This window comes from Saccopteryx bilineata, chromosome 10 (assembly GCF_036850765.1).
Source record: "Saccopteryx bilineata isolate mSacBil1 chromosome 10, mSacBil1_pri_phased_curated, whole genome shotgun sequence".
NCBI lineage: Eukaryota > Metazoa > Chordata > Mammalia > Chiroptera > Emballonuridae > Saccopteryx > Saccopteryx bilineata.
Window position 1 is genome coordinate 8,467,373 of NC_089499.1, and position 142,066 is coordinate 8,609,438.

The 142,066-nt window shown below is 48.6% G+C and overlaps 4 protein-coding genes across 10 annotated transcripts; 1 reads left to right on the top strand and 3 right to left on the bottom strand.

Moving 5' to 3' along the window:
• The first annotated feature begins 14,927 nt into the window (after positions 1 to 14,927).
• LTF (lactotransferrin) lies at positions 14,928 to 44,037 on the top strand. The gene is made up of 17 exons (XM_066245331.1): positions 14,928 to 15,144; positions 17,794 to 17,957; positions 21,883 to 21,991; positions 22,203 to 22,385; positions 22,686 to 22,833; positions 24,044 to 24,099; positions 26,022 to 26,200; positions 26,653 to 26,827; positions 28,971 to 29,125; positions 30,254 to 30,344; positions 32,128 to 32,175; positions 33,044 to 33,199; positions 35,167 to 35,308; positions 38,758 to 38,825; positions 40,986 to 41,170; positions 42,344 to 42,533; positions 43,836 to 44,037. Exons 1-17 carry the CDS (start codon positions 15,102 to 15,104, stop codon positions 43,868 to 43,870), a joined length of 2,127 nt encoding a protein of 708 aa, XP_066101428.1. The 5' UTR covers positions 14,928 to 15,101; the 3' UTR covers positions 43,871 to 44,037.
• Positions 44,038 to 53,739: 9,702 nt separating this feature from the next.
• On the bottom strand, positions 53,740 to 56,402 carry CCRL2 (C-C motif chemokine receptor like 2). Of its 3 annotated transcripts, none has more exons than XM_066244838.1 (3): positions 56,044 to 56,402; positions 55,594 to 55,668; positions 53,740 to 55,038 (listed from the first exon to the last, which is right to left on the bottom strand). In XM_066244838.1, the coding sequence occupies exons 2-3, from the start codon at positions 55,594 to 55,596 to the stop codon at positions 53,971 to 53,973; spliced, it is 1,071 nt and encodes a 356-aa protein (XP_066100935.1). In that variant the 5' UTR covers positions 55,597 to 55,668; positions 56,044 to 56,402; the 3' UTR covers positions 53,740 to 53,970. The 3 variants fall into 3 exon arrangements, with proteins under 3 accessions (XP_066100935.1, XP_066100936.1, XP_066100937.1); XM_066244839.1 differs by lacking the exon at positions 56,044 to 56,402 and adding an exon at positions 55,790 to 55,821; XM_066244840.1 differs by lacking the exon at positions 55,594 to 55,668.
• Positions 56,403 to 68,526: 12,124 nt separating this feature from the next.
• On the bottom strand, positions 68,527 to 73,309 carry CCR5 (C-C motif chemokine receptor 5). Of its 5 annotated transcripts, XM_066245621.1 has the most exons (5): positions 73,253 to 73,309; positions 69,980 to 71,561; positions 69,228 to 69,371; positions 68,829 to 68,875; positions 68,527 to 68,752 (listed from the first exon to the last, which is right to left on the bottom strand). In XM_066245621.1, the coding sequence occupies exon 2, from the start codon at positions 71,548 to 71,550 to the stop codon at positions 70,492 to 70,494; it is 1,059 nt and encodes a 352-aa protein (XP_066101718.1). In that variant the 5' UTR covers positions 71,551 to 71,561; positions 73,253 to 73,309; the 3' UTR covers positions 68,527 to 68,752; positions 68,829 to 68,875; positions 69,228 to 69,371; positions 69,980 to 70,491. The 5 variants fall into 5 exon arrangements, with proteins under 5 accessions (XP_066101718.1, XP_066101719.1, XP_066101716.1 ...); XM_066245622.1 differs by lacking the exon at positions 68,829 to 68,875; XM_066245619.1 differs by having other exon boundaries at positions 68,829 to 69,371.
• A 6,157-nt stretch (positions 73,310 to 79,466) lies between these two features.
• CCR2 (C-C motif chemokine receptor 2) lies at positions 79,467 to 86,057 on the bottom strand. The gene is made up of 2 exons (XM_066245499.1): positions 85,759 to 86,057; positions 79,467 to 81,911 (listed from the first exon to the last, which is right to left on the bottom strand). Exon 2 carries the CDS (start codon positions 81,898 to 81,900, stop codon positions 80,779 to 80,781), a length of 1,122 nt encoding a protein of 373 aa, XP_066101596.1. The 5' UTR covers positions 81,901 to 81,911; positions 85,759 to 86,057; the 3' UTR covers positions 79,467 to 80,778.
• Between the last annotated feature and the right edge of the window lie 56,009 nt (positions 86,058 to 142,066).

Sequence of the window (142,066 nt, forward strand, 5' to 3'; positions counted from 1 at the left end):
GGCCACCTCAAGCCAGATTATTTCCAAATCTCCTGGAAATTGCTCACTCTTTCCCTCATTTCCAAACAGCCCTCGGGTTCTGCTTCACTTACCAGCCCCCAGGCCCTGCCCGCCAGTTCCGCATCCTGCAGTCACCTTTACCTTCTGCTTTTGTTTCTGCCTCCTGGTCCTCGGGCAGCCATGTTGCCTCCTGCTGCTGCTTCCCAGCTGGGCTGCACCTTTCCTGATGATCAGGGGACGGTGGCTAAGAGCCCGCTGGGCCTGGACTCACCCGTGGCCCCTGGCACCCTCCGTAGCCTGTACCACATTGCCTGCTGGTAGGCCAAGTCCATCACTTGTCTTTAGTCACCAACATAGTGACCTTTGGCTCTTGGGGAAGTGACCAAGGGGCCACATGGGTTCTGGGAGGGCTTCCCTTGCAGTCCAGAGAACCTGGGAGGTGGGAGAGGGAAGACCTGAGAGGCGGGGGCAGCAGGCTGGGAGACGGATTAGAGATTTAGAGATCGCCAAGAGAAGCTGCTGAGGCTACTGGGAGGGGATGTTTGAGGGACTATGGGGCCTGAGGGAAGAGGGGAGAATGGTGAGAGAGACAGGGAGCTGTAGAGAGGGGAGGAGGCAGAGAGACACACATAGGGAAACTGAGGCGGGCAGATGAATAATTTCCCCAGATCTGGGAAGTGGGTAAGAGATAGAGCTGGCTTCAAACTCCCATGTCTGAGATTCTATTTACTCCTATAACTGCCATGGCTTTTTGGGGGCCCCAGCCTGTCTAGTGAGTAAAGGAAGGGACGAGAGGGGTCACCTGGGATGGCGGAGCGGAATGGACTGGAGGTGAAGAACTGAGCCAAGGGAAGAGGAGCACAAGGCAGGTGAAGGGAACTGGAGGGAGTTGGTGACTTTGAAGACCAGATGAAGAACTCCTTTCAGCCAATAAGAAAAAGACTGACCAGTCAATTAAAAAAATGGACAAGTGATCCAAGCAGCTGCATGAATATTCAGAGGCTATCTGAATATTCCCCCCCCCCCCCAAATGAGAGGATGCTCAATGCCATTAGTCATCAGGGCAAGTTCAAGTTAAAACTATAAAGCTGTATCACTACATCCTCAATAGAATGGCTAAAACAAAAAGACAGACAATTCCAAGAGTTGGCAAAGGCGTGAAGCAAGGGAACTCTTGTATTGAATCTGATTGTATATTGAACTCTGTGTGCTGGTAACGGTGCAGTTCATAAATGAAGCACTGTTTGGTTGAAGGAAGACTTTCTGTTCCATAAGCTTGGAAGACCTTCCTGAGCAGGAAATAGAGACAATGTTGGTGGGAATCTAGGTTGTTACAGTTACTGTTGGAAAACCATCTGGCAGAAGTTTCTGCAGCAGAACCTATGTGCTATGCTGCTTTAGGGGCAGGATATTTAATGACCCCATGGGACTGAGAGGGGTGAATGAAAGCAGTAACCACCACTGCCCAGTCCAGTGTCTGGCTACAAGAATACCAGGATGCCGCTCAGCGATTGGCCAGGAAAAATTTAGGAGCTGGTGTTTCCAATTGGAATTGACATGTTACTTGGGACTGCCACCTACAAAAGTCCCCAGGCACAGTGCCGAATGAAACAGAGCTGCATTTCCGATGGTTTTTACCAAGCTGCTTACAGGGCGTGGGGGTAAAGTTCTGGACACCAAAGTCCCCACGGGCTCCTCTGCTATCTTCAGACAAGGGGCGAATGAACCTTATATATATATAGATCTTGTTAATCGTCTACAAAATGCCATCTCCAGACAAATAGTACTCAATGTCCTCGCGTTCCAACTGGCACGAGAAAATGCCAGTGAAGATCGTCAGAAAGTCTTCGCCCCTTTGCGACGACAAAACCCTAACCCAGCCCAGATGACTCACACTTGTCAAAATGTAGGGACTGAATTACATCGAGCCCAGGTCCCTGCTGCCAGAAACTTGTTATCACCGTGGCCAAGAAGGACGTTTTCAGGAAGATTGCGGGCAGAGCCTTATGGCACCTGTGTAGTGTGCCTTGTGTGTGCCCTGAGGGGCTAACTAAAACTTAACCTGAAAACTCCTTATAAAGCCGATTGTAAAAAATCATGATGATCAGCTGCTATTTCTTGTTGTGTTCAGAATAATTGTGTTAATACAAACGACCAGGACAGGTTAAAACTGGACTTAATACTCTAACTAGGATAATTAATATTAATTTGGCTTAAAAACAAACAAACCAAAGGGTACGTTTAGGAAGAAAAAAAAATATTTTGGTAAAATCCATTAACACACAGTTGTGAATATCAGAAATTAGACTGGATCTTGAATTTTTTCCTGATTTTCTTGAATGTTTTGGGCAGAAGGCTCCTGTTATCACTGTTACATCTTTTGAAAGTATAAGTTTATTTCACTGTTTTGTTTGATGACAAAATTGCAACATACCCTTACCCCTAGGTTAGCAATTTGACTGGATCCTGCCACTCAGGGCCAACTAACACATCCCGGTACAACACAGGAGAGAGGCTTAGGCCGTTGCTTGGCTGCTATAAAATGCCTCTGGGCTGCAGTAAGTCCAGATGAGGAAATGTTCAAACAAAACAGTTGTTCTTTCAAAACAGTGAAAAAACCTGTTTCTAAAGGTCATGAAATATGTTCATAAAAGTATAAATCTAAAATTGCTAATTATTGATATTAACTTAGTCCTTACTGAAAGTTAAGGTTTTTGGAAATCGAGAATTCTGATTAATTGGAAAGAAATTGGATGTTTTTTTTTTTGTTTGTTTTTTTGTATTTTTCTGAAGATGGAAAAAGGGAGAGACAGTCAGACAGACTCCCGCATGCGCCCGACCGGGATCCACGCGGCACGCCCACCAGGGGCGACGTTCTGCCCACCAGGGGGCGATGCTCTGCCCACCAGAGGCGACACTCTGCCCACCAGGGGGGGATGCTCTGCCCCTCCTGGGCGTCGCTCTGTTGCGACCAGAGCCACTCTGGCGCCTGGGGCAGAGGCCAAGGAACCATCCCCAGCGCCCGGGCCATCTTTGCTCCAATGGAGCCTCGGCTGCAGGAGGGGAAGAGCGAGACAGAGAGGAAGGAGAGGGGGAAGGGTGGAGAAGCAGATGGGCGCTTCTCCTGTGTGCCCTGGCCGGGAATCGAACCCGGGACTTCTGCATGCCAGGCCGACGCTCTACCACTGAGCCAACCGGCCAGGGCCTTGGATGGTTTTTTAATGGTAAATGGTATAAGGTATGGAGGCATTTTTGAAAGGAAAAGGAAGAAAGTAAATCGTTCTGAAAGCTGGTTATTTCTGAATAGAGAAGAAGGGTTGTGCGGGTTGTAGAAGGTTTGTGCAGAGGGAAGAAACAAAAAGAGAAGGAACTGGGAAAGTGAACAGAGGTGAGAAAAGGAGAGGAAGGAAAGGACTTTAGAAGAAGGATTGTCCTGATAGGAAAATAAAAAGGAACTTGGGACATTTTTGAGGGTCTCAAGAGCTTGAGGGATTCACTCAAACTTACAGGTACCGTAGAAAGAGCCTTTTAAAGCATCAACAGCACAAACAGAAAAGGGGGACTCAGGAGGAGACTTACCACACAAGAACAATTGTATAAGGCTTTTTGTACTCTTAAGTTTTTTTTTCTGTGTGGCAGAGACAGAGAGAGTCAGAGAGAGGGACAGATAGGGACAGACAGACAGGAAGGGAGAGAGATGAGAAGCATCAATTCTTTGTTGCGGTTCCTTAGTTGTTCATTGATTGCTTTCTCATATGTGCCTTGACCATGGGGCTACAGCAGACTGAGTGGCCCCTTGCTCGAGCCAGCGACCTTGGGTCCAAGCTGGTGAGCCTTGATCAAACCAGATGAGCCTGCGCTCAAGCTGGCGACCTTGGGGTCTCGAACCTGGGTCCTCTGCGTCCCAGTCCTCTGTCCTATCCACTGTGCCACCACCTGGTCAGGCTATACTCTTAATTGTTTGAACGTTTTCTCATCTGGACTTACTGCAGCCCAGAGGCATTTTATACCAGCCAAGCAACGACCTAAGCCTCTCTCTTGTGTTGTCCCGGGATGTGTTAGTTGGCCCTGAGTGGCAGGATCCAGTCAAATTGCTAACCTGGGGGTGAGGGTATGTTGCAATTTTCTCATCAACAGCTCCTCTTTGGATACCAGCAGGGAACATAAAACCTCATCATAAGTTGGCATCAGCCCCTAGGAAGAACTCGGTTCTAGAGATCCAGAAACTGATAGAGAGTCCACCTCCGGGAATGACCTGAAAAAGAGGAGGAGACCTAAGTGGCTCCCAAGCACTCAGGGAGCGCCTGACATCACCCGGGGCACTTGGAGGCATCTGACCAGGCCTGCTGAGGAACCGCAGAACACAGGCACGCCTGTGACCGCCTAAAACCCTTTTCCATGTTTGCCCTTCACCTTCCACGGCAACCTCTGCCGCCTGTAGAAGAAATGTCCTCCCGGACTTATTGAAGATTTGAATCGTTAGTAGACAGCTCAGACAAAAACGGGGGGTGATGTAGAGGCCCTGAGTAGGAACACGGAACAGGCACAGAGCTCAGTGTACGCCATGTGGTCTCTGATGAGTCACTGTCTCGGCGACAAGTGCCTCATGCGAGGAACGAGAGCAAAATGACCGTGACAGGGCAATGTATATAGTTTTTTTAAAAAAAGAAACGGAAGGTTGGTTTGGCATTCAAAAATAAATCAGTGCAATGCATCACAAGAGAGAAAAATCAAATAGTTCGCTTGATAGATGCCAAATTCAACATTCACTTATGTTAAAAATGAGAATTGAAGGGCAATTCCTTAATTTACAATTATTTAATGGGTGAAATGTTGAAAGCTTTCCAACTGGGATGTCTTGATGGCCCCATCCAGTCAACATTGTGCCCAAAGTCTCTTCCACGCAAAACGATGGGAAAAAAGTAATGAAGCTCTCAGTATTGTGTTTGTGGAAATTTCCAAATAATTAGAATTAACCTGGGCGCAAATTTAACAAGATTGCTAGCTATAAGGACAATATACAAAAATAGATTTTAATACTATATATTAATAGAAAATGAAATGAAAATAAAATATAGATGCCTTGATGACCATGTTGAATGAAGAAATCAGATACAAAGAATACATGTTGAATAATTCCATCTATATAACGTTCAGATAGATGCAGAAATAAACGATAGCTTTAGAAATTAGGATAGTAGTTCATCTTGGGGGATGGGGAGAGGTTGGAAGTGTGAGTGGAGGTCTAAGGAGACATGGGCAATGTTTTATTTTTTTGACCTTGGCTGTGGTTCCCTGAGTGTTTCTTTGGGATAAGTTGTTGAGTTGTACCTGTCTGTTTCTACAGTTTTCTGTATGAGAATCATTTAAAAAGTTTCTGAAGAGAATTATTTGGCCAGCTTGAGTGAAGTGATCCACAGAGGTCCGTTGTCAGTAGCCAGATCACAAGAGCCATGTGGTCCAAGGGTGGCCTTCTGCAGGGCAGCGGAGTGGGAAGAGGAGGAGAGAGAACAAGAAGTGTGGGAGAGAGAACAAGAAGTGTGGGAGAGAGAACAAGAAGTGTGGGAGAGAGAACAAGAGGTGTGGGAGAGAGAACAAGAAGTGTGGGAGAGAGAACAAGAAGTGTGGGAGAGAGAACAAGAAGAAAGCGATCTCTTCTCGCAGGGAGTTTACCCGAAGAATAATGGAGTGCTCTCTCTCCTCTCTCCTACATACACGCACTTAACATCTGCATTTCTCAAAAACATTGGCCTGGCCTACCTGGGCACTCACTCAAAGTCACGGTTCCAAAGGCTTGGGAGGAACTTGGCCTCTTTTCTTTTTTCTCCCCTTCCCTTCCTTTCCCTTCCCTTCCCTTCCCTTCCCTTCCCTTCCCTTCCCTTCCCTTCCCTTCCCTTCCCTTCCCTTCCCTTCCCTTCCCTTCCCTTCCCTTCCCTTCCCTTCCCTTCCTTGGTTCTTTCCTTCCTTCCTTTCATAAACAATAGTTTAACTGAACAGTATTTCCCCTGAATGAACACAGGATATGTTAAAATAAAACAGAAGCCCGACCAGAGGGTACAGTGGTTGGTGTGTGGACCTGGCTTGCTGGGAAGGCCTTGGATGATTCCAGAGGAGGAAGGATGAGCTGCCTCGAGGACAGAATGTAGTGAGAGGAGAGGTAGGGCCAGCGAGGTGTGTTGGAAGCAGTGTTAGCTCTGCGGTCTTGAAACATTTCTGAGGGACGGACTGCAGTGGGGGAGACAGGAATCAAGGAGAGGGATCAGGAGCCCAGGGCCCTCCCGTGACCATGGGATGAAAAGGAAAGCGTGAGCGCAGAGGCAGGATGAAGGAACACAGTATGTTTGGGCACCGGATTGCACGTCGTGAGTGAAGGAGAAGAGGCAATTGGGAAGGACACACAGATACTGACCTAGAGCAGCCGAGAGCCTGGTCCCGCCCCGGCCAGACACGGGAGAGAGGAGCACCACAGGGAGGGGCCTTCAGAGAGGAAGGGGACGACATGAAGAAGGGCGGGACAGACAAGCGGAGAGAAGCTCTTTGATTGCCGAGTTTCCCTGGCAAGGGGGGCAACATGGGCAACAGTACTGTTGGTTCAGAGCTATGCCCCCCCAAGCTTCTCTCTAATCCCCCACAAACACCACAGAGCTCCAGGGACTTCAAGTCTCTTTTTAAGAGGGTCAACCAGGTGACCAGACATTAAAAGTCTCTTCCCAAATGTCTTTTTCTTTTTTTCCTGGAAATGAATACTCTTTGCTCAGGATAAAGATCTGCCTGGGGGATCAAGAAAAGGGGGTGCCTGCCCCCCCCCAGCCTTCCTCTCCCTCTCAACATGAACACACAAGAGGTTGGGGATGAGGGGCCCTTGCCCTGGACAGAACCCTGGGCCCGTTCTCGCCCGCTGTGCAGCCCGGGAGTGTAGCTTCAGGAATAACACACACTTCAGGAGTAAATGTGTGTAAGAAAGTAATCTGACTTTGGGCGAGGGGTATGCAACACAATCAATGTCAAAATACCCCGGAGGTGTTTTCTCTGAACCTCTGTACCCTGATTGATCTGTGTCACCCCATTAAAATTAATAAAATAAAATAGCCTGACCTGTGGTGGCGCAGTGGATAAAGCGTCGACCTGGAATGCTGAGGTCGCTGGTTCGAAACCTGCACTTGTCTGGTCAAGGCACATATGGGAGTTGATGCTTCCTGCTCCTCCCCCCTTTCTCTCTCTCTCCTCTCTAAAAAAAATATGAATTAATGAAATAAAATAAAAAGGAGTAAATGGCACAGCCACGAGCAAGCACCTTCTAAAGGGGCCGGAGCTGGTGCTACTTTCACTGCTGGTTTGGGTGGAACCCAAGTAGAGGGAGGGGGAGCAGGAGAGGATCCAGAGCTGGGAGGGGCGGGGGAGGGGAAGTGAAGGGGGCGTCCCTGGACAGGCCCGGGCTGCTAAGGACCCCTGTAGAGACACTCACGACCTGGGCTGGCCACTAGTCCACTAAGATGAGAGCATCTCTGGCCTTGAGAGGGGGGTGCTTTAGGGCTTGGGGGGCCTGGCTCCTGTGCTCGCAGCTCAGCACAGGGGTTTCCTGGTGGGCTCCAGGGAGGAGAGAGGCCTTTCTGTGGAAATCGGTTCCCACGTCCTCGCAGCAGAGTGCTGGGGGCTGGGGGTGATCAGGGAGCCCCCACCTCAGCCTTTCCCACCCACTCCCTGCTGCTGTCCTCACATCGTCTCTCCTCAGGCCTCTGGACAGGCAGGTGCTGCTGTGCAGGGCGGGGCAAGGCAGGGCGGGGCCACTTCTCAACTCTCCCTGGGCTCTGGGTTTGCTCGGCTCTGATGAGCCTGCTGCTCCCCCAAATCAGGAGGGGTAGGAGAGCAGAGTGTCTGGCCTGTTGGGAGGCCCCTGTAGGGCACAGGGCACAGGCTGGGGATAAGGACCACAGCTTCCCCTCCCCCCACATGGTGCTTGAGATCAGTGCTCCAGCACTCCCATGGCCACACACACACACACAGGGGGGGACAAGCACCACACACACACACACAGGGGGGGACAAGCACCACACACACACACACAGGGGGGGACAAGCACTACACACACACACACACACACACACACAGGGCACAGGCTGGGGACAAGCACCACACACACACAGGGCACAGGCTGGGGACAAGCACCACACACACACAGGGCACAGGCTGAGGACAAGGAACACACACACACACACACACACACACACACACGGCACAGGCTGGGGACAAGCACCACACACACACAGGGCACAGGCTGAGGACAAGGAACACACACACACACACACACACACACACACACGGCACAGGCTGGGGACAAGCACCACACACACACAGGGCACAGGCTGGGGACAAGCACCACACACACACAGGGCACAGGCTGAGGACAAGGAACACACACACACACACACACACACAGGGCACAGGCTGGGGACAAGCACCACACACACACAGGGCACAGGCTGAGGACAAGGAACACACACACACACACAGGGCACAGGCTGGGGACAAGGAACACACACACACACACACACACACACACACACACACACACACACACACGGTGCTTGCGTCCACTGCTCCAGCACTCCCATGGCCAGCTCCGGCCAGATGAGAAGGGTGCCAGCAATCAGAGTCCTAAGTGAAGGACTCTGAGGGGTCTGGGCCTCTCGCCCATCTCTCTCTGCAGCTGCCTTGTCCTCAGCCCTCAGTGAGACTCCCCTGGGCGAGGCCTCGCCCTGGGCCTGCGGGATCCCAGCGTTGTCAGCCAGGCTCTGCTTGTCAGCAGGAAGGTCAGCCAGGGTCAGACCTCGCTCCAGTGGAGGGGGAACCGTGACCACTGTAGACACATGTGTTTAAGAGGGAAGGAGGGAGAGACATGAGAGATGGGGAAAGAGTGAGAGGAGAGGGTAGGAGGCAGGGATTAGAGACAGAGACATGAAGAGGGGCCAGAGAGCAGGACAGGGCAGGACAGAACACTCTAGAAGTTGTGGGCAGCTGGGGGCAGCCCCGTGTTCTGTTAGCGGGAGAGGCCAATGGGAAAACTAACCCTGCTGTCTCTGCTCCAGGGTGGGCTGCCACCCCGCGGTCCGAGCTCCCTGCCTCGCCTCCGTCCGCAGACCTGCACCCTGGATGGTGAATCTCGGGGCACGCAGCCCCTCCCGCTGGGCCAGGAGCCCTCAGATGCCACCTCCTGCTCCCCGTTATACCCCTGTGCCCACCAAGCCCCACGCAGCAGGGCTCACGAGTGTCAGCAAATACGGATAAGAGCTTGCCTGAACCTCTCACACATTAGGTTCTAACTTCATCCCCTTCCTGAGGTGGGTATTGTTTGTGTCCCTTTATTACCCAAGCGGAAACTGAGGCTTAAACAGTCTGAGAGGCTGGCAAAGGTCCGGGTGGCTGTTTCGGGTGGAGTGGGTTCAAACCCAGGTACACAAGCCATCTCCTGTGCTTCTAGCCATATCTCCCCTGTGCCCTCCAGCCTGCCAGGTTGATCAGAGGAGGAATGATGGAGGGACAGAGAAGGGAAGTCCCCCTGAGCACAGGTCCGGGGGCTGGGTACTTCCAGCCCAGAGGGACTGGCCAGGCGGAGCACTGGCCTTGTCCAAGGACATGGAGGGCCCAGTTCAAACTCCTTCTCAGTGAAGGCCACCTGACCCTCCCCTGCAGGCAGCGGGCAGCAGACACAGAAGCCTCCAGCCAGCTGAGCTGTGGATACTAAAGGCGGTGAGCAGGCGCCCTCCCTGCCAGGATGGAGCCCCAGGGGCAGGTGCTGCTGCCTGGGGGTTTCCCCCCCTGATAGGTTCCTTCTGGGAAAAAATTTGCATGGCCCAGACAGGACACCCTCCAGGCTGCCCTTGGCTGACACCTTCCTGGAAATCTTCCTGGTCCTGAACTGCTACCCATTTTCATCTCGGTGGATGTGGCAAGTAGATGCCCACGGAGATCAGGTTTCTGCCAGGGGCATGGGCTGCTTCCTTGGCCAGGAGAACTGAAATCTTGCAAATAGAGAAATCTGGGATGTGATTAGGTGGGGTAGGTGAGGGGGGGGGGGGAGGAGGAGGAGGAGGAGGAGGAGGAGGAGGAGGGCTGTCCAGAGAGATAGAAGCTCTTTGTCTCTGTGGGTTTTTTTTGTAAATTGGGCAACATTTGGCAACAAGACATATTAGTTAATCAAGCCACCGTCTTCCTGCCCGCTGCCCTTCAGCTGAGCTGTCTCCTCAGAGCACCCACTCCCCCTGCCCACAGAAATGCCCAAGGACTCTCCGGGACCTTGGGCTCTATGCAAGGGAGCCAACATGAAGGCCTTGCTCTGGAAATCACGGTCATCACCTTGGCCAAGAAGCAGGGAGCCCACTGTCCTTTCCGCCCTCATTCTTTCTCACTCTCTGCTCTCTCCTCAGAGTGGTCAGCGAAGGAACGGTCAGTGACAATAGGGCATCACCGGATAGAGGTCAATGGCAGATCTAGAAATCTGTAGACCTACCACCGGTCCTGCTGGGTGACCGTGAACGAGCTGTTTTGGCCGACTCCCCTCACCCGGAAAGCAGGTCTAATGAGGCGCTTTGTGGTGCTTCTGTGAGAACCGAAGCCCGGCTGGTGTGGGGAAGGGTGCCTGGTCCACAGGAGAGGCTCAGCACTGGCTGAGATCAAGAGCAGAGGATACTCTGGGCCTCCGTCAGCCCCAGGGGCTCAGAGAGGCCTGGGCCCTGTGCAAAGCCCGAGCTGGAGGCTCATGGGAGACTCGGGGCTAGCCGTCTTGTCTCTGCCTCTCACTCGCTGTGGGACCACAGGCAACCCTCAGTCTACCTGTTTTTAGAGTGGAAACAATGACTTTCTTAATGCACAGAGCTGTTTGTTAGAGTCACAGGAGATGAGATCGCTGATAGCTCTGTTTGGAGTTCAAAGTGCCACCAAGTGCTGTAGATTATACCTTATCTCTCCCCTGGGATGCCCCCCCTCCTCATTGCATACGTTTAAAAATGACAAACACAGATCATGTTGTGTTGTCCACTGGCTCTTCAGGAAAGAAAAGTGCCCCGATTTATAGCATTTGCTAATTTCCATGTTGTAAGTACTCCATCCACCATGATTGATATTGAACTACCAATGGTTTAAAAACATTTTTAAACTTACTGGTTTTAGAGAGAGGAAAGGAGAGAGAGACAGAAACATAAACATTGATCTCTTCCTGCATGTGCCCTGACCGGGGATCGAACTGACAACCTCTGCACTTCAGGACAATGCTCCAACCAACCGAGCTATCTGGCCAGGGCTGAGCTACCGATGATTTAACAACCCACCACAAAAATCTTCAATATTTAACAAGTGGTTCTCTACCCAGCCAGTGACCTCATACCACTGGCAGGAGCAGGAAACGAGGTCCAGGGTCTCCTGTCGGCCAGGCTGGAGCTCCAACGGGAGTGGATGTCTTGGGAAATTCTTTTCTCCGTTGTTCTACCTGGAGCTGGTTCTGCTCCGATCCCACTCTTCCTTCCTGACAGTCCTCTCGGGGTCGGAACCTACAGGCCTCCGTAGAGGGCAGGGTGTGCGGTGTATTGTCCATCCGTGGGGAGGGTTTAGCGTGGGTCAGTCCTCCAGGCGATACAGGGTCACGGTGTTTCAGGGGTGTGGAGGGAGAGGGGGAAGAGAGTTAGCATCCCTCCCCTGCCCGTTAACCGGCCCCGGCCCTTACATGGCGCTTTGTACCACAGCCGCCTTCTCCGGACTCCTTACAGCCACGCCACGCCACGCCACGCCACTGTCTCCGCATTTGAAAACCGGTACCCTACCTCCCCGCAGGCTCTTTAGGATATCGGGTCCAGCTCCTGCATGGACACAGGCTCTGGGTGGCCTGGCCCCGCCAGCCCTGGCCTCGCCGTTTCTTAGACCTGACACATTGTAAGCAGGAGCCTCTGCCCACGTCCCGCCCCTGCTCCTCCCCACTCCTTCCATCATTGAACCGATACTGATCATCGAGTGCCTATCACATGCACAGGGCTAGGCGGCCAGGGGACCTGAGGGTGACTCTGAGGCCCTTCACTGGATGGGTTTGGTGGAAAGTGGCCGGGATCTGAGAGAAGGTGCCAGGCTGGAGGAAGAGGGGAGTTCCACTGTAGATGCAGTGAATTGAGGTGCCTGCAGGACCCACCAGGGGAGCTGTCCGAGGCAGAGGGACGCCTGGTGCGGACCAGCTCAGGATGGGAGAGATGATGTGAATCCTTCCACCGAGTTTTTTTTTTTTTTTTGTATATTTTTCTGAAGCTGGAAATGGGGAGAGACAGTCAGACAGACTCCCGCATGCACCCGACCGGGATCCACCCAGCACGCCCACCATGGGCGACGCTCTTCCCACCAGGGGGCGATGCTCTGCCCCTCCGGGGTGTCGCTTTGCCACGACCAGAGCCACTCTAGCACCTGGGGCAGAAGCCAAGGAGCCATCCTCAGCGCCTGGGCCATTTTTGCTCCAATGGAGCCTTGGCTGCCGGTGGGGAAGAGAGAGACAGAGAGGAAGGGGGGGGGGTGGAGAAGCAAATGGGCGCTTCTCCTATGTGCCCTGGCCGGGAATCGAACCCAGGTTCCCTGCACGCCAGGCCGACGCTCTACCGCTGAGCCAACCAGCCAGGGCCCTTCCAACAAGTTTTGAGCCAGAAATCTAAGCGTGAACGTTTCCTGTCCCTCATGCCCAGGTAGTCGGTCACTGGTCACTGAGCCCGTGCTCCCAAGCCTTTGCCTGAATAGTCTTCATGTAGAATGCCCACTCCTTCCTTCAGGTACCCAGGTCCTAGGCTCCTTTTCAGACTCTTCTGGAACCTTCACGATGGAGAGTAGGGGGGGGGTGTCTTTCTTCCTCTGGGTCCCACCTGCCTTGCTTTTCCCAGGTGGCCTGTATGTTGGAAGTGCCTGGCTGTGCCCCGTGTCCCCAATCTCCATTGTGCATGAGCTCCCGGGGGCAAGGACGGCCCCTTCTTCTCTGTGTCCCTCATGGCGCCCATCAGTTCTGGCATGAATGCATAGAAAAATGCATGTTGAGAATAGATTGGTTGAGCTTTGTTTTCTGGGAAGACCTGCCGTGACATTGGGTTCCTCTGCAGGTGGCCTGGGAGGATGTGTCCGGCCGAGCACATCCCTGGCCTGGGGCCAGTCGTCCCCTGCAGACAGCAGAAAAGCACCCTGTCCTGTTGCTGCCCCCAACTTTGCCTTCAGGGCCCCCCTTGAGTTCATCCCCAAGCTCCCTATGTTCCTGCCAATGCTGTGCCAGGCACAAGAGGGTCTAGAAGCCTCCGATCTATGTTCCTGCCAATGCTGTGCCAGGCATAAGAGGGTCTAGAGGCCTCTGATCTCCCAAACCATCCTTTTTTCTGACTTGCACTCAGAGATAGAGACATGGGTTGTGACATTTCTTAATTTATTTTATAATCGTAGAATGTTAAAGCCAAGTTGGTAAATTTAGGTAAAAAGATCCTTCAGCACTCCTGCGAATTAGTCAATTTTGTATTTCTTCACTATTTCTGAAAGACCTTATTGCAATTATTGGTGAAAGCCACTTTTAATGTTGCGATACTGTGTTTCCAAACAGTGAGAGACCCTGGGCCTGTCACTCAAAACCCAGCTGGTGGTTCTAGCACAGAACCCCGGGCTCCATTCTGTGCCCAGCGAGCAGGACCCCCCGACAGACCCGACTCTAGCACTGTGCCAGGCTCCCTGCCCAGCGTGGAGGCCTCAGGGCTTCCCTGAGAGCCTCAAAGACTTGGGTAGGGTCTGTTTCTCCATGGCAGGACGCTTGCTGTGTGCCCACCCTCAGCAGGGCTGCCTGCCTCTGTGTTGTTGCCCATCTGCTCTAGGAAGTTCAGGGTCAGCACCAGCTTTTCAGGACAAGCAGATTTCAGAATCACATCTTTGCACACCGACTGGTCAGGAAGGTGTGTGTTCAGGTGGCCTGTGGTTTTAGCACCTTACCTTTTCATGTCGTATCGCTTGGAGCTGAGTTCACCTCGGTACATACAGACAGGGTGACCTGTCCTTGCTGAGGCCTCCAGTGTGTCCCACTGCATACATGGCACCACACGGCAGGTGACACCTCCCAGAGACGGACGTTGAGTTCGCTTCCAATTGGTAATGACATGCATTGCTGCCCCGGAGACCCGAGCATGTGAGCCGTTGTGCATCCTGGGAGGCATTTACAAGACATCTAAAACAGAATTCTAACTTCAGAACTTAAACACAACTCTCTGAAATAGGAGAGGAGAAGGTCACCTTATGCACTGAGGACAAACTATGGCACTTATCAAAGTGAGGTTCGCATCTCCCACTTCATGGTGCCACGAAACAAACCAGACAAGGGATGGAACATCTCTCTCTTTGTTAAAAAGGGGACAGAGAGACAGCCACTGGGTCCTGGGGGTGATCCTTCCCTCTGACACCCGTGGCTCTGTTTTCTGGGGTCAGACTCTGGGCAGCCTCTGTTCTGTCTCCAACTGTCCCAGGCTGCGGCTGACCTCAGGTGAGGGAGGCCGTGTGTCCTCTTGGGAGCTCTGGGCTGGCTGCTGTCCGAGGTGGAGGCGGACCCAGCTGCCCTACCTGGCTCCTAGGCACTTTAGACGGCATCTCCGAAAGGAAAGGCCAGTGTCACAGTCAAGATAATCTACAAATATTCAACGTAGGACCTCTGCTCTGTGTCTCACCTTCCAGGACGCACTGAGCCCGAGGCAGGGCAAAGCTAGGGACTGCAGCTCCACGGGGCTTGCATACCAGGAAGGGAAAGATCCTCTCACAGACCTGCCCTGTGGCTGTGGGCTGGGTTTCCTCTCTTCCAGGTGCCAAGCCCTACCCAGGCACCTCTCCTCCCCCCTCCCCCCCACTGCCCCACCCCCACCCCAGGGTTCTTTGGGCCTGCAGGAACTGGGGTGTGTGTGTGTGTGTGTGTGTGTGTGTGTGTGTTCAGGGGTGCTGCCAGGAGCGCCTATTGGGCCACAGGGTGGGGCAAGCCCCGTGAGGCCATCAAGCCCTAGATAAAGGGGTGCAGAGCAGGCGCAGGTGGCAGAGGCTTCGTTTGCTGAAGTCACCGCAGGACCCCAGACATGAAGCTTATCTTCCCTGCTCTGCTGTCCCTCTTGGCCATTGGTGAGTGCACGTACCCCGGGATGCGCCTCACCAACTGGGCGACATGGTCCTTGCGCCCAACGGGGCAGGGGCCCCCTGTCACTGGGCCCCACGGTGGTCGGTGGTCGACACTGTCCCTGAGCTCTGCGGACACCCAGCCGCGGCCGTTGCTGGCCGGCCCCGCCCACCGGTTGGGGGAGGAGCGGGAGCCAGCGCTTCTAAGCTAGTTGGGGAAGCCCAGAGCTGCGCGGACCTTCCCAGACTAACAATTGTGAATTCTGGGGTCAGACTCTGGACGGCCTCTGTTCTGTCTCCATCTGTCCCAGGCTGCGGCTGACCTCAGGTGAGGGAGGCCGTGTGTCCTCTTGGGAGCTCTGGGCTGGCTGCTGCCCAAGGTGGAGGTGGACCCAGCCGCCCTACCTGGCTAAACAATTGTGAATTCTGTACCCAAACATCTGAAGTAATTTCTGGGGTCTCTGAGGGCGCTCCGCAGCGATGGCCATTAGTAATGTAAGGGAATGAGGGCGGGGCTTGCTCAGAGCAGGGCGGGTCCCAGGAGCCAGCAGCCAAATGGGCAGTGGTGGGCAGTTCTGCTGCAGCCAGGTGCCGTCTCCTCCTGTCCTGGGACATCTGCTGGGAGAGGTGGTTAGAGAGCAGCAGTGAGCTTATGTCCCCAAGCCTAGGAAGCATGGTGCCGCCCCTGTCCCTGTCTCCTGGTCCCCTTCTCCACATTCCTTTCTGTGGGTGCTGGCATCCCTCTCCTCCCTAAGGCGGGATTGAGCATGGCCTGGACCGACAGCTCCGGACCAGTTTCCCTCTGCTCGCTGATGTGTGGCCTGCTGGGCCCACAGCACAGGGCTGGGGCCACCTGGGAGAGGCCAAGAGGCCGGAAGCCTTGCTTTCCCGGAGGTGGTCATGGATCGAGGTCCAGGGGTCTGACTCAGAGTGGCACTCATTTTCACTTGATAGGGAGTGTGTTGATTCTTTATATTAATTTAGGGAGAATTACCATCTTAACAATATTAAGTCTTATAAAGCTTGAGCATAAATGCCTCCCCATTTATTTAGATCTTTAATTTCCTTTAACAAGCGTTTACAGTTTTCAGTGTGCAAGTCTTGCATTTTTTTTCCGTTAAATATTTTTCTATTATTATGTATGGAATTATATATATATATATATATATATATATATATATATATATAGTATTTTTCTGAAGCTGGAAACGGGGAGAGACAGTCAGACAGACTCCCCCGCATGCGCCCAACCGGGATCCACCCCGCACGCCCACCAGGGGCGATGCTCTGCCCACCAGGGGGCGATGCTCTGCCCCTCCGGGGCGTCGCTCTTTTGCGACCAGAGCCACTCTAGCGCCTGGGGCAGAGGCCAAGGAGCCATCCCCAGCGCCCGGGCCATCATTTTTGCTCCAATGGAGCCTTGGCTGCGGGAGGGGAAGAGAGAGACAGAGAGAAAGGAGGGGGTGGGGGTGGAGAAGCAAATGGGCGCCTCTCCTATGTGCCCTGGCTGGGAACCGAACCCGGGTCCCCCGCACGCCAGGTCGATGCTCTACCGCTGAGCCAACCAGCCAGGGCCTAGAATTATGTTTTCATTTTGTTTTCAGACCATGCAATGCTTGTTTGCAAAAATATACTTAGCTTTTATATATTGATCTTGTATCCCATTAGCTTGTTGAACTTATTAGTTCTAACAGCATTTTGTGGACTCCCTAGGATTTTCTACTGAGAGGATCATGTTGTCTGCAACTCAAGACCATTTTACTTCTTCTTTTTCTGTCTGAATGTCATTTTTTTGTTTTTGGTTTTGCCTTATTGTTGTGGTTAGGCCCTCCAGTACTGTGTTGAATAGAAGAAGTAAGAGTGAACGTCCTCGCATTGTTCGTAATCTTGGGGGAGAACATTCAGTCTTTCACCATTTTAATATCATGTTCGCCATAGGTTTTTCTTAAATACCCTTTACCAGGCATCCAAGTGGTCTGTAAGAGTTGTGAGCAAATGGGGTCCAGCCTTCTCCCTAACGGCACAGATTCTAGCAACAAAGGCAGGCTTGGCAGGAGAATCAGTCTTTCTGATACAGTGAACGGTGGTTACGCAGGCACACTGACCCGCTTGGTACACCAGCTCCTGCAGCTGCTGACAAGGAGCCAGGTGTGTTCTCATCCGTTCCTGAGGCATCCCCTGGGAGGAGGCTTGTAGACACAGCAATCTGGAGGGACCCGGGTTCTAGGCTGGACTTCCCTGCTGCTGTGCAGTCAATCACTCAGCCTCCTCAAGAGCCAGTGTCCACACGAGGAGCAAGAATCCCTTTCTTTCTTGCCTACCTTCCAAGTTCAAGTGGGACAAGACAGGTGAAAGAACTCCATAAACGGACGCAAGGAGTCATCATTTTTCTAGTGTCAGTCACAGGAAGGAAAAGAAGCCAGAGGTTCCGAACGGCTCCTCTAATTTATTGAGAATCACAGCCCTCTGGCCAGGTCAGAGCATTTATCAGGCCAGGGAGACACCTCCGCCTTCGGAGAGAGGCCTGCCTTGGCCACACAGTGGGGAGGGCGGCGAGGAGCAGACAGAGACGGAGTCTGGAAGACTGCGTCCGAGGATGAGGCAGTCTCCTCCGTGGCCAGTGGTCGAACACTTACTTCTTGGCGTTTCTCCCAGGACTATGTCTGGCTGCCCCTAGGAATAGTGTTCGGTGGTGCACCATTTCAGAGGCAGAGTCAAGGAAATGCTCCAAATTCCAAAGAAACCTGCGAAAAGTGCGTGGCCCTCCTATCTCCTGCGTAAGGAGAAACTCCTACACTGAGTGTATCCGGGCCATCGCGGTAAGTCAGCGCCATAGGTTGAGTAAGACCAAACTGAGTGAAAGGGAAGGGAAGGGAAGGGAAGGGGAGGGAAGGGGAGGGGAGGGAAGGGAAGGGAAAGGGAGGAGAGGGGAGGGGAGGGGAAGGGTAATGAAAGGGGAGGGGAGGGAAGGGGAGGGAAGGGGAGGGAGGAGAAGGGAAGGGGAGGGAGGGGAGGGAAAGGGTAATGAAAGGGGAGGGGAGGGAGGGGGAGGGGAGGGGAGGGAGGGGAAGGGAAGGGGAGGGAGGGGAAGGGAGGGAAAGGAAGGGGAAGGGGAAGGGGAAGGGAAGGGAAAGGGAGGGGAGGGGAGGGAGGGAAAAGAAGGGAAGGCAAAGGAAGGGAGGGGAGGGGAGGGGAGGGGAAGGAAGGGAGGAAAGAAAGGGAAGTGAGGGAAGGGAAGGGGAGGGGAGGGAAGGGGGGAGGGGAGGAAAGAAAGGGAAGTGAGGGAAGGGAAGGGAAAGGATAGGAAGGAAAAGAAGGGAAGGGAAAGTAGGGAAGGGAAGGGAAGGGAGGGGAGGGGAAGGAAAGGAAAGGAAGGGAAGGGAAGGGAGGGAAGGGGAGGGAAGGAAGAGGAAAGGGAAAGGAGGGAAGGGAAAGGAAGGGAGGGGAGGGGAGGGAGGGGAGGGAAGTGAGGGGAGGGGAGGGAAGGGAGGGGAGGGGAATGGAGGAAAGGGAAAGGAGGGAAGGGAAAGGAAGGGAGGGGAGGGGAGGGAGGGGAGGAAAGGGAAAGGAGGGAAGGGAAAGGAAGGGAGGGGAAGGAAGGGAGGGGAGGGAAGAGAGGGGAGGGGAAGGAAGGGAGGAGTGGGGAGGGAGGGGAGGGGAGGGAGGGGAGGGGAGGGGAAGGAAGGGGAGGAAAGAAAGGGAAGTGAGGGAAGGGAAGGGAAGGAAAGGGGAGGGAAGGAAAGGGAAGGGAGGGAAGGGGAGGGAAGTGAGGGGAAGGGAGGGAAGGGAGGGGAGGGGAGGGAAAGGAAGGGTGTAGAATAAAACAAACAAAAAGCGTGCTTTCCCCTCCTCCCTCTGCTTTCCCTCCTGAGCACTGGCCAGGCAGGGCAGTCCTCTCTCACAGGACACCATGCTATGTGGAATGCAGAAATTAACATTCCAAAGTGGAGAGACCATGTGTGGGGAAACTGGGATCTCAACATACATTGTTGATAACAACCGTGCAAAAATGACCCAGACACAGTCAGGTTGGGTGGATATGTAACACTGGCAAATGTCAAGGTTGCTCTGAAAGGTAAAGTCTCCAGAAGATCATGACCTCTAAGCCCGGAGAGAAGTTAGCTCAGCCGGTCAGAGGCACCACATCGCATTGTGGGGACGTGCCAGGGCGGCGGGCGTGAGAAAGACGTCTGTTTGAGAAACTTTCAGAGAGAGAAAAGAGAATCATGACTTTTGGATGATTTCAGATTCTCTTTGTTTGTTGGGATATAAAAGCGACTGAAATAATTTTTACTGATTCACCCAACAACTATGTTCTCTGTGTCACAGTTGTGTGTGCTTGACTCTAGCACAGAGCGGGTAATCTGTGTGCACATTTTCAGTAAGATCTAGGTTATTGGAACAGTACTTAGGGAGAAAAGTCTAGTTTGAGCAATGTTTTAGGATATTATTTTAGAACTATGGCCTGTGGACAAACAGCACCAGCAGTTCTTGCTGGTTTAAAACAGTGATTCCAGGCAGTAATAGTTGGTTGGCTCAGTGGATAGATTGTCAGCCTGGCGTATGGACGTCCCAGGTTTGATTCTCGGTCAGGGCACACAGGAGAAGTGACCACCTGCTTCTCTCCTCCTCTCCCCCTTCTCTTCTTCTTCCCTCAGCCAGTAACTCGATTGGCTCGATCATCTACCCTGGGTACTGAGCTCATTGGTGCCAGCATCAGCCTCAGGCATTAAAAATAGCTCCGTACTCGAGCATCAGCCCCAGACAAGGGTTGCCAGGTGGATCCCGGTCCGGGCACATGTGGGAGTCTGTATCACTATCTCCCCTCCTCTCACTTAAAAAATGCTGATTCCTGAGTCCTTGTCTGACCTATTCAACCCAAATATCTGTGAATGAGGTCACAAAATCTGCCTTTTTAACCACAGTCCCATTTGAAATCAGTTTCACATACCATGCATCAAAATAAAATTGGGGTTGATTAAATGGTTAAAAGGCAAGCATGGCCTGACAAGGTGGTGGCGTAGTGGATAGAGCGTCGAACTGGGATGCTGAGGACCCAGGTTCGAGACCCCAAGGTCGCCAGCTAGAGCACGGGCTCATCTGGTTTGAGCAAATCTCACCAGCTTGGACCCAAGGTCACTGGCTCAAGCAAGGGGTTACTCGGTCTGCTGAAGGCCCGCGGTCAAGGCACATATGAGAAAGCAATCAATGAACAACTAAGGTGTTGCAATGCACAATGAAAAACTAATGATTGATGCTTCTCATCTCTCCGTTCCTGTCTGTCTGTCCCTGTCTATCCCTCTCTCTGACTCTCTCTCTGTCTCTGTAAAAAAACAAAACAAAACAAACAAAAAAAAGGCAAGCATGTATTATTGAAAAACTAGAGAAGAGATTAATTAGCAGAACTATAGCATAAAGAAATCTCTCAGCCTTTAAGCAATGAACTAAATGAAGTAAACTGGCAGATCTAAAAATACAAAAAATTAATTCATAACCACTAGAAACATTTAAACAAAAATTTAGAAAGCACTAGAGTAACTATGCACCAGTTCTAACAAGAGATTACAATTCACCTTCTATTTAGAACTAATTCAAATGGGTAAGAAATGTAGGATCACGCAAGAAAAATGATGTCAATGGCGTAGTCATAAGCAGAATCCAAAATTAATAAAAATATTTTTCCTGGATAGTCAGAGAAAACCAAACCTAAGAAATTTGTTAGCACTTAACACTTTCTAAAGTACTTACACTGTAACGTGGAAGCCGGTCCTGCTGGTGAGCCTATAGTGAAATGACCACCACGTTCACTAGCTTTCTAAATGAGCGTCAGAACCTTCTGGAAAGCCGAGCATCAGCAGCAGCCAGGGCCATGAACATGCTCCCTGTCTAGGTGATCGCCTCCTCTGATGCCCATCCCGTGGCGACAGGCCATCAGAAGGGAAAAAAGCTACAAAGACACAGCTACCCACGAAAGCATAGTTTTAACAGCAAAAGTGTCAGAAATAACCCAAGTGCTGAACATTTGGGGGAATTCTTTAATAGCTTATAGGACAGCCACATAATAAGAAGATATTATGACATCAGTAAAATCCATAAAAGGCGCTACTGCAGTAAGGACACGAACAGGTGTAAGGTTTAGATGACGAAACCGTCCGCAAGGTACTATCTGTACTAGATCGCAAATACAAGAAGTACGTGAGCACGTGAGAATACATGATAGGCAGAAGAGGACGACCGTGGGCTTGTTACTTAGAGATATCTGAATAATGAAAACTTCTATCCAATAAAAAAGAGCTTAAAAGAGATCAATACAGAGCAAGAGCAGTGAAGAAAGCAGACAACTTTAAATTCAGATTGCGTGAAGGGTGTGTGCTCAGCAGAGTTCTACAGGGTGGGGTAAAAGAAGGCTTCAAGTTGTTCCGTATGAGAAATAATTCAATAGCTCATAAACCATAATAGAAGAGTAAACTCCGTGTTTCACGCACTCACAGCTTGTAAAAAGAAGTCACATGAGAAAGAGTTAGAGACCCAACCTCAAGAGTTAAAGCAGTCGGGCTGGTGGCCGTGGTCCCAAAAGAGGGACCCTTGGCTTGTGCCATTTGTCACAGGACATGAGCGGACACAATCAGAAACGGGCCCTTTTGAAGATCCTCCCAGCCGCAGACCCATCTGCCGTCCTGAAATCCGCTTGCCTGGGTTAGGGCGGGGTTCCTCCTGAAGCTGATCTGGCCACTTTGCTTGCAGTCAAAGAGGGCAGACGCCGTGACCCTGGATGGCGGTCAAGTGTATGAGGCCGGCCTAGACCCGTACAGACTGAGACCCGTAGCGGCAGAGATCTATGGGTCCAACGCACGTGAGTTCTCCCTGGGGACCCAGAGCTGGGGTGGCCGTGGCCTGGGCCCTGGGCTCCGTGGAGTCAGAGTGGATGAGTCGCAGAGGTGGGGGTCTCGGACGTCATGGCACTTGAAGAGGACGGAGTCCTTGGTGCTTTGGGCCAGAGGCTGACCCACTTGGGGGGGAGGAGTCCAGGCCAAGAGCATCTGATTCCGTCTGCCCCTTTGCAGAGCCCCAGACCCAGTATTATGCCGTGGCCGTAGTGAGGAAGGACAGCAACTTCCAGCTGAACGAGACACGAGGCGTGAGGTCCTGCCACACGGGCTTGAACAGGTCCGCTGGGTGGAACATGCCGATAGGCACACTTCGTCCGTACCTGAACTGGGCGGGGCCACCCGAGCCCCTTCAGGAAGGTGAGCGGGCGGGGGGGGGGGAGTGTGTGTGTGGGTGTCTCGGACAGGGCTTTCCACTCCTGTTCACACACAGCTGCCGCGGGATCACACAGGGCAATGTGCAGGTGACGTCCAGGTGGGGACGAGGTTAACCTGCGTGGTTCGCTGTGCCACGGGCCCTCGGGAGCTGGTCTCTGAGCTCCGAACCTCCCCACCAAGGCGACACGTCTGGCAGGGGTGGAGAGAGGGGCTGCCCACGGGAGGCGTGCGGCCGTGGCCGGGGCTGCCTCACACTCTGGTCCGTTTCTCTGCGTCTCATAGCTGTGGCCAACTACTTCTCTGCGAGCTGTGTTCCCTGTGCGGATGGGACACAGTACCCCAACCTGTGTCGCCTGTGTGCGGGGACAGGAGAAGATAAATGCGCCTGCTCCTCCGCGGAACCCTACTTTGGCTACTCCGGTGCCCTCAAGTGAGTGACACTGTCCTCCTCTCCCTGGTGGCCAAGCGCCAAAGGTCCTCCGGCCAGGGGGCTTTTTCTCTGGTCCCAAATAGAGCTCAGCCAGTAGCTGCCATGCGGACAGAGAGACTGGTATAAGGAGTGTGGTGGCTTTGCCCAGCGCGTGCTCCCGTCACCTCTACCCCAGCCTGATCAGCAGTCCCTTTGCAGTGTATCCTGTGTCTCCCCAGAGAACCCTGGATCTGGCTATGCCCTTGTGTTGCCCTGGTTCCACCTGCTGACCTCTGTCCCCTCCCTTACTGCAGATGAGTGGGGTGTCCAGGCTGACGTTGGTCTGGGCTACCAGGGCCTCCGATCTCCCCCCCACCACAGCTGGGAGACAGCGAGCCCTGCCTGGTTGGCCCCCTGTGTCCCCTCTGTCCAATGCTGAGGCTGATTCTGCTCCCCTACCCCATCTGCCTCCTGGACTCAGGCATTTTTGCCGAGGGAGGCCTCCCCGCTTCTCTGCCAGCCCAGGGCATTTGTCCACTCAGTCCTGAAGGAAAGCGCCACATGGGCGAGGATACCGAGACTGCTGTAGAGTCTTCCAAACTCTTTTTTTTTTTTTGTATTTTTCCCGAAGTTAGAAGCTGGGAGGCAGTCAGACAGACTCTCATATGCGCCCGACTGGGATCCACCTGGCACGCCCACCAGGGGGCGATGCTCTGTCCATCTGAGGCGTCGCTCCATTGCAGCTAGAGCCATTGTAGCACCTGAGGTGGAGGCCATGTAGCCATCCCCAGCGCCCGGGCCAACTTTGCTCCAATGGAGCCTTGGCTGCAGGAGGGGAAGAGAGAGATAGAGAGAAAGGAGAGGGGGAAGGGTGGAGAAGCAGAGGGCGCTTCTCCTGTGTGCCCTGGCTGGGAATTGAACTCAGGACTTTCACACGTCGGGTCGACGCTCTACCGCTGAGCCAACTGGCCAGGGCAAGTCTTCCAACCTCTTTTTTTACATCAGATTTTGCCCTTTCAGCTCTTAAAGCAAAAGGTGGTGGCCTCTGGCCAACATCCTCCTCAGAATCTGCCTAGAGGTGGCCCCTGCTGCCTTCCCAGCGGGGTGTCCCAAAGCCTCCGAGCCCTGCCCTCCGAGGAGCGGACGCCCACAGGAGACAAGCCCTGCTCCATGGGGACGCGCTGGGGAGAGGCCGCGCTGTGCTGACCCTCCGTACCTTCTCGTTTCACAGGTGTCTGAGGGACGGGGCCGGAGACGTGGCCTTTGTCAAGGAGGCGACAGTGTTTGGTAAGAGCCCAGAGAAGAGCCACGGCATTGCCTCCTTTCATTCTATTTTCTCCTAATTCTGAAGATTAAGCTAATTAGATTCCTCGGTTCCTGGCACACTATTATCAAGGTTCCCTACAGGGCACACCTCTTGTTTTATGTAATTTCATGGTTTAAATAGTTTTCTTTAAAGCTCCTGTGCCCGCTGCCTTTCTCTTCCCCCTCACAGACGCCGTGCCAAGGTTCCTGTCCTCCGAGATGTATGTGGTCTTGTAAACGTCCAGTGCTGGTTCTAAGCTCACAGAACGTTTGCTGAGCACTGGAGACCGCGTACCTGAGCATCAGAAACCTTGCTGCGGCCACGGTTTTCTACCCAGCATTTTGTGTGGGAGATTTCTCTGCTGTTGCACAAAGGTCTAGCTCATTGTTTTTAATGGCCGAGGATGCTCTGTGGAACAGGTGCACCAGATTCTACTTATCTGTCGCCCTAGTGATGGGCCAGGTCATCCTGTCCGTCCCTCTAACCCACACAGCTCCATGACTCACGCCTTTATGTGTGTCCTCTTACTGTCTAGCTGGAGAAGGACAGCAAGAGGGACGACATACTGAAGCACAGTAGCTGGGTATGCACAGGCTGAACACATTCTACCCAGGACCGCTGGGGACAGACACACGCCATTCCCTGCAAGACCTCCAGGGCCGGGCCCACTGCGCTCAGCCGGGGCCTCCAGGGCCAGGCCCACCGCGCTCAGCCGGGGCCTCCAGGGCCAGGCCCACAGGCCCACTGCGCTCAGCCAGGGCCTCCAGGGCCAGGCCCACAGGCCCACCACGCTCAGCCGGGGCCTCCAGGGCCGGGCCCACAGGCCCACCACGCTCAGCCAGGGCCTCCAGGGCCGGGCTCACAGGCCCACCACGCTCAGCCAGGGCCAGGCCCACAGGCCCACCACGCTCAGCCAGGGCCTCCAGGGCCAGGCCCACAGGCCCACCACGCTCAGCAAGGACCTCCAGGGCCGGGCCCACCGCGCTCAGCCAGGGCCTCCAGGGCCAGGCCCACCACGCTCAGCCAGGGCCTCCAGGGCCGGGCCCACCACGCTCAGCCGGGGCCTCAAGGGCCGGGCCCACTGCGCTCAGCCAGGGCCTCCAGGGCCGGGCCCACAGGCCCACCACGCTCAGCCAGGGTCTCCAGGGCCAGGCCCACAGGCCCACCACGCTCAGCCGGGGCCTCCAGGGCCGGGCCCACCACGCTCAGCCGGGGCCTCCAGGGCCGGGCCCACTGCGCTCAGCCGGGGCCTCCAGGGCCGGGCCCACAGGCCCACCACGCTCAGCCAGGGTCTCCAGGGCCAGGCCCACAGGCTCACCACGCTCAGCCGGGGCCTCCAGGGCCGGGCCCACTGCGCTCAGCCAGGGCCTCCAGGGCCAGGCCCACAGGCCCACCACGCTCAGCCAGGGCCTCCAGGGCCTCCAGGGCCGGGCCCACCACGCTCAGCCAGGGCCTCCAGGGCCGGGCCCACCGCGCTCAGCCAGGGCCTCCAGGGCCGGGCCCACCACATTCCATCCATTTTTATTCTTTTTAGGGATGGGGTAAGGCAGTACCCCCTGGCTGGTCTCTGGGTTTGTCTTCACCATGTGACCTTTTTCTAAGCGGGGTTTCCATGGAAACAGATGGGGTCTGGCTCAGCTTCCTTGGCTCACCAGCACCAGGGCAGGTGTACGATCTAGTTAGAACATCCCTGGGCTGGGCCCCAAGGCTTTCTGGGCACTGTCTACCTTTCCGAGTGTCTGGAGCAATCCACTGTCTTTCTTTCTGACTCTCTAGGTTTGCCAGCTGTGTAAGATGTCTCCTCTGGCTCAGATTCCGGGGGGAGGGGACCTCCAGTGCATGCTTACTGGCTGGAGTGGGCTCATCTGGTTCCCGCGACCCTCTCTTCTCTTCTCTTCCCCAGAGGACCTGCCAGACAAGGCTGAGAGGGACCAGTTTGAGCTGCTCTGCCCAGACAATACTCGGAGGCCAGTGGATGAGTTCAAGGATTGCCACCTGGCCCGGGTCCCTTCTCATGCTGTTATGGCCCGAAGTGTAGACGGCAAGGAGGACTTGATCTGGAAGCTTCTCAGCAAGGCGCAGGTATCTGCCCACAGTCCTCCCAGCTGCTTGCATTCAGGGCTGGAGGTTCCTTCCTCCCTTAACTTCCTGCCTCTCCCGAAGCCTCCCTGTGGTTCCATCACACAGGCGTGTCCGGGCTCAGCGGACTGATGCCCAGGCTGTGCTCTAGACAGCAGGAGCTAGGAAGGCCCTCAGGTATACTGACTGATGGTGTCTCACGGGCTGGAGAGGAGCAGGGTGGACAGTGCAGTATTTTCGGGGCTCTAGGGTGCTTGGACCCCAGCAGTACTCTAAAGATGAAGCCATGACTGAGCTGTGTCACAGAAATGGCTTGAGTCCCTTGCAGGAGGAAGTCAGCCAACGTTCCCACTCTCAAAACCAGCCCTCAGTTCCTGATACTCCTTTTCAACGTTGTGTGTTTGTTTCTTCCTTATTTTCCACCGACACCGTCAATTCTATCTTTCCTCAATTAGGAGCGCTTCGGAAGAGGCAAGTCATCCTCATTCCAGCTCTTCAGCTCCCCTCCCGGGCAGAAGGACCTGCTGTTCAAAGATAATACCCTTGGGTTTTTGAGGGTCCCCTCGCAGGTAGACGCTGGGATGTACCTCGGTGCCAACTACATCACTGCTGTCAAGAACCTGGAGAGAAGTGAGTGAGGGCTGGCTGGTGAGGGTGGGGCGCTGGGGCTGGGTGGCCGGTGAGGGTGGGGCGCTGGGGCTGGGTGGCCCGTGAGGATGGGGCACTGTGGCTGGGTGGCCAGTGAGGGTGGGGCGCTGTGGCTGGGTGGTCACTGCGGGCGGGGTGCTGTGGCTGGGTCTGCCGGGGGGAGCCGTGGCTGGGTGGCCGGTGAGGGTGGGGTGCCGTGTCTGGGTCTTCTGGGGGGAGCCGTGGCTGGGTGGCCGGTGAGGGTGGGGTGCCGTGGCTGGGTCTGCTGGGGGGAGCCGTGGCTGGGTGGCTGGTGAGGGTGGGGTGCCGTGGCTGGGTCTGCTGGGGGGAGCCGTGGCTGGGTGGCCGGTGAGGGTGGGGCGCTGTGGCTGGGTCTGCTGGGGGGAGCCGTGGCTGGGTGGCCGGTGAGGGTGGGGGCGATGTGGCTGGGTCTGCTGGGGGGAGCCGTGGCGGGGTGGCCGGTGAGGGTGGGGTGCCGTGGCTGGGTCTGTTGGGGGGAGCCGTGGCTGGGTGGCCAGTGAGGGTGGGGGGGCCGTGGCTGGGTCTGTTGGGGGGAGCCGTGGCTGGGTGGCCGGTGAGGGTGGGGGGCCGTGGCTGGGTGGCCAGTGCGGGTGGGGGGCCGTGGCTGGGTGGCCAGTGTGGGTGGGGGGCCGTGGCTGGGTGGCCAGTGAGGGTGGGGAGCCGTGGCTGGGTGGCCAGTGAGGGTGGGGGGCCGTGGCTGGGTGGCCGGTGAGGGTGGGGGGCCGTGGCTGGGTGACCGGTGCGGGTGGGGAGCTGTGGCTGGGTGGCCGGTGACGGTGGGGGGCCGTGGCTGGGTCTGCTGGGGGGAGCCGTGGCTGGGTGGCCGGTGAGGGTGGGGTGCCGTGGCTGGGTCTGCTGGGGGGAGCCGTGGCTGGGTGGCCGGTGAGGGTGGGGTGCCGTGGCTGGGTCTGCTGGGGGGAGCCGTGGCTGGGTGGCCGGTGAGGGTGGGGCGCTGTGGCTGGGTCTGCTGGGGGGAGCCGTGGCTGGGTGGCCGGTGAGGGTGGGGGGCCGTGGCTGGGTCTGTTGGGGGGAGCCGTGGCTGGGTGGCCAGTGAGGGTGGGGGGCCGTGGCTGGGTCTGTTGGGGGGAGCCGTGGCTGGGTGGCCGGTGAGGGTGGGGGGCCGTGGCTGGGTGGCCAGTGCGGGTGGGGGGCCGTGGCTGGGTGGCCAGTGTGGGTGGGGGGCCGTGGCTGGGTGGCCAGTGAGGGTGGGGAGCCGTGGCTGGGTGCCCGGTGAGGATGGGGAGCTGTGGTGGGCTCACTGGGGAGGGCGCCGCACACCCCCTCCAGCGCAGGCAGCGGGCCCTGCCCTGTAGTGGCCACTTCCTCACGTCCCAGCCACTGGAAGTCTTTGCTGGGGTAGGTTTGATGCAGGTGCAAGTGTTCTCTGTCAACCAAGGGAGGGCATTCTAACACGTGGGAGCGATTCCAAAGGAATGTATCAGCTAAGTGATTAATGCTGCCACATGTCCCTGTGTACACCGGGCTCCCAGCCCTGACGGAAAAATCAATTTGCCTCCTATGAAGTGAGAAATATGACCACGAGCCCAGAGAGCCAGGCCCCTCCCGGGGTGAAGCCAGAGGCCTGGTGGCACACTGCCCCATGCCTGGGCTCGGGTCTTGGCTGCGGATACCTCAGTGTGTCCGCTCAGCCGCGGGTCTTCCTCTGGGCTTGCGCTGGGGTCTGGGCGAACCCAGAGGTTGCACTGCTGTTCCTGGTGGTGACTGCTGGCCTTAGGGAAGGTCAGAGCTGCGTTCAGGGTTCTCCGGGCCATCTCCTGCGGGCCGTCACTGTCTCTGTGCTCTGGAGCTTTTATCCCGCGGGGCTGAGATATTAGACAAGTCATTACACTAAGGACTGAAGGGTGGATTAGAAGCCAGGAGAAGAACGTGACTGAGAAACAGCAGGCGGCACCCCCGTCTGGCACGGGGTTAAGCGCTGGCACTGGAGGGGATGAGGCGCAGGTGCCAGACGGAACTCTTCCATCTAGAAGTAGGTCCGGTCGGTATCCACGGGAGGGAGTGCGCTGGCCGCGGAGCCGCGAAGCCCCCGGGTGTCCTTGACCAGGCTCAGTGCCCCTGCTGACTGCTGTGTCCCCCTGCGCAGCCGCAGTGGAGGTGGAGGAGCGGCGCTCGCGGGTCGTGTGGTGCGCGGTGGGCCCAGACGAGCAGCGCAAGTGCCAGCAATGGAGCAGCCAGAGCCCGGAGACAGTGGCCTGTGCCGCCGCCGCCACCCCCGAGGAGTGCATCACCCTGGTCATGGTAGGGAGCCTGTGCCGCGTGCGGGTGGGGCAGCAGCCTCCATAGAAGACCCCAGGTCGTGGGCACCTGCTTAGAAGTGATTGGGTGCTAATAGGCCCTTTGGTGACATCAGGCAGGGTGGGTCCCGGGCGGGATCTCTGGAGGCCAGCGCACAGTGTGCAAACAGGCCACAGCTTTCTGTTAAAGAATTGTTCATCGTGGGCTTGCAACCCCTCTGGTTATAAGAACAACTCACGATTTTTGCAGGTCATTTGGAAATATAGAAAGGAATGTTGTAAAATAAATAATAAAAACCAGTTGTGACCTCACACGAGAGAAACCACAGCTAAAGTTTGGGTAATTCCCGGCCCCAGGATGTCTGGGTGCATCCAGGCATGGGCTGGCCAGTTAGGTGAGTTGAGGCCTTTTTACTTAATAGTATATCATGGCCATTTCTCCAGGTGAATACATAGTCTTTTAAAAACACTTGTAAAACAATAATATCAAGGTATCTTTTTATGGGGCTGTGGCTTGGTCATGACCCTGTTCTTCTTTGTGCCCTGATTTTGTTATTATCAATAAGCCTGTGATGCACACCCTTGCATGGAAACCTTCCTACACAGCTCCAGTTACTTTTAATACTGTTGTAAAGGAATTATTTCTGGGCCAGAGAAAGAGCTTGGGGTCTGGGTGAAGGCGTGTTTCCATGCTGGAGCCTGGGCTCGCTCATCCTGATGGTGAGCCAGTTTAATTAGAATTTTTTTGCTCGTTTGTTGACCGACTGCTGTGGAGCCCTTCGAGTGTAGTCAGCTGGCCCCATCTGTCTCCCGAGTGAGTGAGGCCTGTGCAGGAGGGTGGTCCTGAGAGTGCTCGGAGTGTAGGGAGGGTTTTGCTCGGAGGACAGAGGGTGAGCGTGGCCCGGGCCTGGCCTTTGCAACGGACGGGACAGCGGGAAAGGCACGTGGCGCTGGCGGCAGATGAATCGCGCACGTGTTGCTTCCTTTGGGTGTTCAGTTCAACACCTCCCTGCCTCTTTCTGCTACGTCCCTGGGGCAGCTGGCATACAGCTGTGCTCGCAGAGAGCTGTGGGGACAAGCGGGACACGAAACATCCTCGCGGGGGTGCAGGAGAGTTGCTTTGTCTTTGCAGAAAGGAGAAGCCGACGCCCTGAGTTTGGACGGAGGATTAGTCTACATTGCGGGTGAATGTGGTTTGGTGCCTGTCCTGGCAGAGAGCCAGAGTAAGTGAGGGGAGCGTCCTCTGTGGTCTATACCCCTGGGCCATGGGGTGGGGGTATGGAGGAGTCACCCACTTGGTGGGTCAGGGTGGGGACCCTGAGAAGGATGGATACATTCAAACAGGAGAATCGGAAGGGGCTGCGTGCTGAGACCAGACAAAGCACACAGTGGTTTCCTCTGCCAGTATCTGATTTCTGCCCTCTGTTCGCCACTTGCAATATTACACCTAGGTACCTTCTGAGCCCATGGAAAACAAATATCTAATGTTCACAACTACCAATAACAGGAAGAAGAAAATTTTTTTTAAAAGAATGAAATAGTGGATTCTTTTTGTTTTGATATGAGAGAAGCAGGAAGAGAGAGAGAGAGAGAGAGTAGGAAGAGAGAGACTAGAAGCATCAACTCATAGTTGCAGCACCTTAATTGTTCATTGATTGCTTCTCATATGAGTCTTGGCCTGGGGCTCCAGCCGAGCCAGTGACCCCTTGCTCAATCCTGCAACCTTGGGCTCAAGCCCGCGATGTTGGAATCATGTCAGTGATCCCGTGCTCAAGCTGGTGACCCTGCGTTCAAGCCAGCGAGCTTGGAGTCTCAAATCCGGGACCTCAGTGTCCCGAGTGGATGCTCTATCTACTGTGCTACCCCGGTCAGGCCATGGTGGATTCATAAACACATTCTCCACATGCAGCATGTTAGTCCGATGCTTCTGGCATAATTGTTATATGTTTGGCATGGACAGCACACAGGGTGGTGTCTTCAAAGAGGCCAACCAGACAGGCCTCCCTGGCCACCTGTGAGGCACAAAGAGCTACACTCTGGAAGCACACATCTATTTCGGACTCCTGAGCGATTTTTTTTTTGTACCAGGTGTTGGAAGGGAAGTTTGCGAATCGGAAGGTCAGGGGACTCCTGATGACTTCTCATTTCACAAAGTGCCGCTGTACCAGGCCTATAAGGATGGGGTTTCTTCACCCCTCCAGCAGAGGGCGCACTCTTGGGAGCCGCTTTGGTAGCCAGTTCCTTCCTGCCAGTTTGTGGGGATTCGCTTTGTACCAGTGCCATGGTACAGAGACCTCTTTACTTCTCCCCCTTCTCCTCTGGCCGGACCTCGGGCAGCTAGAGGAGGCGCTGGCGTCGGAGAGCGACAGCGGCTCTGAACACAATCGTTCCTCTGAATTTTATAAAAGATTCTGTAACGTATAATATACATACAGAAAAGTGCACATAAGTGTACGACTCAGTGACATTTCACAAACTGGAGCATCCCCAGGCACCAGTGCCCAGATGATGACACAATACGTGTCACACGTTCCTTTGTGTCCTCCCTTTGCCGGCCCCCTTCCTCCAGCAAGGGTAATAATGACTCCTGACTTCCAAGGGCACCACTGCCTGTTTTTGAGCTTTTATGTAAAAGCAGCTGCCCACCACGTGCTGTTTCATGCGTCTTGCTCAGTGTTATATGCTCGCTATTCCTCCATACAGGGCGTGGTTGTAGAACACGGTCTTGTTGTATGGTTTCGGTTGCGTGGCTGGACCGCTGGTATTTACCCGTTCTATTGTGCTGGGCACCTGGGTAATTTCCAGGTGGCGGCTGCTGTTGTGGACAGTGCTGCTATGAACATCTGTGTCTGTGCTTTTTGGTGAACACACGGATGTGTCGCTGTTGTCTGGAGCTGCTGGGACAGTCTCTTCGAGTTTGATTCTGCATTGTAGAGATTTAAAAGTTTGTGACTTCTCAGTGAATCTGAGTGTTTCATGATGTTTTGATTGTTTTTACTGTTTCAGAATCCAAAGAAAACAGTAACTCAGATTGTGTGGACAGACCGGTGGAAGGTGAGTTGGAATCGGTCGGGTTCAGGGTCAAGGGTAAGCCCTTGTTGCTGGAGGATGAGGTGACAGGAACTTAAAAACAGCAACTCACAGAGAGCGGTGCAGCCAAAGTTCTTCTGAAGCTGCGGATCATTCATAGGTCATTATAACTGATGTTTAGATGGATCTTCACGCTTGGCAGCGAGAGAGCTTTCAGAGTTCCTCAGTGCGTCCTGGCCACGTGGAAGGAGAGGTGTTACATCCCCGTCTCCTATGGAAACAGCAGCTCAGAGTCTCCCAAAGTGTCCCGGGTCTCCCCCACAGGCGGAGACAGCGATGATGTGCAACTTCTGTTGCTTGTGCAAACCCCGTGCTCTGCACGCCAGCCCCCCCTACCCCCCCGAGTCTGTCTGAGCCACCACAGTGAGCCTCTCACAGCGCAGGACCCAGCCCGGGGCAGGTCTTGGAGACACCCTTGCATCCAGACAGCCCTTAGCCCGGTGGCCGCCATTGCTCTGACCCGGTGCGTATTGCAGTTGGTGATCGACACACTATTGGGGTCACGTGAGATGTTCAGCGTTTGTTGCTTTAGTAGCTCACATCTAAAGATGAATTGCTACGGCTTATAACTCAGAAACAGTGTGTGGCTGGTCAAGGACAGTCCCCAGCAATCGCTTAAAAGGCCAGCTTTTCTTCCTGTCTCATTTCATAGCCCAAGTTAATCTCACCTTCACATAGGACGGCAGCTTTTCTGGTCTATCTAAGAGCACGGTGTTGGGGAAGTCGTTGCCGATGGTGCTTCTTGACCTTTGGGCTGAGGTGCAGACAAGCTGCACTAGAGTCCTTACGCCAGGCCCGCTGGAGACTAAGACTGGCTCTTCTGTCACCCAAGGGTATCGTGCTGTGGCAGTGGTCAAGACATCAAATACGGGTTTCACCTGGAATTCTGTGCTAGGCAGGAAGTCCTGCCACACTGGTGTGGACAGGACTGCCGGCTGGAACATCCCCATGGGCCTGCTCCTCAACCGGACAGGTTCCTGCAAATTTGGTAAGGAGCCCTGAGGGAGGAGGGTGGCCATCTTGGGGGGGTGGACAGATAAGGTTCCACGGGGTTGGGGGGGGCACCCACGGCCTTTGTTGGTGTAAGCAAGTTCTCCCCCTGGCTGCCCCTCAGTCTTGGTGCATGAAGCGATTCTCTGCACTGTTGCCCATGTCCTGTCCAGCCCGCTCGGCGGAAAAACACAGGACTGTCAGTCTGTTTCTTCACTCTAAGAATGGACGCGGGCTCTGAGAAGTACACATGGTATTTATTGCCTCCTGGAGCTCCAAATAGAAATTCCACACAGGTGCGGGCTTCCTAATTTGGGAAGAGGCACCTGCCTGTCTCATGAAAGGTGACTTCTGTTACTCAGCAGAACTGACTTCTCACTCCGCCCTGCACAGGAAGCAGAATAAGCCCTCAAGGCTTCTGGCTTCACCTGCTCTGGGGCCTTCTCTCCCCGCTACATCCCATGCTCACCGCGTGCATAAGCCACGCCCTGCCTGCCGTGGGCCTGGTGGCGCGGAGGTGTGTGGCGTGTCCTCACCCTGGCTCACCCCCATGCATAAGCCACGCCCTGCCTGCCGTGGGCCTGGTGGCGCGGAGGTGTGTGTCGTGTCCTCACCCTGGCTCACCCCCATGCATAAGCCACGCCCTGCCTGCCGTGGGCCTGGTGGCGTGGAGGTGTGTGGCGTGTCCTCACCCTGGCTCACCCCTGTGCATAAGCCACGCCCTGCCTGCCGTGGGCCTGGTGGCGTGGAGGTGTGTGTCGTGTCCTCACCCTGGCTCACCCCCATGCATAAGCCACGCCCTGCCTGCCGTGGGCCTGGTGGCGTGGAGGTGTGTGGCGTGTCCTCACCCTGGCTCACCGGCTGTGCAGGCGTCTCCTCGGGCTGCCCCTCACGGGCTCTGCTCATCACCGCAGTGCACCCCGCTGTCTCTCCCTCCAACCCCGTGGGCTGACTCGGAGCCGTGGGGAGGCTGCCAGGCCCACAGTGGGACGCCCCCCAGTCCCCGTCCACCCCGAGGTGGCCTGTGGCGCGGCTCACCCAGGGCAGGTGCTGCACGAATCTGTCTGATTACGGGGCTCCTGGCTCATCAAGGCCTCCGCTTCTTCCCTCCTGAACACACACGGACCCGTGTTCATTCCTTACTGTGGGCTACGTCACACGACGGGGTAGTTCAGATTTGGTTCAACTACAAGGACAGACAACCCCAAGTAGTGGAGGTTTGAACAAGACAGACGTTGGTTTCTGTCGCCTGTGAGTGAAGCGCAGAGGTGGGTCATGCAGAGCTGGCATGAGGACTACCTGGTGTCAGCCACCCAGGCTTCAGACATCTGGCTGCCCTGACCTAGGCGGCTTCCACGCTCACAGTCGCCTCAGAGGCTCGTGTCATGAGGGTCAGCGCCCGTGTCTGCATTCCATGTGCAGAATGAAGGAAGAGAAGGGGCAAAGGGCATGTGCCACCTGCCTTTTAAGGATGTTTCCAAGATGCTGGCACCCAACACTCCCACTCAGCTTTCCCTGGCCAGTACCTCGCCACATGGCTGCGCTCGCCACAGGGCATCAGCGAGGCTGGGGACCCGGTGCCCAGGTACAAAGCCGGAGTCCTCTCACTGAGGGAAAGGGGAAATCAGGTCCTGGAGTGGACAGCTGTCAGGTTGTGCTGCAGGTGGCCTAGTGCATCAGTGTGGTCCCTTAGCTCGAGGCTGTGACCGTAAGACCCTCTGAGCAGGCAGACTCCCTCCCTCAGCCCCAGCCAGCCTTCCTGCCAACGCCCACAGTCTGAAGCCTTTCCTGATTTCTGGTGGGCCCGGGATTGGTTCTAACACCTCACTACTTGTGACAGTGACTGTGTTCTCTCTATCCTGGGCAAGAGAATGAAACCAAACCAGGCTGTGTCCCGTGCTGGGTGAAGGCCGCTTATGATAACTCAGGTGAGAAGAACTGACTCCCTATGGTCCTTCCCTACAGACGAATACTTCAGCGCAAGCTGTGCTCCCGGCTCAGACCCGAGCTCCAGTCTCTGCGCTCTGTGTATTGGTGATGACTCGGGCCAAGACAAGTGTGTCCCCAACAATAATGAGAGATACTTCGGCTATACTGGGGCGTTCAGGTGAGTGCTGCAGTCATAGCATAGGGCCTGGTGGCTCACCCTCCACCATCCGGGCACTGCGTTCCTAAGGGGAATGTGGCTGGCCACAGCAGAGCCGGGGGTTCCCTTGGGGGTCTGCCAATGGACGGCCCCGTCGAGGGCTCCACTCACCACACTCACCACCCCAGAAAGTGGAGGCTCGCAGTGGCTGTCTGACCTCAGCTCTGCTGGGCTCCTTGTCGCCTGGAGCCAAAGTCACCTTTGTGCGCCTCACTGTCTTCGTCCTCAAAACCAAATGGATAGGGCATGGGGTCTTCAGTCCTCTCTACAATGCATTTTTATGGGGAAGAACCTTTTTCATAACTACCGCCCTCTCCCCCACTCTAGGTCATCGCGTTTTACATTTCACTTTTTGATGTTGGCCTTAGAAATAGCAAAGAGAAAAGGCAGCATTGTGGTTTTACTCTCCACTGGTGAAGTGAGAAATAACCACAAAATAGGTTTCCAGCATTATAACCACTCAGTTATTTGCAGTGATTACTCACAACTGCGCGTTGCAATCTCATTCATTAGAACTGATTTTCAGTGATACTTACTATATACTAGGGGTTTGACAGGCAGAGTCCTCTCTCCCCCTCCCTTTTTCTCCATTCTCCAAGGATACGTTTCACCACCAGATGGCATCATGGAACTGAGACAGATGATAGAGCAAATATAAAGCATCACTGTCTTCTGATTTTTAGAATTTGTCCCTATTTTTGATTCTTGGTATTGTGACTTACATTTCTCGAAAGCTTCATATTTGAGCTTTCAACAATTTATTTTTGGCTACTTTTTTATTCATTGAGAGGAGGGGAGGCAGAAACAGATGCCCATATACACTCTGACTGGGATCCACCCGACATGCCTACTAGGGGTTGATGCTTTGCCCATCTAGCGGGGGTTGCTTCATTCCTCAGCAATGAAGCTCTTCTTTGTGCCTGAGGCGGAGGCCATGGAGCCATCCTGGGTGCCTGGGGCCAAATTGCTCCAATGGAGCCATGATTGCAAAAGTGGAAGAGAGAGAGGGAGAGAGAGAGAGAGAGGGGAGAGAGAGAGAGAGAGAGAGAAGCGAGAGAGGAAGGGGGGGGCAAGAAGGGAGGGGTAGAGAAGCAGATGGGCACTTCTCCTGTGTGCCCTGACTGGGAATTGAACACAGGACATCCATACCCTGGGCAAATGCTCTACCACTGAGCCAACGGGCCAGGGCCATTATTGGCTTCTTAATTCTGAGATAATAAGCTCTAGAAGTTTTATAAGGTGTCTTAGACTAACAGATTGACACAAAGAATATTTTGTGAAAGGTAAATAAATCAGATATTTCTCTCTAAATTTACAGAGATTTAACAGTGAATGAAAAAAAAACTCTTCAGGAAAAATTAGTCTTGGGTTTTGTCAAATGCAAAATGCTTTGAGCCCTGACTGGGTAGCTCAGTTGGTTAAAATGTCACCGTGATATGCTAAGGTTGCAGGTTCAACCCCAGGTCAGGGCACATACAAGAAACAACCAATGAGTACATGAATGAGTGGAGCAACAAGTTAGTGTTTCTTTCTCTCCCTCTCCCTCTCTAAAAATCAATTAAAAAATGCCTTGAACACTAGTTTCTCGAAAACTTTTTAAGTTAAAGAAACCAAAAATAATATTATAAAGCTATTTTATTATTATTTTATTTATTTATTTTTTACAGGGAAAGAGAGAAAGTCAGAGAGAGGGATAGACAGGGACAGACAGACAGACAGGAACGGAGAGATATGAGAAGCATCGATCATCATCAGTTTTTCGTTGCGACACCTTAGTTGTTCATTGATTGCTTTCTCATATGTGCCTTGACTGCGGGCCTTCAGGAGACCAAGTAACCCCTTGGTCGAGCCAGCAACCTTGGGTTCAAGCTGGTGAGCTTCTTCTCAAACCAGATGAGCCTGTGCTCAAGCTGGCAACCTCAGGGTCTCGAACCTGGGTCCTCTGCATCCCAGTCCGATGCTCCATCCACTGCGCCACCGCCTGGTCAGGCTTATAAAGCTATTTTTAAAAAATCTCCAGTGTTCTGAAGCTTCACAGTGATATTTCTTTATGTGAGTTTTCTTTTTCATTTATTGGCGTGGACACCTGGTGGTCCCTTTTGTCTGGAAACTCAAGTTGTTCAGTTCTGGGAAATTTTACTTCATTATTTCTTTGATAATTTCCATACTGTGTCCCCCCCCCCCCGATTTCTCTTTAAACTTGAATTCTTAAATTATAGCCTCTCCTGAATTATCACATAATTTTCTAACTCTTTATTTATTTTTTATTATTTGCTTCTCTTTACTTTTCAGTGTCTCGGATATTTGCTCAGTTAAATATTATAGACCTTATGTTATTTTAAAGAATCTTGGTGATTATTATTTTTTACTTTCTAAAAACTCTTTTCTGTAGTCTGGCTGTTCCTTTTCAGATCTGCTTGTTTCGTGAATGCAGCACCTTCTTTTAGCTCTTTAATGATATTCACTGTAGCTTAAATGAAAGTTTTCTTCTCTTTCCTCTATTGTCTCTGCACCCTCTGAATGTCATTGCTCTGGTTTCTATGCCTTGTGATATTTCCCCAACTACCCACGCTCTCTGGCTGCTGGTCCACATGGAAGAGAGAAGCACCAGAGTTGACTGTTCGCTCTGCATCAGGTGACGTGTCGTGGAGAGTATGGGTCTCAGGCTGGGGCGATCGGTTTGTGTCTTTTCACTGTGGGGCATCTAACTATTGGAACTTCTGCGCATTTTCTCTGGGTTGATCAGATTCTCCTCTCTACTTCTTGGGAGCCTGAGAGAGAGAGAGGTAAGGGACTATGATTTAACCTTCCAAGATAAAGGTTTTTCACTCCTTTTCTTGATTTCTGTGTTGAGCCTTTGCCCTCAGCTGTGATTGTTTCTCTCGCCCATAAGGTTGTCCAGGGTCAATCTCCCTGCATGGGCTTGGAGGGCACCCTGATCGCATCCAGTCTTCCTGGTCTCAGTCACTTTCACTGGTGTTTCTGGCTGTTGAGCCTGTTTGGAGTTCACAGTGCTCACGGGCTTGCCTCCGGGTCCCCCCACTTCCAGCTGTGTTACAGCTTTTGATTGCCCTGCTGGGTCCATCACTGCTCACCATTTTCTCTCTCACTTCCAGATGTTCTCATTTTTTCTCTTCTCTCTTTCTCTCTGTGCGTCCCTCTCTCTCACGGGTTTATAGCTTAAAAAAAAAATCTCATAGGCATCATTGTATTGGGATTTTAGAAGGAAAGAAGCTACACATATGTGTTCAGTCTTCTATTTTAAATCCCAAATGCCTGGAAATATTTGTCTTTATCAATTTTTCATGTTTACTTCAACGCTTCAGATTTTGGAATGTATATTGCAAATATTTTTGAAAATGCTCTTAGTTTCTCTTCCCAGGCAACGTTTATTTTCTGGAACCTTTTAGGTGCATGGCTGAGAATGCTGGAGACGTTGCGTTTGTGAAAGATTCCATTGTCCTGGAGAACACTGACGGTGAGTGACGATGCTCCCCTGACCCTTCAGGGCAGAGTTTCTGTTTCTGGCATCATAACACTTCCTAGTATTTATAAGAGCAGCTGGGAAGATACATCGTCTTCCAGACATTTGATTAAGTTAATTTTTGTTATTTTTTTCTCCTTCTTTTGCAAGTGAGAGAAGGAGAGAAGAGAGACAGAGCCCCACATGTGCCCCAACCGGGCTCCACCTGGCAACCCCATATTGCGCCAATGCTCTGCCCATCTGGGGCCGTGCTTGCAACCAAGCTATTTTTAGTGCCTGAGGTGGAAGCTCCATGGAGCCATCCTCAGCACCTGGGACTGATGCGCTCAAACCAATTGAGCTGTGGGTGCAGGAGGGAAGAGAAAGAGAGAGAGAGAGAAGGGAGAAGGGAAGGGGGAGAGAAGCAGATGGTTGCTTCTCCTGTGTGCCCTGACTGGGAATTGAACCAGGGACTTCTATATGCTGGACCAACACTCTACCACTGAGCCAACTGGTCAGGGCCAATTTCTGTTAATTTTTTTACTTTGGTATGCATACATGGTAATGTCTATAGGTGTCACATTGCTTTTGAAGCCAACCTCTCTCTTTCTCTCTCTCTCTCTCTCTAAAATACACACACACACACACACACACACACTTCTGCAATACTCAGTAGCAAATGTTCCCTCATTTTGTCTAGACAACCACAGAAGCAGACCATCTGCCCAGGCCAGCCTATGGGAGACTGAATGTAGATGATACTACAAAAAAAAAAATCAAACATATGCAAATAAAATTTCCCTTTAGAAAAGGAACTAAGGGCCTTCTTCTAGTCCCATGTGAGTCCCTGTCTGGAAACTTGTTGGGAGTAAAGGGGTACAAAAATCAGAGGCAGATGCAAATGGCGGAGCTAAACGATCAGTCGATGTCGAATAGTCACTCTTGCTTCTGATCTCTAGGTGAAAACCATAACGACTAAATTGAAGACTCCCAACTGCGCCCCTCAGCCCCCCAGCCCTCCTCCTCAGCAGGCGCCTTGCCATCTCGTGCCCTGAGAACTGCCCCCTCCCCCCGCCTCCCTCCTTCAGAGATATCAACAGTCACAGCCGCTCCTGCCTCCTCCCGTCCAGGGAGAGGGGCTGAGGTCAGACATGTAAATTTGGAATGACCTCAACATCAGATGGACAAAGCCAGGAGAACGGAGGGAGGGCGGGGAGGGGGCAGGAGAGAAGGGGGGGCCTGAGCACTGAACCTGCATTTGCACGCACGCCGACGTGCATAGAATTCCATTTAGAAATTGACGAACCATTCATCTAAGAGCTTTCCAGAGACCAGATGTCAAATTTGATTTTGAATGGCCGTAGGATTTCACAACTGTATTTTATTGGTACTGAGCGAATATCTTTGAGAAACCCATCGAAGTTTCTTCTTTTCTCTGGTTACACAAAGAACATTTGAATATGAAAGGGAAGAAGAAACAATTTCGTTTAGAACATAAACCAGCTATTCTTTTTATGGCACAGACGGGGGCGTTTTCTTCTTAGAAACTAAAAAATGTAACAGCTTTATTGAGAGACAGTTCACATATTATAAATTCATCCATTCAGAGTGTAAAATTCAGTGGTTTCTTCTACAACTGCCAGCACAGTCCAGCCTCAGCAGGCTCACATACCTGCATAAAGAAACCCCGCAGCCAGACAAGCACTCAGCCTGGCCAACACCTTGACAGGCACACAGTAAAAAACACCCCCCCCCCAATCCCTAAAACAGAAAAACAGCCTTTGTAGCTGGGAGCGGTCACTCCCCCACTCCCCCGGAGCTGGCTGTCGTCCATCCACTCTCTGTCTCCCTAGATCTGCCTATGCTGGACATTTCACATGAGTGGAATCCTTCACTATGTGGCCTTTTTCTCTGAGCATCACGTTTCCAGGGGCCATCCTCAGCCCAGCGTGTATCCGGGCTTCGCTCCTTTCTGTGGCCGGATTCTGTTTTGCTGTGTGGATGCAGCGGTGACGTGGGCTAGGCCTGAAGCTCGCGTGGCGTGTGCGGTGACAACGCTTTCTGCTCTCTCCTTCACGTCACTGCAACCTCAGCGCGCGCATTTCAGGAGGCCAGTGGATGGTGACGCCCACCCAGAAGGACCCTTTGACTGATGCCACCTCCTTCTCTCCCCAGGAAGGGGCACTGCAGAGTGGACGCGGGACCTGAAGCTGGAGGACTTCGAGCTGCTGTGCCCTGACGGCACCCGGAAGCCTGTGACTGAGGCTGCCAGCTGCCACCTGTCTGTGGCCCCAAACCACGCGGTGGTGTCTCGGAATGACAAGGCAGGGCACCTGGAGCGAGTGCTGCTTGATCAACAGGTACGGACCACCGGGGCCTCCTCTCCTTTCCCAGCTGCGCGGGCGTCTGCCCTGCGGGGCAACCACAGAGCCCGGTCAGCCGGCCTATCCCAGGCCTTTGTTCCAGTCCCTCTGCTCGAAGCTGATGGTGACAGGATTTGCTTCATGCTGCAGGGCTGCCCAGAGTCTCAATAAGGACAACGGAGGTTTCAGTCCTGGGATTTCTGGGACTGACCTAACTTCTGCCCTGAGTCTCCTGCCCCGGGCTTGTGCTCACTGGCCAGCTCGCACGTGGCTATTCTTCTTGTCCCTTCTTTTGTTCTTCAGGCCAATGAGGGCGCCCGTTGAGCCTTCCTCCCACAACTAGGTAGAGTGGCGTACACAGTGCTCCCCGCGTCTGGGCCAACCACCGGGCAGCGTCCTACACAAGGCCGCTGTCCTCGCCATCTCTACAAACAGCACACTCAGACCTTCTGTAGTTTTAAGGCTGTTTCTGAGCTGTGGAACGAAGGAAGTCCTACCATTTCCTTAAAGTCTGTGGCCCTCTGTTAGTAAGCACTTCCAGTTTTGTGTTGAAACCTCACGTTTCCAGGTGTGCTGCAAAGATAGGGGCCCCGGGATGGTACCGACGGGCGCTATACGTGGCATTTACGGAGCCCTCGCTGTGGCACACACCCCCTGGTGCTGGTAGGAGGCCTGCCCTCACCGAGGTGTTTGGTGGAGCAGCTCAGCCCTGCAGGAGCTCTGGGCACGGAGGAGGAGCTACGGCCAGCAGAGCCGGCAGGGACGAGTTTTGAGGCGCACTGCCCCCCTGGGACAGCTGGCTGGTTGGCATGCTGCTAGCGATCAGCTTTGGGGCAGATCATAAAATTCCTCAGCTGTCCCTTAGTCACCGCTAACACATTCAAAAGAAGGAGGCCGCAGACTAAGAAAGAAGGAGAGATGGTGGGAGGTGAGGTCAGAGTGACCAAGGGCCTGGGCACTGCCACCTGGGTGGGGCCTGGGCACCAGGAGGGCGTGGCACCGGGGACAGTCGGCCAAGTCAGTGGAACAACTCCAGAACTCAGCTCCTTTTGGCTCATGTTTGTCCTAGGACTGACCCTGGAGGGAAAAAAAATGTCCTTAGCCTCCCCTGATCCATAAACCCTCCTGCCTCCCTCGGATCCTCACTTGCTGTCTGTCCCTCCGACACAGGCTAGGTTTGGGAGAAACGGACGTGAGTGCCCAGGCACCTTTTGCTTGTTCCAGTCCGACACCAAAAACCTCCTGTTCAACGACAACACTGAGTGTCTGGCCAGACTCCACGGCAAAAACAACTACAAGTCATATCTGGGAGCAGAGTATGTCACGGCCGTGTCTAACCTGCAGAAGTGCTCCAGCTCCCGTAAGTGGTCCGTGGGCGGCATCTCTGAGAAACCACCATGGCTGAGGGTCCAGGTGGGAGGGCCAAGCAGCATTCTAAGAAGGCAGAGGGGGATAAAAATAATAAGGCAATGTAATAGCTCTGTGCCTCAGGAAATGACAACTGCCTTGATGAGGTGAAAGGTTAGAGAATAAAATAGGGCAGTACAGAATATGCTGAATTTTATTGTTCTGATGGAGTTTTTAGAAACTGATCATTTTATTCAGTAAAATGAAACATGTGTTTATGTATGTATGTATACACATACATTTATTCACATACAGACATATACATACATGTATTGAGAAGTGACCAGTTCTGGTTTCTAGACAGTTACCTTAAATATCAACTATAGAGAATACAAATGCTCAAAAAACACTTCAGCCAGAAAAATATGCTGACAATAACGCAATCCTTTACAAACATTTGGAAGACATCGCAGGGTATTGTAAGGCTCGAGGTGGTGGTTCTGAGAGGCTAGCATGCACCACCTCCCCAGTGTCCCCGGGTCATCCGGACATTGGATATGGGGACAGTGGTCCAGGGATGGGGGTAGGGCCAAGAATCTCCATCTCTGAACTCTGGCAATTTTGCCCTTGGGGGAGGGACACTTGGCAATGCCTGGAGAGATTTCTGATTCTCATAACTTAGGGGGAGGGTGCTGCTGGTGCCTGTGGGCAGAAGCCAGAGATTCTATAGAGACAGCACGGAACAGCTCTCACAATAAGGAATTTCCCGGCCGCACACGCGGTGCCGAGGCGGGGAAGCCCTCTCTCTATCAGCTGAGGTCTCGGGGGACCGTGCTGTTGGCGCTTTTCGGACGACACTTGGAGAAACCAGCTGTCGGGTGGTTCTTGCAAGCTGCCAGCTCACGATGGCATAGACTTGCACACCCCTGGCGGGCAGGGCCTGTCTGCCCGGGCTGAGCCCTTGGCATTTAACACAGTGACTCATTTGTGAAGGCACAAAGTGAACACTATTGCAAACAGAGCTGCATGAAGATGACATGTTCATTGTTCACGTTCCAGAAGTCAGGGGACCATCACTGTCAGTCGGAGACAGTCTGGGTGGGGGGCTGGTCGCTCAGGCCGGAGCAGAGTCACCCAGGTTGGAGGGGGCCAGGGCTGCCAGGTGCTTCCTGGGGCCGTGGGGAAACGCGAGTGGAGCCAGCAGGAACTTACGGTGCTGGGAGAGTGGGGGAAGAGTCTGTGTTAGTATCCTCCTTGATTGATGTATTGATGAGACAAGAAGTCACTGACCCTCCCGCTTTGTTGTGTCCCACAGCCCTTCTGGAAGCCTGCGCCTTCCTGAGGAGGTAAACCCAGAAGATGGCCCGGGTGCCCCCAGCGACCCTCAGCCCCCACTGCCCCCCTGCCCAGCGCCCGGCCCGCCGGGGCCTCCTTCTTCCTTTCTGAGGGGGCAGTTTGCTAGTCACACCTGTTTTCACAATTCCCCGCTGTCACCTTAGCAAGAAATAAAACCGGAAGTGCTGTTGATTTCCTTGCCTCGTGAAGCATCGTTCATCCTCTCTACAATTTTATGCTGAAATCTCATGTCTGACCACGTACCTGTGCAGCTGGGCCTCTCCGCCTCCATGTTTCAGCTCCAAACCCTCCTCTCTCCTGCAGTCTCGGGTGTGAGGCCAGATGGTCTGGAGTCTGCAGACGGGCCAGAAACCGTTCTCCCCACGGACAGGTGGTTTGATGACATAGCTGCGTGTCTGTGTGGGCCAGTGTGAGAGTGTGTGCGTGTGTGTGCATGTGCGTGTGTGAGTGCATGTGTGTGTTCCCAGGGCAGGGGGAGGGGACAGAGAATAGGAACCAAGGGGTCAGCGAGAGAAACTGACGTGGAGAAGACCGCGAGCGTTGGGACTTTAAGGGAGCAGCAGCAGCACTGTAAATGTGCACACACAGGCACCACAGGACCTGAAACACCTTCGTCCCTTATGGGCTCTCATCCTCTGCTTAACCTCCAGTTTCTAGTCCCCTCTGCCCCCTTCTCAGCCAACATCTTCACCCGCGGTCTAAGCAGCTGCCCTCACTGTCTTCAGCGGGTGGGAGGGTGGGAGGTCACTCTTGCATTCTCCCCTCCCCCACTGTAACTGGAGTCAAACCGCTGCTCTCCTGGGGGGGGTGCGGTTCTGGAGGCCACCCCTGCCCACCCCGCACTGCCACGCCCCCCGGGGGCCTTCAGATCTCTCCACTCCGAGCCCTTTGCCGATTCTCCTGTTGACCACACAGTCCTTCTTGAAACCGTGTTCCCTCAGCGTCCAAACCTCCCCCCCTCACCTCCTTTCTCTGCATTATTGGGGGTCCTTTGAGGTGTCGCCATGCTTTTCTGCTCCTTTTCTCTAACCCTGGGAGGAACACCGGGGCAGGGTCTGTGCGCGCGCGGGGAGGCGCGTGGAGAGAGGACCGCAGCCCCGGGAAGGAGAGGCTGGTAGAGGGCAGTCACGGGGAGCAGCCTGGACTGGGGGGGAGGCGTCAGGGGAGACTGGGCCCCGGACCCAGGGGCTCTGAGAACACACTGAGCCTTGAGCACTGCAGGAGATCGGCTCCAGGGCTTTATTATTTGAGTTTTAAAGGGGAATTCCACCTTCGAAAGTTAGTGGACATGGAGACTCTTGGGTAATGAAGGGATAGATGGAGAGAAAGAAAAAGAAAAAAGGCCATTTCCTCGGCTTCAGCTTTCTCGTGGCCACAGTCACAGCTGTGCAGTCACCGGAAGGAACCCACGTGTGGACTTTGTCTTAGCAAGAGAAGCGTCCCCTCGGAAGGCGGCTGAGATTGTGTCCCACAGCCGGGGGTGGGGACTGAGCCAACAGCTGTGTCCAGCGTGAAATCCCTCAGACGCCTCCATGACTTCCTGCGAAGGTTAGGAACGTGCGTGGGAGGACCCGCAGCAGCTGGGACGCTCCTTCTCCGTCCACCGCACGTCCAGGCCACGCGGTTCACACCTCTGACCCGCCACCGGACCTGTGGTCCTGCAGTCTTTCCTTCTGACGCTGGCCTGACTGCAGGCTCAGCTCCCACGTCCCCAGACCCCAAGGTCCTATTGTCTTCGGGGAGCCCTCGCGCCTTGCATTCGGCGCTGTCCCCAGTCTGGCGTCTCCGTCCCACCAACGGCTCAGTGGACTCCTCCTTCGCCCCCCGGAAACCCCCTCTGCCCCCGAGGATGGTTCCTGGGGAAGAGTCTGCCTCCTGCCGTGTGTCCCGGTGGAGAATGACCCCCAGCACATTCAGGAATGTCATCTGAGCTTCCTGCGGTCAGACCTTTGCCCTCAGAAACCCCACATGAAACGCTCGCTTGGCCTAGGGTTCTGCGTTAGGCTCCTCGTCTAAAAGGTTGAATTTGTAAGAGCAGTTGTGCTACCTCAACTGCAAAGCACAAACACACGGCCCAACCGAAACCAGAACAACAGTCTTCGCTTCCTGTTTCCTCCTCACTGAGTTGGGAGAGATCCTGAGGGGGCCATTTCCTGGCCATCCCCCCAATATCTCAAATTATTTCACTTGATATATATATATTTTCTCCTCCGCCCTCAGCTATCAGAGAAAGGGGGAGAAGGAAGACGAGGCGTAGAGAGCATGACCCTCAGGGTGAGAACATCTTGTCCCAGCAGGCTGTGCTCCGAGGGACATGGACAAGCAGAGGCAAGCACTCTCCTCAGACCCGGGCGGGAGACCCCGGGGGGAGGGGGACACCAACCATTCCCCCCATGCTGGCCTTCTCGCCACCTGCTGCCTCCAGGAATGGGTGGTTAGTCCCGCTGTCCGGAGCTAAGAAGGAAGCCAAAGATGGTTGAGAGGCGTTCCCTTTTTTCTGAGCCCCCACCTGGTCAGAGGAAGCCACGACTTCCTCGTCTTCCCTGACGTGGAATTCACCTTCTACTCATTTATGTGTCAAGAGTCTTCCGACAAACCAAACCGCCGAGACTCCCAAGGACAGCTTCACAGGCAAAGACCCGGCCTGAGTGCGCCCACGCCCACGCAGGACGCGGCAGTGCAGTGGCGCAGGGGACGTGCATTAGAAGGAGCGGCTGTGAAGCGGTTCACAGGGCCGGGTCGGACAGCACTCAGAGGACGGTCTTGCCGGTCCAGATAGGGCCCCTGGGAAAAGCCCGAGCCAGGTGCCCCTTTCCCCGGGTATGCTTGCAGGGATGGTGGCCTGGGGAGCAGTGTGGGCTGCATTTCAGCCCCTGTGTGCCCCCTCATCTCGGTGCCACAGGCAGGGCTGGACCACAGCTGCATGGGGCACCACAGAAGCAGAACACTGACCGGGGGCGGGGGAGTCTCTACCCCACCCTTCCGTCTCCCAGTGACGCCTGTGGTATTTCACAACCTCTCTTGCACTGATGCTACTTCCCCACGCGGAGGACCACACAGTAGTTTCCAAAACTGGGCTCCCCACGGGAGAATCATTCACGTGGCACCTCGGCCAATGTTTTATCTCTTTGCATTGTCAGTGACGCTCTCCCGTCCAGAATGACTTCATCCCCCCCTATTCCAGGCCCATAGCTTTAGGACCATTTTGGGGTCATGCCCTTAACATATTTTATCTGTCTAATGGGGACTCTAAGTGGTATGGGTATAATGAGTCTGAAATCTTTTTATGTGTGTGTAGGATCAAGAAAATGAGTAAGCGTACGGATGTTTTGGGGACCTAGAGTAACTGCGAAAGAAGGAAGTTGGAAATATGTAACGGGAAAAGCAAGGCAGAACCTGCAGGTGAACTGGAATGGGAAGTATTAGTGCAGACTCATAATTTGGGTACAATCAATATTTTTTTGTAATACAGGCCTACTGATGAGAAGGATGAAATTCTTCTTGGGGGGGGACAAATTTTTGCTTAATTGGGGTTCAAAATTAGTCTTCTTTATTGTTAAAATTGATTGCAAATGTTCATCGGTTAATACTGATCCATGGTGAAATTTTACAAATTTCATTCCTGAAACGTCTTTCCTGATAGAGGCTGCCGGAATCTGGATATCCGTCTGCAAGCATATAATTTTAATTGTGCACGGTTATCACTTGGAAGAACTGTCTTGAATCGCATCAGATTATTCTTCTCTCGATGTTTACCTTTGAGTGTGGCATGTCATTAGATTGTACCCTACTTCCAACTGAGGATAAGATGGATTTCTTCTTGCCCTGGCTGGTGGCTCAGTGGGTGGATCCTGGCCTATGGACATCCTGGGTTTGATCCCTGGTCAGGGCACACAGGAGAAGCGACCATCTGCTTCTCCCCCCAACCTCTCTCCTTCTTCTCTCCCTCTTCCCCTCCCACAGCCAGTGGCTTGATTGGTTCTAGCATGGCCCTGAATGCTGAGGATAGCTCAGTTGGAGCGTATGAGCCTCAGGCACTAAAAATAGCTTGGAAATTAAGCATTATCCCCAGATGGGGTTGCTGGGTGGATCCCAGTTGGGGTGCATGTTGGAGACTGCCTCACTGTCTTCCCTCCTCTCACCTAAAAAAAGATGGATTTCTTGCACAAATTGACTTTGAAATATGGAAATCTCTTTTGTTCTTGCGTTGAGGTCTGAGAAACACCTGGGCCTGTAGTTTGAGCTCAGAAAATACAGCTAATACAAATTTTTATAAAAATAGAGATTTCATTTACATTAAATTTTATTGTACGGGAAATGTGGCTTGACATTTCTTGTGATTCAAATATTAATTGCCAAGTCACTTTTATTACAGTATATGTTTTATAGGTAAGTGCAATTTTGCCTTGTAATTCTAGGTTGAGGTTAGTAAGAAACATAATCAATTTTGCAGAAAAATCTAATTGTCAGAGCCATTCAGTGTTTTGTAAGGTAGATAAGGACAGCCCTTCTTGTTCAAAAAAATTTCAACCGGAGCCCTGACCTCAAAAGATCATAATAGAATGACTTACCATTGCTAAGCCATCAAAGTACTATAGGGTGAATTTGGATATTAAATTTTTATTTCTGGAAAAAAAATCCACGGAACTGATGATGTCTAAGTCCATGAGAGCAAATGAAGTTCATGTTTACACTGCTGTTTAATGTGCATCATGAATTAAAATATTTTCCACAGAACACCAGTAATGAATAATCACAGATGTTAAACATCTTCCATTTTCAAAAACTCTGTAAATTTCTCCAACTAAGTAAGCCTTTTCCTGCTTACCACATATTTTAGCCACCATTGGTTGTAGCACATCTCAGCAGATTCCACTTTAGGTTGTTCTGAATTAGCATTTTCCCAATTTCTTTGAAAATATTTTCACCTGTAACTATTCCATGCAGACGAATAATGGAAACTCTTCACACCCTTCAAACTCGCCGTTGACTCCTCAAAGCAGCAACAATTGACAGCATCTGTAACATCTGCCAACCCATCAAAAGAGAAGGAAAATGATTCAATACCATTTGCTTTATTTTTAAAAATTGATTATTGGTATCATTCCCAGTATCCTCAACCCTTCAAACAGCTGCTGTCGATGAAAAGCTAACAGACTTCAGTGAGTTTATTTTCTCTGGACACATTAATTTTTTTCCTGCTTCAATCAAACGTAATTCAATTAACTCAGCATCGTTAAATGGCTTTCCTTGCTTGGCTAACCAATGAATGAGACACTCAGAAACTAACTTTGCTTCATTAGTACTTACGTTATGAGAGTGAGACTATTTACATAAGCTTTAAAACCATGAAAAACAACACTATGTTTTGCATATGGGTTACCTAGGATAAGAAACAAAAAACCTGGGGCAGAGAGGGAGGGAGCAGATCTACGAGACACCTGGGAGGTGCTTCTCCTGCTCAGAGACACAACATGTGGGTCCCTGGGGAAGCAGCTTCTGCTAGGCCTTGGCCCTGGGCAGGGAGGGACCAGTCCTCGCATCCCCAGGCATTCGATGGGATCTGAGGCCAGGAGTGCTCTCCCGTGGGCGTGTGTTGCTGGCCTTGCCAGCTGAAAACAGTTTCTGATGGTCTCTACCGACAGGAGGAGAGAAAATAGTTGTCCACTGCACAGCAGGTGTCAGGGTTGAAATGCTGATTTGCCCCAGCAATGAAACCACATCTGAAACCGTCCTGCAACTGAAGTCCCCACCTGGTTAAGTTTACAGGGGGGTCCACTGCCATCCTCCAAGATCCACCTGCCTTCGGCACAAACCACGTTGTCAGCCGTTTGAATAGGGGTGAGGCAGCAATGACCCTGCTTCCTCTTTTAAGTTCTTGCGGGGACCCCCAGACAGACAGTGGTGTTTTTGTTTAGCATTTTGTCAGGTAGAGGCAGTTCCGAAGGCTTCCACCTGACCTTTACCGCCATGACTGCCTCATCCCACAGGCTTGAGAATCAATGTGAGGATTCTGTCAGTTGCTGAGAGTGTCTATTCTGGAAACGGGGAAAGAGCTGTTGGGTGGGTTCAGGGACCCCCTGGGCCCACTGTGAGACAGACCTGCACGACAGCTCCAGTGATGACCCCATCTCCAGCAGCCCTGCGAGGCGAGGGCCTGACCCCAGTTGCCTGAGGCTCAGGGAGACCAGATGGCTTGTGTTAGATCCCACAGGAAGAGACAGACACCCCTTCCCAGCCCCTCAGGGACAGCGGCCTCCAGGGAAGTGACCCATCCCCCTGCTGGTAGCTAAAGGCCAAACCCCAATCAAGGGGTTCCGAGTCTAACATTTGGATCAAAGATTTTCTTCTGTTTGATGTGCCAGAGATAGCTCTTTGGAGAATTTGTTTTTCTCGGTGTCTATAAATGGCCAGCTGAGGAGAACAGCAGTTACAGGACGCGCCCTCCCCAGCCCTTTGGACCGTTGGGGAAATGCAGTGCGGTGGTATGCAGGACCTCACTCTGCCCCACCGACTGCCGAGGAGGAAGTGCTGGGGGGCCGCATGGCGGGGGGGGGGGGGGGGGGGGGGGGGGGGGAGGGAGGGTAGAGGGGGGCAGAAAGAGCGCTGATGTCAGAAAGCGAGCAATAAGCCCGGATTGTGACGTGGCAGCCGTGTGACTTAAGTCCCCACTTTTCTAAAATGAGGCTGATGAGACTCAGCATTTTCTGTAAGACCGTTAGGTGGTGCAGATAAGACTCCTATGAAGGCACCTTGTGAAGGCTGAAGCTCTGTTGAAAGGCAGGGTTGGGTGTGGGAGCCTCCGACCAGGGAAGGGTGAGCAGTTCCTAGGAGGTGAGATAACACGGGCTCATGTGACCACATCGCACTTGAAAAAAAAAAAGGAAAAGACCAGACTATTTGTTGCGTAATGGGAGTTTAAATTTAACTGGGTATCCTGTATTGTTTTTTTTTTTTTTCGACTTCAAATGTTATTGCTTTTTCACTCACTATATTAATCGTGTTTCCTGTTTTCAAATTTGTTCCATCTGTGCCCACAAACAGATAGATGGGAGGTGAGTTGAAGCTTGTTCATGAGGTTTCAAATGTTCTCTCAAATGTCCCAAACCAGAATTACCTTGACATGGCGGGAAACTTTTTGCATTAGGAGATGATTTATAGTTAAAGCGGAAACACTGTCTGTTTTCCTTGAATACATTAGCCGCCTTCTCTTTTCACTGGTTGTTAGTTTCCTAATGCAATAGTTTGTAGAGCAGCACGTGTTATTTTTACCTTTAGGATAACTGTCTTCTTATTCTGACGTGAAAGGAAGACCTCTCTGAATTATTAACGTTCTCGCTATTTACCTGACGCAACTACCACAGCCCACTTTGCACTGTAGTTGGATTGTCCATCAGGAAGTTTTGATTTGCAGTAACCATTTCACCCTCAGTTGCTGTAAGAGTTCGTCAATCCTTAGTCTCTACACACTCTATGTATCCATTCTGAAAATTCCAACAGGATTTGTTCTTTGAGTTCATCGCTGTTGTCTGTAGACATATGCAAATGATGTTGTTTTCTCTGAGATTCTGTCCTCCACGTGGTAGGAGAAGTGAGTGGAGAATCCAGACCCACTTGCATAAATTTTTGGAAATGTCTCCGTCCCTTTTCCTTCTCTTCTTCTTGAACATTATAACCCCCTTTTTATATCTGCTGGGAAACTTTCTTCTGAGGTCTCATTTTTGATATGTCATGGTGTTTTTACTTGCTACTTATTGTCACTCTAGAGGAGCCTGGTCTTAGCCTGCTTGGGCTGCCATAACAGCAAACCATGGATTGAGTGGCTTAAACAGCAGAAATTTATTTCTCACAGTACTGGAGGCTGGGAAGTCCCAAGATTAGGATGCCAGCATAATCAGGTTCTAGGAAGAGCACTTTTTCTAACTTGCAGATGGCCTCACATGGTGAAGGGAGAATGAGGAAGCCCTCTGGTGTCTCTTCCTATGAGGGCACTAATCCCATCATGAGGGCCCCACCCTCATAACCTCATCTAACTCTAATGACCTCTCAAAGTCCCTATGACCAAATAGCATCACATTGGGGGTTAGAGCTTCAACATATAAATGGGGGTGGTGGTGTCACAATTCACTGGTGGCTTCCCACCAAGATGTGGAGGAGCCAGTGCTTGCTTTGTGTCCCTATGGGGTTTCCCCAGGTGTCACCTCTTCTCCCTCTTCCCTCAGTGACAGAAATGAAAGGTTGTGGTCCCTGGGCAGCCTGTTCCCTTTGTAATCTCTACCTGAGACATGTAGTAGAAACCCGGGCACTGGCCTTTCCCAGGTAAACACTAGCTGTGACATTTTATAGTCACAGGCTGGGAAGGCCTGCAGGATATGTTAGACTGAAAAGAACCAAACATGTATTGTGTTAAATATTTCTAAACCTAACTTATACTTACTATTGCTAAGTAGTAGGAAGAAGTACCAGAAACATGGGAGGCTCACAGGTTGAGGTGTCTGGGGACCTTGGAGGCGTGGAGGCAGCCAAGGTGACCTAGAGGACTCCCCAGAGCACATCGCCTCACCTGTCTTCCCCGGAGCCTCCAGATGGCCAGTTCTGTCAATTATCTGCAAGAAAATGTGCCTTAAATATTGCTTCTATATGAGTGGGTTGCTTCTAATTGGGTTTCTTTTTTTTTTTTTTTTAGATTAAAAAAAAATTAAGTGAGAGGTGGGGAGGCAGAGACAGACTCCTGCATACGTCCTGACCAGGATTCACTCAGCAAGCCCCCAACCAGGTGATGCTCTGCCCTTCTGAGGCTGCTGCTCTGTTGCTTAGCAACCAAGCTATTTCAGTGCCTGAGGCAAGGCCATTGAGCTATCCTCAGCACCCGGGCCAACTTCACTGGAACCATTTGAGCCATGGCTGTGGGAGGGAAAGAGGGAGATAGAGATGGGGGGGAGGGGTGGAGAAACAGATGGTCACTTCTCCTGTGCACCCTGACCAGGAATCGAAGCTGGGACTTTCACATGCTAGCTAGGCCAATGCTTTGCCACTGAGCCAACCAGCCAGGACTCCAATTGGTTTTTAATTTTTTTAATTTTTTATTTTTTCTGTATTTTTCTGAAGCCGGAAACAGAGAGAGACAGTCAGACAGACTCCCGCATGTGCCCAACCGGGATCCACCCGGCATGCCCACCAGGGGGCGACGCTCTGCCTACCAGGGGGCGATGCTCTGCCCCTCCGGGGCATCTCTCTGTTGCAACCAGAGCCACTCTAGTGCCTGGGGCAGAGGCCAAGGAGCCATCCCCAGCGCCTGGGCCATCTTTGCTCCAGTGGAGCCTCGCTGCGGGAGGGGAAGAGAGAGACAGAGAGGAAGGAGAGGGGGAGGGGTGGAGAAGCAGATGGGCGCTTCTCCTGTGTGCCTTGGCCAGGAATTGAACCTGGGACTTCTGCACGCCAGGCTGATGCTCTACCACTGAGCCAACCGGCCAGGGCTCCAACTGGTTTTAAAAGTACATATTCATTTTATGTGTTTTCTTGTGCAACATTTGGAAGCTTGTCGTGCTGGACACAGCACAGGCTCTGGAGGGAAGGACACCAGGGTCATTCCCCTGCCACTGCCCCGTCACTCTCTAGCTGTGGGATCTTAGACACATTCCTGAGCCTCTGTTTCCTCCTCAGAGAAATGAGACTACTTCCACCCACACCATGGAGGAGAAATGAGGCGTGAAGGAGGTTGCATTTGTAAAAGGCCTAGCACAGCCCCGGAGGCAAACCTGATGTTTGGCAAATGTCACCTGACCTCCCCCTTTTCTTCTTGTATGGATTTCATATACAAATGTGTGAAACAATTCTACAAAAACAGGGCAGCGAGATGAAAAGCAACGTTTATCCTGCTTTCATAAAATTATTTATTTATTAGAGAGAGAGAGAGAGAGAGAGAGAAACATTAATTTGTTTTTCTGCTTATCTATGCATTCATTGATTGACCCTTGTGTGTGTCTTGACTGATGATCAAACCGGCAACCTTGGCCCGTTGGAATGATACTTTCACCAACTAACTGAACTACCCAGCCAGGGCTATATTTTTCCCGCTTTTGAGGGAAGGGGGTTTACAGTTTGGTGGAGTGGTCGTGTTCTTCCTGAGGCGTGTCTCGTGCCGGGTCCTCGGCGGGTCGCAGGGGAGTGTCAGCACACAGACGGCAGAGACAGCAGAGGCGTTTCCGGAACTCCTCGTCGAGCAGCACGCAGAGGAGCAGGTTGACGCAGCAGTGGGTGCTGGCGACGATCCTTGTCACCTGCACGCTCCTGTCCAGGTTGTAGACGCTCCTGCAGTCACGCAGGGCGAAGGCGTTCTTGAAAGTGGACAGGAAAAGCGCAACGTTGTAGGGAGCCCACATCAGAAGGAAAACCACCATTATGGCGAAGGCGAGCTTGGGAAGGTCATGCTGCTTTTCTCGGGACCTCAGCGTTCTTCTCATTCGCCCGCAGCAAACTGTCAAAACCAACAGGGGGACGAGAAGCCCCACGATGTTCGCCTTTAAGGTCAGGAAACGCTTCCAGAATGCCTCCTGACCTGGCAGGGTATGAGGACTGCCCAAGAAGCACTTGTATCTGTGGCTGTCCATCTGAGATCTGTGGAGCAGGAACTCAGGCAAGGTGACCAGAATGGCTATCACCCACGCCAGGACACTTGCGATGATGCCACAGAGCACCTTCCTGGTGGCCGAGGAAAACCTTCTTGCCTGGAAAGACACCAGGTAGCTCTGCAGAGTCAGAAGGGCGCTGAACAGCACCTCGCTGTGCAGGCCCACGGAGGACAGTGTCATGAGGACAGTACACATGGGGCGGCCCAGAATCCCCCCGTCGGAGGCAGTGAGAACCAAGAGCAGTAAGGCGAGCGAGAAACACCAATTAGAAACTGCCAAGTTTAGGAAATAGATATGTTCCACCTGTCGGAGTCTTTTGAATTTTATCAGGATAAACATAACCAGGATGTTATCCAGGAGACCCACCAGAGACACCGCGGTGTAGAGCCGAGGCCCCAGCGCGGCCCACAGGACTTTGGCGTCATACTGGTGACACTGTTCTGTTTCGCTGATATTCAGATCTCCCTCGATGAGGACGTCATAATCATCCTCGTCTGGCGCCAACGTGTAGGCGGCCATCGGCGGGCTGCCCTGCAGAGAGATGAAGAAGTATTTTACTGCACAGAGCTGCGTGGACCCAGAGGAAGCCGCAGACAGGTGAGAGCCCACGCAGGCATGCTTTCCGCCTCCTGGGGTTTAATTTTAGCCGGGGGACGCCTGTAACTCAGAAGGTTGAAAATAAACATTTCTTTAACACGTCTGTCCCTCCCTCCCGGTGAGGTTGCTTCCCCGGGTCCATTCGCTTAGCATCAGGTGCCCACTGGTGTGCTAATACCACGGGCAAACACAGGTAAGCAGGACACTTCTTCCAAGAGCTTCCCTCTCCTGGTGGAAACCAGACCTGCCCACTTGAAGACGATGTGTAGGAAACACACAGTTAACAGGAACCAAGGAGCAGTTTCGCAAAATTGGTGTCAGTCATCATTTCTACATATTGAAAAAGTTTGCTCACCCCTGAAACAGCTTCCTGTGACAGGCTGAGCCGTCTGAGCTCTTCTCTTGAAGGATGCGGACAGATGTTTGCTAAAGCGAAACCATCCGAAGCATCCACCGGGACATAGCCGGTTAAATACATAAAGGACTTACCATCGACCGAGATGCGGTGGGAATGGCCCGGGACAGTGGAAAGACCGGCTTCCTTCTGAACAGACCGTCCTGACCCTTAGGGGCATGAGAAACCACTGTTTGTCCCTGATCGCTCTGCCCGCCAGTCACAGGTCTCGGGGACTACCCAAAAGGAAGCCACTTGGAAGCTCCCCCAGACCCCCAACGCGTTTCTTACGCTTGGGAGGGAAAGCAGGAAGTTGTTTTCTCCTCCGCCTCCCCCCGTGCCCGCCTCTGATTTCCCCGTGGCCTTTGCAGAGCCGTCCTCCTGGCTGCCCCAGATAAGGGAACTAAGTCAGAATGCTTCTCGGTGATAGGAGGGAGGGACAGGGAGGCACTTTTGACATGTAGCACCGAGCAGGGCCCCGTGGCAGCAGAGGTGAGCACTGTCACCTGGTAGCACCTGCAGACCCCCCGGGGTCTGGCACTCACCTGCAGCGGCTCATCAGTGCAGGCCGCTCCCGGAATCAATTCGAGCTTCCAGAACTCACAGTGAGAAGCCCAGCGACCGGCATGCGCTTGGGTTTTGTCACTTTTGAGAGACGTGTGTGTTTTGGCTGAGGGACGGGGTCTCAGGAGAGGATTTCAGGGCGAAGGCAGCCACAGGGTGATGTCAGTTGGGAAGGGAGGGGGAATGCAGAAACGGGGCCCCAGGGCGGCGAGCCACGGGCTGCGTGAGCACTGACCGGGGAAACAAGCGGTTAGGCAAGCTGTCCGGAGCTGGCGCTGCTCCTGGAGGGAGACCCAGCCCAGGGAAATTCCACAGCGAGGACACGGAGACGTCCAGTCGGGGCTGCAGAGAGTGGGAGGGGAACAAGTTCAAGCCCAGACAAGGCTGGGGTGGGGCCAGGGACAGGAAACTGAGACAAGAGTCCAGATTTGGATGATGGGAGACTCCAGTTGGGGGTGGGGGTGGGGGGGTGGAGATGGTTCAGAAGAAGACTGAATTGGGAAGAGAAACTTAAAAAATAACTAAAAACTTTCTATGCACTCCCGGATCAAGCCACTGTACCTGCGACTGACCTCAGTGGGGACACGATTAGTTTAGCATTCCTGTCGCTGGCTGAATGACACCCTGAGAGTGCCAAAGAAGTGTGAGAGGTGGCATTCAATACAGACCACGGACCTGTTAGAACAGAAATAGAAATAAGGAAAGTATTAAGAGAAAGGAAAAATAAACATAAGGAGGGCCCAGACGACCATGTGACCGAGCATTAAATTTAACTCCAAGGGAAAGGCAGGGTGTTCCTCCGCATGCAGAGGGTGGTGCTGTGGGAACTGGGCTGAGACGGTTTCCCAGCAGGCCCTCCCCCTCCCCCGGCGTGGGCGTCTGTGAGTGAGCGAGGGTCCCTGTGCCCTGGGAGGCTCTGCCCATGGGTGGCAGCTGCGCCCTGGCACCAGCATCAGTCCGTTTTTCCTCCTGGGGCCCCGCCTCCTGTGCAGGGCTGTTTGGAGCCTTGCCAGCCCTCCGCCCCCAGAACGCGGAGTGATCGGGGATGACGGTCGTGGTGCTCTGTTGCCTGACGTCCACTGGTCAGTCCCAGGCAAGGGGACGAGAGTCAAGCCCAACACTGAGACTTAAGAAACCCCGTGAATATACGCCCTGCACATCGTGTGGTTAAGTGGAGGGAAATCGCAGGCAGGTGCCTCGTATGTGTCACAGAATCATGTGAAATTTGAAGTTGCCCAAAGAAAAACACTGTTTTGTAAACTCGGGATCACCCTAACTTGCCGATATTAGCATAGCCTTCGCTTTCGGGAGTGTTTGTTTCGTGTTGGCTTGCTGCCTAGCTGAGTTCCCAGCGTTCTGCTTATTCACACACAGGCCAAGAGACTCTTCATTTTTTATTGATTGACATATAACATTATGTAAGTTTAAGGTATAGAACCTATTGATTTGATACATTTAGATAGTGGAATGATCGCCACTGCGGCATGAGCTAATACCTCACACGATTATTATTTGTTCTAGTGGTGGGAATAGCTAACCTCTAGCCCCTTAGTAAATGTCATGTTTATAATCCTGTTTTATTGTCTGTAATCACTGCACCTGTGTTAGCTCTCCAAGGCCATAGGATTCTGGAAACTTCTGGTTAGAAGGAAGGGGTGAGAGGCCTGGAGACAGGAGGAAAGTCTCATTTACCATCGGGACATCTGGAACCATAATCGGGTCATTGCCGCCTGCGAACCTGTGGCTCACAGACCTTACCTTTGTGGGTCAGAGGTCCTCCGCATCACTGTAGTTCAACCCCAATTTCAGTCTAAGAAGCTGCTGTGTTAGAACTCCCATTCCCCGGTGCACACAGATCCCCATTTATTCAATTCATTTACTTAACAAATATTTATAGAGTGCCTAGCGTGTGCCCAGCCCTGCGCCAGGACAAACAGTGAAGGCTAACATCCGGGCCTTTGGGGAGTTTACGTTAATACAGACAAAAACAAAATGAGCAAGCACGTTGTAGGGGAGCAGGAGAGAAGTTCCTGGAGGGAAACAAAGCAGGGAAGGAAATCAGGGAGGGACCCCCAGGGTGGTTCGGGGGTTCACGCCGTACACAGGATAGTCAGAGGGTGCCTGGCGGGCCAGGAGCAGCAAAGCAGCCGATAGTCAATGCTCATTTTCTTAATTCTTTCTTTGCTACTAAGTTCTTCTCTCAGGGCGGTTGGAAAACAGACTGGGTGACGACTTCAGCAGTAATTTCACAGACGATGCAGAAATAGTCTTCACGTTCCACCGGCCCTGAAAGAGAAGAGAGGAACTGGACGCTATAGACTGTATCATGGTTCGGGAAGCAAAGGACTCCAGAGTCTCTAGACTCCCTTCCAAGGCTGTGTTAGCCCAAGTCCTTCAAGGTACAGCAGCCAAGATGGGGCCTGACAAAAAAGAAATGCATTAGAGAAGACGCCCCTGGCAGAGATTGCGAAGGGAGCCGGGAGAAGCCGGGGACACCACCAGACCGCGGTGCAGGTCCGACCTACCGTCTGCGGGTGGCTTGCTGGGATCAACCTTCCTGGAACACGGATGACCACTTAATGCCTTCATTCTCCCATCCTGCTCGATTTCAGTCAACTTTTCAGGTCGCGTACCTTCTCCCGCTTCTCATCACCGTTCTCCTGACACAAAGCCTATTTTATAATAAGCTGTCGTACATCTCCCGCAGTTTATTATGCATATCACTTTTGCAACATCGTAAAGTCAAAAAACTGTCGGGCCGTTGTAAGTTGGGGACTATCTATAGAAGAGATTACTTGGGCCTTCAGCCCTCTGTATCAGCTCCCTGGCCCCGTCATCTCTGCCCCTGCCTGATTGCCCCTTGCCTTATTCTAAGACTTGTGCACAAGAATAAGGAGCTTCTATTCACCCAAGTTTATGCCCCCATCCTATGGACTTAACTGCCCATGCTGACCCCCTCAGGGGCCTGGTATTTCAGCTCATTAACTTCACTGGACTTCGGTATAACTGCGCTAATGTCCACACTCATGGTCAGACTTCAGCTTTGTTAACATTAATCCACCGCTGAACTCATACAATAAAATCGCTCACTTTTCCGATAGCAATTTCTTTGATTTTTTTTCTCACTTCATTTTCTGTTCTTGTAGCTGTTGTTCCCCTTCATCAAGCCCTGCGGCTCTTATCAGATAGGACCCTCCCCTTGGCCCTGGCGGTGGGAACGGTGGCCTGCGTTCACCGGCGCTGAGGACTGCATGGTGCGCTGAGACTTCCCCAAACCCCCGCCTAAATCTTTGTAAAGAATCTTCTCACCAAAATCTCCTCAGTCGACTGCCCTACTCGAATGAGCCTCACGTTTTCTAGCAAGACTGCAGGACACACCTCCCTGCCCTGGGAGAAAATGGTGTGCGAAGTAGACCTGTTCTCTGCCCTCATGGCATTGACATTCTAGAGGCAGATGGTCAGGTACACGACTGATCCCATATTCTCTAATTCAGGGAGCCACGTGCTCTGCGGGGGAAGCACGTGGGAGCTGTGGACAGTCAGCAGGGCCACCCGGCCCAGCCCAGAGAGCCTGGGGAAGGTTTCCCAGGGTAGCTGTCATCTAAGCTGAAAGTCTCAGCCAGGTGAGGAGTGCATAGGCCTCTTCTGTTTCCTCCCAATGTCCTCTATTTCAGTTCCTGGAGGGACCATTTGCTTGTATCTCCGCGAGGGGCTGAGAAAAGGGGAAGTAACACACCTTCAAGGTGGAAAGGCTTTATTATTTATTGGTATCTTTGGCCGAGTACTGGTGGAAGAGAAAGTCGGAACCAAGAACCAGACTATTTTGAAGTTCTCAGTGAGGGAGTTGTTGGGAAGAGCTCCCCGGAAACGACCTAGAAGGGACCCAATCAGGTCAGGACCCAGCAGAGGGAGCAGCTGACCACAGGGAGTTTCGACTGAGGCCCACGCTGATCCGGTGAGCAGTTCTGGAGCTGGCCCTGCAGCGCTGTCCCTCACCGAGGGAGGGACCAGGCCTCAGCCACCCCTAGGAGTGGGCACAGCCTGGCAGGCGGGTCCCAGGGGCTCAGGCTGGCTCCCACTGGGGGCTGCAGCAGCCCCATTCCCAGCCGCGGCGAGGGTGGGTGCACTGACTCTGAAGAGGGCACCCGGGCAGAGCCCCCAGTGCCTACTGCACACGCTGAACGGACTGGGTTTCCTGAAAACCTCATTCACCCTAATGACAAGAAACTGAAACTGAAATGTACAAAACCACTGTGTCGCAAGGACCACGAGCCCACGTGTGGAGTTGAGCAGAAGGGGTCACATGCACGCCGCCCACTCACTGCCCTTGACTGGTCCCTTGGTTACTCACCCGTGGTCATCAGGACCTAAAAAGAAGAGTCAAAGGAGAAGTGAAACATCTCCCACTCCCTGTGTCTTCCTCCAGTTTTTCCTTCTTCTCTTTCTCTTTCTCCTCCCCCATCTAATGCAGCCTTTGCAGGGCTGGGAGGATTGGACAGTCACTGGTTCAGTATTAACCATATTTTAAGGAGATCAGAAATCTCCAAGAACAGACAGACATCAAAGGTAATAAACTAGCACCTTCACTTTAAAAATATTCCCTTTAGCAAAATTAAATCACAATATATATTTAACTGTGCAAGACAGGGCTGGGCTTTGATCCTCAGCCGGAGTGGTTGCTCTGGGCCCTCCTAGGGCCAAGGCCCAGGTGAGCCCCATGCATTAGGGACTGAAGGCTGTGCTCCCCCGGACATAGGGAGGGTCCCTGAGGCCCCTTGGAGGCTCTTCAGCCATTCCTCTAGACTCCAAGGACTTGCTTCGAGCCGGCTGCTGTCTGTGCACCAGGGACTGGGGTACCCATCTCTTTCTCATCTCAGAGGATTCAGCCACCCCTCTAGAAAGCATCCTTGGAAAGGGCCCAACCTTCTCCCAGGAAACTAGGGTTTCAAACCACAAAGGCTGGTCCTGTCCCCTCCGGACAGCCCAGAATTTGGGGACAGAGCTGTGGTTTCCTGGGGGGCGGGGAAATACGTATCTGTGCTCCTTTGCCAGGAGTTGGCAGGAAGAGTTGAGGCCGGGGCCACTCAGGGTCCTGCTCCTCTGCTCGCCCCGCAGACCCACTGAGTGTTTTTCCCGCCCTCATCTTGCTTGGCGTTTCCACGGGCAGCATTTGACATCGTGGGCATCTCCCCTTCCTCCCAGAGCTCTCTCCTGTGCAGCGGCTCTGCCTGTCCCCCCCACACCTCTCCTTCTCCCCTGGGGCTCCTTCCTGTCTGCGTTCCTCAGGGTTCTGTCTTGAGCCGTGTGTCCACTGCCTGGGACCCCAGATGTGGCTCTCCGCCCATGTGCTCTGCTGGGCTCAAGGCCAGAGCATCCAGCTTCTCCTGACACTGTGGGCTGGATGAATGTGTGGCCCAGACGGTCCTGAAAACTGGAGCCATCATCTCAGACCCTGAACCAGGCTGCCCATCCCACGGGGCTGGGGCCCCAGCCTTGATCTCCCTCCTGTCATCCAAGTCCTGATGAGTCATTCAATTCCCAGGTCGCTTCCAAATGTATTAACGGCTCTCCACTCAGAGCTCTTTACTTTGGCAGAGGCCTAGCTGCCTGCTGCCTGGGGTCTCACCTCCCCTTCGCTCCCGCCCCCTCCTGTACCTTCTCCACGTGCTAGGCCCGCACACACGTCCTGGGCACGCGCTCAGCCCCGGCCACGCGCACATGACCCGGGCACGCGCTCAGCCCCGGGACGCGCTCAGGCCCCGGTATGCCCTCAGCCGAGGGCCCGTGAACCCGGCTCCACGCCCCCGACCTCACACCTTGCTTAGCGCATCCTCAGATGTCCTCTATTCACCTGCCTCCGCTCCCATCTCTCCCCCTCCCGCTCACTCTCCCCCTCCCCCCCCACTCTCCTCTCCCTTGAAACTCTCACCGTTCCTCCAAGCTGCCCTCCCCCCGCCCCCCACTTGTTCCCACTGAACTTCCTCCATCTGTGCACAGAGTCACAAGGTCCCTTGTAATTTCTCCTTGTGTAAGAGACCCTCCGCCCCATGTCCCGGCAAACGGGATCCCTGAGAAAGATACCTGCAACTGCTGTGTTCTGAGGGCAGCTTGCCAGGTTGGGGACAAGGGGACAGGCCCACTCCTGCTGCGGGAGCCTGAAGGCACCTGGGCCTCGTGGGGTGGAAGTGGTGGAGTGATAGATGGAGGGAGACAGAGTGCCCCCTGGGGACAGCCAGAGTCTCCCGTGGTCATGCCAAGAATCCAGAATGTTCTGTGAGTCTGGGGGAAGCGGCAGCAACCTGGGAGGGCGGCGGCCTCAGTGTCCTCCTGGGCGAGGCTGGAGCGGGGTTTCTCAGTCACGGCCCCGCTGACCTGCCGGACGGGACACGTTCTTCTTGGGGCGGGGGGCTGTCCTGAGACTCTATGAAGCTGGCAGCTTCCCTGGCCTCTCCTGAAGTCATGGCAACCAAAATGTCTCCAGACCTGGCCTGTGGCTCCCGGAGGGACTCCTCTGGTCGCGAGATACACTACTCCAGAAGAATCAACCGTGGCAGGAAGAGAAAAGGGAAAAATACGTTAGCGTGGGTGCGCCCCGCGGAAATGGATTCTGTGCATCTCGAAACTGACTGAGAAATCACGGGGTTGCTCTGAACACGCTGGGAAGGAGGACCTGGGTCAGGATTCTGAAACACGCGGGCCAGAAGGAGGAAAAGCGTTTGGCTGTGACTGTGGTTTCATTTGTGCTTCTGCATTGGGGCCGGATGCAAACAGGAGGCGTCAGGAGGCTGCGCTGCCCCTCGGTTCTCAGGCTTCGGCTGAGCCATCATTCCTGCCAGGAAGCCGGTCTGACAGTCCGGCCGCCCCGGCCCCTCTCGCTGGGCTGGGCCTCACCGCACGTGGGTTTGTCTGTTTACCTCTGGGTCCTATCTCTAGGCTCGTACATCAGTCCTTCAACACAGGAACTGGGGCCTGTGGTAACCTTGGCACCGGCACACTAGCCTCTCAATAAGTATTGAGCGAATAGACGAGTAATTTAAAACAGAAATCCCCCGAATTAACGACACTTTCCACTGGGCTGTTATTTACTCTGCCCATGTGAAAGACAGAAGAGAAAGTTTGATGGAGGAGGGCGGTGGGGGTGGGTGGGAAGCAAAAGAGACTTTTTCTTTCTTTCTTTTTTATTATTTTTTTGGTAATTAATATAAGGCAATTTCCCAAAGGATAGGCAAGCACCTTGTAGAACTGCCTGGTGTCGCTATCAGCTCAGCCTGCTATAACTAATTACAACAGACTGGGTGGCCTAAACAACAGATATTTATCTTGCACAGTCTAGAGCCTGGGAGTCCAAGGTCAAGGTGGCAGCAGGTCTGGTGTCTGCTGAGGGCCTGCTTCCTGGTTTGCAGATGGCCACCTTCTCTCTGTGTCCTCGCCCGGGAAGAGCTGCGAGAGAGCATCTCTCCTGTCTCTTGCAAAAGAGCACTAATCCCACTTGGGAGGGCTCCACCCTCAGGACCTAATCACCTCCCAAAGGCCCCACCTCCTAAAGCCATCACCTTGGGAGTTAGGATTTCAACATATAAACTTTAGAGGTCCCAAACGTTTAGTCCACAACAGCTGGTGAACAAATACCTGCCTAGCTGTGTATGAAAACTTGTCCACTCAACTAGACAGAAAAAGGCGGGAGAAGTGGGCAGCTGACAGGTGCGTTAGTGAAGGTGCTCTCGGTGCAAGCTGCAGAGGCGGAGCCGGCCTCACCCGGCAGTGAGGGGGAGTGCTGGAGGACTCCTGCGGGTGATCACAGGAGAGGAGTGGCCCAGCGTCTGGCCGCAGCAAAGACATGACCGGGGACAGCTCTGTGTTGGGACATTGCCTCTGGGTGATTGCGTGTCTTCTCTCCAGGACACTAGCAGCCACTGTGGGGTCCCGTCATGGACATAATTTCTGGCAGCAAGAATCTGACTGGCTCACCTAGATTTCATGGTAGGCAGGTAGTCTCTCTAATTCGTGTCTGCTGCAGTGGCCCTTGAAAGATGTTCAAAGGCCCTTGAGTGGTCATCAGAAGCTGCTGGGGACTCTATAACTGACCTGACTGACAGTCCCTGAACCTACTGATCAATGTTTACATCACAGTAATGGTAACAATGAGCACCCCCCCAGATGATGTGGAGCAATGGAAAGCCCCCCCCCCACAAAGGGGTCTTGCTATGGAATCATATCTGCAACTGGTTAACTACAAGTTACAGGGCATAGAGATTGTTCTCTGTATCTATAGATGTGCTTCTGTCTTGTTTGTTTGTTTGTTTATTTATTTATTTATTTGGGGGGATTTCACCAATAAGTGAAATACGGGATTTGTCTTTCTCTATCCAACCTATGTCACTTAGCTCAATACCTTCTAGGTCCATCCATGTTGTTGCAAACAGTAAGACTTCATTCTTTTTTATGGCTGAGTAGTATTCCATCGCATTTCTGTACTACATTTTCCTTATCCATTCAGGGTGGTTGGAGGCTGGGTGAAATGGTTAAGGGATTAACAAGTACAAACTGGCAGTTACAAAATAGTCAAGGGGATGTAAAGCACAAGTTAGGGAATACAGTCAATAATATTGTAATAAGTATGTATGGTGTCAGAGGGGTACTAGACTTTTTAGGGCATCACTTCATAAGTTATATAAATGTCTAACACCTGTGCTATCCCCCTGAAACTAGTGTAATATTGACAGTCAACTGTAATTGAGAAACAAAAATTCACTGCAGAATGATCATTGCCTTGTCCATAGCTGACAAGGACTTCCAGGGTTCCCCAGCTTTTTAGGAATAATGTTTCACTGGACAGAGTTAAAGGGATAGTTCCCAGGAGGAGGAGGAGGAGGAGGCAGATGTATGTATGTGTGTGTATGTGTGTGTGTGTGTAAGAATACTTTCACCTGTCAGTGAAACCTGTATTCACGTGTTAAACAGCTCATGCAGCAGCCCCTTTCTGCAAGAGAGACATGCTCTCTGGAATTTGAAGTCACAGGCTCAGCTGGGGCACCATACATCCCATCTTTATTCACTTTCCACTTAGAATGGACGAGTCAAAGTATAATCTAACCCTGCAACGAACATGAAATACTTAGCGCCTCCAATGCAGATATTTTATATGGTCAATTAAGTCTAGAGTCATGTGCTTCAAAAACCAGCATGCGGGAAGACAATGTTAATGTTCTGTTATGCAAATCGGGACGAGAATCCAGGCTCCCTGGCCTTCGTGCCTCCCACTTCCAGCCAGGTGAGTTCTTCTGGGGCAGCAGCCCTGGCTCCCGCACGCCCAGCAGGACAGGCTTTAAGCTGAGCTTTTCAGACGTGGCTATACTTACAATCACCAGGAACTCCTAGGAGTCAGACAACCACAAGCCACGTTGCAGACCGCTCCAAGCAGAATCCCTGGGGGTGGGGGTCAGGTGCCACTGTTGGAAAAACTCCCCAGGTGACTGCAGTGGGCAGCCTAGACGTGGTATGGGCCACCTGAATTTCAGATCCTCTCTTGCTCCCTGCTGACCACCCACATGCGATGGGGAAACGCCGCGACGGAAAACAGGCCTGTCACATCAGAGTCTCTGGAGCCAGGGTGGGCTCTGCTCTTCCTTTACAACGTGATGGAGTTGGACCGGCTGATCTTTGCAACCTTTCCAGCTTCGAATTATATGATACCGTAAGAGCGATCAAAACAAGTTGAAACCAGTAAGGGAAAAAGGAGGGGGTGAATGGAAAAGAAACCCACCTACATCCCACTCATGTTTGATTGCTTCCAACACTTGGTTGCTACCAACAGGTATGTGGAAGGGGCTTGTGGCATTTTACAAACTATGGAAAAGCTTTGTCACAAGACATTTTCTGACCTTGTTGCAAGATTCTGAGTTCAGCAATCTGTTCAGAGATTGGCAGGGACAGTTGGGACCTTCATTTCACCGCAGGCATCACTGTGCCATCCATGGATGCTCCTCTTGTTCCTCAGAAACGACAGGAGTGCCAGCAGAGACAAACTTGGAACAGATGAGTGGAAAGAATGCCCCAACTGCACCCTCTGTGGCTAAGGCTGCAGGAGGGGTTAGGGAATGGCTTGTCAGTTTCCCAAAGTGGCCACAGGGGGGCAGTATAGCCCAAAGTTCTTAATGCCTTTGATAACTTTTCCATTGACTCGCATTTGAAAGAGACCTACACCTATGCTTAGAAAAAACAAACAAACTAGTTACCACCTTTAGAAAAAGAAACGAAAGCAAATTCCTGAAACACGGCAGAATTACAATGGCACCGAACTTACAATCAAAGTAAAGTGGTAACAACAGGGAGCCAAACATAAGTAAGATGCCTGTGTAACAATGCTTGAAGGAGACGATGGAGAAAAATTGGGCACAGTTTTGATATATATGATCCAAAATAGTCAAGTCTGACGATGTTTTGGGAAAATACAAGCAAGATCTCTGTAGTGAATTTTATTCAAACGCAGAGGAGCTACGGCTATGCGTCCCTGTTTCTGCTTTTTCTGCCTGTGCTCACCCCACGGTTAGGGACGCGCTCCCCTAGCCTAAGTGGATAGTGACACTGGTAGGCAGGGCGGTTAGGAAGGTCACAGCCTGTGCTCCGGGCTCTCCTCTCTGCTTCTAGCCTCCAGGGTGGCTGGTGGTGCGACCTGTGTCTTCATCAGAAAGGTTAACACTTGCAAGTTCGTGTTTGGGAATCTGTCCTTTCCGCCCATAGAAACCAATCAGCTTGTAAATGTAATCCCAACAGTGGAAATGCCAATGCATTCTAACTTAGAGCCCTTTGAACTTAAGAACTGGCATACAAGTGTAAACAGAATCTTAATTTATGAATTTGTACCTTATTCCTTCCTGCTAAGGATGTTCATTTCACCCTTGCTTTGACTTTACGCATGAAATGCACACAAATGCCTGCAGGGGATGGTGAATGGGGTCAGAACCCCAGAGAAGAGAGGGCAGTGGGGGGTCCAGGCAACTGAGGAGAGAAGAAACGGGCAGAGGAAGCTGATGGGAGGGGCCTGGTAAGGCTGCAGACACCGTGAGCAGCCATTTCTTCATGTTTATCCTGGAGTCACTTCTTAAGACGGAAAGAAGACAAGAACTGCATGGCTATTGGCCCTAAAAACTGTCACCTTCCAACCTCCCCATGCAGCTGCCCTCCCTGACCCCTTCCCTCTACTCTACCCCCAGCCCCCTCCCCACCTTCCTGGGCTCATGCTTCCTGTTGACCTAGGGAGATGGAAGGCGCGGTCCATCAATGTTGTTCGGGAGAAGTTGTCTTAAGAACCAGCTCCAGCTGTCCTTGTCTTCTGCCCGTTTCACGGGCCTCCAAGTAGGAGGGTTGCTGGCTCTTCTGCCACCTGCTGGAAGGTGAGAGCACAGCAGGCTGAACACAGGCATGTGCCCACCTATGAAAGGGCACAGATGTCACCTCTACTTGGAGCAATCATCCTCTCTGAGGATAAGAGACACCTGCTTGGAAATCCACATGGGCACCCTTGTCATCGCTCCAATGACAGCCAGGTTTTGGGGAGGGATTTGAAATTAAAAAAAAAAAAGAAAAAAAAGCAACCTTGGTAGCAACCAACCTTGTCCTCTTCCACCATATTGTCTTCGACTCAGGACGGCGGGTAGATGAAGCCACGGTGTCACATGTCATCCTCCTTTCCAAACAGACGCAGCTGCCAGGTGCTGGAACACACACGGGTTTTCTTTTTTTTTTTTTTTTAAACGTGTCAATTCTTTTACTTGAGTCTAGACTCAAATTTGAAATTTAAATGTGCTCAGGGTCAACTGCTCAGAAATTCTACCCTGGAGCCAGCATCTTTCGGTCCAAATCGCTCTGGCAATGTAACCCGGGTACAGGGTCCACTTTAAAAAAAATATGTAAAAGAGGGCCCTGGCTGGTTGGCTCAGTGGTAGAGCGTCGGCCTGGTGTGCAGGAGTCCTGGGTTCGATTCCCAGTGAGGGCACACAGGAGAGGCACCCATCTGCTTCTCCACCCCTCCCCCTCTCCTTCCTCTCTGTCTCTCTCTTCCCCTCCCGCAGCCAAGGCTCCATTGGAGCAAAAGATGGCCCAGGAGCTGGGGATGGCTCCTTGGCCTCTGCCCCAGGTGCTGGAGTGGCTCTGGTTGCAACAGAGCGACACTCCGGAGGGGCAGAGCATCACCCCCTGGTGGGCGTGCCAGGTGGATCCTGGTCGGGTGCATGCGGGAGTCTGTCTGACTGCCTCCCCGTTTCCAGCTTCAGAAAAATACAAAAAGAAAAAAAAAAAAAAGAAAAAAGGAAAAGAATATGTAAAAGAGAACACAATTCTCAGTATGTGTGCGACATCTTCCCCAACAGCTACTGACAAACCGCTCTCACCATTTTATGAGCTATTCTCTAAATAGACACTTGACTAAAAAGATAAGAATACAATCGATTTATTTTCGAGGGTGGTTTTATTAGGTGCATATTATTTTCCAAGCAATTTGTGACTTTTTATTTACAAAAGAATATCACATACACAGGTAGATCTAGACAAAGACATCAGATAGTCTGCATGGCCCAGAGGCCGGGGGTCGTGTGTGAGCTCTGCCCTCCCAGCAGCCTCCGGGTGGAAGAACAGGGGCTTCCAGTCACTTCCCGTTGACAGCCACAACCCTCAGGGTTCAGGTTTCAGAGTCTGAGAAAAAGCAATAACACCTATTATTTTGACACTTGAGTCTCCGAGTGATTCTCACTCCTTTCTGTTCCCTCACCTGATGTCTACTGCCGTGGTCTTAGCTGCCCCCGCATTCGAAACGGCCTCAAATGTGAGCAAAAGAATAGAAGTTAGCAACTGCAGAAAGAAAAAAACCCCCAAACCACGGCTTTCCCTTTGAAAGGAATGGCTCTTAGTGTTCTGTAAGATGGGTTTGGAGAGGCACCTGGAGGGGGCATCTGAAGGCCCCACTCGTGCAGCCTGCAATACGGAAGTGGGTAGATTGTACTTCTTGGGGCTTGTGAAGTGGAAGTCAGCCTGTTTCCAAGTGAGCAGGTCTCTTCTCCCCTCCGCCTGCTGGTACAGTTGGCTCCGGAAGGCGGTGCTTAAACGGTGGTGTGCGTGCGGGGGTGGGGTGGGGTGGGGGGGGGAGGCTTAGTCACTGGGCTTCCCTCACCTCTGGGCTCAATGCTTATCAAGCTCTGGATTTTCCTCAGCTACGTAGAAAAGTGTCACTGGACCTCGGCCACACGCAGTCACAAACCTCTTGTTTCAAAGCCTCCAGGAGGAGCCAGAGGCCTGAGCTGGGGCAGGAGGGACCCTGTGAGGGCAGGAGCCTCCCTGAGTGACAGCTGGAGTCTGTCTGCCCCCCGGCCGGCGCTCACAGCACCGACCCACCCTGTCCCACCGGCTCCTCCTGCTTGTCACCTAAACCTCCCCCACTCCCTTGCTGGAAGTCTCCTTTAGGGCATCTCCAGTCTGCACGTCTGAAGCCTATGGTCTCCTGGCTCCTCTGTGCCCCCTCTCCTTCCACCCAATCTGTCCAGTTCTGCTGACTCTCATCCTCAATGTTGCGGATACACAGCCCTGCCCCGACCTCCTTCCTCCTTGGCCTCAGTGGAGGCCTCCTCACCCTCACCTGTGGGTTGCTGGCCTCCCCGCCCTAAATGCTCCCTTTTCCAGGCCGTCCTTAGGGCAGGGATGAGCCTTCCACAGCACCGGCCAGGGCCCCGCCCTGCTCTGGCCTCGGGTGGGCAGTGCTGTCCAGTCCCTGTAACTCCCCCGACCTGCCCCAGCCCACCGGCCGCCCGTCTTGGCCGGCGCGGCCCCCGCAGCCAGAGCGCAGCTCCCCTCCTCCATCAGCGGCGGACCCCCTCCCACCCGCTCACTGAAGAACTTCCCCAGCTCTCTCCAGGCCCCAGGGCTCACCTGGTCCCGAGCGGCTGTGGAACTCGTTATCCCACCTTGCAGGGGAGCTCACACGAGGAAGATGCCCTTTCGAAACCGATCCCGGTCGGGCCTCTTCTCCCCATGGCCAGACAACAACCCGGTCTGAACACATTTACAGCCTGTACGTTGCCTCGGGCAGGCAAGAAACTGTACAATACATTTCTTGGTTCATTTTGTTGTTCCCGGTCAGGTAACCGAACTCAAGAATCAGTGATTCTCTGGAGACTTTTTAAAATTTTTATAATGACCTTTGGCAGTGAAGGGAGAGCTGGCCAATTGTCGCTGCACGTGGACGGGAGGTGACAAGGCGGCCGTTTCATCCACAGGTTTCGATTCGCTGTTCTAGAATCAATGGGCGTGAACCAGCTACTGTACAGCCGATGCCCAAGAGAGGGGTGGATCTTCGACCCTCTGGGACAGTAACCTCCTTTTATTTAAAATAGCTGCTCCCACCCCCAGTCTGTGTCTGAAGACCGCGTCCGGGGGGAGCGTCACAAGCCGGCAGAGGACTCCTGCTCCCCGGTGGAGCGAGTGTAGACGGAGCTGCAGCGCTCGGGCGCCTCCCGCTGGAAGACCAGACAGTGCTTGCACAGGCGCCGGGCGATGTGCTTTTGGAAGAAGGCTGACAGGTAGCTCCTGAACTTCTCCCCGACGAAAGCATAGATGACGGGGTTGACGCAGCAGTGAGTCATGGCCAGCGTCTCCGTCGCCTGCATGGCGTAGTCCAGACTGTTAGAGCTGCTGCAGTTATTCAGGCCGAGGAACTTCTGGAAGGTGTTCAGGAGAAGGACGATGATGTAGGGAGCCCAGAAGAGAAAGTAAACGATCATGATCACGAAGATCAGCCTCACGGCCCTGTGCCTCTTCCTCTCGTTCCGACATCGAAGCAGCGTCTTCAGGATGCCCGAGTAGCAGACGATCATGACCAGCAGCGGCAGGACCAGGCCCAAGATGACCATCTTTAACGTCTGGAAGTTCTTCCAGAAGTCATACTGACTGGTTGGGTAATGAGGGCTGCAGGTATAACGAGAACCCTCTCTTTGGGATTTGGTGAAGATGATTCCCGGGAGGGAGGCGAACACGGCCACCACCCAGGTGGCCCCACTGGTCACCACCCCAAACGTGACCGTTCTGGCTTTTAAAGCAAACACAGCGTGGACGATCGCCAGGTACCTATCGATTGTCAAGAGGATGATGAAGAAGATTCCAGAGAAGAAGCCGATAAAATAGAGCCCCGTCAAAAGCCGACATCCTTCGTTGCCGAAGACCCAGTGGTCTGCTGCATAGTAAGCCCAGAACGGGACGGTGAGCAGGAAGAGCAGGTCCGAGATGGCCAAGTTGAGCAGGTAGATGTCAGTCATGCTCTTCAGCTTTTTGCAGGTGATCAGGATGAGGACGACCAGCAGGTTGCCCACGAAACCGGAGAGGAACACCAGGGAGTAGAGCGGAGGCAGGAGCTTGGCTGCGATTTCTTTCACGTTGACTTTGTGGCAGGGCTCGGACAACACATAGTCAATGTAATCAATGGTGGTTGACATTTGAGACTCCATCTTGCTCAATTCTGTGCATAAGGAAACGGTGATCTTAATGTAAAGTTTTAGAATGGACCTAGCGGTCCACCGTGAATGCAAACCATCATATACATGAACAGGTCCTTAAAATGGACCGAGTTCTACATTTAACTAAGCTGCTGTTTTTAGGACCGAACAATAAACTTTTGTGGCAGAGGGAAGGCTTGCTGCTAACTTCCCTGCTCACTCCCTCTGTTGGGAAAGTTCACAACAGCATCGCCTCACTGAATACTATAAAATCTGGTGTTCCATAGCCATGTGAGAGCGAATGAAGCCTTGATAACTGAGTCAGTCAGACAGAGAGAGCAGGCTGATAGCTGTTGGGGTGGGGGGGTTGGGTGAGGGAGGTGGAGGGATAGAGCAAAAAAGGACACCCCCCCAAAAAAAAACAAAAATAAAAACCTCATGGACCTGAAACAAAAAAAGAAACTGAGTCAGACATCATCTGCCTGACATTGTCTTACAATCTGCGGTGAAGCTGTCATTCCCTGGAGTGGACTCGCATGAGCATCATGGTGGGTGTGCTACCATCCACAGTTCCCGAAGGCATGATGTGTGCTGACCATTTCCTAAGCTTCACATCCGCTTATTCAACTGAGCCTCAGGGTGACCCAGTGAGTCAGGTCATGTTATCGTCCCCCTTTTGCAGATCAGGACCTCAAAGCCCAGAGAAGATGAAGAACGTATCCAAAGACACACAGCTAGGAAGCCAGTGGTTCTGAACACAGGCAGCCTCCACTCACCCACCCTGTCATCCTGTCTCTCACTCCTCGGCGGGACCGTCAGCCTGGAGCCTCGACGTGGTCACAAGGAAATGGGCTGATGCCGGGTCCCCCAAGAAGGTCAGAGGAGCCAACACCCAACTGTAAAATCCAGACCGCCATTGGCCCTTTGCCTCTGAGGTCTGTGTTTATATTATAGTGTGCTATGATGAAGAGATCGCCCCATCTATTAGAAATGGCCAAGTGGAGAATGTTCTGTCTACCACCAGACTTTCTGGGTTAGCTCAGTCCCTCCACAACCCACTGGCTCGCCCCCGCTATTGAAGTTCCACTTCTGAGCTGAGAATTTGCTCTAATTAATTTTGGGCAGCTGGGAGAAGAACCCAGAAAATTTCCCCTTTAAATTCTGAGCCAGGAAAAAAAAAAAAAAAGTTCATGCACTAAAATGTGCCATGGAACTTATATATTAGAGGGGGATTTTATTTGATATTTGAAACTTGATATGAGTTAGGACTATTTTTAGTCTTCCTCTTTTCTGGGGTGGGGGGTAGGAATCAAAAGAACTCAACTTCAGACCCAACTTCTGGCTGGGTGCATACTCCAGGACTTCCTAATAGCTCTCCTAATCAGAAACTAATCTCCACCGGGAATTTGGCCAAGAATCCCCTCTCTGAAAAAAAAAAAAAAAAAATCTTTCTTTTGAAAGATGAAGGCTTTTAAAGAAATGATATTGTTCCTTTAACATCTTTCATTCATCAGCGTGTTCCGTACCTTTGATGTTATCACAGTCTGAAACTCATTCTAAATTCGAACCCTTTCCTCAGCAGAAAGATTGTATTTTAAGATAGTTCTATGAGCACCCGGTACTTGTTTAATGGCTTCGCCGGGCTTCCTGTAAAGGCTGCGCTTATACAGAAGCTGAGCTAACTCACAGGCAAAGCGGCCAAGGGGTGACTTACCCGGGAGTGTCTTGTGAGGAAGACGGATGTCTCAGCTCCTCTGACCAGCTCAGCTGTGCAAGTCAAACATATAGCAGCGTGCAAGTTTCTCTAAAAAGGGGGGAGGAGTTTTAATGAACACGTATTGCAGGGCAAAAAAAAAAAAAAAAAATAAAAAATCTGTGAACAGTTCTCTTTTTCTTTTAAATTGAGCTATAAATAGGCTGGAGAATTAGATCCCTGGCCTGACAGTTAGTTTATTCATGGGCTTTCCCGGTTACACTATTTTCTTTTGATTCTCTGCTCATCCAACTTGCCGAGAGTCGGTCAGGAAAATAGAAAGAATCGAAGGATATTAGAACTAGAACGCCCTTATTTTACTAAAAAAAAAAAAAAAAAAAAAAAAAAAAAAAAAAAAAAAATCTGCTGTCCAAGAGGGAAATGATTCTGACAAGACCACTGAGCTTATCAGGGGTGAGGCTACACAGGGTGAGAGGTTCTGATCCTCTATTTGTTGTCAGTGAAAGCCAGCTCAGCACACCTTGCAGCTGGGAGAGGGAGACCTCATATTAATCCGCACTCGCTGTCACCTGCCCTTCTCCCGAACCCCCTGCCTACTGCAGCTCACACATTCACTCACCACCTGATGCGATTGTTCTGTTAACTAAAGCTGGGTGTCTGAAGCGGCCCACCTTTCCCTCGGGTGTCGAGTGGGGCACGTCACAACCCACTGTCTCTCGACCTATTTATTCCCTATTAACAGGCAGCCCTCCGCCCGCGCAGGCAGCGGTGGGTGCCTGGGCCCTGCCTGGTCTACGTATGGGTGGCGGGAGTTCTCGCTGCAAGGACGCGGTCTATCTGGAGCTAGGAGAGATTTTCAGCTCGGAATGGGCAACGGGTGCCGGAAGGACAGAGTCAGTTCAGGATTGTACGGCGTTACTAGAGGCGGTCACATCAAGCTTTCTTTGATGGTTGGTGACTTGTATCTAAAAACCTCACTTGTTGACAACGGAGCCGCTTCTTGAGCCGCAAGCGCGCCCTCTAGGGGTTTCCCTTCCCTCCGCTCTAGACTTAAGAAGTACTGGCTGGTGACCTAAGGGAAGGCACGGGAGACCCCACACCTGGGGAGAAAGCCTAACACAGGGGCTGAGCGAGTGACCTCTGCAGTCAGGTGGCCTGAGCTCGAAGCTTGGCCCTCCCCTCAGCTTTCTCATCTGTGCAGTGGGCCGAACAGCAGTAGCTTGCTTCATGGGTTTGTTGGGAGGGTGATGTGAGGTATTCACGACCAGAATTTAGCACGTCATCTCCACTTGAGAAACCCCAAACACTTCGCTGCTCATTGAGTGGTGATTCTTTCGTGGAGATATGTGTTTGATAAAATGGGATCCCTGGGGTCCTTGAACAGAGCTGCTTAGTATCAGCAAACGAGAAGCCGAGAGGGTGAAACTGGCCCTAGTGCCCAGAGAACAAGAGGGGACGACGGCTGGGGAGCCTGGAACGCACAGAGATGGCCCCGCAGTCAAGACCCACCCCATAGAGGCACACACGTTCGGGTCCCTGTGGAGCCCACCATCCTCTCCAGGACAGAGAAGCACACAGAGAAGGTTCCGGTTCATCCGCACGTGCAGTTCCGGAGGCGATGGTTAAGAACCGGACTCCGCAGCCATGTTGCCGGCTTTAAACCCCAGCTGCAGGATTTGCTGTTTGATTTGAAAAAGTTACTGAAACTCTCCAGGCCTTTGTTTTCTTATCTGTGAAATGGGGCCAAAAAAAAAAAAAGCAACAACAAAAAACCAATTTCCACAAAAACCCAATTACCCAAACCTACATGATAGGTCTGTGGTCAAGATCAAATGATACACAGGTCCATAGATACAGAGAACAAACTGATGGTTGCCAAAGGGGCGGGGCTGGGGGGAGGGGAATAGAAAAGGGAGGGAACATTCTAGGTGGCCTGTAGTTTTTCAGTAGGGCTTAGAAAAATAATGTTAATGTCTGTCAGTTATATTGTACTTATTATGTGCCAGGGGGCAGTGTGTGGGGGGGAAATCAAATGATATAACCAGTGTAGAGCCTTTTGCAGATATCTGTCCTTTGTGGGTTATTTAAGCAGTGAAATATAGAAAGAGTTCACAAAATGGGTAGCAAATACATTCATATAAAATGCCGCAGAAAGTAGGGAACAGTTTTGGTTGTTGGAGGAGCAGCCTTGCGTGTGGTACTGCGCTTGTGTAGACCTCTCCGAGGCTGCCGGACAAACACTGCATTTCTGTAGGAGACGGTGGTTGTTAGGACCTGTCCCAGGCACAGCTGGGGCTTTGCCGGGTGTCTGTGTCCCAGTGGGGAGGCTGAGCGTGAGACGGCATGCTCACCCCCAGAGGGCAGTGTGGAGCAACGGAGCCGGCTCAGAGTCACCCAGGCCGTGTGGCCCGCTTGCTGTGTGCTCTTGGCAGGAGACATTTCCTCTCGGAGCTTCCGTTTCCTCGTCTGTCCAGTGATATCTCAGGCCCCGGGGGTCCCGAAGGCCGCTCCCACTTAAATATAAGTGACTCCATGGCCACATTGATTTGGAAAATCGGTATTGTATGGGAATAGGGTGAAGGTGCACAGGCGGAAACAGGAATCACAGCTTAGCAGGGCATCTGACCCGCTCCCAGGTTTCTGGGTCCAGAGGTGAGTTCAGGTCACCTCTTGGGATCGGGGTTCACTACCAGGATGCACAAGGAGGTGCAAACCCGCGGGACCTCCTTCAGCATTTCGTTAATGGAACATTGTTCTGGATACAACAGGGACAACCAGTTGGCAGTGTATCGTGCTGTGACCGCGGCTCCTGGTCTCTGCTTCCCGTTTTTCTTAGCCCCTCCCACTCTTCAGGGCTCTCATTCTCATTTGTGTGGCGTTCAGTTTCCCTCCAGAAACGATCTTTTCGCTGGCTTGTCACTCTCGACTCCCTGTCCGTATTGGAGGGTGCCTCCTGCCAGCCCTCCTTTTGGGACACTGGCCAGTCCTTTAACAGCTGCTCTACATCTGGACATTGCCCTCAAGTGCCAAGGGTTGCTTCACTCTCCTCGCCCACGCCACATCGGGCCGTATTCTCAGAGCGTCCCCAGCAGGGAGCAGGGAACATCCAGTCCCCTCCTTTGATTCAAAGGGCCACCTGTGTGAGCACAGGGGACTAAGACTGTCTCACGGCAGGTCCCGGAACGCAGCTGGGGCTCGAGTTGACTCAGTCTAGGCTAATGTCAGCCAATGGTGAGATAGGCTGTTAAAATAGCAAATGCATCCTTTAGTTTTTAAACAAATGTCAGATTACAAAACCAGCACGTGCTCCTTGTATGAAGTTAGGAAAAACAGAAAAATAGAAAGTGGGGAGAAAATGAGGCATATTTTCACAATCTCAGAACAATCCCTCTCAACGTATGGCGTGTTTTAATCCACGCCTTTTCTGATGTAGACTTTCTGATGAATTGTCCTCACATTTACACGTCCTGCATGCTGCTCCTATGCCTTTAACACTAAGGATGACACCGTAGGCATTTCCTCACATTATTAAAAATTTTATAGTTCTTAAACTTATTTTTATCAAGGTATAATTTACCTGCAGCAAAGCACACTTATCCTAGGCGTAGAGCTTGGGGGTTTTTGTTATGCTCGTGCTATGTAACAACCACCCAGACCGAGATGACAGGGAATAGCCCTGTCACCCCCAAAGGAGCCCTTGTGCCCCCCCAGGGATTCGAAGTTCTTGTCCTTTCACTCCATGTAAGTAGCATCACAGACTCTTGGCGCCCTTCATGTCTGGATTCTTTCATTCAACAGAACACCCCAGCTATATTCGACAGAGCCCTCTTGTCAGACAGCTGGGCTTGTCCCCTGGTTCATTAATACGGGCAGCATATTCCAAGTGTTGCTATCAGTGCTCTGATATCCCCGCCAAGGAAGAAGCTCCCAGTGTCCCGAAAGTCACCTTCACCAGGAGAGCCAGAGGCCCCATGGTCCTGGAATAAAAAAGAAGAAACCTTCTTCACCCCCAGACTTGTGCCACACTTTGTCACCTGTACGCCTCAGCAATGATGCTGGGGTCCTATGTCTCCTCTCCCATCACCCTCCACCTTCTGCCTCAGAAACCCATCAGAGCAAGCAGGGTTCGGAGGCTGCCATGCTGACCTCTCTATTCCTGCTGTCTCTGTCATCTAGACCTTTCCCAGGTTAGCCCCTTTCCTCAACCCGTGTTCCTCGTTCCTCACACCTTGTTATCAAACCGAGTGGACACTTGCGGACTGTCCACATCATCCCCTGGATAGATATGTCCTTGCCTCCCCCGGGAAGTCTACATTTTGGGTATTTTTTTTTTCTTCAAATCACTGCCCATACACGGGGCCAATGCAATCTTAGGTGCGGTAGCCGAAGTGTAATGTTCAGATGAAGGTCTATATAACAGGCTCACTGTGATCTTTAATGGGTCAGATCACACCTGCCACTCTCTCTTCAACTCTGTGCATAACAGGATATTATGTGGGACTTCTCCTGTCACCCCACAACCGGCAACTCGAACCTGAGGCCGAAGGCAGGAAGGTGTCAAGTACTCTGCAGTGTTAAAGAAAACCACTGACACCAGCTCACACACCTTCCCCAGGGCTCACGAGGGTGACAGGACCAGCCCTGTGCCCCGGTCACCATGTGAACTCCTCCCACTCCTGTCCCTGGAAGGGGACAACTGGGGGGCAGGAAGGGGTTGTAGAACTGGGTGGGGTTGATGGGGAGAAGTGTAGAGGAATCAGGCGAGGGGTCTCGAGGAAATTGTGTGAGGAATGGGGGCTGGTCAGAAGGAGAGGTGAGCACCATATTCCTGGGTGGGGCACCCACTGGGCAGCAGACCAGCCAAGCAGGGGAAGCGGGCATCGGACGGAGGCGACTGGTGGTGAAGGCGTGGCATGGCACTGAGGCAGCAAGGGCGTCCCAAGGCTGCGGGAGCACCAAGGGTCAAGTTCAGACCTACTCCCAAAGCAGCGAAATCTGAAGAAGTTTCCAACCCCAACCCCCCGCCACGCCCAGGGCCAGCCCTCCCGGCTCCCGGCTGCCTTTCAGAGGGCAGTTCACCGGCCAGGTGCCTCTCCTCTCATGGCGAATTTCCCCTCGGTGGCCCTGGGTGGCATTTGTTGCTGGTTAATCTCACCTGAGACCATTTCAATTTGTCAGAGAAATTTTAATGGGGGAAAGCACAAGTGGAAAGATGGGGTCATGAAGGCTTATTCCCAGGAGGCGTCTTGAGACATGCCCTGATGTCCCCTGCTGCTTTGTGTACCACAGACAAGGAGGATGGGGTGGGCTGTGTCAAGCCCCAACGCCACTAAAAGTCATCAAGATACCCACCCTGAAGAATGGTATCTTTCCTGACATCAGCTTGACTCAAAAAGCCCGCTCAAATGTCCTTCTCAGAACTAAGGAGACTTGAGGCGTCCACTTCTAGAAATAGAGATGGTTGGCACCTTTAAGACGCACTTTCTCCGGTGTTGATAAAGTCCTACTGTAGCTACTGTAACTATGATGCAGAACTGGTCGAGTGAGCCATCTTCTCCCCGGGGCTCTCAGAAAAACCTGACGTCCACCCTTGCTCTGTGCTCTGCAGAGCGCGTTGTGATTTACAAACACCCCGCTCCCTACTCTCCCCCATCTTTACTTGAGGACACAGGTGTAACACCCATTCTTACGTCCTTGACGCAGTCTGGCACCTGGTAGATGCCCAGGTGTGTTTATCACACTGAATGCCATGATAGAAAAACATGGCTGCAATTGCCAAATTTTATGCATGGAGCCTTTATATACCATATGTACTAGTTAGTTTCTGTGTTTCTTAGCAAACAACCCCTACAACTCAGGGGCTTAAAACACACCTCTTGCTCTGAGGACGCGTGGCTGCCATGTGGCTGGGGACCTTGCTGTGCTGTCTGTGTCTTCTCACTTGCTTGTCAGGACGCCCCGGGGGAAGGAGTCCGGGTCTGGAGGGGTCTGCCTGTGGCTGAGCGGGGACAGCTGGAGGCTCTGCCCAACCAGGGGGTGAGGCAGGTGTCACTTCTGCCCACTTCCCAGTGGTCGGGCCACCTGTGAACGGGGTGGGGGTGTCCCGCCCGTCGGGCACATGCCGGTCACACGGCAAGGACAGGCATGTGTAATCACTCGGGGGAAGGAGCGAAAAGTTGTGATAGTCGATCACACCACAGTCTCACAAAACAGGCAGTTTTAAAATTTTTATTCTATTGTGGTAAGAGTACTTGATATGAGCTCTACCCTCGTCACAGAATTTTGAATGTACAGTACAGTGTTGCTATGAATAGGCGCAATGTTGTCAAGTAGACATTTAGAACTGACTCATCTTGTATAACTGAAATTTTAGGCACGTTGATAAATGAGTGAAGAAAATGTGATATATACATAGAAATGGACTATTATTCAGCCTTAAAAAAGGAGAAAATACAACATGTGACAACACGGATGAACCCGGAGGACAGTACGCTAAGTGAAACAGGCAAGTCACAGAAGGACCAGTACTACCTGATTCCACTGTGATGAGATACTGGAAAGAGTCAAACTCACGGCTGACAAGGATGGAATGGTGGTTACCGGAGTTGTTGGAAGCAGGAATAAATGGGGGGAGGGGTGTCTGATCAACAGTTTTGTTTTTTTGTTTTTTTTAAAAACAATATAGTTATAGCATTGATTCATTTTCCAAGTCATAACATACACATTTCATCATCAAAACAAAACTGAACGCATTCATTGGGGTAATACAACACCGACGGGGAAGCATGCCCTCCTCCGTACACTTCTTGCTCAGACCTTCTCCAGCCGTGAAGCAGGGAAGTCGAACCACAGTAACTTCCAGCTTCTGCCCACCAGGTCCCCACAGCCCCGTGTTCCTTGCGTGCCTCAGGTCAGACATGCCCTGGGTAGCATGAATGCACGGTGTTCACTTGGTTCAACGCTGCCAGAAAGTGATCACCGTTTCCAGGCTCCCGGGACCTGGGGAAGTCTTCAAGGCCAAATACAGGTGAGAGACGGGGATAAGGGCCAGGACTTGCCGGGCAGAACGAACCAACCCTTTGCGTTCATCTTCCTCCGGGCTCAGCCACGCTCATCCCCCCTCCTCTCTGCACGCGAGCCGACCACACTCACCCTCTTTCTTTCCACCCACAACTGTCGCGTTGGGTACTTGATTAAAGAGACTGATAGACTCAGAGAGTGAGCGAAAACATGGGGAAGACCAGGAAAAGACTGTAAGGACAGGCAGCGTGATGTTTTCCAGGAACTGAGATGAGCTTGCTGCAGGGGCGAAGTCTCTGTATACTTACAGTTGTTCTGGAATATTCCCCAAGCACACATTGGCTGTACAAGGAGTGACACAAAGTCTGTCTTGGGACAAGCAACTCCAAGGTTCCTGGGCACTCGCTTGAGAGACGTGCAGGCATGCAGACTTCAACACACCCTAGAGACTTATCATATATCGATGGCTATCTCCCTTTAAAAATAACAAGCAACCTGCTGCTCAGTTACAAACCAGCCGAGACTTCCTGCTCCCCGGTGGAAGGGGTGTATGCTGAACTCACTCGATCAGCTGTCTCCCGGTAGAAAATGGGGCATTGTTTGCAGAGGTGTTTGGCGATGTGCTTTCGGAAAAACACAGAGAGGTACCGTCTGAACTTCTCCCCGACGAAGGCGTAGATGATGGGGTTGATGCAACAGTGCATCATCCCCAGGGTCTCGGTCACATGCGTGGCTTTGTCCAGTTGACCAGTGGCCTGACAGTTACTCAGGCCAAAGAACTCCTGGAAGGTGTTCAGGAGAAGGACGATGTTGTAGGGAGCCCAGAAGAGAAAGTAAATGATCATGATCGCGAAGATCAGCCTCACGGCCCTGTGCCTCTTCCTCTCGTTTCGGCACCGAAGCAGCGTCTTCAGGATGCCCGAGTAGCAGACGACCATGACCAGCAGCGGCAGGACCAGGCTCAAGATGGTCCTCATTATTGTATGGAAGTTCTTCCACCCTAAGGGGAAATAAGGGCCGCAGGAGCACACATAGCCTTCATTTTGGGATTTGGTGAAGATGATTCCCGGGAGGGAGGCGAACACGGCCACCACCCAGGTGGCCCCACTGGTCACCACCCCAAACGTGACCGTTCTGGCTTTTAAAGCAAACACAGCGTGGACGATCGCCAGGTACCTATCGATTGTCAAGAGGATGATGAAGAAGATCCCCCCAAAATAACCAATGTGATACATCCCCGTGAATACTTTACACATCGCGTTCCCGGAGACCCATCCGTTCGCGGTACAGTAAATCCACACCGGGAAAGTCAGAAGGAAGAGCAGGTCCGAGATGGCCAAGTTGAGCAGGTAGATGTCAGTCATGCTCTTCAGCTTTTTGCAGCTGATCAGGATGAGGACGACCAGCAGGTTGCCCACGAAACCGGAGAGGAACACCAGGGAGTAGAGCGGAGGCAGGAGCCTGGCTGCGATTTGTCCCACGTCCTCTTTATTGCAGGGTACACCGCCCTCATAGTCAAAATTGGTGGTGGGGTAATCATCATCCCCCTTGATGTTTGTGGTCAGCACAGAATGAGACGTGGACAGCGTGTTGGGGCTGAGCTGGGGTAACGTGTCATCGCCATCCATCCTCCTCTGACCTGCAAACAGAGAACAAGACGATAACGCACAACATAGCTGCTGCAATTCCTGGCCTTAAAAACACTCTTGCTTCTCCTCCCTTCTTAAGCACTGTCCAGACTTTGTCTTGGCTTTGCAGCCACCCCCTTGAATGCTTGCATGCTAGTTTATCACTTCCCTTTATTCCTAGTGGCAGAGGTCAGGCATCTTGCCAACTACCACTGGCCAGCACTCTTGGCCTTGCCAGAGAGCCCAACTCTCATTCTAAGGCGAACATACTAGACACTTGCTTTCTCCACCTCCTCTGCAGGTGACCTGTTCCTGGATGGTAATCTAGAAGGAGATGTTGTTACAGGGGCATCCTGTCTTACCACTTCTTATGACTTTTCTCCTTCCTTCCTTCCTTCCTTCCTTCCTTCCTTCCTTCCTTCCTTCCTTCCTTCCTTCCTTCCTTCCTTCCCTTTTTTCTTTTTTATTAAGTGGGGGGGGGGGGAGAGGCAGAGAGACAGACTCCTTCCTGCATGCACTCCGACCAGGATCCACCCAGTAAGCCCTTTACCGGGGCAATGCTCTGCCCATCTGGGGCTGCTGCTTCATTGCTCAGCAACCAAGCTCTTTTAGCACCTGAGGCGAGGCATGGAGCCGTCCTCAGTGCCCAGGGTCAACTTTGCTTGAGCCATTTGAGCCATGGCTGCAGGAAGGGGAGAGAGAGAGAGAAAGAGAGAGAGTAAGGGGAGGAGGGTGGAGAAGCAGATGATTGTTTCTTCCGTGTGCCCTGACTGAGAATCAAACCCAGGATTTCCATACACTGGGTTAACGCCCTGCCGCTGAGCCAACTGGCCAGGGCCATGATTTTTCTTCACTGGTGTCTCCTCCTGCTGCTCACACTGTGAGAGTCCTCAGGCACCATCCTTGGCTCTGACCTCTTTACCTTTTTCCTCTTCATTCTCACTCCAGAATTCTTCTTGAGTTGTGTCACCTAATCACGGGGTTCTAAGCCCCCTAAATGCTAATGCTTCCCAAAGCTCTGTCTTCCAGTCCCATCATTGAACTCCTACACTTCGAGTGGAATTTTCCATTGCTTACTGCATATCTCCCCTCGGATTTATTCATTTAGCCAGGATTTATCGGGCGCCTACTGGAAGCCATGCTCTGTCTGAAGCACTAAAGCCATGACAATGAGCAAAGCGGGTATCATACAGGCGCCTCAGTTCAGCTGACCTCACACTGAATGGCCCCAGAAACTTGCTTCAACCTGTGGCTTCCTTATCGTGGCTGTTGTCCTTTACTCCAGTACCCAAGAAGCAGAATTTGCCATTATCCAGACCCTGTTCACTTGAGAAGATTAGGAATCAGGTCTTGGGAGCCAAACAGACCTAGATTTAAATCCTGCCTCCAGTTTACAAGTGGTGTAATTTGGGACTAAAGTATTCGTGTATAAAATATTAACTCCGCTGAGCTGCCTCGAAGACTCCTGGGGACGGGGACTTCGTGCAGCCCCGGGTGGAGGACACAGTCTGTATTGTTACTAGGTGTCGCACGACCTTTTCCTCACAAATGCCTCCAAGCCTCATCCCCTCCGAACCTCGTTCAGCTGCCACTTCCTCGCCTTGTACGCATCTCTCTTTGGCTTTGTTGTGGCCTCCCCTTTGCTCGCCGCTTGCTCCTGGCCCCGCTCCCTTTCTCTTCTCTAAAACTGAAACTGGATCATGCCCCTCTCAGCCTAAAGCCTCCAGGAGCCCCACCATGCATCTATGATGGGACTTGAGAGGTCATGCCCAGGTTACTTACTCACTGTGCCTTTTCCCAGCTCACTTCTCAGTTTCATCTCGAATCCCTTCTCAAATCCCAGACCTTGTGCTCCGGACATAGCCATCTTCTCTCCACTCTTTCCAGACTCACCGTCTCCTTCATGCTGCCATGGTCTGGTGTATGCTTTTGCTCCTGCCTATGATGGCTGGTGAGCTCCTATTCACCCTCCACTACCCCCTGCTCAAATCCCCCTTCTCTGGGCAGCCTCCTCTTATCAAATCACTCTTATCATCGCATAACGCGGCGCATGCCTCTCAGTAAGCACCACACTCTCTTCTACACATTGTGCACAAGAACTATACCCTGTTTCTGTCTCCAGTTCTCATGATGATGGCACCTGACTGGCGGGGGCACCAATAAAAGTATGACATCTGGTATCGTTAGGCTCGATTCTCAAGAATTCATTTCTTCCGGTAGTGACTGTGAAGTTTTTTTTTTTTTAATCTATGTACACATCTTATCTTTCTATATATGTACACATGCTTTAATTTCTATTGTGACCGATACATTTCACAGGTCTGACATTTCACACCACTGAGCTCGATTCTTGAGATAGACAGCACCTAAACAAGACCTCTGACTGAGTTTGGGAAACAAATGTACCCACCTAAAGAATTGCGACTATAAGCATGAATCGAGTGCTTCTTAAGCTCCAGGTGCTATGAGAAATACTTTGCATACATGAATAAATTTATAATCGTTGCAACACATTTGTGAGATAACTCTGCATTTTACAAGTGAAGAAATGCAAGCGTGGATAGATTAAGTGACTTTTCCAAACTCACAAAATAAGTAATTGGCTGAGCTGGAATGGGGACCATGGGCTATTCAATTTCAAAGGCCCTGGGGCATTTCCATCTCCAGGCTCTGAGAGCAGAGGTGAGTATAGAAGAACAGGTAACAGATTTTCTAGGTATCCTTCCACGCCTCCGAATAATCCGCAGAGGATGCCCCACCCATGCATGTACAGGTCCCCAGCACATGGTGGCTACTGAGTAAACATCCATTGAAACAGTAAGTGACAGAGAACCAGCAGGCTGCAAGTGGTTGAGAAACAAGAGTGTTCCACTGTAGACTAGACGCCCAGGTAACCCAGTGGGAGACCTCATAAAAGTGAAGGTTTGGGGGATCCTAGCACACAACCCCTTAACTGCCGCAAGCTCTTCGGCAGTTCTGTTTAATCAGGGCGTCGTTTCCTCATTTGTATGGGAAAGTGTGGACTGGAGCCGCGGTACTCACGCTGGGCTTGGTATCACACAGGAAGCCTGCCAGTTAGAGATATACAGCCCAGAGCCTTCCTCTAATGATGCGGATTGGGGGGGAGGGGGCCCGAGGGGGCGAGCTGCCCCGACCCCTTTCTCCTGCGTTCCCTGCGCTTTGCTCTGTACCTGCTCTGGCCCCTCAAACGCCGGCGCCTCCTCTTCCTTCCCTCTCTCCTGTCCCTCCAGCTCACTTAGCTCCTACCACAGCGGACGCCCGGCGGGGTGGCTGAAACTCATCGGTCTAGGTGTCACTTTCAGGTGTCAGGACACGTCATCCAAATCAATGAAAAGCTGCCTTTCAGAGAAGAATTCCCTCCCTTCCGCCTCTGGGAATCTCCTCAGTGGAGGCAAGAGGCACGTTTTGGTTCAGAGCCTGGACTATCACATAGAGGGGCTGGGAGGGGAGAACATTCTGGGTCTGAAGGTCCAGCTCTGGGAAGCCCGTGGGAGTTGGGAGGGAGAGAGCGAGAGGAGCAGCAGCTGAAACAAACACCTGATCGCCCTCACTTTCTTTGTTCTTCTTTCTCCGCACAGTCTCTGCGAGCTCCTAAGACTGCTCCTGAGGGGTGGTCTCCCCTGCTTTGCACTTCCTCATCGTCATCAGGGTCTCTCTGGACACTTCTGGTGCGGACACCCCCCACCCCACCCCTCTCTCCCACCGTTCTTATCCCCAAGTCCCTGGGGTATGCAGACCCTCAGAGAGCTCCCAGTCCCTCAGCTGCAGAGTTGAGATGCTCTGAGCCTTTGATGCATAAAGTGATGAAAAAAAAAAAGCACCCATGACTCAACTCACCAACGGATGGCTTCTCCCGAGTGGCACTGGCTTGTCAGGCTTCTCAGCAACCGAACCAAGCAGTTCTGGAGGTGGGAACTTGGTGTGCAGAGAAGTAGGAAATAAAGTTTCCTGCAGAAGGAGAAGGCGGGGATATAAGAGTAAGGGTAAAGGTTTGAAAAAAAAGAAAAAAAAGAATGCTACAGTTCTTCTTTTCCAGCCAGGAACACTGTACGCTAGGTTGAGGTCTCCAGCACAGGATTAATTTTGAAATCTTGCTTATGCAACCTGGAGAGTGAGTCAGGCACACCCTGCACATCTGCTCCTCTAACGGCTCTGGGCTTCTTTATCTTGTGGGTCTCTATATCTAGAAATCTACTCTCATTTGCCAGTGACAATTTGCATGAAACAAGCACAACTGAACTTCATTTTCCAGAGGATAAATGTGGACAGAGCTGTTGGTGATGGTGGAGGAGATACAATGAGGGTTTGCGTGACAGTGTGCCCTGATTTCAGTGGCATCACAGATTTAGGATCAGGTTAGAAATGTCATTAAACAGAGGTTTTTAATGAAAGGGAATGATTAATGATCTTTTATGTCAGGGATGTCTTTAGTAAGAAGGGCCTCAGTTATTATAAGTCTTACTCCTCAGAAAGAAGGGTTGTATATTTGCTGATTTGGCCTTGGGTGATTGATGGGCACACTATGTAATAAACAGTTCAAATGTTTGCCTGAAACCTATGTGTTCTTGTGGACAAATGTCACCCCATTAAATTTAATCTTTAAAGAATAATTTGTTTTGTTTTTTTTTTCAGAAAAAGAACAAAGTGTTGTTGAAAGAAAACAGCACTGAGTTTCTGGGAACAGGGCGGAGTAGGAAGAACCGGGAATCTCTCTCCCCCACTCAGACAGCAATTTTACTGGGAGGATCAGACTGACTTAACTCTTTTGGAGCTCGTGGGTGTGTTGAAGGCTTCTAACTTTCAGGGGTAGGCTTGAATGACCGACTGCTGTTCAGTTTGGTCAATTTCAGCTGTAAGTACAATAGTAGCCACCCATCTTTCACATCCAGTCTTCAGGCAGCCTTGCCCAAGGTCCCGGAGCAGTTGGTACACAGCTTGCGGGAGCCAGGGTGGGCAAAAATTGAACCCTGTTCTCTAAATATCAGAGATCTGTGCTCTGATCACTGGTTACTGCTTCTGATCTCAGAGTTTCAGACAAAGAGGCAAGCAGCCATTGCTGTTGCATTTCCCCCCCCATTGCTGCAAACCCTTCCTCCTCTAGCTGAAGTGACTTTCAGGAGATTTAAAGAGCCAGTGCCCTTTATTTTTCTCTCTGTTTTCTTTTTTCCCTTTTGGGAGCCAACTATTAAACAGAAGAATATTTAAAAACAACTGCACTTCTGGGGAAAATTAGAAAGTGACTACATACACCCAGGGAAAGGCACCGGCTCAGAAAAGACCTGAGAAGACCTTATTTTCACACCTGAGGTGGATGGAGCCTTGGCACAGACATAGCTTATAAAAATTAAAAAATAAACAAAAAATGATCAAAGCCTGAAGAAGAGGGAAAATCTGATTTCCAGAGTTACCCTATTACTAGATTCAGATGTTCAGTTTTCAACAACAGCAACAACATTGCAAGGTACATAAAGGAACAGGGAAGTGTGGCCTATTCAAAGGGGGGAAAAAGGGAAAAAAATTTAAAAAACGGGTAAAAAAATAAATCAACAGAAACTGTTCCTGAAAAAGATCTGATGGCAAATTTAGTAAACAAGGACTAAAACAAACGGCTTAAAGATGCTCAAAGAACTAAAGGAAGATGTGGAGTCAAGAAAACTAGGCATGAACATCATGGAAATATTGATAAAATGGTAGACAACCTAAAAAGAAACCAAAAAGATATTCTGGAGCTGAAAAATATAAAAACTAAAATAAGAAATTTAGTATAGGGATTCAAAAGCAGATTTGATCATACAGAAGAAAGGCTCAACAAACTTGTAGATAGAATAATGGAAATTATTGAGTCTGAAGAACAGAAAGAAAGGTTGAAGAAAAGTGAACAGAGATGAGGAAATACACAGGAATCCAAGGAGAAAAGAGAGAGAATGAGACAAAGAGAATATCTGAAGGAATCATGGCTGAAAACTGCCCAAACCTGAAAAAAAAAGAAACGTGAATATAAACATTTGAGAAGCTCAATGAACTCCAAAAAAGATAAACTCAAAGAGGCTCACACTAAGACAAATTATAATCAGATTTTAAAGAGACAAAGACACACAGAAAACTTGAAGCCGCAACAGAGTAACCGCTCATTGCATAGAGTAGTTCCTCATTAAGATTAGCAGCATATTTTTCATCAGAATCTTGGAAGGCCAGAAGGCCATAGGTTGATATATTTAAAGTGCTAACAGAAAAAAAATTGTCAACTGAGAATCCTATATCTGGCAGAACTGTCCAAGAGTAAGAGAGAAATTAGGATATTCTTAGATAAACAAAAGCTGTGGAAACTTGTTACTTACTAGACCTGCCCTGAGAGAATGCTCAGGGTCATGAGGTACCCAGTGACTAGCAGCAAAATTGGGAGCTTTACGTCCTATGCTTCAAGGGTTATAGAGTAAACAATATCCCTGGAGTCCTGTTGAGAACTAGAGTTGAGAGTTAAAGGTTGAAGGACTCAGCCACTACTAGAATACTGTTGACACAGGAGAAAAGCAGGAATTGAAAGTATCCTAACTTTTGGCTCCCACTCTGATCTCCTGCCAGTGCCTGCAAGTGGCTGACCCCAACAGGCAGAGGGAGCAGTGGGGAGTCTAGGTGATGTAGCCCATAGACATTGCTTCCTGGGGCTCAGAGTGGATCTGGGGGAGAATGGCAAATAACCACACAACTACAGAGTCAATAAATTTGTCAATTTGTTTTCACCTGGTCCATGTAGATAGTTAGGAAATTTGGAGTCTGGGTAAGTGCATCTTAAAATTCTTTATATACATGAACAGAGTTAGGAAAGATGCTTTTTCTTAAGTTTGAGACCCCTGTGGCACAGGGTTCGCGGTCCCTGAAGTTCTCAGTCTGGAAGAGGAGGAGAGCCCTTTGAGCACTCTTGGGGGAAAGCACGTGACCAGCCTCCTATCTCTCGTGTGCCTGCTGACTGAGATGGGTCGCTTGCAAAGCAAGGTTGACTCAATTCTTTCATAAATCGATGGAAGAAAAATAGTTCATGCTTCCTGAATGAAGGGAAGATACAGACCTCTACCAGCCACAAGAAGTTTAAAATTCTTGTTTATTTGTATTTTGAAGGCCAGCAGCTGAGCTGGGGGGTTAGACCATTGAAGCTGAAAGTTAGGTTTGTTCTAAGAACCTCTTTGCTCCTCCATGGATGGCAATACTCAACTAAATGAAAACACAGGAGAGAGCATGGCTGAAGAGAATCGCTGTCTAAGCAAGAAGACAGGCAAGGTTTATCAACTATACGAGGGTACTTCCATGTCCCTTGTAACTTCTTATATGATGGATTTTTTTTTCAGTTGACACCTTCAGAAGATAAATTCTTGCTTTCTTTCTTTTTTTTTTCCAATACAGATGCTTTTGGTGATTGTGGTTTCTATGGTTTGCATGCTTCCTGTGACCTACTAAAATAGATGAGTGAGTTCTAGGATTTTACATCTTCAGTTTGGGTTAGAAACAATGATCTGGACGAATATGATGCCTATAGGAAAAGTACAGCTATGAAAAAGCATGCTTTCATAATAAAAATAATGCAAACCATCACCACTCTTTTTGTTGCATGTGACAAAATAACACAACAGTACATATAGTCACAGCAACAGAGCTCAGAAACTGCAAATGATTTTTGAAAAGGCAGTGTGAAGTAACAGAAGTCAGGTAGGATTCTCTCCGGCATCCTCCCAGTTTATCACCATCTCCAAGTGAACCCAAACCAGACAAGAATATGTAATGAAAAATACAAACAAAAATGGCATCAGCAATAGTCTTATAGCTTTATTAACTGAGAATGTTGAGGTAGCAGTCTGGAAGTTTCTATACCTTCAGGCCGTAAACTTTGGGGAAATAGAGGTCAAGTCAGGATTTTTAATACATTCACTTGCTGAAAAGCCTTCTCAAGTAAGGGTGTCGTTTGAACCCTGCAGTAGGAAGATAATCCTGTGTTCTTCTATAGCCCAGATGTTTTTAATTGCTCTGTGACTAGACTTAGATCTCAGTTTAGATGTCTCAGGAGTGACCTGTTCTGGGAAGGAAGCCTTGGCTGGGGTGGGTCAGGACAGAGTACTTGCCAGGCATTTTCAGGTAATCTCAGGACATGACAGTCGTGGCCTGGGGCTGTTCTGGGAAGGGAGAAGCTAGAATTCACTCTTACCACCATTATCTGCCATCCTCTCTCCTTCCCCTGCCCGAGGCAGGTGAGTAGGAGGAGGAAGGCGTGAGGACCAGCAGGATGCGGTTTCATGCATGGCACAGGGGCCATAGGCAGACACTTCTGACATCACGTACCATTTGCGTGTGGCTTCTGAGGTGTCCCAGAGGGGGGCACAATACTGTAGCCCACTGCAAGCAACCCACATAGTGCTCTTTTTTTGGGTACAGGTGTCATGGGGAGAAACCCAGGAAGCTGGCTGTGGCAAATTGTTCTTCCTAAACTGGTTCTTTCCCCACCACCAAGAATTTATGATTTCTGCAAAGCCAATAGTAGCTGGCCACATCTCCCACTAGCCAGATTTTAATTGGAGGACATAGCTGAGGCCACATCCCAGGTGGGCAACAGGAGATGGAAGATAGTGGAGGAGAATTTAACCACGTCTGGCTAGTGGGAGATGTGGCCAGCTACTATTGGCTTTGCAGAAATCATAAATTCTTGGTGGTGGGGAAAGAACCAGATTAGGAAGAACAATTCATTTGTACATGCAGATATATATTTTAAAATAATGCATGTTAAAAACAAAAGTCTGTTCTTTTATAAGACAACAAAGTTGACAAACCTCTACCTAAACTAAGAAAAAAGAAAAGACAAAAGTGACTAAAATCAGATAAAAATGGGGATATTACTACTGACTTTACAGAAATAAAGAAGATAAAAGAATACTATGAACAAGATCCACCTAAAAATTTAATAATGGATGAAATGGAAAATTCCTAGAAACACACAAATTACAAGAACCCACTCAAAAATAAATTTAAAATAGAAAAAAATTTGTAGAAAATAAAGAGATTGAATCAGAAACTAAAAACCTCCCAACAGAAAAACATCCAGGCCTCACTGGTGAGTGCCACCAAACATTTAAAGAAAAATGAATATCAACCCTTCTCAAACTCTTCCTAAAAATAGAAGAGGAGGGGAATATTTTCTAACTCATTCTCTGAAACCAGCATTACCTGAGAGCAAACCCAGACAAAGACACCACAGAGAACTACAGACCAATATTCCTTATAAATACAAATGCAAGACTCTCAGCAAAATGCTAGCAAACTGAACCTAACAGCACACTAAAAAGGATTAGACATAATGGCCAAGTGGGCTTTATCTAAAGAATGCAAGGGTGGTTCAGTATAAGAAAATCAACCATGTAACACACAACATTAAAAGAGCGAAGGACAGAAAAATATGATCATTTTGCTTGACACAGGAGGAGCATTGGACAAAATCCAACATCCTTTCATAACAAAAACACTCAAAAAATAGGAATGTGAGGAAATTTTCTTAGCATGATAAAGGACATTTGTGAAGCCCCACAGCTAACATCATACTTAATGATAAAAGACTAAAACCTTTTCAGAATCCTAAGATCAGGAATGAAATAAATATCTCCAGTTTCACCACTTTTTGTCAGCACTTTATTGGAAGTTTTGGCCAGAGCCAACAGGCAAGGCAAGAAAATAAATGACATCCAAATTAGAAAAGAAGAAGTAAAACTACCCCCATTCACCGATGACACGATCTTATAGATAGAAAACCCAAGAATCCATAAGAAATCTACTAGAACTAATAAATTTGGAAAAGTTGCAGAAAATAAACCAATGTACAAAAACTAGTTGTGGTTTTACGCACCAGCAAAGAAGGAATCTAAAAAGAAAATTAAGTAAACAATTCCATTCATAATAGCAAGGAAAGGAATTAAATAATAGGAATACATTAACCAAAGAGGTGAAAGACTTGTATACAAAACTATAAAATATAACCAAAAGAAATTCAAGAACACCTAAATAAATGGAAGAATAGTACATGTTCCTAAATTGGAAAACTTAGAATGGTTGAAATGGCAACATTTCCCAAAGCTATCTAAAGATTTAATGCAATCCCGATCAAAATTCCAATGGCCTTTTGCAGAAATAAAAAAGGGAATTTCCAGGGACCCTGAAGAGTCAAAACAGTCTTAAAAACAACAACTTCAGAGTACTTAAACTTCCTGATTTCCAAAACTTGCTACAAGTCTACAGTAATAAAAGCAGTGCAATGCTACCATTGGAAGAGGTATATAGATCAGTGGAATAGAATCGAGAGACCAGAAATAAACTCCAACATCTATTGCCAATTGATTTTCAACAAGGATGCCAAGACCATTGAATGGGGAAAGAATATTCTCTTCCACAAATAGTGATGGGACAACTGGATATCCACATAGAAAAGAATGAAGTTGGACCCTTACCTATACCACATACAAAAATTAACTCAGAACGGATCAGTGATGGAATGATAAGAGCTAAAACAATACAATTCTTTTTTTTTTATAATTTTTTTAAATTTATTTTTTATTTTTATTTATTCATTTTAGAGAAGAGGGAGGGAGAGAGAGAGAGAGAGAGAGAGGAGCAGAAAGCATCAACTCCCATATATGCCTTGACCAGACAAGTGCAGGGTTTTGAACCGGCAACCTCAGTGTTCCCAGGTTGAGGCTTTATCCACTGCACCACCAGAGGTCAGGCACAAAACAATACAATTCTTAGACAAAAATAAAGAAGTAAATCTTTAAGACCTTTGATTTGAAATGATTTCTTAGGTATGACACCAAAAGCATGATTAATACAGGAAAAGAAAAAGATAAATTGGACTTGATCAAAATTAAAGATCTTTATGCATTGAAAGATATTACCAATAAAGTGAAAAGGAAATATTTTTAAATCCTGTGACTGCTAAGGGTCTAGTATTCAAACATTGTAAAGAATGCCTAAATCTCCACATGTGAAGGAATTCTGTTGCTGGTGGGAATGTATAATGGTGCATCAGATGTGGAAACCAGTCCCACAGTTCCTTAGGAAAATGAAACAGAATCATCGTATGACCCTGCAATTCCAGTCCTACATATCTAGCCCCCAAAGCTGAGAACAGATAATCAAATTCTGCTACACTAGTGTACAGAACACTACAGTAGCCAGACGATGCAGACAACTCAAATGTTCATCAGTGGATGAATGGATAAACAAAGTTATTATTATCCATAAAAAGAAACAAAAGGCTGATACATGCTGCAATGTGGGTGAGCCCCCAAAACATCATGTTAAGGGAAGGAAAGGACATCAGAAGTTGCATATTGTGTGGCTCTGTACGGAATACCCAGATTAAGTAAATCTGTAGAGTCAGAAAGCAACCTGGTGGTTGGTGGGGTTGGGGGAGGGAAGAACGGGGAGTGACAGCTTAATGGATACAGGGTGTTATTTTGGGGTGATGAAATGTTTGAAAGTTGATCGAGGTGGTGGTTGCAGAACATCGTGAAAGTCCATCTCCCCCATTTCCCTCGATTTATAGGTTTGCTTTTGTTGTTATTGTTTGTATGGCATTGAAGTCATACCATACGTGTATGTATAATTTTGTACCTTTTAGTCTTTCCACTAAACAGAATAAATTTTTTTCCATGTTTCAAATTCTTCATAAACACAATTTTAATGGCTGCACACTGGTTAAATGATAAAATAGTTTATTTATTTATTTATTCATTCAACAAATGAATATGCCGAGACTGAACCAGTTTAGGCCACTCAATGGGCATAAAAAGTTAAATAAAATATATCTAGACATTTATTAAATTCTTATAGGCTCTGTTCTAGTGCTTCACACATAATGAATACACTCAATCTTTAAAACAACTCTATGAGCTCAATACTATTATTAGGCCCAATTTTTGAAAGAGAAACCCAAGCACAAAGAGACTCGGAGTTTCTCCTGAGGTCAATTCAGTGCTGAGCCAAGCTGGCTCTACCCATCACTCTTACCACGGCACAGAGCATTCCAGGCAGAGAGAGCCGCACAGGTGAAGGTCGGAAAATAGAAAAGGGCTAGTCAGAAAAACTATGTGTGAGTTAAAAAAGTTTTTTTTTGTGTGTAAATTTAAATATACAGAAGGATTCAAATAATAATGACAGAATGCCTGTGTACTTACTGCCCAACTTTAGCAATGATATTTTTGCCATATTCACTCTATTTTTAAGAAGCAAACATTTGGAGCTACAATGGAAATGACCTGCGGACCTACCCCTGGTCCCCATTCATCTTTCTCATCCTTTTGCCTTCCCAGTGTCAACGCTGTTCTGAATTGAATGTTCATCCTTCTCATGCATGATTTACTTATTTTTGCTATATTGGTAGTATTGTTTTATAATAAGTGTTTTAAAATAAGAAGTGATATACTGCTTGTGTCATCTGTAACTTTATGATTTAAATATTTATCTCACTTGTATTATTGTCTTTTGGGGGCAAATTATTAAAAGTAGGAGCACTATCTCAAATAATATGTTCACCTAAAGTGGAGAAGCCCAGTAATCAGACCATGGTTGCGGTGGTCCTGGTTGCAGAAGGTTTTCATCTGGTGAAATGAAACACCAACTACCTCATGCAATTTTTCAAAGCATAAATATACCACACTTAAAAAATATTTTCTCTTGCTGATGGAGATATTGAATTGATTTCAGTTTTTCACTGTTTAAACAATGCAACAACAAAGCCTCTTTAGATATTGAGCAGAATTTCTCTAGACTCTATGCCTAGAAATGCCATTGTAGTCATTGGGGATGAGGCTAAACTGCTAGGTTGGTTCATGGAAGTCATGGATGACCTTGAACGATAACTTCAAGACCTTTCAGGTCCTGAGGAAGAAAAGAATAGTTTTAATCCCCAAACTGCCTTAAATGAGTTGGTGTTTTGATAAGGTAGATCTGATGGATGGGGGTAGTAGATATTCAGACCAGAGAAACCTACATGGTGGCTGAGCGGGGAGGCCATTACAAGAGGATCTGGCGGGAAGTAATTGAAGAGAAGGTGATGGAGCGGAAAGGACCTGTGACTGCCGAGGAGAGAGCTGGCGGGGAAAGGGATGGCATGGTCTGTGCGTCATCAGCTGGGAGTGGCAGTGACGACATTTGGTTCAGAACTTTGGTTCTTATTCATTTGCCACACCAGCTTGATCAGTCTTCAAATTAGGGATGTGTAGAGCCTCGCTATTCAGTGTGGTCCACAGACTGACAGCATCAACATCACCTGGGAGCGTGTTAGAAAACCATTGGTTTATAGAGAAAGAGGTTTCTATAGTAGACGGGGCACTAGATATGCAGTGGAGAACATGGCTTATGGGTCCAGTGCTGCCCCCTAATGATCTGGGTGACCAAGTACAATCCATGCAGACTTCCTGGGCAGGCAGGCTCTGGAGACAGTCGGCATACATTTGGATTCCAGCTCTTCCGGCCCACCTGGTGAGGTCATATGTGGGCCTCAGATTATGGGGGCTCCTAGTATTATTTCTTTATCTGTACAATGACACATAGACCTGGCAGTCTATGCTTTTATGAATGCTCTGAAAAGTTACCCTGTTGACACCATTTTGTCTAGAGCTGATAAGTGCTAAGTTTTATCTAAGAGTACCTTGGGGGTAACTATGCTGATTTTCAAAGCAGAGGACTTAGTTACAGTTTTGGCCCTTTTCTCTCGAGACCTGCCAACCCAGCAATCAGTTACCCTCCTTGAACCTCACCTTGGAAGTCATAAAATAGTTCCATCAGAACCTGGCTTCCTAGTTTCACAGAGATATTAATAGAACGCCCCCGCTCCCCACCAATAAAAAAGAATGCAGGTTAAAAGCTCTTTTGTAAATTGTGATGTACATGCTATTATTCTGCTGTTATAAGGAATAAAAGGAATATTACGTCTTATACTAGTGATTCTCCTACCTTGGTGCATCAGAATTCTCCGCTGGGTTTTTATGAAGACCAACCTTTACCCACGGTGTTCCTGATACCATAGGTCTGGGGTGAGGTAAAGAATGCAAATTTCTGATAAGTTCCCAGGCTAGGCTGCTGCCTGGGGACCTCGCTCTGAGAACCACGAGCTTAGTTAGATGTAAACTTAGTGCTGAGAAAACCTCAATGGAGAGATGCCAAGTCAATAGAATGAATACGTCATATTGATCCGGGTCCAGTGGATAGGGCACAGGACAGTTGTCAGAAAGTCACTTTCCAACCTATCTCTGACCCTAGTTAACTCTGTGACCCTGAGAGAGCTTCAGAGGTTTCCTTGTCTCAGTTTCCCTCCCTGCGATGGGAGGGATGGACATTCTTGAAAACAGCTCTTTCAGCTCCAACACACCACTGGTCAAAAAGCTGCCCAGCTCTCCAGTTCAGATGATTTGAATTCTCAACTCTAACAGTGCAGAGACTTATTTTTCTTAGAACTGTTTCCCATTGACTATTTTCCCCCTTTTTTTTGGATGGAGTATCAGGGAAGAAGGGGAAGCTTCTAGACTTTCTTTGTAAAAAATATTCAATTTCCATTCCTCTTTTTTTTTTTTGTAACTAAGGATTTATCTTCCTCTTTTGTTTTTTGGTCCTGAGCCCTGCCTTTTCTAAAATGTTTCAGTTCCCTTTCTCATATTTTTAGACCAACTCAATATTTTTTTCAACAGGGTAGGTGCAAGGGTATTTTTTGCATAGCTCTTTAAGGGTCAGGACCCCAGAAGAAGACCCTTTCTGGAATAGACATGAAGTAGGTCCTCAAATATCTTCAAGGCTTCTGGCTCTAAGTATATTTTGTTTGTTTTTGGCTTACACTCAAAGCTGGAGGGCTGGAATCTTCCTGGAAGCCATTCATGAGAGTAAGGGCAAAACCATTTTATTCAGTGATGTTCAGTCAACTCCAATAACGACTTTTTGCCTCTCCTAGTGTTTTGCTTTATTTTTCATTCTTTTGTGAACTATTGAACACTTATGAAAAAATACAAGTATATGCAGACAATACCTTATACCCACCAGATACTTCTCTCTCTCTCTCTTTCTTTTCTGACCTCTCAGTATTATTGCTAATTAAATTTATAAAATGGTTTCTTACTTAGCAAATGTCTGAATTTCTTTCACCCCCAGAATAAATTTAAATCAATTTCAGACTGTTGAAAACTCAAAGCTTTCCCTCTAAGATTAGGAAGAGATAAGGATGCCTAATTTTAGCACTTCAACTCAGCCTAGTACTTGAAGTCATAGCCAGGGCAATTAAGCAAGAAAAGAATATTAAAGACATTGAAACTGGAAAGAGAGAAGTAAAATTATCCTGTTGCAGATGAGATGATATTGTATGTAGAAAACCCTAATGATTCCTCAAAAAAAATCTGTTATAACTAATAAATGAATTCAGCAAAGTGGTAGGATACAAAATAAATACACAAAAACTAGTTGCAGTAAAAAAAAAAGACTTTACTAATTTTGCAGAGAGAGGAGGGGGATGAAGTAGAGGTATTGACTCATAGTTACTTCACTTTTGTTGTTTGCCATATGTGCCTTGACCAGGCAAGCCTAGAGCTTCGAACCAGTGACCTCAGTGTTCCATATTGACATTCCATCCACTGTGCCACCACAGGCCAGGCCAAAAATCAGTTGCATTTTTATACAGTAAATGAGCAAACCAAAAAGGAAGTTAAGAAAATAATTTTATTCACAGTAGCAGCAAAAAGAGTAAAATATTTAGGAATAAACTTGATCAAGGAAGTGAAAGACTTGTAAACTGGAGCTACAATGCACTTAAAAAAGACAAAAATAAGTGGAAAGATAGTTTGTGTTCATGGATTGAAACACTGAATATTGTGTTAAAATGTTAATACTGACTAAAGTGACTTACACATTCAATGCAATCCTCATAAAATATCCCAATAAATGTTGAGTTTTAGAAACAGAAAAGTCCACCCTAAAATTTATATAGAATTTCAAAAGACCCTAAATAGCTGAAATAATCCTGACAGAGAACAAAATAGAAGTCTCACATTACCTAATTTTCAACTTAAGTAAAGTTACAGTAATCAAAACAGTGGTTCTGCCATAAAGACAAACATTTAAATCAATGGAATAGCATGGAGAGCTCAGAAACAAACCCTCACATATATGGTCAAATGACTGTTGACAAGACACCAAGACCATTCAGTGGGGAAAAGACAGTATTTTTAAATCTGGTGTCGGGAAAACTAGATATCTACATGCCCAAGAATAAAAATGAACAGTTACCTCACATCACATAAAAAATTAACTCAAAATAAGTCAAAGACCTAAATGCAAGAGTTAAAACTATAAAACTCTTAGAAGAAAAACAGGGGAAAAACTTCATAACATTAAATTTGGGCAGTGACTTCTTGGATCTGACACTAAGGCACAGGTGACGAAAGAAAAAAAATAGGCAAATTGGACTTCATCAAAATTAAAGCTTTTTTTTTCCATCAAAGGACACTCTCAACAGAATGAAAAAGCAATCCACTGAATGAAAAAAATTATGAATTATATATCTGATAAGGGATTAGTATAATATATAAAGTACTAGTACAGCTGAACAACAAAATACTGAACAAGTCTATTTAAAAATGGACTTGAATAGATATATCTCCAAAGAAGAAAAGGGCCAGTAACCCTATAAAAAGGGTTACTAACCTACACCACTAAGCATTAGAAAAATGCAAATCAGAATGCAGATACCACTACCAACCTATTTGAATGATATTATTATCTGAAAAAAAAAATCCCCAGAAAATAACAAGGATGTGGAGAAATTGGAACACTTTGCTTTGCTGGTGGGAATGTAAAATGCTGTAGCCACTGTGGAAAACAGTGTGACAATTCCTCAAAAAGATAAATATAAATTACCACATGATCCAGCAATTCCACTTCAAGAATTGAAAACATATTCCCCGATGCCCAAATCGATGTGTTTACACCCATGTAGCATAGCCAAAGGTAGAAGCAACCCAGTGTTCATTAACCAAGAAACGGATAAACAAGGTGTGGTCTGTCCATACAATGGGATATTATTCTGCCTTAAAAAAGAAGGCAATTCTGACACATGCTACAACGTGGGTGAACCTTGAAGTTGTGCTAAAATGAACTAAGCCAGCCATGAAAGGACACATATGGGACTCTACTTATATGAGGTTCTTAGAATAGTGAAATTCGTAGATGCAGAACGTAGCACAGTGGTTGCCAGGGGCTGGGAGGAGGGGTAGTGGGGAGCTAGTGCTTAATGGGTCCAGAGTTACAGCTGAGCAGGATAAAACGGTTCTGGAGGTAGACAGTGGTGATGGTTGCACAACAATGTGAATGTACTTAATACCACTGGGTTAAAATGATCAATTTTATGTTATGTTTCTTTTACCACAATAAAAAGAAACGTGTCTCATACTGAATTCCATCACCTCATGAGCTTGTAGAGCTGGGCGTGATCATCTGGTTATCGGGGGCAAGCCCGCCCCCACGTTACAGTGGGAGAGACCTAGGCCCTGAGAAGTGGCACAACTTGGTCGAGGCTGCAGAGCCGTCAGTGGCACAGCCAGGTTGTGACAGTCTTCTTTCTATCACACTGCACTCAGCTCCTAAGTGGCTTCCCCAATGAGCCACCTTGCATTTGATTCTGCTGCCCCTAGTCCCACCCTTCCCTTATCACACATCCCCTGTAAAACCTCCAGATTGAGCACGTGAGATTAAAGTTCAGATGTGTTTTCCCCTGATTAAAATCTTCCATACCACCCCTTGCGCTATATGATGTGATTAAAATCAAAATTTCTAGTGTGGCATAGCAGGCCTGAGAGCTGGCCCTCTGCCTCCTCACCCTGCTCCAGTTGCAGCAAAACCCACCCATTCTGTAGTTAATTCTCCGAAGGCATCAGCCAGCTTCCCAGTGTCTCCTGCCCGGTGCCTTTCCCCACCTCACCTACCTACAAGACACCGTTTCAAATGTCCTCTCCTCCAGGCAGCCTCCTGGGTGCCCTGTCCAGAATCAGCCCCGCCCATGTTGATGGCAACACTGTACGGAGCAAGACTCCTCCCACCTCCCGCCATCACTGCCTTTGCACCCTGCATCGCTGGACCACGAGCGTCCAGAGGACAGTCTCTGATCCGGTTAACGGGCAGTCATGGCTGTGTACTAGCCCCCGTCAAGGAACTTCACAACAACACAGATGCTCAGGCCTCTCCCTAGACCTGCTGAGTCAGATTCCAGCGAAGGGCGCAGCACATTTGGGGGACATTGAACGGCCAACTTCAGGGACTGGTAGATTTATATTGATACTATAGGAAAATGGGAGCAAGGCCAGAAACTAGAGAAGGTTGGCACCATGGGAGGATGTGGTCCAGAGGAGAGCCGCCTGAAGGGTGCACTCTGAGGTGGTGAGACTGGGGCGGTAGGCAGTATGAACCGGGAGGGGTGGGGGCTGTGGGCAGAGGGTTGGATGAGGATAGTAAGAGCTGCTTCATATTTGTATTCCAGCTGCCTAATAATGGGGCTGGATACAACACAGATGCTCAATAAAGGAATGAACGAATCAGTGAACTGGAATCATGATAGAAGGAATGGAGTGGAAGATTTTGTCCTGGATTTCATCTCAGCTGCAGACAGTGAGCTCAAGAGTCAGTGCAAAATTTCCATTAGCATTGTTTACCATTTGACTTTTATTCTTCCTAGTATCTAAGACCGTGCTCATTATATTCTGCTCAACAGTGCTGACAGGATTGGAATGCACGCACACACACCCCCACACACACACCCACCTACCCCCCCCCCACACACCCATACCCCACACACCACACACACACACACCCAGCCTCCAGCATCGATAGTGATTGCCGCTGAGCTCGGCAGATTTCTGCTCCACTTCCCCTGCTTCTCTGAGTCAGCTCCAGGGAGGGAGGAGTCATGCTTTTTCCTGGACACACATACATTTTCTGTAGGTCAGGGAGGAGTTGGAGTTTCGAGGTTAGCGGTGTTGAAACCAGTGCTTCTCAATCTTCAGTGTGCGCACGAGTCCGCTGGAGATCTTGTTAGAATGCTGACTCCGCATCAGCAGGTCTGGGAAAGGCCTGAGATCTGCATCTATAACAGACCACGGGGCAAGTATTATAGCTCTGCAGGGCTTTTCAAGTGGTGTTTCTGGTGAATGAAAGGATTCCTCAGGAAGCCAAGCAGTTGAGTCCCCAGGCTGCCTGTAGCACCATCTTGTTGACGACAATAGACTGGATAAGAATCATTTTCTAAGACGGTGCAACATGAAAAAGGTTGCAGCGCACTGCACGAAAGCACTGGGCCTGCTAGTTGGGTAGGTTTACCTGGGGAACTTGGTAAACCTACAAAGGCCTGTACCTTATCCTACATCAAGGAACCCACTCTTCTATATTATTCTGATACCAAAGTGTGAGGACCCCTGCACGAATAGATGACTTTAGTAGCCGTAGGTAATGTAATAAGGTCTAGGCTGTAGGAAGAGAGCAAAGCAACTGACCTACTTGTGAGGAATAGAGAGTCTCACTTGTCCCCCAGCTTTATTGAGGTATTATTGACAGATAAGTCAGGGGGCTTATTTTTGTTCATTCATTCAGTTATGCATTAGGTCGTTCAACAAACACACTGATTTACGCATGGTTTTGAGCACAGGGATCCTGGGAGCACAGAGATAAGTCTGACATGAATTCTGCCCTCAAGAAGTTTACAGTTTAGTGAGAAGACAGATGCTAAAACAGGTCTCTGGAACAGCTCTTCTGGGTCAGCGGCTAGGCTACCAAGATGAATGAAACAGAATCCTGTCCCCTAGACACTCCTAGGCTAGTTGCAAAAAGGAAATCTGAAAAGTTTAGTGTGCTGGGCTTCCTTGGAGTCCTGGGTAATACAGCTCAGACAAGACAAGGACTCGGCTGACTCACAGATTCTTTTTTTTTTTTTTTTTCATTTTTCTGAAGCTGGAAACAGGGAGAGACAGTCAGACAGACTCCCGCATGCGCCCGACCGGGATCCACCCGGCACGCCCACCAGGGGCGATGCTCTGCCCACCAGGAGGGGGTCTGCCCATTCTGGGGGTCGCCATGTTGCGACCAGAGCCACTCTAGCGCCTGAGGCAGAGGCCACAGAGCCATCCCCAGCGCCCGGGCCATCTTTGCTCCAATGGAGCCTCGGCTGCGGGAGGGGAAGAGAGAGACAGAGAGGAAAGCGCGGCGGAGGGGTGGAGAAGCAAATGGACGCTTCTCCTGTGTGCCCTGGCCGGGAATCGAACCCGGGTCCTCCGCACGCTAGGCCGACGCTCTACCGCTGAGCCAACCGGCCAGGGCCTGACTCACAGATTCTTGACATTGATGCCTAGTGGGTCACTGTGGAAATCGGATGGGTACTCATTCAAGGCAGCTATCTCTCACCGATATTTTTAAGTGCCTAGTTGATACTATTTTCTCCTGTTGCATCCCAGCTATGCCCCATCCATAATCATAATCCACATCCCACAGGAAACTGGAAGGTGGTAGGATTTTGACGCTTAATCGGTTCCACCTTCTTCTTTTGACATTCCGTGGCCAACAATACCACCAGTGTTTTCTGCAACCGCTCTAGTGCCAGTGCTTGATATTTCAAATCCATGGAGGAGTCACAGAGTTTACAAACCAGAGATGCGTATCTTGCTTTTCCTCATTAGAAGCGTGCAACTTGTTTTCGAGCAGAAATGAGTCACTTCCCTACCTCTGCTTTGATGTTAAAGTCCAGAACAACATGGCTAAAGTCAGGATTGTGAGAAAAGTTTGGCTGATAAGACTTAGGTGACTACAGCTGCAGTTGTTCTGTAACCAGCCCAGTAGGAAGGTCATGCACCTGAAATATAATGTGTTTAAGTCTTATTGAATTGTTCCACCATATATAATTAAGTTAAAAGAGGAAATTGTCATCTCCCAACCTCAGGAATGAGGACACACGTCTATTAGACTTTCATTAAAGCATTATCACCAAGCATTGAGATAACTGACATTTTCAAAAAAGGGATGAAACCATTGCATTTGTGAGTACCAAGGACACTGTCTCACACACTCTTTCTCTTTACATTTAAACTTTTCTCTTGGCCCCAGGCACAAAACCCAAAGCAAATTCCTCCATCTTCTCCCAGACCAAGCTCCCTCTGTCCTCTTGCTTTTTCTCTAAAGTAATTCATGAAAATTTAAAAATTTTATTTATTATTTATTTATTTAATTAATTGTGTTTACATAGATTCTAGAGTCACCCTGAATGCATCCCCCTTCCCCCGTATTCCCCTCAACATCTCCCTTGTCCCCCTCCCATAGTGCCCTCCCCACTTCCCTTCAGGCTTATCCCATCCTATCATCCCCTTTCCCTCTGTCCTCTTTTCCTCTGGTCCCTTTGATCCATTCCATTCCTCAGTTCTCATTGTTTCTTGGATTCCTTAAATGAGTGCGGTCATATGTTATTTTTCTTTCTCTGCTTGGCTTATTTCACTTAACATAATAGTTTCCAGGTCCATCCATGTTGTTACAAAAGGTAATATTTCCTTCTCTTCTTTTTCATGGCCCTATAGTATTCCATTGTGTATATGTACCAAAGCCTTTTAATCCACTTGTCCACTGACGGACACTTGGGCTGTTTCCAGATCTTCGCTATTGTGAACAATGCTGCCATAAAAATGGGGATGAATTTTTTTTTCAGTCAGTGATTTGGTGTTCTTGGGATATATTCCTAAAAGTGGTATGGCTGGGTTAAAAGGCAGATCCATTTTTAATTTTTTGAGGAATCTCCATACTGTTTTCCACAGTGGCTGCACCAGTCTGCATTCCCACCAGCAGTGCAGGAGGGTTCCTCTTTCTCCACATCCTCGCCAGCACCTATCTTGTGTTGTTTTGTTAATGAGCGCCATTCTGACTGGTGTGAGGTGATATCTCATTGTGGTTTTAATTTGTATTTCTCTAATGATTAGTGATGTTGAACATTTTTTCATCTATTGGCCATCTGTATGTTTTCTTTGGAGAAATGTCTATTCATTTCTTTTGCTCATTTTTTTGATTGGACTGTTTATCTTCTTGGTGTTGAGTTTTAGAAGTTCTTTATAAATTTTGGTTATTAACCCCTTATCAGACGTATTGTCGAATATGTTCTCCCACTGTGTGTTTTGTCTTTTTATTCTGTTCATATTATCTTTAGCTGAACAAAAGCTTTTTAGTTTGATATAGTCCCATTTGTTTATCCTGTCTTTTATTTCACTAGCCTGTGGAGATAAATCAGTAAATATATTGCTGCAAGAGATGTCGGTGAGCTTACTGCCAATGTTTTCTTCTAAGATGCTTATGGTTTCATGACTTATATTTAAATCTTTTATCCATTTTGAGTTTATTTTTAATTTTTATTTTTATTTATTTATTTTTTTCATTTTTCTGAAGCTGGAAACAGGGAAAGACAGTCAGACAGACTCCCGCATGCGCCCGACCGGGATCCACCCGGCACGCCCACCATGGGGCGACGCTCTGCCTACCAAGGGGCGATGCTCTGCCCATCCTGGGTGTCGCCATGTTGCTACCAGAGCCACTCTAATGCCTGGGGCAGAGGCTACAGAGCCATCCCCAGCGCCCGGGCCATCTTTGCTCCAATGGAGCCTCGGCTGCGGGAGGGGAAGAGAGAGACAGAGAGGAAAGCGCGGCGGAGGGGTGGAGAAGCAAATGGGCGCTTCTCCTGTGTGCCCTGGCCGGGAATCGAACCCGGGTCCTCCGCACGCTAGGCCGACGCTCTACCGCTGAGCCAACCGGCCAGGGCCATTTTGAGTTTATTTTTGTGAATGGTGTAAGTTGGTGGTCTAGTTTCATTATTTTGCAGGTTGCTGTCCAATTTTCCCAACACTATTTGTTGAAGAGGCTGTCTTGACTCCATTTATGCTCTTACCTCCTTTGTCAAATATCAATTGTCCATAAAAGTGTGGGTTTATTTCTGGGTTCTCTGTTCTGTTCCATTGATCTCTATGCCTGTTCTTATGCCAGTACCAGGCTGTTTTGAGTACAATGGTCTTGTAGTATAACTTGATATCAGGAAGTGTGATACCTCCCACTCTATTCTTCTTTTTCAAGATTGCTGATGCTATTCATTTTCTTTTTTGGTTCCATATGAATTTTTGGATAATGTGTTCTATATCTTTGAAGTATATCATTGGTATTTTAATTGGTATTGCATTGAATTTATAAATTGCTCTGGGTAATATAGACATTTTAATGATGTTTATTCTTTCTAACCACGAACACGGTATGTGCTTCCACTTGTTTGTATCTTCCTTGATTTCTTTTATTAATGTTTTATAATTTTCTGAGTATAAGTCTTTAACCTCCTTGGTTAAATTTACTCCTGGATACTTTTTTTTTTTTTGCAACAGTGAAGGGGATTGCTTCCTTAATTTCTCTTTCTGACAGTTCATAGTTGGTGTATAAAGATGCCTCTGATTTCTGTGTATTAACTTTATATCCTGCCACTTTGCTGAATTCATTTATCAGGTCGAGTAGTTTTTTGACTGAGACTTTAGGGTTTTCTATATACAATATCATATCATCTGCAAATAATGATAGTTTTACTTCTTCTTTTCCAATTTGGATGCCTTTTATTTCTTCTTCTTGTCTGATTGCTGTGGCTAGGACTTCCAGGACTATGTTGAATAAGAGTGGTTAAAGGAGGCATCCCTGTCTTGTTATTTATCTTAAGGGGATTGCTTTTAATTTTTGCCCATTGATTAAGATGTTGGCTGTGGGTTTGTCATAGATGGCCTTTATCACATTGATGTATGTTCCTTGTATTCCCACTTTGCTGAGAGTTTTGATCTTGAATTGGTGCTGTATTTTATCAAATGCTTTTTCTGCATCTATTGAAATTATCATGTGGTTTTTCTCCTTCCTTTTGTTTATGTGATAAATCACATTGATTGATTTACGAATATTGTATCATCCTTGCCTCCTCAGAATGAATCCCACTTGATCATGATGTATGATTTTTTTCATGTATTGCTGGATCTGGTTTGCTAATATTTTGTTGAGGATGTTAGCATCTAAATTCATCAGGGATATTGACCTATAATTTTCTTTCTTTGTGTTGTTTTTGCCTGGTTTTGGAATCAGAATTATGCTCGCCTCATAAAAGGAGCCTGGAAGTCTTCCTTCCTCTTGAATTTTTTGAAATAGCTTGAGAAGGATAGGAATTAGTTCTTTGAATATTTGGTAGAATTCCCCTGTGAACCATCTGGCCCAGGCTTTGTTTTTTGGGAATTTTTTGATAACTGTTTCAATCTCATTTATTGTAATTGGTCTGTTTAGGTTTACTGATTCTTCCAGATTGATTTTTGAAAGATTATATGTTTCAAAGAATTTTTCCATTTCACCTAGATTGTCTAATTTTTTGGCTTACAGTTCTTCATAGTAATTTCTTACATAGTATTTTCTGTTGTGTTGGTTGTTATTTCTCCATTCTCATTTCTAATTTTATTTATTTGAGTCCTCTCTCTTTTTTTCTTGGTGAGTCTGGTTAAGGGTTCATCAATCTTGTTTACCCTTTCAAAGAACCAGCTCCTAGTTTCATTGATCCTCTGTATTGTTTCTTTAGCCTCTATGTCATTTATTTCTGCTCTGATCTTTATTATTTCCTTCTTTCTACTACTTCTGGGCTTTACTTGCTGTTCTTTTTTTAGTTCTTTTAGATGCAGGGTTAAGTTGTTTATTTGAGATTTTTCTAGCCTCTTAAAGTACGCCTGTAGTGCTATGAACTTCCCTCTCAGTACTGCTTTTGCTGTGTCCCATAAATTTTGAGTTCTTGTATGCTCATTATCATTAGTTTCTAGGAATTTTTTTATTTCTTCTTTGATCTCATTGTTAATCCATTCATTATTTAACAACCTGCTATTTAGTTTCCATGTGTTTGAGAATTTTTGAGTTTTTCTGTTCTGGTTGATTTCTAGTTTTATGCCATTGTGTTAAGAGAAAATGTTTGATATGATTTCAATTGTCTTAAATTTGTTGAGACCACTTTTGTGCCCTAAGATGTGGTCTATCCTAGAGAATGTACCATAAGCACTTGAAAAGAATGTATATTCTGCTGCTTTAGGGTGAAAGGTTCTGAAGATATCTATTAAATCAAGTTGATCTAGTGTATCCTTTAAGTCTGCTGTTTCTTTGTTAATTTTCTTTCTTGAGGATCTATCTAGTGATGTTAGTGGGGTATTGAAATCCCCTACCATTATAGTGTTGCTATTGATCTCACCCTTTATATCCATCAAAGTCTGCTTTATATATTTAGGTGCTCCTATATTAGGTGCATAGATATTTATAATGGTTATATCTTCCTGTTCAATTGCTTCCTTTATCATTATGTAGTGACCTTCTTTATCTCTTACTATAGACTTTGGTTTTTTTATTTATTTAAAGATTTTATTTATTCATTTGAGAGAGGAGAGAGAAAGAGAGAGAGAGAGAGAGAGAGAGAGAGATAGAGAAGGGAGACACAAGCGGGGAGGAGCAGGAAGCATCAACTCCCAACTCCCACATGTGCTTTGATTGGGCAAGCCCAGGGTTCCAAACCAGCGATCTCAGTTTTCCAGGTCTAGGCTTTATCCACCGTACCACCACAGGTCAGCCTATAGCCTTTGTTTTAAAGTCCATTTTGTCTGATAAAAGTATTGCTACCCCAGCTTTTTTTTTCATTTCCATTTGCATGAAATATTTTTTTCCATCCTTTTACCTTCAGTCTATGTGCATCTTTTGTTTTAAGGTGTGTCTCTTGTAGACAGCATATGTACAGGTCCTGTTTTCTTATCCATGCAGCTATCCTATGTCTTTTGATTTGATCATTTAATCCATTTACATTTAAGGTTATTATTGATATGTAGTTGTTTATTGCCATTTTATTCTTTAAAGCTGTATTCTTCTTTTGCTATATTCTTTTCCCACTTTGATCTGTTTACAACAGGCCCCTTAACATTTCCTGCAGCATTGATTTGATTGTAATGAATTCCTTGAGTTTTTTTTTTTTTTTTTGTCTGAGAAGCTTTTTAGTTCTCCTTCAGTTTTTTTTTTTTTTTTTTTTTTTTTTTTTTCATTTTTCTGAAGCTGGAAACAGGGAGAGACAGTCAGACAGACTCCCGCATGTGCCCGACCGGGATCCACCCGGCACGCCCACCAGGGGCGATGCTCTGCCCACCAGGGGGCGATGTTCTGCCCATCCTGGGCGTCGCCATATTGCGACCAGAGCCACTCTAGCGCCTGAGGCAGAGGCCACAGAGCCATCCCCAGCGCCCGGGCCATCTTTGCTCCAATGGAGCCTTGGCTGCGGGAGGGGAAGAGAGAGACAGAGAGGAAAGCGCAGCGGAGGGGTGGAGAAGCAAATGGGCGCTTCTCCTGTGTGCCCTGGCCGGGAATCGAACCCGGGTCCTCCGCACGCTAGGCTGATGCTCTACCGCTGAGCCAACCAGCCAGGGCTAGTTCTCCTTCAGTTTTAAACAATAGCCTTACTGGATAAAGTAGTCTTGGTTGTAGGCTTTTGATCTGCATTACTTTGAATATTTCTTGCCATTCCCTTCGGGCCTCAAGTGTTTCTGTTGAGAAGTCGAATGTCATCCTTATGGGGGCTTCTTTGTTGGTGATAGACTTTTTTTCTCTAGCAGCTTTTAATATTTTCTCTTTATTGTTTAGATTTGGTATTTTAATTATGATGTGTCTTGGTGTATGTTTCTTTGGGTTTCTCTTTAATGGAGTTCTCTTTTACCTGTGAGACCCTCCCCTGAATCAATTTTGGGAAGTTTTCAGCTATGACTTGATTGAGTAAAGTTTCTATCCCTTGTTCTTTCTCTTCTTCTTTAGGAACCCCTATGATGTGGATGTTCTTTCTCTTCATGTTGTCACAGAGCTCTCTTAGAGTTTCCTCAGATTTTTTGAGTCTCTTTTCTTTTTTTCTGCTCTGCTTCCATGCCTTTGTTCATCTTGTCCTCCAACTTGCTGATTTGATCCTCAGCTTCATCCATCCTGCTTTTAATTCCTTCCATTGTGGTCTTCATTTCTGATACTGTATTTGTCATCTTTGACTGATTCTTTTTTAATATTTCAATGTCATTTTTTTATACTTGCTATCTATTTATTTAGGTGTTTGTAATGACCATCCATTGTTGTTCTAAGATCCCTAAGCATCCTAACAATCATTATTTTAAACTTTGCATCTGGTAGTTTGGTTATTTCCATATCACTCAGTTCATTTTCTGGAGGTTTCTCTTGTGGTTTCATTTGGATTGCACTTCTCTGTCTTCTCATTATGTCTCTGTGTTTGGTAATTCATGAAATTATTCAACATTTTCTCCATGTGGTGATGGGTCAGCAAGCGCTGAGCAGAGAGAGAGATGCTGTGAAGAGAGAAATCTTGATGCTACCTGTTCCCAAGAAAGATGCTTTCTGATAAAAGAGGCAAGATTTAACAGACCTGGAAGGGCAGCCCAAAAACTGGATTGCTTATTTTCTAGAATTGAAAGTCCCAATTTGGTAGAAGAGGGTAAAAGGGGATAAATGGCAATGGAAAGAGACTTGACTTGGGATGGTGAACATACAATACAATATATAGATAGTGTAGTATAGGATTGTCCACCCGAAACCTATATAATTTTATTAAACAGTGCCATCCTAATAAATTCAGTAAAAAAAGAAGGAAATGATGTCTCAATTTATGCACGGGGTTAGATTGTATTTTATTTATGTTTGTGAATGATATTGAGCTATTGTTTTCTTATACTGTCTTTGTATGGTTTTGGTATCAGGGTATGATAGAATGAGTGGGGAAGTACTCCTTCCTCTTCAATTTTATGGAAGAGTTTGTTAAGAACTGCTATTATTTCTTCTTTAAATATCTAGTAGAATTGATGCCATCTGGGTCTAGAGTCTTCTTTGTGGAAGATTCCCCCCCCCCCACAATTTAAATTCTTTTAATACCTACAGGGATATTCAGTTTACTTATTTCTTTCTAGGTGCATTTTGGTTGTTTGTATCTTTCAAGAAATTTGTTTATCCAAGTCATCTAATTCATTGGTATAAAATTGTTCATAGTATTTCCATACTATCCGTATAATTTGTAGTGATGTTACCTCTCTCATTCTTGATATTGGCAATTTGTCCCTTTTTAATTTTTTTCTTGACTATTAATTTATTTTTAAAATTTATTAACTTATTTTTATTTTCTTAAAAAACTAGATTTTCCTTGATCTTTCCCTGTATTTTTGCCTTTTTTTTATTGCAATGACTTATGCTTTTATCTTTATTATTTTCTCTCTTCTGTTTATTTTGGGTTAAGCTTGTCCTACTATTTCTAGTTTCTTAAGTTGTAGAATTCTTTTCTTTTCTAATATAGGAGTTTAGTTTTATCAATTTCCTTCTAATCATTACTCTAGCTGCATCCCACCAATAGATTGCAATGTAGAGCAAAGCAAAAACTAAATAAAAGCAAAAATATATTATCCTTAAAAGTCCTTAAAAATACTAAAAAGAAAAAAATCTTGTTTTTCTTGTACTCTGCTCACAATGTTTTTAACTAAAGGAACATCCTGTTTTCTCTTCCCACAGAATACTTCTGACACTAAATGTGTGGAGGTTGTCCCCACATCAACCAATTCTGTACTCCAGACACCAACTGAGTACCCTATAATTCATTCTGACCCTTACTACCTAAATTTAGCAGAGACCTCACAGTTTCAGGACTTGGTTCTACAAAATTGTCTCCCACTTATGACACCAATTGCAATATCACATCTCTCATACTCTGACTGTCCGGCTATAAATTGGGGGAATTCCACAACCTCTTCCTTTGGTTTTATAATTTGCTAAAACAGCTCACAAAACTTGGGAAAGTGGATCACTTACTAGATTACCAGTTATTTATAAAAACATAACTCAGCAACAGCTAGATGAAAGAGATGCATGGAGCAAGGTCTGAGGAAGGAGTGTGAAGATTCTGTGCCCTTTCTGGTGGTGCTGGCCTCCTACCCCTCAATGCAGCCACCAATCTGTAAGTTCTCTGAGCCTCTTAGACAGGGTTGTTTGGAGGCTTTAGTATGTGGGCATGATTGATTAAGTCATTGACCACTACTGATGGAACTTATTCTCCAGTCCTTCTCCCCTTCCTAGAGGTGCATGGGAAGGAAGAAAGGGAGTATATGGAGGGGTGGGATAGAAAGTTCCAACCTTCTAACCCAGGGAACCATGGTTGGTTCCTTGACCAATATCCCCCCATCCTTAGAGGCTTACCAAAAGCCAGTTCATCAACATAAACTCAGGTATGGTTGAAAGGCACTTGTAGATAACAAAACATGATCCCCCCCACCTTTATTATCCCTGAGCTATTTGAAGAATAGAGGGAAAAAATATCCCTTTACTCTTATCACTTAGGGAATTGGAAAGGTTTTAGGAGCTCTGAGCAGGAGCTGGAAAGAAGACCCAACATATTTATTCTTATTACATCACCTTATCGCACAAGTCCAACACAAGGGCTGGACAATCAATCTATTGGTAAATACAACATAGTCATTCAGGACTTGAGAGTAGTTGTGTGGTTGGGATGCTACTGGAGGCTGAGATACAGGCCAATCTCTGCTTATCAAGCCGAATGCCAATTGCGGCTTCTTAGAAGGAATTTTTCTAATTTGTCCGAGGGTGCCCTACAGCTGCTCTGCCAGAGTTTCCCTTCACTGTAGAACAGGTCATTGCCTTTTCATTTGGCTGAAGATGAGGCTGTTGGCTTGCTTTGCAGAGTCTGTGGGACAAAATAAAGAAGTATCTTTATTTTGAGGAGCTGTTATCATATGAGGCTGGATAATAATCTTTGGGCTGTTAATAATCTAGGGCAGTGGTCCCCAACCCCCGGGCCACAGACCGGTACTGGTCCGTGGGCCATTTGGTACCAGTCTGCAGAGAAAGAATAAATAACTTACATTATTTCCGTTTTATTTATATTTAAGTCTGAACGATGTTTTATTTTTAAAAAATGACCAGATTCCCTCTGTTACATCTGTCTAAGACTCACTCTTGACGCTATGTCGGTCACATGATACATTTATCTGTCCCACCCTAAAGACCGGTCCCTGAAAATATTTTCTGACATTAAACCGGTCCATGGCCCAAAAATGGTTGGGGACCACTGATCTAGGGTAAATACTTTCTTCTGCTCTGTTGCCTATCTTTTAACTTGATTTATTGGATCTGACTGTCTTTTTTTATTGCTATGATTTTGCATTTTTATTTAGTAAGGCCTTTTTCATCCCAAAGGAATAAAAATATTCTTCTGTATTTTCTTCTAGGACTTATGGAGTTTTAAATTTACTTTTATATATTTAATCCATCTGGAATTTATTCTTTTATGTATGGTACGAAGAATTTAACTTAATTTCTTTCTGATGTATAACCAATTCAGAACAAACCCCCAAGGTGGAGTTACTATGTCAAATAGGAAAAATAGTTTATGACTGTTGAAACAATTGCCCAGTTGTTTCAGCAGGGTCCAGCAGTATTATGGCAATTTATAAAATATGAATGGGTCATGTTTACTATAAACTTATGAACACTAGCTATTATCATTTGACATCTTTGAGATGTAGTTCATATGCATCTAAAAACAAGACTTTTTTTTTAAAATAAATTTTTATTAATGTTAATGGGATGACATTAATAAATCAGGGTACATATATTCAAAGAAAACATGTCTAGGTTATCTTGTCATTAAATTATGTTGCATACTCCTCGCCCATAGTCAGATTGTCCTCCGTCACCCTCTATCTAGTTCTCTGTGCCCCTCCCCCTCCCCCTAACTCTCTCCCTCCCTCCCTCCTATGTCCTCCCTCCCCCCATCCCTGGTAACCACCACACTCTTGTCCATGTCTCTTAGTCTCGTTTTTATGTTCCACCAATGTATGGAATCATGTAGTTCTTGTTTTTTTCTGATTTACTTATTTCACTCCGTATAATGTTATCAAGATCCCACCATTTTGCTGTAAATGATCCGATGTCATCATTTCTTATGGCTGAGTAGTATTCCATAGTGTATATGTGCCACATTTTCTTTATCCAGTCTTCTATTGAAGGGCTTTTTGATTGTTTCCATGTCTTGGCCACTGTGAACAGTGCTGCAATGAACATGGGGCTACATGTGTCTTTACGTATCAATGTTTCTGAGTTTTGGGGTATATACCCAGTAGAGGGATTGCTGGGTCATAAGGTAGTTCTATTTTCAGTTTTTTGAGGAACCACCATACTTTCCTCCATAATGGTTGTACTACTTTACAGTCCCACCAACAGTGGATGAGAGTTCCCTTTTCTCCGCAGCCTCTCCAACATTTGCTATTACCCGTCTTGTTGATAATAGCTAATCTAACAGGGGTGAGGTGGTATCTCATTGTAGTTTTGATTTGCATTTCTCTAATAACTAATGAAGCTGAGCATCTTTTCATATATCTGTTGCCCATATGTATTTCTTCCTGGGAGAAGTGTCTGTTCATGTCCTCTTCCCATTTTTTTTATTGGATTGTTTGTTTGTTTGTTGTTAAAAAAACAAGACTTTATATACTTATTTCTATTAAATTTTATCCTCTTAGTTTTTTTTTTTTTCATTTTTCTGAAGCTGGAAACAGGGAGAGACAGTCAGACAGACTCCTGCATGCGCCCCACCGGGATCCACCCGGCACGCCCACCAGGGGCGGTGCTCTGCCCCCCAGGGGGCGATGCTCTGCCCATCCTGGGCGTCGCCATATTGCGACCAGAGCCACTCTAGCGCCTGAGGCAGAGGCCACAGAGCCATGCCCAGCGCCTGGGCCATCTTTGCTCCAATGGAGCCTCGGATGCGGGAGGGGAAGAGAGAGACAGCGAGGAAAGCGCGGCGGAGGGGTGGAGAAGCAAATGGACGCTTCTCCTATGTGCCCTGGCTGGGAATCGAACCCGGGTCCTCCGCATGCTAGGCCGACGCTCTACCGCTGAGCCAACCGGCCAGGGCCTATCCTCTTAGTTTTAACTAGTTATTTTATGCTGTTGAGAGGTTTTTGAAGTCTGATTCTGTTATTTAGCTCACTAGCTGTCACTCAATTTCATGCCAATTCATATTCTAATAATGCATAGCTTTAGGGTCGTCACTCAAGGACTTGGTAAACCATTGATTAGAAAAAAGTTTAATGTGATGCATTTTAACTCTCCCCTAATATGAACCTATTAACCAACAGTTGGATACCACTGTTGAACCAGTCTTCCTTTCTTGTTTAACTAAGTATTTCATCGGTCTCCATTCAATCCAGTCCAGTCCAGTCCAGTTACATTTATTTCTCATTATTTGAATTCCAAATGCCAAAATATATACTAGGCAGCAGTCTGCCAAATTTCTTGTTGGTAATGAGTTTAACCAGGCATTCCTGGATTTGTCAATTGAGTGGCTTTGTAAAAAAAGGGAAATATGGTTGGTATGGCATAAATTATTATGAGTGGTTTATGTTGTCCTTTAGTGGAAGAGTTGGTTGCTCTGTCAGGGGAATGGGATGGCGAGAGGCCAAGGGATGAAGCAACAACAAAACTAGGGGTGGGCAAGTGAGGTGGAACTGAGAAGTTGCTTAAGCAACAGGAGAGGGGGTAAACCAGAAGTTCCTATGAACGGCGAACTAACTGTGAGGGAATTTAGGTCAAAGATTGGGAGTGGAAATACAGGAGTGATACTAAAAAAATTTGTGAACTTTGGACATTGAGTTTACCAGAATTAGCAAGTATTTGTTTTGCAAAACCCCTACCACTTTTTACCCTACTGTCCATCCTTACCATGTCCAGGGCCCACCTTACCACTGCCCCTTGGCAGGGCTGACCCTTCATGATTATGTCTTTTAATATTCACAAACTAGAATTTCATTCTGCTTAGCATTTGTGAAAGGTCAGTACCGATGTCTCTAAGTTAACACTCCAGAATTTCTCTCTCTCTCTCTTCTTTTTTATATTAAGTGAGAGGCAGGGAGGCAGAGAAACAGAATCCTGCATGTGCCCTGACCAGGATCCACTTGGGAAGCCCCCTCTGGCGATGCTCTGCCCATCTGGGGCTGTTGCTCCATTGTTTGGCAACTCAGCTATTTGAGCACCTGAGGCAAGGCCACAGAGCCATCCTCAGTGCCCAAGGCCAACTTGCTCAAACCATTCAAGCCATGACTTTGGGACAGGAAGAGAGAGAGAGAGAGAGAGAGAGAGAGAGAGAGAGAAAGAAAAGGCAGGGGGAGGGGTTGGAGAAGTAGATGGTCACCTCTCTTGTGTGCCCTGACTAGGAATTGAACCTGAGACTTCTACACACTAGGCTGATGATCTACCATTGAGCCAAACAGCCAGGGCCCAGATTTTCTTTTTTTTTATGTAACGGAAGCAAGGATATTGACTCAATTCCACTCCTTTGCCTTTCTTATTCTCTAAATATTGACAACAATCTTCCAGTCGTACCTGAAAATTCTTTCATAACCTCTATTGTGATTTCTCTGAGTCTAAAGAATAAAGTTTTTTTTGGAAAAAAAAAAGAGTACTTTTAATATATTTTCACCAGCTTGGGCTTTAATTTCTTCTATTAAATAAAATGTCTGTTTCTTTCATTATGAAGGTGATACATACTCCTTTTAGAATAATTGATTAATATAGAGAGAGGGAGGAAAATCTATAGTTCTACCATCAAAAGTCTATCTTACCATAGAGATTTAGTTGTATTTTCTTTTTATATATTTATTTATTATTATTATTTTTACAGGGACAGAGAGAGACTCAGAAAGAGGCATAGACAGGGACAGACAGGAACGGAGAGATAAGAGCATCAATCATTAGTTTTTTGGACACCTTAGTTGTTCATTGATTGCTTTCTTATATGTACCTTGACCACAGGCCTTCAGCAGACCACAAAACCCCTTTAGCAAAACCCCTTGCTTTTGCCAGCGACCTTGGGTCCAAGCTGGTGAGCTTTTGCTCAAAGCAGATGAGCCTGGGCTCAAGCTGGTGACCTCGGGGTCTAGAACCTGGGTCCTTCCACATCCCAGTTCGATGCTCTATCCACTGTGCCACTGCCTGGTCAGGCAAGATTTAGTTGTATTTTCTTTCAGTAGTTTTCTCTTCACACATCTATTACTGAGTGACCACTTGGGCATTGTACCAGTTCCTGGAATTGCTGTGGTAAGCAAAAACAGACATGGCTCTTACAGTTTAACTGTGGAAAAAGGACATAAAATAAACAAACAGAAACTTCCAGGAAGATGGAGTAAAAGTACTACTTCCTATTCCTCCTACTAGTATGATTAAAACCCCTGATCATCATATACAGAACAAACACAGGAAACTGTGAGAGGTGGAGAGAAGCAGGCAAACCAGTGGAGGACTTAGGGACCCGAGGAAGCTGGCGGTGAGTTTCCTGGGTTTTCCTGTGTCTCATCTATTGCAGACTGGGTGCTGTCACAAGGCACTCCCATCCTTCCATCCAGAATGCATTAGCAGAAATCTAGTGGGGACTCCCACTTTTACCAAGCAGTAACAGGAGCCCCTGTCCCCCCTTGGGTGTCAATGGAGGCCCAGTGGAATATCTGGACTTCCACCCGTCCCTGGATTTCACAAAGCAAACTACCTTCTCCCTTACAAGAGTAGTGTCAAAAGAAGCCAGTTAAAACAGAGGGTTTAAATAAAATCCAGAGCTTCCTAGCAGCTACTCGAAATATCCACGTTTCAATAGAAAGTTACTTATCATAACAAGAACCAGTAAAAATTTAACATGAATGAAAGAAAGACAATCAGTAGCTTCTAGCACCAAAATGGCCGAGAGGTTCCAATTACAAATTATTTGAAAGCAGCCGTCATATTTATATTTTGGTGAGCAATTGTGAACACACTTGAAACGTATGAGTGAATTAAACATCTCAGCAAAGAAAGAGAAGATATAAAGAGGAAACACACAAAAATCATAGGACTGAAAAAATACAAAAACAAGAATATTGCTGGCTGGGCTCAACAGCAGAATGGAAGGGACAGCAGAAAAACAATCAGTGAACTGGAATCAGCAACGGAAATGACCTAACTCATTAGTCAACAGAGCTAAATATCAACAGTACAACGATTGAAATTTCTTTTGAGAGCCAAATTTTTAAAATTTAAACTATATAGGTAGGTACATTCCTTATTGAGGTAGCGCCTGCATGTGGTATTTTGTGGAAGAGCCACACTCAAGGAGCCAAAGAGCCGCATGTGGCTCGCGAGCCACTGTTTGCCGACCAGGGACCTAGACTGAACAGCAGAGAAAGAGAGAGAGAGAGAGAGAGAGAGAGAGAGAGAGAGAAACCTAAATAAAAAAAATCCTAAGAAAAAAAAGAACTTAGCCTCAGGAACCTGTGGGAAAGAGGACAAGGCTGAAAATATCCTCAATAACCAGTAAAAGTTTTATAGACTTCGCAAAAGACATAAACCTACAGATTAAAAAAGCTGAAAAACTTTCAAAAAAGGTAAACCTAGAGAAATCCTCACCAAGACACATTATATTGTCAAGCTTCTGAAAATTAAAAAAAAAAATTGTATTTGTGAAATGCATTATCTATAGGGAGCAAACAGAATGACAGTGAATTTCTTAACAGAAACTGCAAAAGCCCAAAGGTAGTGTCACAACATTTTCAAGGGCTGAAAAAAGAAGAACTATTAATTCAGAATCCAGTGAACATATTCGTCAGAATGACAGTCTCCGATAAAATCAAGGAATTATCAGATAAAAGAGAATTTGTCACCAGCAAAACACCAGAAGAGAATGGTTAAAAGCAGTTCCCAAACAAACAAACAAACAAACAGGCTTTTCTATTAGTTGTGTCCAAAATAAAAATGAATAGAATTTACTCCAAATGAAATTAATTATTAATTAATTGACAATATGGCAACTATATTTAGTAGTTCACAATAATATATGTAGGCATATCTTAAATGGAGCTAAGATATATCTAAACCTATTGTGAAACTGTAGCCAATCAGTCATGTAGACACTTCAAAGTTGTCAAAGAGAAAAGATTGGTTTTATGCCAGATGACAAAGGAGAATATCACCAAGGCGTTCAAGGAAAATGACTGTCAACCTAGAGAGTTTATACCCTGCCCTTTTGTCATTCAGGAGTGAAGACAAGCCTGGCCTGTGGTGGCGCAGTGGATAAAGTGTCACCCTGGAAACGCTGAGGTTGCTGGTTTAAAACCCCGGGCTTGCCTGGTCAAGATACATATAGGAGTTGATGCTTCCTGTTTCTCTCCCCTTCTCTCTCTAGAAATCAATAAATAAAGTAAAAAAAAAAAAAAAAGAGCGAAGTCAAATGAGCGATCTTAAGAAAGACAAGGATTAGGGCATTTTACCGTCTATTGACACTCAATAAAAGAATGATTAAAAGATGTGCCTCAACAAGAGAAAAGTAAACCTGGAAAGAAATCAGGGGATACAAAAAACAGCTGTAAGGATAAAAACTGATAAAATATCTTGGTAAATTTAACTGCTGATGGAAGAAAACTTTGCTGTTGTTGTTGAGAATATAAAAACCAAACCAAACCAAACCACAAGGCAGCGATGACTAGATGGTAGGGAGGTGATACTCACTGGGTGCAGTGTGCAAAAATTCAGGCTGTGTTTGGGAGGAAAACATAAATAGTACATGACTTCAGAATCTTTGAGAAAAATCTGTTATTAAATATGTATGCTGGCCCTGGCCGGTTGGCTCAGCGGTAGAGCATCGGCCTGGCGTGCGGGGGACCCGGGTTCGATTCCCAGCCAGGGCACATAGGAGAAGCGCCCATTTGCTTCTCCACCCCTCCCCCTCTCCTTCCTCTCTGTCTCTCTCTTCCCCTCCTGCAGCCAAGGCTCCGTTGGAGCAAAGATGGCCCGGGCGCTGGGGATGGCTCCTTGGCCTCTGCCCCAGGTGCTAGAGTGGCTCTGGTTGCAGCAGAGCGACACCCCAGAGGGGCAGAACATCGCCCCCTGGTGGGCAGAGCGTCGCCCCCTGGTGGGCGTGCCGGGTGGATCCCGGTGGGGCACATGTGGGAGTCTGTCTGACTGTCTCTCCTAGTTTCCAGCTTCAGAAAAATACAAAAAAAAAAAAAAAAATGCATGCTAAAAAATAAGAGTAACTGACTGCAACCTATAGCATAAAAGCATTGACCGCCACGTGGCAGAAATAGCGAGGGTGGGCTAAAGGCAGGGAAAGAGATTTAAGAGAGAGAGAAAGGTGGCAAACAGAAAAACCAAGATGCCTAAAGTAAGTCTGATTATATCAATAATTGCAGAAAAGGTATAATGTAAACGGATTACCATCATTTGTTAAAAGACAGACGATGACTTGCTGCTTACACAAGAACCCCTGTAAGAAAGCCTCAGAGGATGGAAATGAAGAGACGGAAAGAGGTATTCTAGAAAAAAGATGAACCGAAAGAATGCTGAGGCGTAACGCCAAATAGAAAAACAACATGACGTTAAAGAAATAATCTAGTAGGAAGTTATAATTCTTTTCATTTTGCTAATATTATAGTTATAATAAGAAATATAAAATTCCCAATATTGTAAAATATCACATACTGATTTTTTAAAATACATTTTACAAATAAAATATCTCTCCATTTTTAAATGAGAAATGAGGTTGCGCCCGCAGACATAAATCTTTATCATATATAATGCTGGAAATTTCTGGACGTATTTCAGGTGAAGATTTTTTTTTCTTTTTAACAGAGACAGAGAGAGAGAGTCAGAGAGAGGGATAGATAGGGACAGACAGACAGGAATGGAGAGAGATGAGAGGCATCAATCATTAGTTTTTCGTTGCGACACCTTAGTTGTTCATTGACTGCTTTCTCATATGTGCCTTGACCGTGGGCCTTCAGCAGACTGAGTAACCCTTTGCTCGAGCCAGCAACCTTGGGTCCAAGCTGGTGAGCTTTTTGCTCAAACCAGATGAGCCCGCGCTCAAGCTGGCGACCTCGGGGGTCTCGAACCTGGGTCCTCTGCATCCCAGTCCGACGGTCTCTCCACTGTGCCACCGCCTGGTCAGGCAGGTGAAGATTTTTAATGACAATAATTTCAAATTCTTAAAGCAAACTGTGTATAGCTATACAAAAATCTTGCAACAGTTGAAACTATATTTGAAGAATCTAACAGTTCTTTCTCTTTCATTAGCAAATGTAATGTTGACGTTTCTTGTCATATCAACATATATAAAAAGGAATATTAAAGGCAACCAAATGCTTTATGTTCAGTTTAAAAACTGATGTAGCTCTATTTTGACCAATCATACATATGTTGTTAGAACAGTCACCCCTGCAGCTGCTCTGGATGCCACAGATGGACAGAAGTGGCCAAAATATGTACAGTAGAGAGCGGACGCTGCTTCCTGGAGCTACGGCTGGGGGCCCCGATGGCGACTCCCTGGCCCCAGCCTCTATCAGAGGCCTTGGCCTTGGCCTTGCTCCATTCCGTGGGCACCTGAAGCATGTACAGACTCCTTCTGCAAGGCCACCAGACCCCTTATCCTTGGTGGACGGCGGTGAGCTCTGAGTTGGCTGGTGACATGGGTGTCCACCAAGAGGTGCCTCCTTGGCTGGGCTTAGTGCATTAGCATAGACACAGGGCCCGATGTCGGTCACGGGGGCAACCACGTGAGCTTCCTGAGTGAGGGGCTGCTCTCCAGAAAGCTCAGATGAGGTGGCTGATGATGAGACCCCCCGCCCGGCCATCCTGAGGACTGAACAAATCAATACGGCACAACACGCCCGAGCCCATTCATGGCTCACCCACCCAGAGGTTCTGAAACCGAGACTATAGAGGGAACTTTGGTCAAAGCTGGCCATGCCCCAAGTTCATAATCGAGTTATTAGCAAATAGGAGAGCAATGGTATCACACAGACCACATTCTCTGACCATAATTGATCAAATTAAATATGATTTTTTAATATAAATTAGAAACAACCAAAAAAGTTTTTGAAACTGAAAAATAGATTTCTACGTGCCGTATGCTTTAAAAATGAAAGCAGAACAGAAATTACAGGGAAATGAGAGCTGGATGAAACTGAAAACGGGCTCCGGGGTCCACATTCTGCCTTCGGAAATCCAAAGGACTCTGAACGGAAGCTTCGGTTCAGAACGCACGAGGCAAAGCCCCACGTGGGGCTCCTTACCGCCTTAGTGATTGCACCTCCCGCCAGACGGGCGGAGGAGAATTGAGGGAAAAGGCTCAAATTGGCAACAACAGCAAGAACCACAGCAAAAGACACCATAACCAAACAGAACAGAGGATAACCCACACATTTGGTAATTTAGACACATTTTTAGAAAATCATACATTGTCAAAGCTGACTCATGAAAAGTAGAGAAGCTGAATAAACTTTTTAAGAAATTGAATTATTAAAAAATATCTTCTTTCCCCCAGTAGGTTCCCAGGATAAGAAATACAAATGGCCAATAAACACAAAATACGCTACACTTCTGTCATATTGAAGAAAACGTGAACTGAAACTGTATTGGGCCAACACTTCCCACCCATCCAGTTGGAAGAGATTCAACAGTCTGGCAATCCTGAACATCGCAGAGGCAGAGGGACCCTAACCCTCCCCCAAACGTGGGTGGGAGTATAGATCGGCAAGCCCATTGGGACAGCAGTTTGGCAATATCTAGAAAATGTGCAGATGCTCTGATTTAGAAGTTTCATTCTTAGGTATCCAGCAGGCCCAGAGAAATGTCAACATTCTTTGTGCACAAAGGAACAGCAGAGGCGCCGGAGCAGAGGGAGTGAGGGGGGTGGGTGGGACCCACCGTGGAGACCCACGGTGGAGATATAGTCGGGAGCCATGTTCTGTGGGGCTTGGCAGGCCTTGAGCAGGGCTTTGCCCTTCACTGGGCACACCTGCTGGGGAGCTATTGGAGGGCTCTGCAGAGTGGAGGGACTGAGGTCCTAACAGGATCACTCTGGCAGCTGTGCTGAGCACGGCCTGCTAAGGCAGAGAGAAGCAGAGAAACAGGGCAGGCAAGAGCCCCGCCCGTGACAGTGCCTGGGCAAGGACGGTGGCCGGGAGGTGGAGATGAGGGGTCAGGTCCTGGCTATAGCCCGGGGCCCATGACTGATGCCAAGCACACACGCTTAGCACCGTCCTTGCTCCCACACTGTCCAGTTGGGGTAGAAAATTTGCCACAGCAATCGAGTCAACCGCCTTTAGTTTATACTCGGTGGAAACCAGCTTCTCCCTGCGAGCAGCGCTGCCTTCTAGTTCCCTGTGGAAGTGAGGCGGCCCCTGCTATTTCTGTTTGGGTCGTGGTCGAAGGAACTGATGCTTGGGAAGGGCTTCTACAAGTGAAGCGGTCTGACATTTCTAGTCACATAAAGCATGGTGGTGTCGTAGAAGGGAGTAAGAAAGCAAATCTTCAAACGCAGTATCATCAAAATCCCTAAGATCTTGAGAAAAGTATTTGCAGAAACAAATAAAAATCAAACTTTAAAAAAACAAAACAAAACACGGGGAGTTATGGCCAGCTCCAGAGGCAGAGCAGGTCGGCATGGTTGTCGGTGCCTCTCCACAGAAGGACCTGCTCACCCACCCTGTTCTCACTTTGCTCTGTCTAGACGCCAAGATAGTGGCTCTAAACGGCTGCCCGGATTTCCTGAGTCTGGGACTCTATAGAGAAAATAAACTATTTGAAAAGAACCCAAGTCATACTTTGAAATGTGTGGGTTGCCAAGCAGGTATCAGATATTTTGAATGTACACACATCAAATGACAGCTATCAAAAGGCCACTCAGCTACGTGATCCTGTCATTTGGCCTGTGAGGTCAGGAACAGGCACCACCCTGGGCTGGTCTGAGCACGGCCGTGTGAGCCGGAGCAGCACCGTGTGCACAGCCTGCCCAACGGTCCTCGCCCACCCCTCCTGCAGTCCACATGCTGGTCAAACCCAGAGCTAAGAGCAAGCAAAGATGTCTTTGTTTTGGTTCCGCCTCGGTTCCCCTTTTATACATCTTTATGAACTTGTTTTTGTTGTCTGTTCGCCTCTTTCTGCATCCTACACAGGCCACATCCATCCCCCCCACTCCCCACCCCCAGTTCAAGCTGGACTCACCACTTCCTTTTCTTAAGACTGACATGTTAACTGCCAAGAGCCTCTTTCTGTGTGCAGTTCCACAAAGTTCAGTCTCTAAAGCACACAGTTCTCTGCTCTGCACAATATGTTAGCTATTTCCCCTCGTGGGATACTTCATGGATCCTGTTAAATATAAGAAGTTAGGAGATGTCATTTTCTTTTGTTGGGCCTCTTTAACACGTCTTGTCTTCTTCTTTCCCTCCTCCTTCCCTTACTTATTAAAGCCTTATGAATATTCTAATTGTAAGGTGGGATTGGGCTTGGGTGGTTTGTGGTACGTGGACTACTCTTGCTAATGATAATGGTGGAATTTGAGGCTTGGCTATGAACAATTGGGTTTGATGATTTTGATTAGGGATTCCACAAAAAGACACTGTAGATGCAACCGTTCATGTGACCCAACTCCCCTGGCTGGTTCCAAGTTGGTCTTAATTATTCACACAGAATAATTGTTGTTTGGCTTCATTTCTCTCTACTTTCTTGGTTACTTTTCTCTTTGACCTAGAAAAGGTTCATTTTTTTTTCTTCTTCCACTGAATGGGAGACACTGGCCATGGCTTGTTACCCCACAGGGCCTCGGTTTCCCCCAAAACAAAGAGGGAGGATTGGGCTCTCTTCCAGCTCTAACAGTCTGTGGAATCAGGAAGTTGCCTCTTTCTGCATACCCTGCATTAAAGAAAGAAAAGTGAAGGGGGAGCCACCACCCTGGGTGTCTTTTCTTCTAATGTCTCTTTTGCCTATTTCATTATGACTCGACGGAAGTGGAGTGAAGGCAGTCGCGGAAATGATTGTCTTTTTCATTAAATGGGGGTTTGCACTGTCCGAGCCCTGCCTGAGGGTGGTTCTCCAGCTGGTCCTGGCTAATGCACAGATTGACAAGCCCATCCCCAGAGAATTTCTGGCTCAGGAGTTCTGAGTGGGTGGGTGGGTGGGGGTGGGAGCCCACGACAGTGACGGTGTTTCTATCTATGTGTGGCTGATACTGCCGGTCTGGGCGTCACTCTTTGATAACCATGGCTCTGTGGGACCGGGTTCAAAGCTTGAAACTCCACAATTTCATATTCTCACCATAACCTCTTTGCCATGTACCTGACTGGCATTCCCAGCACTTCGCTTCCATGCCCCTGGGGTAGGGGAAGGGCACCTGTGATCAGACTCGGGGCCTCAGCCCCCGAAGCACAGGTCCAGATGTGGGCACCTGACTCTCGCTGGGCCACTGAACCGCTTCCAGGGGAACCTGGAGTTGAGACCAAGAGATTTCAGACTCTGGGCCTGGCAGCTCTCTGTGGCAGAAACCTCAGCTTGTGGAAGTAGAAACAAACAAACAAAAAAAGAATCTCATTTGCAGCCACAGGAAGAGCAGGGCAGAGGGTAAGAGAGAAGGTCAGAGAGCGAAGGAGAAGGGAGACTCCCATTGTTCCGGGCACCCAGCTGTTGGCCGCCCCTGTCTGCAGTCCTGCTGCACCTCTATCTTCAGATAAATTCCTCGTTGCTTTACATCAGCAGCTGTCAAGTTTTAATGGCCCCCAGCTCTCCCTGGTGGGCTTGTTAAAACTCACCCCTGGCTGTCATTTGAATTTCTGATTCTGGAGGTCTGGGGCGGGGCTCTGAGACTCTGCATTTTTTTAGCAAGTTCCCAGTTAATTGGAGGCAGCTGGGAAGTGAACTTGGAGAACCACTGGCTTACCCAGCAGCCTCCTCCATGGGTCTGCTCGTGTGCCAACCACAGTGTCACTTCAGCCTCATGCTGTTCCAGGCATCTCTGGAGTGGCCTGCAGATTTTAACTCCTCAATGCCCCCAAAGGGCCGTATAATGACTGGTTTACAGATGAGAAAGCCGTGGTGGTGAGAGGTGAGTAACATGCCCGATGCCCCTCTCTCTGACTTGGAAGCACGTGTTCCTAACGAGCACTTTAATTTCACTTCCCGTTCTGGCCACACCGATCCATTGCCACTCTCTGGACAGGGCGGCCACGTAGCCCTCTGTGCCTTTGCACGCGCCGGCCCCGTCTGGCGTGCTTCCCGGCCACGGCTCTGCTCTGTCACCCTCAGAGGCCATTTCCCAGGCTCTCTCGCCCATGAAGCCCCTGCAAATTTCCCGTCGTCTCCCTCCTCCCAGTCCAGGCTGTTGATGACGCCTTCCTCCTTGGCGCATTCTGGGCACTTTGTACTTGTCCTGACAGTATTTTTTCTTGTATCTTAGCTGCTTGTTTCCCCAGCTCCGTTGCAGGAGCCTGGGAGCTCGGGCAAGGTGGGGACTGATGTGTGTTTGGGTTTGTGTTCGCCCGTCCCCACCCCCTGACCCAGCACCGGCCCGGAGCTCAGGCACACGGGCATTCAGCAGGCGTCCGTTATGTTCAACTTGGTACAGGACGTGCGTCTGGCAACTGAGCACGCGGTGTTCACTGGGAGTGTTTAGGGAGATTTATTCAGAGTGTTTCAGGTGGGAGGACGGACAGGAAAATAAGAGCAGGAAAAGAGAGAGGAGCTGGGCAGCCGTGCAGTCTAAACGAAGTCCGTGGGGAGGAACAAACGAAGGTTGGAGAAGGGGGCGCGGCTCTGAGCAAGGTGACTCTTTTTAGCCAGAGTGATTCCCACTAAAGGCTGACGGCTGGGGCTGTGTTGGCAGCACGCCCCGCAGCAGAGGGCACGGAGCCTTCAGCTCCAAAGGGGACCCTCGGGTGCGGCCCCGCGTCACACATCCCCTTGGATGCCTCTGCCCTTCCTCTTGGTCCTGGTGCCCCCCTCCCAGCCCTGCTGCCTGCTTTCTGCAGCTTGTTCCCAACTCAGGCACTTGGGGCGGTCCTGCCTGGCAGACCACACCAGCCGACTGCTCGCACCCGAGTCCCCTCCTTCCTTACCGACTGTGATTATGTTATGCCGTATACTGTGCGACGGCATACCATAATACCAAGCCTCCCTTGCAGCTAGAGGTGGCTACGTGGTTCCGTTCTGGCCAGTGAGACCCGAGTGCATGTCTGCTGGGAGTTCCTGGGGAGTTTTTCTTTCCTCTCATTGCTGCTGCCCCTTCCTCCTTGTCTTAGTTGATTTCTTCCTTTTTCTTCCAGCTTAGAATGCAAATAAGAAGCTGGCAGTGGACCAGCCATCTGTGACCCATGTGGCAACCATGGAGATGAAAGCTTCACTTCAGGATGGCAGAGCAGAGGGCCGGATGCAGCAGCTGGGGTGTTGGTGTGTGGGTGAGACAAGGCCATAATTAGTGAAGCTGGCCCTGTGGCTGAGTTTCTGTTGTGTGCAGGTGGGGAGACTCAGCTGGAAGACACTGGAACGCTCACCCCTGTTATTGTGGCTGGTGCCTGTGCTGACCGCTCAGTGTGTTGTTCTGGTACACATGGTTTTCTAGAAATCCGTGGGCTGGAGCTGTGCGTCCCAGATTGTGGTCTGTGGCTTGGGGAGCTGATGAGGAGTCTTAGAAAATAGGAAAGGGGTCCTAAAGGGGGTGTGTGTGTGAAAGAGGCTAGGCAGCAAGGAACACGCACAAGAGGAGGGAAAGACGAAGTCACATTGTTGTTGTTCGATAATGGTCATTTCCTACCAACCCCCAGTGTCAGCCACACACCCAGGTCTTTTATGGGCCCCCCTCAGGACTGGGGTGGTGGCATGGGAAAGCGTAGACCTCAAAGATCGGCAGAACTGAATCTGAATCTTGGATTCCTCACTGATAAGCTGTGTGGCCATGAGCGAGCCACTTATCCTCTCTGAACTCTTCTTTGGGAAAAGACTTATAGTGCCTTGTAGAGCTATAGCAAGAAAAAAAATTCAAATTGGTGAGGAAATGGAGGGAAACCAGTGGTCACCGGTGGGTCAGGCCACAGAGGGTGTGCTCCACGGTTCAGCACACTTGCCGGAGGCCCACCAACGATTTGGCTCTCAGCCCAGCAGCCAATAAAAAGAGAAAAACACATGTACTTCTGGGTTCTCAGGACTCACAAAATGAGTCAAGGTAGTTCCCCGGTGAACACACAGCCGTTCTCAGTACTGGATTCAAGGAGAGAAGTGTCGTCCACGGGTCTTCTTTGAGAAGACAGGCGTGGCAAAGCCTGTTCTGAAGTGTGTTACACAAGACTATCTTGCAAAGAAGGGTCAACTGAGTTTGGAAAGCCCCATGCACCAGACCTTCTTGGATCATCCGCATCAATGGAAAGGCTCCGTACATCTCACAGTAAACAAACTAGCGTCCAGAGCTTCTGGGGCGCAGAAAAGTACCTCTGACTTCTTCTTCCTCTTGTTCCCGTTTCTCTGGAGCCGCTGTTAACCAGCGTATCCTGGAGCACACGACGGCAACTCCTGGGGCCGTGCGGTCAACGTCCTTAACAAGATCCATGGAGTGGATACAGCAGCGTCCTTGGAAGAGTCATTTTAAAGTGAAACACTCCTTCCTTAGTGTATGTCAGTGATGTAGGTCGAAGCACAGTTCAGGAAGAGGTGTTTTGAGTGGGGGGGAGGTGGGGAGTGGAGCGAGCATCTGCCTCACCCCGGGCATTCAGTATGTGCATACCCACAACCACATCAAAACGACAGCTACACTAGAAAACAGCCGTCATTGAGAACCGCCCGAACTCTAGCTGAATGGAGGTCCTACCGCTAGGGATTTAAAGAAGAAGCCACACCAAAACCAGTAGGAAGGGTGGGGACATGGAACAGGCTGGTCCCACAACCACGTGTGACAGTTTAAAATTGGGAGGGGCCCTGGTCAGTTGGCTCAGTGGTAGAATATTGGCCCGGCCTGTGGAAGTCCCAGGTTCGATTCCTGGCCAGGGCACACAGGAGAAGCGCCCATCTGCTTCTCCACCCTTTCCCCTCTCCTTCCTCTCTATCTCTCTCTTCCCTTTCCGCAACCAAGGCTCCTTTCGAGCAAAGTTGGTCTAGGTGCTGGGGATGGCTCCATGGCCTCTGCCTCAGGTGCTAGAATGGCTCTGGTTGCATAGGAGCAACGCCCCAGATGGGCAGAACATCACCCCCTGGTGGGCATGCCGGGTGGATCCCAGTCAGGCATATATGGGAGTCTGTCTCTCTGCTGCCCTGCTTCTCACTTCAGAAAAATACAATAAATAAATAAAGTTGAGGGGGACATCTTGGCTGCAGAGGCTCCCCCTGAAGAGGAAGGGGTCCCAGCCCCACATCAGGCCTCCCAGCCCAGGGTTCCAGTGCCAGGAAGAGAAGTTCCCATAACTTCTGGCTGCAGAAACAATGGGGATCGGGGCTGAGTGAGACAGAGCTGCCACAGTACCAAGCAGCGCCTCTTAAAGGACCCCACACAAACTTATTGGGATTCACTCCTTCTGACCTCTAGCACTGCTGCAGCAACCTGAAAGGAACCAGGGGCGGATAGGGAAGAACTGGGTTGTCTGGCATCAAGCAAGAACTGGGGGAGGGGTAGCTTTCTGCCAGTTAAAAGTGCTGACAGAGGCCATTGTTCCTTTTCTGAGACGCCCTTCCCTTCCTCGGATCTGAAGGTGAGCGCCATGTCTAAGTCTCAGTAGACTTGGCTCACACTGTTCGCTCCACCCTGTGATTCCCGGAGACCCAGCTCCACTCAACTTGCCAGCCCACCCAAGCGGTTTCCAGTGGTTTTGCCAGGCGGACCCAGCAGGATGGACTCGGAGAGCACCAAAGTCCCATGGAAGCAACTCTTCCTCTGTAGGGTTGACTCCTGCACAGCGGCTCCTCTGCTGTAATAGCAGCAGCCAGTCCTCACAGCTGATGGGCACAGGGGTCAATACCTCTCAGTGATGGCATCAGCAATCAAGGCTCAACTACAACAGGACAGTGCACACGGCCCACACAGGCGTGCCCCTGGAATGCCCCGCTCAGGTGACTGGGGAGGCTGTGCCACTAGGCCCTACAGGTCTCTTATGACACAAGGCCACTCCACCAAGTCTGAGGAATGTAGCAGCTCTACCTTATATCTAGAAACAAACATAGGAAAGTAGCCAAAATGCAGAGACAAAGAAACATGTCCCAAGTGAAAGAATAGGAGAAATTTCTAGAAAAAGAACGAAATGAAATGGAGATAAGCAAGCTATCAGATACAGAGTTCAAAACAATGATGATAAGAATGCTCGATAGATGACGTCAGAGTAATGGCGGGGTAGGAAGTGATACTGATAAATCTCCCCCAAAACTCAACAAGATCTTCAACCAAAAACAGAAAAACCTATACTTGGAGCTTCCAGATGCTTCGCAATACACCCAAAGGTATGATTGAGTGAAAAATTGGCTAAATATATAACCAAACCCCGAAGGAAATAGGGAGTAAGAAATGCTCCTCCTTCCTCACTAACCTAAACAGGGCGGCTTTCTCTGGTAACTGTGAATATAGAAACTGAGGCGGGCAAAGGGGGTGAATAGATCCAGGCCACCGCAGCACAAACGGCTGAACCAGGCTGTGGCTCAGAGATCCAAGCCGAGGAAAATCTGATCCTGTGGCAACCCGGGCAATACAAGCTAACACTCGCGCCAAACCCAAACAAAGAAAGAAAAGCAGAGCGGCCATTTTACCCGGTCTCCTGGTCGGTGCGCAGTTAGTGGGCGAGAATTTCTTCCTGGGAAAGCCACGCACGGGAGGGAGTGAGAACTAATTCCAACAGTGGAGATTTTCCGTGCTGGAGGGTGTTTCACTCAGAGGGAACCGCGGCCGGCCTCATATCCTGGTTTGCGCGCGCAGATAAGGAGTGAGCGATTCCTCCGAGTGCCTCGGCAGTGCGCGCCCGTGTTATCGCACAGAAGGGCAGAGTCAGGGGCCTTTGTGTGGGCCAAAGCGGAATCTCGAGCTGCCCCAGCGCCTTGCAAAAGCCGCGCACGGGGATGGAGTGAGACTCAATTCCAACGCTACAACTTTTCCCTGCGGTTGGGGGTTTCACTCAGAGCGTGAGACTGCTGGCCGGATATCCTGGTCGCAGACAGTGAGTGAGAGTTTCCTCCAAGCGCCCCGGAAGTGGGCGCCCACTTGTGTTACCGGACAGAGTGGCAGAGCCAGAGGTCTTTGAGTGGGCAGAAAGCCCACCTGATTATGCTAGCAGCTCTGACTGACTGAGCCTTACCCAGAGCCCTGTGCTGAGTGGAAATAGAGTGGGGAGTTGCCAGCTCTTTGAGCCTCTTACTATCCAGGCAGAGGCAGCAGCAACCCCATAGCTGGATTATCAGGCTACTAATTAAGGAAGGAAAGACTAGGAGAAAGGCTCCAGGAACACGGACTCTCTCACTGTCGGAGCCTATAAATGCTATTGAGCTTCGACTGCCAACGAGACTAAAGCACAATACATGACATTGCCATAGAGACTTATCAACTGCAAACCTCTACCTGAGCGTGCCAAAGGGGCAGAACCCGGGGTACAGAGTCACCAACCAGGAAGAGAGAGAGAAAAGAAAAAGCAAGAAGATAACCTCTCAAAATCAAGAATAATCTGCAGACTTTATAACCTATCCCATTTTATTATATTTGTTCGTTTGTTTCTCTTATCTTCATTCTTGATACTTTTTTTTCCTCCTCCAATTTGGCCGATTAACTCTCTACCGGTCTTACTCTCTCCTCTCCTTGAACTACACTACCCATAAGTGTTACATCTCCCATTATCTTTTCTCTTCTCTTCCTTTCTCTCTATGAGGGTTGCACTCCAAAACCCTTAACTCTCTCTCTCTCTCTCTCTCCTTTCTTTTTTCTTCTTTTAGTGGTTACCTCTTTTTTTCTCTCTCTTTCTTTTCTCCCTCTATATTAGTTTCTTCCTTTCTCCTTTACATCTCCTCTCATTCAAACCTCAATAACAAACAAATTATCTTATCTGGGACTCAAACCTATGTTTGTGGCATTTTGGGGGTTTTTACTTCACCTTTTTAACTCACTAGCAGTGCTCTCATCCCTGGGTCTCCATATTATCTAGTTCTTGTTCCACTAAATACAATAGTAATTTTTTAATTTGTCCCCCCATTTTTCCGTTTTCCTCTTATTCCTCTCATCATAACTCTTAGACAACCAACACCTAAAAGCAAATCATTTCATTCTTGACCCAAATTTTTTCCTTATTTGCTTTTTGTGGGTCCATATGCTCTTTTTTTTTCCTTTTTCTTTCCCTTTTTTTTTTTTCTTTTTTTCTTTTTTTTTTTTGCCCCTTTATTACTTTTCCCCAATTCAGGCCCTCCATCACAGGCATTGTTTGTTATAATTCACAGTCCACCACAAGATTTTCTCAAAAAAGAAGGGAGAGGAGAGGAGAGGAAAAAAAGGAGGGGGGGAATAATTTCCTTTTTTTTAATTTTTATTTTATTTTTCTTTATTTCATTATTAATTTTTTTTAAAAAAAACCTCTTTTCGATTTTTTATTTTTTTTATTGTTATTTTTTTTAACTTTTTATTCTTTATTAAATCTCATTAATACTATCAACAAAACCACCCTCAGATGCCATTAAGGAAGAGAAAATCGAATATCATGGATACAAAAGAAAGAGAGGTAACACAGCTAGATGAGGAAAAATCTATGGAGAAAAAATTTAATATATTGGAAACCTTGGAGCTAAATGACAGAGAATTCAAGATAGAAATACTAAAAATCCTCCGAGATATACAAGAAAACACAGAAAGGCAATTTAGGGAGCTCAGAAAACAACTCAATGAACACAAAGAATATATGTCCAAGGAAATTGAAACTATAAAAACAAATCAAACAGAGATGAAAAACTCAATTCACGAGCTGAAAAACGAAATAACAAGCTTAGCTAATAGAACAGGTCAGATAGAAGAGAGGATTAGTGAAATAGAAGACAAGCAACTTGAGGCACAACAGAGAGAAGAAGAAAGAGACTCAAAAATTTAAAAAAATGAGATAGCCCTACAAGAATTATCTGACTCCATCAAAAAGAATAACATAAGAATAATAGGTATATCAGAGGGAGAAGAGAGAGAAAATGGAATGGAGAACATACTCAAACAAATAATAGATGAGAACTTCCCAAGCCTGTGGAAAGAACTAAAGCCTCAAATTCAAGAAGCAAACAGAACTCCGAGTTTTCTTAACCCCAACAAACCTACTCCAAGGCATATCATAATGAAATTGACACAAACAAACAGCAAAGAAAAAATGCTCAAGGCAGCCAGGGAAAAGAAGAATACAACATATAAAGGAAGGCCCATTAGATTATCATCAGATTTCTCAGCAGAAACTCTACAAGCTAGAAGAGAGTGGACCCCAATATTTAAAGTCCTGAAAGAGAGGAACTTTCAGCCACGAATACTATACCCATCAAAGCTATCCTTCAAATACGAAGGAGAAATAAAAACATTCACAGATACAGAAAAGATGAGGGAATTTATCATCAGAAAACCCCCACTCCAGGAATTACTAAAGGGGGTTCTCCAATCAGATACAAAGAACAAAAAAAAAACAGAGCCACAAGTAAAAGCTCCAAGAAGAACACAATAAAACCAAATTTAAACTGTGACAACAAAAAAAAGAAAGAGGGGGAGTAGATGGAGATTAACAGTAGCAAAGGACGATGGAGTGCAAAAGTACTCACGAAATAGTTCGCTACAATGGACAGGGTAGGGACCCTTTTCATTACTCAAAGGTAACCACCATTGAAAAAACCACCACAGAAGCACATGAGATAAAAAAGATAGCAACAGAGGAAAGATGTATGGAATACAACCAAATAAAAACAAAAGATAGAAAAACGAAAGAGAAGGATCAAACAAGACACAAAACTAACAGAAAGTAAGATATAAAATGGCAATAGGGAACTCACAAGTATCAATAATTACACTAAATGTAAACGGATTAAACTCACCAATAAAAAGGCACAGAGTAGCAGAATGGATTAAAAAAGAAAATCCAACTGTATGCTGCCTACAGGAAACTCATCTAAGTAACAAGGATAAAAACAAATTCAAAGTGAAAGGCTGGAAAACAATACTCCAAGCAAATAACATCCAAAAAAAAGCAGGTGTAGCAATACTCATATCAGATAATGCTGACTACAAGACAGGAAAAGTACTCAGAGACAAAAATGGCCATTTCATAATGGCTAAGGGGACACTGAATCAAGAAGACATAACAATTCTTAATATATATGCACCAAACCAAGGAGCACCAAAATATATAAGACAGCTACTTATTGATCTTAAAACAAAAACTGACAAAAATACAATCATACTTGGAGACCTCAATACACCGCTGACGGCTCTAGATCGGTCATCCAAACAGAGAATCAACAAAGACATAGTGGCCTTAAACAAAACACTAGAGCACCTGGATATGATAGACATCTACAGGACATTTCATCCCAAAGTGACTGAGTATACATTTTTCTCCAGTGTACATGGATCATTCTCAAGAATTGACCATATGTTGGGCCACAAAAACAACATCAGCAAATTCAGAAAAATTGAAGTTGTACCAAGCATATTTTCTGATCATAAAGCCTTGAAACTAGAATTCAACTGCAAAAAAGAGGAAAAAAATCCCACAAAAATGTGGAAACTAAACAACATACTTTTAAAAAATGAATGGGTCAAAGAAGAAATAAGTGCAGAGATCAAAAGATATATACAGACTAATGAAAATGACAATACGACATATCAGAATCTATGGGATGCAGCAAAAGTGATAAGAGGGAAGTTCATATCGCTTCAGGCATATATGAACAAACAAGAGAGAGCCCAAGTGAACCACTTAACTTCTCACCTTAAGGAACTAGAAAAAGAAGAACAAAGACAACCCAAAACCAGCCGAAGAAAGGAGATAATAAAAATCAGAGCAGAAATAAATGAATTAGAGAACAGAAAAACTATAGAAAAAATTAATAGAACAAGGAGCTGGTTCTTTGAAAAGATCAACAAAATTGACAAACCCTTGGCAAGACTTACCAAGGAAAAAAGAGAAAGAACTCATATAAACAAAATCCAAAATGAAAGAGGAGAAATCACCACGGACACCGTAGATATACAAAGAATTATTGTAGAATACTATGAAAAACTTTATGCCACTAAATTCAACAACCTAGAAGAAATGGATAAATTCCTAGAACAATACAACCTTCCTAGACTGAGTCAAGAAGAAGCAGAAAGCCTAAACAGACCTATCAGTAGAGAAGAAATAGAAAAAACCATTAAAAACCTCCCCAAAAATAAAAGTCCAGGCCCTGATGGCTATACCAGCGAATTTTATCAAACATTCAAAGAAGACTTGGTTCCTATTCTACTCAAAGTCTTCCAAAAAATTGAAGAAGAAGCAATACTTCCAAACACATTTTATGAGGCCAACATAACCCTCATACCAAAACCAGGCAAGGATGGCACAAAAAAAGAAAACTACAGACCAATATCTCTAATGAATACAGATGCTAAAATACTAAACAAAATACTAGCAAATCGAATACAACAACATATTAAAAAAATAATACATCATGATCAAGTGGGATTCATCCCAGAATCTCAAGGATGGTTCAACATACGCAAAACGGTTAATGTAATACACCATATCAACAAAACAAAGAACAAAAACCACATGATCTTATCAATAGATGCAGAAAAGGCTTTTGATAAAATACAACACAATTTTATGTTTAAGACTCTCAACAAAATGGGTATAGAAGGAAAATATCTCAACATGATAAAGGCCATATATGATAAACCATCAGCTAACATCATATTAAATGGCACTAAACTGAAGGCTTTCCCCCTTAAATCAGGAACAAGACAGGGTTGTCCACTCTCTCCACTCTTATTTAATGTGGTACTAGAGGTTCTAGCCAGAGCAATCAGACAAGACAAAGAAATAAAAGGCATCCATATCGGAAAAGAAGAAGTAAAGGTATCACTTTTTGCAGATGATATGATCCTATACATCGAAAACCCCAAAGAATCCACAAAAAGACTACTAGAAACAATAAGCCAATACAGTAAGGTCGCAGGATACAAAATTAACATACAGAAGTCCATAGCCTTTCTATATGCCAACAATGAAACAACTGAGAAGGAACTCAAAAGAATAATCCCCTTCACGATTGCAACAAAAAAAATAAAATACTTAGGAATAAACATAACAAAGAATGTAAAGGACTTATATAATGAAAACTATAAACCATTGTTAAGGGAAATTGAAAAAGATATAATGAGATGGAAGAATATACCTTGTTCTTGGCTAGGAAGAATAAATATAATCAAGATGGCTATATTACCCAAAGCAATATACAAATTTAATGCAATTCCCATCAAACTTCCAATGACCTTTTTTAAAGAAATAGAGCAAAAAATCATCAGATTTATATGGAACTATAAAAAACCCCGAATAGCCAAAGCAATCCTAAAGAAAAAGAATGAAGCTGGGGGCATAACAATACCTGACTTCAAACTCTATTATAGGGCCACGACAATCAAAACAGCATGGTATTGGCAGAAAAATAGACACTCAGACCAATGGAACAGAATAGAAAGTCCAGAAATAAAACCACATATATATAGTCAAATAATTTTTGATAAAGGGGCCAACAACACACAATGGAGAAAAGAAAGCCTCTTCAATAAATGGTGCTGGGAAAACTGGAAAGCCACATGCAAAAGAATGAAACTGGACTACAGTCTCTCCCCCTGTACAAAAGTTAACTCAAAATGGATCAAAGATCTAAACATAAGACCTGAAACAATTAAGTACATAGAAGAAGACATAGGTACTCAACTCATGGACCTGGGTTTTAAAGAGCATTTTATGAATTTGACTCCAATGGCAAGAGAAGTGAAGGCAAAAATTAATGAATGGGACTACATCAGACTAAGAAGTTTTTGCTCAGCAAGAGAGACTGATAACAAAATAAACAGAAAGCCAACTAAATGGGAAATGATATTTTCAAACAACAGCTCAGATAAGGGCTTAATATCCAAAATATACAAAGAACTCATAAAACTCAACAACAAACAAACAAACAATCCAATAAAAAAATGGGAAGAGGATATGAATATACACTTCTCCCAGGAAGAAATACAAATGGCCAACAGATATATGAAAAGATGCTCATCTTCTTTAGCTATTAGAGAAATGCAAATCAAAACGGCAATGAGATACCACCTCACACCTGTTCGATTAGCTGTTATTAGCAAGTCAGGTAATAGCAAATGTTGGAGAGGCTGTGGAGAAAAAGGAACCCTCATCCACTGTTGGTGGGAATGTAAAGTAGTACAACCATTATGGAAGAAAGTATGGTGGTTCCTCAAAAAACTGAAAATAGAACTACCTTATGACCCAGCAATTCCTCTACTGGGTATATACCCCCAAAACTCAGAAACATTGATACGTAAAGACACATGCAGCCCCATGTTTATTGCAGCATTGTTCACAGTGGCCAGGACATGGAAACAACCAAAAAGCCCATCAATAGATGACTGGATAAAGAAGATGTGGCACATATACACTATGGAATACTACTCAGCCATAAGAAATGATGACATCGGAACATTTACAGCAAAATGGTGGGATCTTGATAACATGATACGAAGCGAAATAAGTAAATCAGAAAAAACCAGGAACTGTATTATTCCATACGTAGGTGGGACATAATAGTGAAACTAAGAGACATTGATAAGAGTGTGGTGGTTACGGGTGGGAGAGGGGAATGGGAGAGGGAAAGGGGGAGGGGGAGGGGCACAGAGAGAACAAGATAGAGGGTGACGGAGGACAATCTGACTTTGGGTGGTGGGTATGCAACATAATTGAACGACAAGATAACCTGGACTTGTTATCTTTGAATATATGTATCCTGATTTATTGATGTCACCCCATTAAAAAAATAAAATTATAAAAAAAAAAAAAAAAAAAAAAAAAAAAAAAAAGAATGCTCAAGGAACTTAACAAGGACTTAGAAACCACAAAAAAGAACCAGTCAGAAATGAAGGATACGCTAACTGAAACGAAGAATAATTTACAGGGAATCAACAGTAGAATAGAGGAATCTGGAATCAAATCAGCGATTTGGAATATAAGGAGGCAAAAAACCACCCAATCAGAACAGAAACCAAACCAAACCAAACCAAAACCAAACCAAACATTGAAGGTAGTGTAAGGAGCGTCTGGGACAACTTCACATGTAGCAACATTTGCATCATGGGGGTGCTGGAAGGAGAGAAGAAAAAGCAAGAAATCGAAAACTTATTTGAAAAAATAATGACAGAAAAATTCCCAACAGAAACTTTGTAGACCAGAAGGGAGTGGCAAGAAATATTCAAAGTGATAAAAAGCAAAGACCTACAACCAAGATTACTCCACCCAGCAACGCTATCATTCAGAACCGAAGAACATATTAAAGAGCTTCCCAGATGAGAAAAAGCTAAAGAAGTTCATCACCGCCAAACCAGTATTAGATGAAATGTTAGAGAGTCTTCTTTAAGAAGAAGAAGAGGAAAAAAAAAAAAGAACAATAAAATGGCAATAAATACCTATCTATCAACAATTGAATCTAAAATACAAAATAAACAAATAAGCAGCACAGAAACTGACTCATAGATTCAGGAAGCATTTTGAGGGTTGCCAGGTAGGAAGGGGGTGGAGGATGGGCAAGAAAGATGAAGGGATTAAGAAGTACAAATTGGTTGTTAACAGAATAGTCAGTCACAGGGCTGTAAAGTAACGGCCGAAGGAATCGAGTCCATGATTCTCTAATAACCATGTATGGTATCAGACGAGTATAAGACTTATCAGAACGATCACTTAGGAAGTTATATAATGTCTCATCACTGGGTTGTCCACCTGAAAATAATATAATATTGTAGGTCAACTGTAATTGAAAAATAAAAAATGAATAAAGAACCGAAACTAAACAAAAACAAAGGCATTCTAGGCAGAGGGAGCCAGGTGGACCACTGTAAAAAAGCTTAGACGTAAGAGGCACTGCTGTGCTGAGGACCTGCGAATAATTCAGCACAGTGGGAGAGAGGGGCGTTGGGAGGTGGAGGGGGAGAGAGAGAGAGCGAGACAGGCAAGGCTTCTGAAGCCAGACAGAGGAGGCTGCACCCCAAACTTCCCTGAATATGAATTTTCAGGGGCAGATACTGAGAATCTGTATTAATTACCTGTTAAAAAGATAATATTTTGGATATAGAGTACATCTGAAGCTCATACAAAAACAAACTGCAAACTGTAATCAAAAAATAAAAGAATATATGTCAGTATGCATAGATCAATCTTCCCTTTCTAGAACTAGAAATTAGTCTTTTGGCCCTGGCCAGTTGGCTTAGCAGTAGGGCATTGGCCCAGAGTGTGGAAGTCCCAGGTTCGATTCTCGGTCAGGGCACACAGGAGAAGTGCCCATCTGCTTCAACCCCCCCACCACCACATCCCTCTCTCTCTTTCTTCTTCTTCCGCAGCCATGGCTCAGTTTGAGCAAGTTGTCTCTGGGTGCTGAGGATGGCTCCATGGCCTCGCCTCAGGTGCTCAAATAGCTTGTTGCCAAGCAAGAGAGCAGCAGCTCCAGATGGGCGGAGCACGGCTCTGCAGGGGATTTGCCCTGTGGATCCTGGTCAGGGTGCAATGCATGTGGGAGTCTATCTCTGTCTCCCCACCTCTCACTTAATAAAAAAAAGAAAAGAAAGAAATTAGTCTTTTGCTCACAGACTAGGGCCATTCTCAGTGTCTGAGTTTTTCCTTTTCTTTCTGGATTACACAAGTCAAAATTCCCCTTTATGGGTTTCTAAAAAGCAAAAGTAACAGTCCTGGGCAGCTTAATGGAGAGGAAGTGCATCACTTGTAACCGAACACGTTTTCCCCAGCGGGAAGGTCACACGGACGAGGGGAAGAAGGGCCTGGTGCGGCTGGCCGTTCCCGTGGCCTCCTGCAGGAACCCTGGCCTCACTGCGGACTGCAGCCAGAGGAACGGTTGTCTGGAGCTTTGGCCTTCGCAGCCTGGGTTAGTTTCTTGGAGTGGGGTCAGTGTTGTAATAAATTCTATAGGACCAAGAGGCTGCCTCTCAAAGTGGCCTCCACTCACTCACTATCTTTCTGGGCTTCTGAGAAGATTCTTCTTCAGTCTTTGGAGCGTGAGGCTGGGGCGGAAGCCATACGGCTCTTGGGTAGGAGAGAAGTGGGAAGTTGGATGACCATTCCTGTCCAGAGAACTGAAGACCTCAAACAGTGTTGCCTTGAAGGTATAAAACTCTTGGAGTACTTAGTAAAAATTCAGGTAGCCAGGCTGCTTCCCAAACATTCCTGCATATGAATTTTCAGGGGCGGATCCTGGGAATCTGTATTTTCTTATGCCTGGGCAGGCCTGAGGGCTTGACATCCTGCTCCTTACCCCTGCTGTGAAGAAGCCTCTCTCCATGATGGCTTCACGCCTGATAACCAGAGCCGCGTCTTGGCTTGAATTATCCCGAGGAAGTTTCCTGGGCAGAGGGCAGGCAGGCTGGCGGTGTCCTCCTGACTTTCTGCGTGGGAAGCACCTGAAATGGGCCCTGAAGGCTTCCGCCTGTTCTTCCATTCCAGCACTTCTCTTGAATCCACTCGACATCCGTGTTCAAGATTTGTCCAAGACCCAGCTTGTCCGGGAAGTGTTCAGTGACAACCTGACTCCATGGGAGTCGTCTACCTTCTGCCCTACTGTCTCTATCAGTGTGTTTCTCGAACTCAATGTGCCTCTATGTTATCTGGGGAATCTTGCTAGAAGTACAGATTCTGATTCAGCAGGTCTGGGATGGGGTTTGATACTCAGCCTTTCTGATGAGCAACCAGGCGAGGTGGACGTTGCTGGTCCCCGATCTCACCTTGACCAGCGAGACTCCGTATCAGAGTAGCTGGCACTGTCGCTTTGTGTGGAGACTAGGTCTTACATTTCCCCCGTATATATCCCACCGTGCTTTCTTTGCTCAGTTACGGCATTCCTGAGCACTGCTTTCTAAATGTTTGGTGGCCACCGAGGGAGCTATCAGAAAGCTACAAAAACCAACCTGACTCCTCAGAGCTTCGGGGACGGGAGCCAGGATCACGGGCAGTCGGAGGGAAGGATGCGGCTTGGCCCCTCTCTCAGCTAGCTCCCCTCTGCCCCCGTTTCGATTCCTGTGTCGAAATCCCCTCTCCTCACCTGTTCTTTTGCCTTTTCGTCATAGCTTCTGCAGCAAGACTGAAACTAACAACCTTTGAGTTTAAGTCCTTAGAATAATTCCCTTCTCGCAGGTTTTGAATGATCCGCATGACTCATCTCTCTCACCTGCTGTTTGAAAGTCTGTATTTCCCTGGCGCCTGCGCACCCCCCAAGCCCACTCACTCCCGGGATGTGTCAGAGTTGCTCGTCAGTTTCTCTGAGGGACTCCCCACCTGACTCCGTCTCACTGACCTTCTCTCTGAACCCGAGAGACTGCTGGATGCCTCCCACGCCCACACCTTCCCAGCTTCCTCGTGGTTGTTTCCACACGCGTCCTCAGCTGTGTGCTCTCAGCAGGAGACCCACATGTGCTCCAGCAGAAAGGTCGTGGAGGCTACACACACACACGGACTGGGACCATGGCACAGCTCAGAAACTGGTGGACTCTTTATGGTTGGTCATGTCACTCCAGGTCACCAGGCAATGTCTAAGTCATCATAAGTGGCACATGCCAATCAGCTGGTAACGGGAGACGCTAGGGACTGGCCTGGACCAGGCGGCAGGGCTGTAGAATTTCACCTGAAGGAGTAGGTGCCATAGGTAGCATCTAACGCAGGGCCCCATGGGGTGTCCTGGCCCTGCGGCCTGATTCCATTCAGATTGTTCAATCCATTGGGTGGGGCCTGGTAGGAAAATGACCGATATCACTTAAACTGGCATCCAGAGTTCAGCCAGTCTGTCCTCTAGGGACGAGCTGCAGATGGGGAAGGCTGAGGACACCTAGGGCAAGGGCACAGCATCTTCCACAGCTGGGCAGGATTTCAGAGTCCCACATCGATGAACTAGAACTAGAAGGGGGTACTATTGAGGCGGAGTCGGAAATCGCTGCTCCAGAGCCCAAGAGGGGGCAGAGTTCCCCTCTCCTCCCCACGCAGGCAGCCTGGCACGAGGTGCACGAGGCGGTGGTGGGGTTTGAAAAGGAGGTCCATACGCTTTGCCTTTAGATGATTACTTTTCAGGCTGCGCTGAAAGCAGCTTTGTAATCTGGTTGTTAATCTGGGACACAGTGCTTCTCAGGGAAAGCCTGCCGACCGACCGTGGGATAAATTTCAGTTCCTTTTCTCATCGAGGTGTGGCTTGCAACACATTCTATTGGATTTCTTTTCTAGTCTATTTTGCTCTGTAACATTTTGAAAAAACGTATTTAATCAAATATGTTTATCTTTTATAGTTTTGGGGTTTCAGTGTCACTGTTGTGAGTAGAAGGAAAAGCTACTGATATTTCCAGACTTTTATTTTTTTCCCCTCTCTTGGGTTTTCAAGACACGTGAACATGCAAAGTTTTACCAGTTTTTTTTTTTTTTTCACTGTACTTGTTAGACCCTCTAAGATAATATTGCTATCATGCTGGTGGCAGGCATCTATATATGGGTCCTGAAAATGATTGGCTGACTTTTAATATTTTTATCATTTGGGGTGATGTTTTTAGAAGATTTTGGCAACAGGTTTCGTTACAAATTGTTCTACAAATTCCCCTGTTTTAAAAATCATTGCTGCTATTTTATGAAATAATTTTTCAGTGGCTCTTAATGCAATCATTTGGTTTTTGTTCTTTTATTTGTTAATTGAATGCAGCAATTTTCTACCTTTTCCATCTCATGGCACACATAACCAATTACTAAAATTCTATAGTACACCAAAAAATACATTTTTTTGCCGATCTGACACAAAAAATAAGTATACTTTTGGTTCATTCACACAGGACAGCTATTGTTGTGTTGGCTGTTGCCATTTTTTTAATTTGACAATCTGAGGGAAAAGAAGCCAGTGCCCCTGAATAAATAGTCATGTATTGCATGTTTAAAAATCC

Excerpts from the sequence above, each read along its gene's own strand:
- CCR5 (XM_066245620.1), bottom strand. The coding sequence starts at position 71,550 with ATGGAGTCTCAAATGTCAACCACCATTGATTACATTGACTATGTGTTG.
- LTF (XM_066245331.1), top strand. The coding sequence starts at position 15,102 with ATGAAGCTTATCTTCCCTGCTCTGCTGTCCCTCTTGGCCATTG. Across the intron at positions 26,828-28,970 it reads TGTCAAGAACCTGGAGAGAA|CCGCAGTGGAGGTGGAGGAG; the intron begins GTGAGTGAGGGC and ends CCCCCTGCGCAG. Across the intron at positions 30,345-32,127 it reads TGTCCTGGCAGAGAGCCAGA|AATCCAAAGAAAACAGTAAC; the intron begins GTAAGTGAGGGG and ends TTACTGTTTCAG.
- CCR2 (XM_066245499.1), bottom strand. The coding sequence starts at position 81,900 with ATGGATGGCGATGACACGTTACCCCAGCTCAGCCCCAACACGCTGTCC.